A 144179-nucleotide genomic window follows, 5' to 3' on the forward strand; every position below is an offset into this window, starting at 1 on the left:
CATTCATCCTAGTGTTTATTTGTGGGGAGCACTAATGATATTTTTATAGAATAAGGATGGATCCCTATGCCTATGCATAGATTACCGATAGCTAAACAAGGTGATGATGAAGAACCTGTTGGAGCTCAAAATTGCAGGTAACCCAACCCTAAGAAAATTCCAATCTCTATGCTTGAATTAGGTAGTCAATTTTGGCCAACTTAACAGAATGAACATTTAAGGTTGCTAAATCCCTACTTCTTTTGATTCTACTCAACCAAGGTGGGTATACATTTTCACTAAGTACTAATTCTTTATTGTACTTAAGAAGATTAATGTTAAAAGTTCTCCTAGGGTAAATCTCAAATTGGCATGAAAAATGTGATATGACTTGCTATCTCTACTCCTACTACCTAATTCAAAAAGGTTTTGAAAAATAAAAGCTTCTTAACTAAAAATATGAAAATTATGAGATTACAAGAATGTATTCTAGACTAGTATCTTCTATGCTAATTGGGTGCAGAGTCTTATGGATTTCTTTTCTTATATTTTCCTTGTTAGACAACAAAACTATCATCCACTATTAGTTTTTCCACACTTAGTGATTTAATTTTACCATGAAATTTATGATATGGGCAATTTTAGTCTTTCCTAGAAAGAGGCTCATACAATAATCAATCCAAGAACATAACTTTTCTTGTTCACACCATACAACAATGCAGTAGTCTGAAAATGACAAAATAACCAAAATTTGCCAAAGAACTTAAACAACCTTCAATCTCAATACCGAAATAACAAGCTCAAATTAAAAGCATCTACATTACTTCATAACATAGTTTAGGATTCGAAAGTAACCAGTTTGTATATTAGCATAAGATTTGTATTAAAGTCTATTCCCTTTTTTTCAATGAAAGAAAATGATCTTCCTTTTATATGGAGAGATCAAGTACATATGAAACCACATGTATCTTTGTAACAAAAAAATAATTAGTTACATAATGTAACTAATTCAAACAAGAACTTAATGATTCAAAAAGAAATAAATTGACAAACTCTAGGTGGTCTATATTCCTGCTCCTTGTAGGTGGTAATATTTGAGATGAAGTGTCTCATCATGTATTCCTTCCTATAGAGCCTATCCAAGATGATCTTTACATTTTCCTAAATGTGATCCTCATCAGTGATTACCCCCAATGCCTGTAGGTGCTCCTATGACAATAATTTCTTCCATTGTTCTCGAGGCATTGGCATTCCATCATTTTCGTTCGACAGAGAAGGGAGACTCTCAGTATCCTCTATGTCTAGCTGCCTCATATCATCTTCTAATTCATCCTTGTATTCCATTTGTTTAGACCATAACTTTTTGACATTTTTCGACAGCTTGGGAGATTCAGGATACTACACCTTATCAACCATCTCCTTCACCTGATCTATCAGTCTAGTATGTTCATGTAATGCCCTAAAATTTCATACATGCTGCATCATTTCACCAAACCTATAGGTAACTAGTCCTGCCATCATATAATAGATGATGAAAACATTGGCTAGGGCTTACAATGTTGCAAAAAGATGTATTCAGTTACCAAATGGTGATGCTTTCATCCATATCTCAGTAGCCACCATCCAGAAGTTTTTTGTTTTAGGTTTTGAATCTAATGTTCCTTTGTCTTTTTAGAAACTAGAGGAAGAGTATACAAAGATGGACACCATGTACAATGGATAGAATTTGGCCATTCATAAGGCCGAAAAGGAAAAATTGATAGAAGAGGACGGGCCCCCATTTGATATAAATATCTTCAAGCAGTATATGTAGTATAGCTATATGGCATGCGGTTAGGTGGGAGGAGTTGAAATCCCAGATATAGCTCGAATAGGACCTCTAGTCCTTGCTGTTGACACACAGATGCATGAGCCAAGACAATTCAACTATGCTACTTGTGTTGTTGAGAAAATACATGAGGGTTTCTTAAGCCTTAAAAATAACCCTGATAAATCTTGTAAGTTTAACTCTTTGTTGATGCATGTTGTCTTGTTTTATGGACGACTCAAGGGAATGTGGCCTGAGGAGCTAAAGCTAAATACTTGTGGTAAAGATGGAGAGGAGTAGCCTATATAGTTATGGTGGTCATTATGGGATTCATGTTTCATGAGATCCCATTATATCAAGTTTGAAGAGTTTTTTGTGCAGCCTTTATTCAAAGCTTTTGGAGTGTCTTTTGATGGGTCTTTTCGGAGGAAAGAAAAAGATTCCTTAGACCCCATGAACATGGGGATACCAGAGTAAACCACAATTGGGGTGACTGGTATGTGTGCTAGGACTTCACCTATGTTAGGGTTTTTGGAATTGAAGGAGCTCCTTATGTGCTGCCGAAGCCTGCACCTGACATGATCGCTTACCTGGAGATTGTAAGGCAGATGAGTGTCTCAAATGCAATGCATTTTGGGGGTGCTCACAAGAAAGTTTTCTTGCCTGGGACCTTACAATTTGGTGATTTCATTATTGTCTCCACAAAGGAATATGAGATCATTGACAAGAGGTTGATGGAATATTACAACCTTTATGAGCACACAGGTCGGAAGAACTATGACCCTGAGGGATACATCCATCAAGGTAGGAAAAAGCAAAATATGGGTGATTACTTTCATGAGTATGTAGAAGCCTGGGATATCTTCAGGAATAAAGAGTCTAAGGAGGCTATATAGATATTCCAAAGTTTAGAATGGAAACTGGATGAGAAGAAGTAACGACTGCAGGAGATGGGAGAGGAAGAAGAGGCAAAGAGTGGGTCAAGAGAAAATGAAACTATTTCAAGATTTAGGAGTCCTGAAAGGGAGGAAGTACCTGAAGCACAGGACATAACTGTTGCAAGGATAAATGCAGATGTGGATTAAGGCTAGAGGAGCATACCTCTTTTGTGTCTGATGATGAGTTCATCAAGTCAAAGGAATTCAAGTCCTTCTTGTATCACTTCAAGGGGAAAAGGCTAAGAGAAGCAATGCTTGACATAACACCAGAGAATGAGGTAGAGATTCTTAGGAAACTGAAGGAAGATATTGATGCAGAAGTGGAAAGCATGACTCCACAAAGGGGAAGGCAACTTCTTGTAGAGGCAGGGATTATCTTATTTCCAGGCTGGGATCTTAGTGTAACCTTCATTTTTGATAACCTGTTACATTCAGAGAAGAAGGATTTCAAATTAGACATTCAGGGCATGAATGGCATCTTCATCGAATCAAGATATGATACAGATGATGAGGCTATGCGGTCATGGGCTCTTTTTCCCCCAAATAAAAGGCCAAAGATCATAGATGTGGACAAGGTTTTTGGACACATGATGAAGTTGAAGGTTGGAGAGGTTGATTCCATGGTCACGACAGATATGGGAGTTGATAGCTCAAAATTAAACAAAGCACAAATGAAGATGTTGATGAAAGAAGCGGGAAAGTATAAATCATTGTATGAAGAACTTTTGAGGAGTAGGGGCCAGCCTATACCCCAAATAGTAGATGAATCTAAATTGAAAAAGAAGTGTGAAGAAATATACAAGGAAAACAAAAAATTGAAAGAAAGAATACAAAGCATAAGGATAGACACAACATGTGCCTTATTGACAAAATGATTTGAAAATCTATAGAAGGTATTGGAGGAATTTTGGACTGTTTACCAGAAAACCATGGATAACACATTATCGCACCAGAGGATCCTTAATAGGTTAAACATGCTACTGCAGGATCAGACACTAAGTGACAAAAGGATAAATAAAGTCAAAAAGATAATTGACACTCATCAAGAATTCACAATAGAATTAAATACCGAGTATGAGGAGTGTAAAGAGATCGTCAATCATGGATTTCCAAGTGTAGTTGATGATGCAGGGGTCATGAAGGACAAGCACCAGTGGATTAATGAATGCAGGTCTCTATTCAGTTCACCCTTTAACATTGCCCGTGCGGATGCGTTGGACATGAATGAAATAGGGGAGCAGGTTGAAGGTTTTGTTACATCAGAGATAGCAGTCAGAGATATTATCTTCAACGCTACTACATATAAAGAGGAAAAATATCTTCAGCACATCTAGAATTGTGGTCAACAGCTAGATGGAAAATGCATTATACTTTTATTCATATTATACTCAACTTTTATTCATATTCAATTATACTCAAACCTTCAAATTAAAACAAGTTAAAAGCATATCAATAAATCATAGTTGTAGGAAATTGTTTACCAGGCTTGTAAACAACTATATTAAATAGTTTAAATTCACTATAAAGAAATTTCTTTATGCTTTGGAGATTGGGTATACCCAGCTAAGTCTAGTGGAGCCTAAAGTGCAGAGGAATTTGGTCTTCAACCATTCTTGTTCATTGGCCAAGGCTGATTGAGGAATCAGTAAGAGATTTGGCAAAGCTCTCGGATTTCTAATCTATGGTTTTGGGAACCAACAGATTGGCGACTCTGCTGGGGAGTTGTAATAAGAAGTATTCATAATTTCTGGTGGTTTTGTTTCAGAGTCTGCAGGAGGAAGGAGCCCAAAAGATTAATAAAAGTATAATTCCTCTTAGGAGGTGGTAACTCTACATTTAATATATGAGTAATAATTGGTATGTTGAGAAAGTAAGGGAAACCCCTAGGAATTTGTCAATAAGATTCATGCAGGGGAGAATATCTTTGTACAAGGTACAAGATAATCTTGTTCAGTTGAGTCCAAAAAGAAGAAACAAGGAAAAGAAATTAGTTTCAAATATGGCATTTGGGGATTATAAAAATTTTCCTCATAGAGAGGATGGTTCTCCATCTAGTGATAAATTTGAAAATCTGGAGGAAAATCCTTTTTATAACTTAAATACAAAAGATAATAAAGGTGGTCATGATGAAACCCTGGCCGCTAAGGAATAGGAGGATAGACAGTTGGATGAAATTATTCTTAGAAAGGCTGATTTAAATGGAAATGAATTTAAAGTGGCAAAGGCTCTCAAGAGACAACCAGATTGGGTATTGCAGAAACTTGGATTAGAAAGAGATGTCATTCAAAGCCCTAAGGCAAACAAGTTTGAAGAAGAGAAGGGAAAAGATGAAGTAACTAGACTAACAACCCCTAGTTATAGTCCCCCTCACATGAGAAAATTGGAACAACCATTTAAGGTCTATGATAATCCATTGTCTGATGTTTTGGATAACAATTATGAAAAAAGAGATAAATGGAAAAATACACCCTACCATGAAAATAAAAACTAGTATAATTATAGACAATACAATAATCATAATGGTGAAAGAAGAACTAACATTGGGGAAATTAATAGTAACTGGAATAATAGAGACAAGATCAACAACGTAAGAAATAATGGAGGAAATCATGGTAATAATGGAAACTATGACAACAATGGTAATGGGGACAACCAAAATGGAAATAACAATAATGGTGGAGGTAACAATGGAAACAATGGTAATGATGGGGGACATAGAAACTATCAGGTCAATAACTATGGTTGTAGACCACCTATGACCATTGAGAGGTATATATAGTTGGATTTTAGTGGGATAGTTGGATATCCAAATCAGATTGCAAATGATTTAAGGTCAGCTATTCCTAAATTCATAGGAAATGGAACTGATTATGTAGAGCAACATGTAAAAAATGTAAAAAATACCATTGAAGAGTTTGAAATCGCTCATGAAGATGTTTTTATGAAATTATTTGTTCAATCTCTAATAGAGGATGTAGGAGAATGGTATAGGAATCTTCCTGACAGATGTATTGGTAGTTGGCAGGAATTTGTGACAATATTCTTGGAGGAATTTGGAGAACATAATGACACTTGATTTGCATCTCATGAGTTGACTAGCATAAAGAAAAATCAAAATGAATCAGTCTATGAATTTAATAAGAGGTTTAATAAAGTATTTAATAGGATACCAAGAGGTATTAGACCTGTTGATTCATTTTTGATTGATTTTTATTTAAGTGCTTTTGACAGCAAGACTCATTATGAGATATTATCTCATAAACCTACTACTTTGCAGCAAGCTTCTAAAACAACTAATACCATTGAAAATAACAGAAAAGTTGTTGGGAGAATTTGCAAAAGAGATGATCAAAAATTATATAATCCTAGAACAACAAAAAAGGATGAGTTTGGTCAACTCATAGACATGCTAAAGGACATGAAGGGTAAGCAAAATCACAATGAGAAACTGCCCCCATATAGAAGTAACAAGCCTATAAGTTACAATAGACCAAGATTGCATGGCATGCCATATAATACAAACTCGAAAGATGGTAAACCGGTGAATACAAATCTAAGCAAAGAAACTCTTGATCCATTGAAGAAGGTCAACAATTTTTTTGAAGAATATCCATGGTGCGAAGTATGCAATTTACCCCATGTTGCAGAACATTGTATGATTGCTCAAGGTTTTGTAGAAGAAAAGGACCATGAGAATGAATATGAGCCCACAATAAATGTACTTTCATTAGATCCATGTTAGGGTAGGGATGAGGATTCATCTGAGGGTGAGCAATCATCAGATGTACAATGGAGAAGAGAAAACCAACAACATAGTGTACAACAAGTTTTTACTGATGATGAAGTGGACATGCCATCCTTGAGGAGATTGTTCCATAATGATGAGCCAGTTTATTCCTTGAGGAACTTAATAGATGAAGAAAAGAAAGCCTATACCATGGCAGCAATAGCTCAAGTGAAAAGCAATTATTAGTTAAGAAACAGAATAGTGAACCTAGAACAAGGTAAGCCATCCGGGATATTTGCAAAGGTTCCTAAAGCTAGTGGAAACAAAGACACCATCGCCAATAAGGAAAATGAAGTTGTAATAGAAAAGGACAAACAAATAGAACCTCTTAAATTAACGAAGCCAATTGAAAAGAAATAGATTAGTAAGCCACTCTCAAATTATGGATCATCTATGTCTTAGGATTTATCACAGGTAAAAATATATGTGCCCTTTCTTGAGGTAATGAATTTTCTTGATTACAAACATGAAATAATCAAGATTTTGTCTAACGTTGGTGAAGTAAATAAAGAGGATCATAAGCCAAAAGCTAAAGATCCACCTATTGTCTATTTGGGAACTTCTATCACTAAGAATATTACCCAGGTTGATCCTTTTTATCTGACATTGATAATTAACAATAAAATGGTTAAGAATTGTATGATAGATTCAGGTCCAGCCGTGAACATAATGCCAGAAGATGCCATGAAAGAACTTGGAATGCATGTGGACACTCCCTATGGGAAATGCTATGCTATGGATAACAGATCAATCCTAGTTGTTGGAATTATGAAGAATGTGGATTTTTGATTTCCATCATGCCCTGATATGTCATATAAAATAGACATCACTGTTGTGCAAGTTCTGCCAAATTATGGGATGTTATTATCAAGGCAATGGTCAAATTTGGTGGGTGGACATGTCCAACTAGATCTTTCATATGCAACCATCCTAGTAGAAGGGGCCAATGTAAGGATTGACAGAGAACCGAGATCATTCTACCTGATAGAGGAGGTTGATCCAAACGAGACAACATGTTTTCTCCAAACAGATATAGATAACTTTCAGGTAAGTATTTCTAAACCCATCCAATACAAAACTGACAAGTTTGAAAATACTATTGAATTGCATGAGGATAAGATTTGGAAAATGTATTTTGACAGTGCTTGCAGTAAAGAAGGAAATGGAGCTGGTGTAGTTTTTATTTCTCCTAATGGAAGATCATTCAAATATTCTTTTTTGTTAGCTTTTGAATGTACAAACAATGTCGTTGAATATGAAGCACTCTTGTTAGGCCTTAGGATGGCAAGTAAATATGGCATTAAATTACTAATAGTTTATGGTGATTCAGAGTTAGTCGTATCTCAAGTAAATTGCTAGGACATATTGTATCTAAAGACAGAGTAAGGATTGACCCTGAGAGAATTGCAGCTATTGACAAAATTCAGATCCCTAAACTAGTAAAAGGTATTCAATCATTTTTTGGACAAATTAATTTTGTTAGAAGATTTGTATCAAATTTTTCTAAAATTATCAAACCTATTGTAAAGATGTTAAAAAAGGGCGCAAAAATAAAATGGACTAATGAAGCAACTGAGGCCTTTGTGAACATTAAAACGGCCATCAAGGAAGCACTTGTACTTAAGTCTTCTGACTTCTCTAAACCTTTTCAAGTATTTTCTTTTTCTTCATTTCATACCATTGTTGCAGCTATGCTACAAAAGAATGATGAAGGTCATGAACAACTAGTGGCATTTTTTAGCAAGACACTACAAGCCTCTAAGTTAAACTATGATATAAATGAGAAACAAGCATATGCCCTAGTAAAAGTTGTTAAATCTATTAGACCATATTTAGTGGGACCTAATGTCATTGCATATGTCCCTAATGCAGTAGTCAAAGATATTTTCAGACAGACTGCAACTACTGGGAGAAGATGCAGATGGATCAATCAAATTTAGGAATTCAACATTGATATCCAAATTACTAAATTGGTAAGAGGTCAAGAATTAGCTAAACTAATGATAGAATCAAATTTGGAAGTGACATAGATAAATCAGATAGAGTTAGAGGAGGCTCAAATAAGCATTGAGATGTGTCCTTGGTATAAAAATGTTGTCTATTATTTAAAACACATGAAATGTCTGGAGGAGTTGAATGACAGTTAGAAAAGAACACTTAAGCTTCAGGCATCTAGGTATGTATTTCTTAAAGGTGATTTGTATTGGAAAAACAGGGATGGTATCCTCTTATTTTGTTTGGATGTTTATCAATCTCAATCCGTGTTAAAAGAATTGCATGAAGGTGTATGTGGGGGGCATTTTTCAACAAAAACTACTGCCCATAAAATACTCAATGTCAGTTATTATTGGCCAAAAGTTTTTAAGGACTGTCATACTTATATTAGAAGATGTGAGGCTTGCCAGAAATTTTCAGGAAAAATTAAAATGATGGAGCTCTTCCACTCAGACTTATGCAAACTAAAGAACCTTTTCAGATGTGGGGTGTTGACTTCATAGGAGAAATTGAAAACAAATCTAGTGGAGGACACAAATGGATTTTGGTAGCCACTAATTACTTTACCAAGTGGGTAGAGGCAATTCCTACAAGGCAAGCAACAAGTAAGGTGGTAACAACGTTTCTTTTCGAAAATATATTGACAAGATTTGGGGTGCCCCATAAAATTGTTGTAGATAGTGGGTTGTGTTTCAGATCCAAAGAATTTGTTGACTTTTGTGAAAATTATGGAATTACATTGTCATATTCATCATCTTATCACCCCCAAGGGAATGGACAAGCAGAATCTAGCAACAAAAACTTATTAAAAATCATTAAAAGGATGTTAGGTGACAACAAAAGGGCATGAGATTCAAAGTTAAATTTAGTAGTATGGGCAGATAGAGTAACAAACAAGAAATCCATAGGATTTTCTCCTTATCATCTTGTTTATGGTAAAGAGGCACGATTACCCTTGAACAACTTGCTCCCAGTGTATAAATTTTTTTCAGAGGAATATTTAGAGGATGTTGATTTCATGGAAGATAGGCTGATACAATTGGTCAAATTGGATGAGTACAGAAGAGAGGCTCAAGAGAAAAACATACAAAAGTAGAAGATGGTAAAAGCATTACATGATAAGAAAGCTTCTATTAGGACCTTTGAGGAAGGAGAGTGGGTGCTAAAATGGAATGCAAAGGATCAAGATAAGGGCAAGCATGGAAAATTTGAAGCACTTTGGCTAGGACCGTATGTCATCATGGAAAAGAGAGGGGAAAATCCATACTTCTTGCAGAATGTTGATGGTGAAATTCAAGAATTTCTAGTACATGCTTAGTACGTCAAACATTTTTTCTCTTAAGGAGCAAGAAGTATTTCTTGTACTATAGTAGTTTAGTTTTCCTTTGTGGTTTATTTTTGTTTATGTTTTGGTCTACTTTCTAGAGATAGCTGAGATCTTTCTATGTCCCTAAAAATAACATACATCCCCAGAAAGAGCCACTGTTAGCACATATTTTTATAAAATATCCCGTGCTATTTCTTTGATATTTTATGTGTACATTTAAAACATAAGAGCATTTATTTCTGGATTGTATGTGTAGGATATGTGTTGCAGTATCAGAAAAAATCCCTCTGTGACCCTGTTTTATAGAATTGGACAAGCACCGCTAGGGCATGGTAAGGGTTGGCACTGAGTAGGAACTACATGAGGAAATTTCAGCATGATAGCATTGGGATCCTTATAAGGCATTCTATGGGCCTATGTGATAGTCTTTGTCATCTATAGCACATGCAGAGTTTCCATAAAAGGTTACAAGTGCAAGTGATATATAAAGAGGAGCTTAATTTGCATAATTATCAAGTTTGAACTATCGGTGTAAGTTACCTCGATAAGACTGACTGGCATAATTATTGTTTTTGTTGTTCTCGTAGCATACATTGTGGATATTACAGTGATAGTTTGTTTCTTCACACTGTCTCCAAAGATTACAAGTATTTGTCCATTAAATGACATGTAAACTATTAGATAAGGCATTGATCTATTTCTGGTTTCTTGTGAATAGATTGAGTGTGCACAAACTCCTCACTGGAGAAATATATTACTAGTTTTTACTTGCCTTGTTCTTTCATAATTACTCCTAGTTCCAACAACATTCTGTTACAACTTTTATTCATATTCAATTATACTCAAACCTTCAAATTAAAACAAGTTAAAAGCATATCAATAAAGCATAGTTGCAGGAAATTTTTTGCCAGTCTTGTAAACAGCTAGATTAACCAGTTTAAATTCACTATAAATAAATCTCTTTATGCTTTGGAGATTGGGGTATACCCACCTACAGTGGAGCCTAAAGTGTAGAGGAATTTGGTCTTTTACCATTCATGTTCGTTGGCCAAGGCTGATTGAGGAATTAGTAAGAGATTTGCCAAAGCTCTCGGATTTCCAATCTGTGGTTCTGGGAACCAACACATTGGACAACTTTCTGCACATGATATGGATACTATGAGTTTATAGTAGTTTCATTTGGGCTTACCATTGTACCCTTAGTATTTATGAGTTTACTGAATGAGGTGTTTTAGACCCATCTTGATAGATTTGTCTTAGTTTTCTTGGGTGATATTTTAATTTACTTGAGGACCATGGAGGAGCATGAGGAGCATTTGAGGTAGGTATTGCAATGTCTTTAGGAGAACCAGTTGTATGCCAATTTGGCTAAGTGCGATTTCTTCTAGTTTGAGGTGAAGTGTTTGGGGCATGTTATTTCTGGTGAGGGTATTGCTATGGATCCCTCCAACATTTAGGTGATCGTAGACTAGTCATCACCTACTAATGCGGTCGAGGTTCGCAACTTCATGGGCCTTGCATGATATTATTGGTAGTTTGTATAGGGATTCTTGAGGATATTACATCCTATTACTTATCTTTAGAGAAAAGGGAAGAATTTTTTGTGGATAGATCAGTGTAAGGCAATATTTCAGATTCTTAAGAAGTATCTTACCAATGCACCCATTCTAGCAGTGCTATATTTAGCAGGAGACTTTGTTGTGTGTACAAATTCTTATTTAGAGGGTTTGGGGGTATTCCTTATGCAAGATGGTCGTTTGATAGCCAATAAGTCTTGCAAACTCAAGGATCATGAGATGAATTATCCCACTCATGACTTAGAGTTAGCAACAGTGGTTTATGCCTTGGTGAGGTGGATGCACTTTCTTCTTGGCCACCAGTTTGAGTTACATAGTGACCATTGGAGTTTGCAATATATCTTCACACAACCAAACCTGAATGCTTGGGAGAAACAATGGATGGAATTTCTTTGTGAGTATGACTTTGAGGTTCGATATATTTAAGGAAAGGAGAATTCCATAGTAGATTCCTTAAGTAATAAGCGACATGAGTTGTTAGTATTATCCATGAGCCTATATTTGAGGAGCCATATTGTCAAAGCTCTTCCTTCAATGGTATTGTACTAGGAGGTGAGAGTAGAGATTGACTCTGGGAGAGTTCTGGAAGGGAGATTTGTAGGATATTGCTTGAAGGTGGATGAAATTCTTTTCTATATGGGCTGCATATATGTTTCACCATCATAGGGATTTTGCACATTAATCTTGATAGAGGCACATTGTGCACCTTACTCGACACATCTAGGTGTCAAGAAGATGAACGTGAACCTAGGACAAGTGTACCACTAGTGTAGAATGAGGTGTGATATTGCAGACTTTGTATCTAGATATTTGGAGTGCCAGACAATTATGGTCGAGCATCAACATACAACAAGGTTACTACAACCACACCTTGTTTCAGAGTGGAAATGAGATGTTGTTCTGATGGATTTCATTATTGGATTACCAATTTCTTCTCGTAGACATGATGCTATCATGGTCACTATTGATAGATTCACCAAGGTGGCACACTTTTGTTTGATGTGGTCTTCCTACACACTGACTTCAATGGCTCGAGTCTTCATGGAGGATATTGTGAGGTTGTACGAGTTTCCTCATCGGATCATATTAGATAGAGATAACATTTTTATATTATCTTTGTGGACTTCAATTTAGCATGCCTTGGGGGCTTAGTTGAACTTCAGTTCAGCCTACCATCTAGAGACAGATGGGCAAACAAAGAGGGTTAACCAAGTCCTTGATGATATGCCTTGGATGTACATTATAGACTAGTAGACACTATGTGAGGATTATCTATATTTGGTGGAGTTTTCCTACAACAATGGATATCATAGTTCTATTAGGATGTCCCCATTCCAAGCATTGTATGGATGACCTTTTCATACCCCATTGAGTTGGGATTGATTGGAGAATCGAGTTCTTTTTGAGCCAGAGATTCATTAGGAGATGGAGAAATAGGTGAGATGGTTTCGTGATCATTTGTTGGAAATATAAGATAGACAAAAGAAATATGTAGATGCTCATTGTGTATATTGACAATTAGTTGTAGGAGATGGACGTTTATGAGAGAGAACCTACAAAAGAGTCCAATCCATTGTGGAAAGGGATCTAAGCTGGCATCCCATTTTGTTGGACCTTTTGAGATCTTGGAGAGGATTGATCTTGTGGATTATTGACTTTCTATACTGCCTAGCTTGTCTCGCATCCATGATGTGTTCCATGTTTTAGTTCTTAGACCCTATTTTTTTGATGCGATCCATGTATTGAATTGGAATGCTTTGTAGGTAGAGGACATGTAGCTTTCTTTGGAGCCTGTGCACATTGTACAACATCAGAGACTAACCCTTAGGGGTTGTAACATAGAACAAGGGTCTAGGAGATCCTGATGATGAGACTTCAACGACATGGGAGGACATAACACATATGAGAGATCTTTTTCCCTATTTGTTCTCAAGCTTCTAGGAGTAAACCTAGCTCTAGGGGGGAGGATATAGTGCCCCTCAATAATTCATACTCTATGATGGTTATGATAGATAATGTTGGAATCTTTTCATGTCTTGATACTTGTTTTCATGCTTTATTTTTTCATGTTTGAGATACTTCTTCATATCAGTGGATACATTATGATATTTATGATGATGATTCTATATTTAGGGATAATTGATAATGTTAGTGTTTACTATTTGATGGAATTTGTGATTATACATTTCCTAGGTGATATGGTTTATGTCTATTACTTATTGTGTTATATCTGGTGATAACCCTAATTCTGATAATCTCAATGGATATGGATGATGGTTGTGTCATTTTATTGTGTTGTATCTATGATTATGATATTTTACTAGCTACAAGTATGTAAGGGATGATATTACATCACTCATCATGAGAAGGATGTGATGTTATAGTTGTGCTTTATCCTTTTTATTCTATTTTAATTTATTTAAGATTTATTATGGTATAAGGTTAATTATTATTAATATTTTATTATATAAATTAAATGTTTATTATATAAGATAAGGTCTAAGTATAATAATAATCTGCTTTGTATTAATTATGTGTGTGTTTTGGTTAAGTGGTAGTGAATAATAATATATATATTTGTGTTTCCTATTTTTAAGGAGGAAGTTATATAATGTATTGTTATGTTTTCTTGGTTGCATTAAATATTTATAAGCATAAATTTATTTTGGGTGTGTTATTATTTTATATGTTTATTAAAATATGAGTTTAGATTATATGATTTAATTTTAGCGTTTTTTGGTTGAGGGTGTTGGATATTGTTGATAAGTTTGGTGGAATGTGTTGTTTTCATTGATGTCAATATATTCTTCTTTGTGTTCTAGTGTTGCAATCGGATTAAGTTGGTTTTGCTAGTAAGTTTTAGATGAGTTGTTGTAGATTAAAGGGTTTTGAGATGAGTATCTCTTGTTGTTTCAGTTGAAGGTTTAGTGGTCCTCATGGAGATTTGATTGAATTATGAGATCTCGTATTACAATTGGTTTTTTAGTTGTTCAGTGTTGATCAATATTTTAGATTTTTCTCCTCATTGCTCTGCATTGCAATATCTTGGCTTATAGATTTGGAAGAGTGTTTGGGACATTCTAGCGTGTCCTCAATTCAAATGGTTCATGATTTGGAGGTCTCCAAGTGTATTTTTCAGTTTGACAGTCAATTCAATTAGTGTTCTTGAAGTTCATTATAATGATGATGAAGATTCTAGTAAGTGGTGTTGTTGTGCTTGTTTCTATGGTAATTCATGATGCTTGTGGATTTTTCTAGATTGTTTCCTATCTGTGTTGGTGGTCTGCATTGATCATTGTGCATGTTATTGATGATTTTCCTTGATCCGGTGGTGTTCTTCATGTTCTTGGCTGACATGATGATTGAACTGTGTTGTGAAGGTTCGAGGAATAATTCTTGAGGTGTTTCATGTTTGAGGTGGTGATTTAGGTCCATGTTATGTCTTAGCTGACATTGTTTTGGTCTGCATGTAATATTGTAGCATGTATGGTTATATTTTGTAATTTGTGTTATGGGTTGAGCCAACCTTGAAAGATAGGTTGATGATATGTATAAATTAATGTAATATCATGTTGCGGATGTATCTGCAAATGTGTGTGATGTGTGAATAATGCTTTGATCTTTTAGAAGCAGAGAAGAAGTGCAAAGAAGTGTGAACAAGTGTGAAAGAGCAGTATATGTGCCTAACCAAAACTATAACCAAGCATGAGGAGATTTTATTTTCTCAGCTCATGATCTTCCAAATGTAATCCAAATGTTATTGTAAGATAGTGAGTCTTCCCAAGGGTTGTAGCCCTATTTGTTATATGTTTTAAGTAGTGAGCTTTAGGCAATGTGTCTGAATGCATGTGCAGTTCCCATTGTAATATTTCATATACCTCTAACAGGGTATCATCATATTGTGGGTAGGTTCCCACCATGGTTTTTCCCTTAACCAAGTTTTCCACATAAAAATTATTGGTGTTATGTATGTTATTCATGTGGTGTTGATTTATGCTTTCACTGTTAATTATCAGATCTAAAATTGTGTTTGTGTTAAGTAAAGATTTTGAGAAAACTGATTCACCACCCCTCTCAATTTTTTGCCTTGTTGCCAACAATTGGTATTAGAGCTAGATCCTCCAAAAAAATCTTGACCGCTTGAGGTGATCCGAGATGGAAACCTATGCTTACAAGAAGGATAGTCCAAGATTTGATGGAATGAATTACTCTATTTGGAAAAACTAAATGGAGTGTCACTTGAGATGCATCGGTGAATATTACTGGAAGATTACTAAGAATGTGTCTAATGTTCCTCCAAATGGTCCTACAACTCCAGATGAGATAAAGGAAGTTGAATACAATATTAGGGTGAAGGAAGGATTGTTGAGTGCCTTGATTGATTCTGAGATGACTAATGTTATGGATTTGCAAACTTCTCGTGAGATCTAGAAGAAGCTAGAAACTTTGTATGAAGGTGACAGCCATGTGAAAGTTTCCAAGTTGCAAAGCCTAAAGGGAAAGTATGAGATGCTGAGAATGGGCAAAGATGAGAGTATGACCTCCTTTATACAGAAAATGAATGAGTTTGTAGTGAATATCACATGTGTTGGTGGAGTGTTGGAAGAATTAGAGATTGTAGCTAAAGTGTTGAGATCCTTGCCTCTTGCTTACAAACATAAAGTTGTTGCTATTGAGGAGATCTGGATGGTGACTAATATGAATAGACATGCTGATTGGAAAACTTGTTGCCTTTGAGTTGAGAGAACTTGGTGAATCCCTTCCTAAGTCAGAATCTGCATTCAAAGTTACTGCTTCCGAGAAGTAGAAATATGATCTGGGAGAAAGTTCTACAATAGGTGTCCAAATATGAGAAGCGGAAATATGATCTGGGAGAAAGTTCTACAATGGGTGTCCAAATATGAGAAAGAGATGAGATAATTTGAAGAAGAAGAAAAAGAACTTGAGGATCTTGAAACGCTTATTGCCAGGAGATTGCCTAAAGGATCTAGTAAGTATGAAGGTAAATTGCCTCTTAAATTATTTTCATGTGACAAGATAGGACATATTGCTTTAATGTATCCGAAAAGAGTTCCTAAGAAGCCATTCAAGCCATACAAGCCTAAATATCAAAAGAAATGTTATTATGATGTTGATGAAGGTGTGACAGATGATGAATCTGATAAGGGAAATTCAGGAGATGAATATGTGTTTATTGCTATCAAAGAAGATGATCTAGTACGTATTGTTTCTACTAGTTACATTAATGAGGAGAAAGCTTTGGCTACTAAAGTTAAAGAGGAAGATGAATGGGTTATTGATAGTGGCTACTCTCATCATATGACAAGTGGTAAGAGTAAGTTTGTATGGAAAAGTATGATGGTGGTGTAGCAAGATTTGGTGATGATAAAGCTAGTATAATCCATGGTATAGGTTCCATTTCTCTTGATGGTAAGCATAATACTGATGATGTCTTGTATGTAGAGGGTCTAAAACATAATCTTATGAGTGTTAGATATATGGTTGACAAGGGATATAATTTACAATTCAATAATGACAAGTGTAAAAATCTTAAGTGGTTTTAGAATTGAGACTGCATATGATACAAAGACTAAAAGTATAATCTTTCTCTTGAATGCTGGTGTTAAAATTTGTTTGATTACTCGGATTGATGAAAGTTGGTTATGAAATAGAAGGATGTGTCATGTTAATTTTGATTGCATGGTAAAGATAATTTCTACTCAAGAAGTAAGAGATCTTCCTAAGTTGGTAAAGCCTACTAATCCGGTATGTAAGGAATGCCAATTAGGGAAGCAGACAAGAGTTACTTTCAAAAGAAAATAATATTGTTCTAATAGATTTTTGGATCTTGTGCATACTGATTTGTGTGGTCCTTCTAGAGTGAGAATCTTGCAAGGAGATAGGTGTTTCATGTTGTTGATTGATGAATTTTCAAGGATGATGTGGGTTACTTTCTTAAGGGAGAAGTCTAAAGCCTTGGAGAAGTTTATAGTTGAGACTGAGTCTGGACTAAAGTTGAAGTGTCTGAGATTTGATAGAGGTGGTGAATTCAATTATGGTGACTTCAATGCATCTTGTGAAGAGCATGGAGTGAAGAGACAATTATCTACTCCTAGAACTCCTCAGCACAATGGTGTTGTGGAGAGGGAAAACAAAATAATTCAGGAAGTTGCCAAAAACATGATGATTGAAGGAAATATTTTAGATATCTATTGGAGAGAAGCTGTGAGTATTGTTGTATATACTTTTAACCAAGTGCATATTAAAGGTGATACCCATAAGAATCCTTATAAGTTATGGTTTGGCCATGTTCCTACAATTTGATATTTTAGAATTTTTGGAAGTAAATGCTATGGTGTGTAAGATTGAATCATTTAGAGAATCATATCATAAGTGATAAGAATAAAGGTGTGATGACTAGAAGAAGAATTATTGAAGAGTACTACTTGATTTCTAAAATTTAACCTAAATATGTTGATGAAGCATGCAAAGATGAAAATTGGGTTAAAGCAATGGAAGAAGAATTGCACCAGATTGAAAAGAATAATACATGGATTCTTTCTCCTAGACCTAAGGATAATAATGTGGTTGGAACTAAATGGGTCTTCCAAGATAAATTGAATGAACAAGGTGAAGTGGTTAGGAACAAAGCTAGACTTGTTTGTAAGGGATATTCTTAGATGGAAGGAATTGACTTTAAGGAGAATTTTGCTCCAATGGCAAGAATTGAATATGCTAGATTATTTTTTGCTTATGCTGCTTACAAAGATTTCAAAGTTTATTAGATGGATGTTGATGCAGCCATAACCGGTAAAAACCCTCAAAAGAGTCAACCAGCTTATGCAACAAGAGAGACACAACAAAAGGAACAAGAAAACATAACAAATTCACATAAACATATCATATTAAGGCCTTAGAACTTTCGGTAATCATCTTGCAATCATCATATTATCATCAAGAAACATCTGGTAATTAACCGGTTACATGTAGTCTTCAAGCCAGATACAATCCAACCGGGACTCTAAGAATCAACTAGATCACTATATGTGAATATCAATCCTTACTCCCTATTCTACTTCTTCTACCCCTACAAATGAATACATGGTAACATATTTATACCCACCAGAACACTTTTGGGTCAGCCTCATAAGATTATATTCACCAATGCAGGAAAATGAAACATGCAATTAGGTCAGCTCTAAGAATTAAGAAATCTTTCCAGAAAATAATAACCAAGTGATGTGGTTCAGAAGTAAGGTCAGCCACACACCAAAGAACATCGGACAAGACCCAAGATGGATCCACATGCCAAGAATCATGTCAGTAATGAAGGAAAACCAATTGGTAAGCATAAGAATTGTCCCGAAACACAAAAACAGTCAACTGAAAATGATAACTAATCAGAAAATAACCCAAATGAACTAAAATTCTAGAATCAAGCACATGAAACCATCTAGAAACCAAAAATAAGATCTATCACAAAGAACAAGCAACTACCAGTACATACTGGTAAGAATACAAAAAACTGCACAAAGAACTAAATAAGAACAAAACTGAAAGGAAATAGTTTTTTGGTTGATGCAAGATTGCTCATCGACCGGGGATGCTCCTGCATCAAATGTCAAGTCAACCTTTCTTAATGGTGAGCTGGAAGAAGAAGTTTATATTGAGTAATTGTATGGATTTCAGTTGATAGATTAGAAAGACATGGTTTGTAGATTGAAGAAAGCACTGTATGGGCTGAAGCAAGCCCCTAGAGCCTGGTATTCTAGATTGGATAAGTATTTGATGAAGCTTGAATTCAATAAAGGTATTGCTAATAGTAATTTGTATTTCAAGATTGATCATGATAACATTTTGATTGTTGAAGTATTTGTTGATGGTATTATTTTTGGTGGAGATGATAGTTTGTGCAAGAAGTTTGCTAATGACATGTAGAATATGTTTGAAATGTCTATGATTGGTCAAATGAAATTCTTTTTGGGATTATAAATTACACAGTCAAATAAAGGTATTTTCATATCTCAGTCTAAGTATGTGAAGGAATTGTTGAACAAGTTTGGTTTAGATGATTCAAATCCAATTGGTACTCCTATGGTAACTATAAATAAGTTGACCAAAGATGATGATTCTCCTAAAAAAAATCAAACTAGATATAGATCTATGATTGGTGGAATGTTATATTTGACTTAGACTAGACTGAATATCATGAATGTTGTTTGTCTTGTTGCTACATTTTCAAGTTGATCCTAAGGAATCTCATGTTGTTGTTGTGAAGATAATTTTGAGATATTTAAAAGGAACTGTTGATTTTGGTTTGTGGTATCCTAAGGATGATGATTTTACTTTGAGTGCTTTTACTAATGCTGATTGGGCATGTAATGTTGATGACCAGAAGAGTACTAGTGGTGGTGAATTTTTCTTGGAAAACAGATTGGTTTCTTGGATGAGTAAGCAACATAATGTTATTTCTTCATCTACTGCAAAGGTTGAATACATTGCTTCTGCTAGCAATTATACTTGGGTAATGTGAATGAAATAGATGTTAAAGGATATCAGAGTTGTTTATGATGTGCCTAATGGTATATACTATGATAATTCAAGTGCTATCAACATTTCTAAGAATCTGGTGTTGCATTCAAAGACTAAGCATATAAAAATCAAGTTTCATTTCTTGAGAGAGAAGGTGAATGCAAAGGAAGTGAGATTTGAGTATGTCTCTTCAAAGGAACAAATTGCAGATATCTTTATGAAGCCTTTACCCAAGGATACTTTTGAGTATCTTAGGGAGAAGCTAGGGGTAATTTCCCCTCCTGATAAGAACTAATATGCATGGATTTGCATCAGTCCAGTTGATTTCATAGTCATATCTTGTGATCCAGATTGATGTGTGGTGGCTACTACACAGGGGCAATAGTTAGTGATTCAGATGTTTGGATTTGTTAGTTTTGATATCTAGTTGTGGGGAGAGAGAGTTTGGCCTTTAGCATTAATCTCAAAGAGGGAGAGAGAGCTATATTGAAAAATTGTGTTGAGCTGTGTGCATGATCTAAGGGGGAGTTGATTATTTCTTTTCTTTGTCATTGATTGTTTTTCACATCATATGTTGTCATCAATACCAAAGGGGGAGATTGTTGGATATTGTTGAGAAGTTTGTTGGAATGTGTTGTTGTCAACATATTCCTCTTTGTGTTCCAGTGTTGTAGTCAGATTAAGTAAGTTGGTTTGGCTAGTGTATTCTAGATTAAAGGGTTTTGAGATAAGTATATCTTATTGTTTTAGTTGAAGGTTCAGTGGTCCACATGGAGATTTTATCGAGTTATGAGATCTGATATTGTGGTTGGTTTTTCAATTGTTCAATGTTGATCAGTATTTTGGATTTTGCTCCGCATTTATTTGCGTTGCAATATCTTGGTTTGTGGATTCAAAAGTGTTTGGGACATTTTGGTGTGTCTTCAATTCAAGTGGTTCATGATTTGGAGGTCTGCAAGTGTATTTTTCAGTTTGACATTCAGTTCAATTAGTGTTTTTGAAGTTCGATATAATGATGATGAAGATTATAGTAAGTGGTGTTGTTGTAGTTGTTTTTGTGTTAATTCTTTATTCTTGTAGATGTTTATAGATCGTGTCCTATCCATGTTGGTGGTTTGTATTGATTGTTGTGTGCATTATTGATGATTTTTCTTGACTCGGTGGTGTTCTTCATGTTCTTGGCCAACATGATGATATAGTAGTGTGTTGCAAATGTTCGAGGCATAATTATTGGAGGTTTTTCATGTTCAAAATGGTGATTTAGGTCCATGCTATGTCTTAGCCAACATTGTTTTGGTCCACATGTAATAATATTATAGTGTTTATGGCTATATTTTGTCATTTGTGTTATGGGTTGAGCTAACCTTGAAAGATAGGTTGATGATATGAATAAATTGATGTAATATCATGTTGCAGATGTACTTGGGAATGTGTGTGATGTATAAATAATGCTTTGATCTTTTGAAAGAAAAGAAGAAGTGCGAAGAAGTGTGAAAAGGTATGAAAGAGTAGTATATGTGCCTAACCAGAAGTGTAACCAGGCATGAGGAGATGCTATTTTCTCATTTCATGATCTTCCAGATGTAATCCAAATGTTTTCGTAAGGTAGTGAGTCCTCCAAGGGTTGTAGCCCACATTGTTATTTGTTTTGAGTAGTGAGCTCTAGGCAATGTGCCTGAATGCATGTGCATTCCCCATTGTAATATTTCATATACTTCTAACAGGGTATCATCATATTGTGGGTAGATTTCCATCATGGTTTTTCCCTTAACCAGGTTTTCCACGTTAAAATTCTTGGTGTTATGTGTGTTATTGATGTGGTGTTGATTTATGTTTTCACTGTTAATAATCAGATCTAAAATTGTGTTTGTGTTAAGTAAAGATTTTGAGAAAACTGATTCATCCCCCCCCCCTCAGTTTTCTTCCTTGTTGCCAATAGAGGGAAACTGGTAGTTTCCTGTACAAACACCAACTCCCATTTTGTGAATGGTATTGTCTAGAAAATGAGAGGTTTTTAGGGTTGATTGTTACTAGAAATTTTTTTGGGATTTCAGGGTGACCTTGTGAGAAGCATTTGTAGCTCTATTTGTGTTGAATTTGGAGATTTTGGAGAGGGTTTTTGTGAAGATATTTTGAGTGGATTTTGTTGGATATTGGTTGATATGAATTTTTGTGATTGGAAATCTTGCTTTATTGGATGGATTTTTTGTTCGTGTGGAGTTTTTATGTGCAAGAGTTGTTCTTCCTTCTTTCTTTGTCCATTTACTTCAACTTCTAGGTTGGATCCTTATGCCTATTTGATTTTATGAATAGAAATGAGTATTGTATTTGAAAATATTTAATTCTCTATATTTTTAATGTCATAGTTACATTTTGGAAAGGTATTGCTTTTTTTGTTATTTGTTTGATTGGTTATTGAAGAAGGTGTCCTCTATATTGTATTTTTATAGACTATTTTTTAGAGTTGTGCCTCTTGGAGTTTTGTTTTTTTATCGGGGGATTGATCAACTAGTATTATTAGAAGGTGATTCACCCATATCAAATGGGTTTGAGTCAGATTATGCATTTTTAATTGTCTGGTTATCGAGAAATGAGCCCAAACTTGACCCAGGGTCTATGTCCCAATTTTATCTCAAAAGTGTTGAAACAAAGTGCAAAAGCACTAAAATATTTTTAAAAAGTGCAAAAAGATTTTACAAAATCTCGGGAAGATGTTGAAAAAGTGCAGTTTTAGGGTTAAATATGCAAAAACCCTGGTTTGATCCCCAAATCAGTTTTTAGGAGCTCATGTCAATCTAGGTCAGTCCAAAGGCTAGTTCTTGGGTCTGCAAAATTTAATTATTCATTTCTATGAGTTGTATGATTTTTTTGAGATGGATTAATGTAAGTCCTTTCAGTTTTATGTGTTCATTCATTATGGTTCTTTGATTTTGCATTCATGATGATGCCTTGAGAGTAATTTGGATAAAAGAATGATATGTTGATTAAAAAGTAAATTATCATTCAGATTCTAATATAGATCCAATATGATGTGAGTTATATTATGCTTCATGAGGTCTTGTATATTTATGTTTCATATTAAGAACCTTAGGTTAGGGGTGTTTAGGTACACGTTGGGAGTGGCTTCCAAGTGAGTGTCGGGGCCCTCAGTGGCTGCCATGAAATCTCATTAGAAGTTTCCTTAACAAGTGATAACTTAATTAAATGCATTAGGGTTTAAGGTATATTCTATATTAAAAATATAATTATGATGCCCCACTCATGGCCTAGAGTGCTTGAATAAGTTCAAGATGATATTGGGAAGGCCCGTTGGTAAGATCGTACCTTCTTGTCCTCATGAGAGGTAGTTTTGGTTTGGCATGGTTGTCACATGGGAACCAAGGCTAAGAGATCTCCCAGGATAACTCATGGTGACATCATGTGATGAAACTCTTCCTAAGTGTATCCTAGGACTTTAACCTATGTGTCATGCAAAAGCCTCTAGTTGTCAGTCCTATGTATTATTCTAGTCCTTATGTTTCTTGCATTTGTGTGTTCATTGCATTTCCATGGATGTGTTAGTGTCAACCTTAGTGGTATGTTTGGTGTGTGGGGATTTATGTCATTCTTTAGAGCATAGGGGTGAAACTTTGGGTTCCACATGGTCAATTGTTTGATGCTTTTTTCATTGGGATTTTGGTGATATGTTCGTGAGCTTCATTGATACACTCACTAGTACATTTGGGGCCATTTTCTGATGAGTGTTTGTTGGAGTTTAGACAACAAAACGTCAAAATTCTGAAGAAACCAAGAGAAAATCCCCCTCAATATTTTTTGGCAGAAATTCCAACGACAGGCTACACGTCGGAATGCCGACTCCTCCACGTTGGAAATTTCTATGGAGCAGTGGCATGTTTTTTCGACGAGGAGATATCAGAATTCGGACGTGTGTGCGATGATGAGACATAGGCCACACTCCTCTTTTTTGATGAGGAGATGTTGGAATTTTGACATGTGTGCGATGATGAGATGTAGGACACGCTCCTCTTTTTTTGATGAGGAGATGTTCGAATCTTGACATGTGTGTGACGATGAGATGTAGGACATGCTCCTCTTTTTTTGATGTGGAGACGTTGGAATTTCAATGACTACGACCACTGACGAGGCTGCATCCTGTGTCATTTTTTGTCATTGCAGTTATGGTATCCTTGTCACATAAATGATTGTGTGCATCAAAATTTTGATGAAAACTACAACGACAACCTCATCGGTTGTCTTGTGGTGTTCATCGAAATTCCGATATTCCCCAATATTTTAAAAAATATATATAGAAAATTTTTGATGCAGGTTGACTCCCCTATATATATGGGATGCAGGTCAACTATATGATTTTGATGCATTGAATGTAATGCCATGTGAAATACAAGAGCTATGTAATGTCCCATTCTTGAACTATTCCTGCTAAAGAAGTAAGGTACATTTGTGGACAAGGAGTGATAGTCCTTGGACACCATTAGCATTTAGGAGTTAGTAAATTTTGTTCGAATTAAATATAACTAAATATTTAATAAGAGAATAATAACTAAGGAAACTATCGAGTCTTATAAATAAGATGGTTTCATAAGGTAAATAAGGGTTGAACCCAAGAGATGATCACCACCAAGACATAATATCATGTGTCTCCATCATATTAAGGGAATGCCTAAAGGAAGGAAGATCTTAAAGATAAGACCTTGAAGATATCCATCACACTAAGGAGTAAAGAGATTAATAAATGATTCATCAAGAAGAAGTAACTTCTTCCATACCATTAGCCAATACATTCGAATACAAGTCATATCATTACAAAGATAAAATTTGAGATGAATAATACACCATCAAGGCAATGATGATCATCGTAACAAGTAAGAAGTGCATCTCCATTGGATTATGATGATATGGAGATGATTGCAAGAAACATAAAGATATTCATAGACAATCAATATTATATGGAATCTACAATGATCCTAAGATTGCATGCGAACATCACAATATATACCAAATTTGACTCCCTTTGAATGAACTAATTTGCCAAGCCTTGATGTAACACTGAATATATAACTTGCAAACAATAGTAAAAAAAAACTTTTTTATCAGTACTAAATCCATCTCAAAGGGTCTAGAGGACACAAAATCTATAATACTAAAGCATCTTAAAAAGGGACTAGTCTTAGAATGGAAATAACAATGAAAACCTTAAATGTAGCAAAACAGAAAAATTATTCTTTGGTTGTTGTTTTATATTGGCCTCCTATAACATAAAAGCAAGTCTACATTAAATACACCACCCTGACATAGGTCTTATAACATTGTAAATGCAAAGGTGCATAAAACTTGTACTTGACTGGATCTACCATAAAATATCTCAAGAACACCACTAGTTGATTCCTCAGGGTAATATAACCAAAACCAGAATTGTCCATGGACACTCACAACCAGTAGCCTAGGAGCCCAATAAGGTAATTTTACAAGATGTAGGAATATGCACAAATCAACCTGTAGGGTGATGGCATTCTCTTGGTGTGAAAATTGGTTGAGCCTTTCCCGATGAAATGAATAAATTTTCCTTGTGTAGAGATGAAATGGTGGCTCAAAAATAGCACTTGAAAAGGGTAAGGAAAATATATTTGGTCATTTTGATGCACAACCAACCTCACTCACTCTCTTTTATTCTTTAAGTTTAAATGTAATGCAATTTTTTTGAAGGGCATGAACATCAATTACGAGGCAAGTCATTACATACAGATGGCAATAACTATCTTTGCAAATTATAAAGAATCAACAAAGATAAATTAAATTTATTGTACTGGAAAGTTGCAAATTACTAACAAATATTGCTTTATTCATTCAATATATTGCTTATACAAAGACCATAGAAAATGAAGCATTTATAAGATCAAACAACTTTTCTTGACTATGAGAATTCTAGAACCCCAACAATTACCAAGTAAAACACAACCATTGCAACTATACTTTAACACATATATCGATTCAGCATATTGATTAAGTCTTTGAATGCATCAATTAAAGATAAAGATCAGAAGAAGACACCGATCGGATGGTTAATCAAGACTTTTAAGTACCAATTAAATAACAAGACAAGACTTATGGTGATAGTCATTAACTAATCGATTCATCATTCCAATCGATAAGTAAAAAATGTTTATAAGTGATTGATGATAATCAAGAATTGATGGGTGAAGATAAGCAACATTACTAATATCAATTAAGACAAAATCCTAACTATCGGTTACAATTCTAATTGATATTCTTATTCAATTCAAGGAGAAGATAACAAAAATGTCTGCATAGTGACGAGAAAATATAATGCTAATAATAAATCATAAAATTTGAATGTCTCTATTGAGTAACCTATCATGTATGTCATAAATTCAATGATTCTATTATAACAAAAAATTCCAATCCCGTGAATTTCCATCACCAAAATTTAGTATTTTCTCCAAAGAATGGAGCTACAAAACTTTTCTAAAAAAATAAATCACCTTTCCTTTCAAATTTGTAAGAAACCAACCCAACCCTCCATCGAAAAATAAGCAAGGTCTTGTATATCGATCAAACTGACCCATCGACCAAATAGAAAAAGCCTTTATCGAAGTGTCACCTTTCATCAAAAAGAAGCCGATTCCCTAAGTTAACTTTATTATTTCCCGTTTCGATGAAATACATGTCATACTCATCAAAATAAATAAGCTATCAGTGAAAAGAAAGCATCGACAAAGCTCAAAACTATCTTGACAAAACCCCTAGTTTCATCAAAGCCTATGCATCAAAGAAAGAAGGAATGAGTCTACCGAAACCATGTCTTTCAATGAATGGAGATCGGTGCAACCCAGAAGATTATTAGCGAAACCAACTATTTTATCGAAGAGAAGTAGTATGTTCCATCAAAATCTTGCCTTTCGATAAAAAGGGGATATCGAAGAAGTTGCTAAACCTTGTGGCGAGTAAGTTTCATCGAAAACAAGCATCATTGGAAACGAAGGGGTTTCATTGAAATAAGATATTTTTGATGAAAAGGTGTCGACGAGAATGATAAGTAGATGGTTGAAGTGGTATGTTTTATCAAAACCAAAATAGAGGTAGGGTAATATTGATGAGAACTCATGATGATTCACCGACAAAAACAAACTTTGAAAAGAGGAAAGTTTAATCATTATGCCGCGAAAAACCACACAAACCTAAACAAGGCATGTCATAATAAATTCAAATCAAGTTTCTTTATGACCATTGCACGTAACAGATGAAATCAACTGATAGAACAATCATCATTGTCTGATAAATTCATCAAGAGAGAGGAGCTCGAAGCGATCAAAGGCTGAGTGATTCTGTGAAAGCTTCTGCAATTGGATTTACTATACAAAACTAGTAAGTGCTCTTCCAATCCTCATTCTTTCAGCATTACATCTGAGATGGAGGCATCATCATCTAAAAAAACTAGGGCTAGAAACAATGAAGACCCCCAACCTCAAGAAATTAGGGAGGAAAACAAACCTAAACGATAGAAGAAAGAAGGGAGACCTCTAGACCAAGACTTATTGGACCAATTCCCTACCTCAAGTCATAGTTCAAATAAAATCAAGTCAGATGATGAGGGATTGGAAGATAAATTCAAGTCATGAAATTTTTATCTTCAGTTATGTGAGGAGATCCACAGTAGGGCCAGTATGTAACTTATGGACATTTAATTTATGGTAGCTTGCAGTCCCTAATGTATTTTTAAGCATAGAGTTGATAAAAGAATTGGTGGATAGGTATGACCCTAAGACAAAATTTATCTATGACTATATGGGTAATCCCTTTATATGTATCAGCAAGAATTACATTGAGAAAGTGTTCGAATTGGAGTGGGGATGTGAAGAGCATATTGATATGAGAAAACTCACACAAGAGTACTTTAATATGGAGCATATCCACAAGTGATGGAGGCTTCCTCCACATAGACCAAGGTAAGGAGGATCTGTCATTTCGTTTACAAACGATGAGAAAGCCCCATTTGATGTCAATTTGTTCTGCCCATATTTCAAATCTACATACTATTGTGTTGCACAAGTTTTGGGTGTAGAATCTTCTCCCCTTATGGACATTATCGCCATGGTTATCAGTGCATATATTCAGTCTAAAGACCCTTGCATGTTTGATTATGACACTTTCTTAGCGGACACTATGAACCATGGGCTTGAAAAACTGAAGAGTGACATGATTAAAATCCATTTCAAATAATACTCCCACTTGGTATACCTATTGCTCTATGCTAGACAAGAGACAGGGTTATGGGTTGAAGATCTAGGTATCAGAGAATATGATAAGGCTAAAGATCTAGGTATCAGAGAATATGATAAGGCTGGAGTCTGTAAACCTGTTCAATTGTGGTTGTTAGCTTGGGATCAAAGATACGACAATAGTCGATACATGCATTTTGAATAATTCTTTGTGAAGCCTCTGCACAGAGTGCTAGGATGCCCTTGTGATTTTTGTTGTCTCCACAAATTAAGAATTTTTTAAGACCAAAAGAATTCGATGAACAAAGCCAAATAACCCATAATTGGGGAGATTGGTATTGATTCCTAGATTATACACATATTAGGGTATATGGATCTGAGGGAAAACCCTTTTTTCTCCCAATAACAGTACTAGATAGGGTTGCTTACCTAGAGATTATCAGATAACTGTCTCAAGCCAGCGCAAAAAATCTCACAGATCATGGAAAGCAATCAATAGTGCCTGGACTGTTAGTGTTTTTAGATTTTATTGTTAAAAGTTACAAAAGTTATAATTTGTTGCAAAACAAGTTAGACTACTACCACCTTGCGGAAGGGGAACAAAGACCCAACTTTGACCCAGAAGGCTACATACGAGGAGCCAGAGCATCAAAAAAGTTGAAAGTCGGGGAGCATACCCCTATGATGATTGATGATTTTATCAAGAATATGGAAAGAGAAGAGGAAATGAAGAAAAGGGAAACTTATGATAAAATTGCCAAAGCCTATGAGTGGAAGGTCAACCGCGGGAAGATCAATGAGAAAATTTTGGAGGGGATTGATGACCCTATGGCCATAGTTGAGAAATTGTTGCTACATGAGTTGGAGATTGTAAATAATATTCCACAATATGTTTTCAAAAATAGGTCTAAAAGTGTGAGGAAAACTGAACCCATAACACATTTATCTCCCCAGTCAACTACTAAATATATTCCTACTGATTCACAGGACAATATGTCTCCACCTGGGTTTGGATATGAGCAACATATGGATTTGGCTATAGGCCAATATCATGTGCAAGAAGTGGATGACACCGAGATCTTGGAACATGAAGAGTTCACATCAGGTCAAGATTTCATCTATACACCATACTTCAATACTTTCTTATGTCAATATAGGGGAAAGATAATGAGACAACATGCAGGAGAGAGAGATGAGGAGGAAAATTTGCAAATGTTGCAGGAGGAAATTGACAAAGAAATGACCCCTGAAAGGGGAAGGCAATTACTCAAAGAAGCAGGTGTGATCATTTATCCTGGGTGGGAGATGAAGTCTACCCTTTTGTTTGACAGTTTCTTGAACAAGCAACACCATGGAAAATAGATTGTGCCAGCTGAGATCGATAGAATATTCTTTGGTTCAGGATATGATCCAGATCAAAAGGCTTTATTACTATGGGCCTTATACTCGAGAAATAAGAGGCCACTCCTTGTCGACACCGATGAAGCTTTCAGGCACCTTATGATCTAGCAAGTGGGCAAAATAGATCCAAGGATAATTGCACAATTAAACTTGGATGTGGCCAAGCTAAACAAGGATCAGATTGAGCACCTGGTCAGAGAAAACCATACACTCAAAGCCCTATATGAAAAGGTGCAAGTGGAAAAATATCATTGGCAAGATAAAGCATTACAGCTAGAATCAACACCTAGGATCACTGAAATTGAGGAATCCTCATTTGAGGCCTTGCAAGATGCAACCTAGTGGTGGTTAAAGAATGAGAATTTGGTGATGCAACTCGAGGGAGCCAAAAGGAGAACCAAAAAACTTGTGAGTGATGTGGTGAACAATGGGTTCAAAGCCATGATGTCATACTCAACCAATTTCTGAAGGACATACACCAGAACCATAAAGGCCCTAAATAAGCATATGAGATTACAAGAGCATTTGCAGGAAGTAATGAACAAGAATGACTCAATGACTGTAGAGGAAAAGGGTGAAGGGAATGCATTCATGGAAGCACACCATAGGTTTGGTAAAGAATTGAATAATGATATTCAGACATTGGAAAATGCCAACACACCCCGAATGCCTTCAATTATTCACAATGGAGACCTTGTGTCACTAGAACAATGGCAAGCTGAGTTGACAAGCATACTTGACAGGGAAAATGAGAAGCTAGACACAGAAGAGGACTTGGCACCCCATGTCAATTTGTTGGTATATGAGTTCTCCCAGTTAGAGTATGATATGAAGAGATGGAGCAAAGATGTTCATTTCTACAAGGATGCGGAATACATCAATCATTTGGGGATGTTAAATTTGTTTATGCTCAATTATAGTAAAAAAGACATTTAGTTAGTTAATGACTTTCAAAGGGGCATGCCCTTTCATTTTGAAACTGTTGGGCTCTCATATAAGTATGTGGGGAGTTTTGTAATATTAAGATATCATCAACAAGAAGACTATTTTCATGTTCAAGATTTTAATCAATACGAGAATCTACATTTCCTCTACCTGTGTTGTGGACAAATGTTATTTCAGTAACCTGTTCTCTTATGTTATTATCTGGAATAGATAAGGTTGCTTTAAAAATTTCTCAGTATGGAAAATTGGTTGCTTTCATTTTCAATTTGAAAAAACACGATTGTATGTGAAACATAATTGTTCCTTATATTTCTTGCTTAATTGGTCTTTCAGAAGGAAAGTTAAACTCATTTAAGAAAATTGTAGTGGAAGAAGCCAATTTATAAACACTTGGGAGAAGGACAATTGATAGATCCATCTGAAGGGTGGATTTAAAAAATTGTCACATATGAGTTAGATGTGGGATCCTGGAAGACATAGACTCTGCGACCCAATAGAAGGATAGGCACTGATCATTACTCAATTATTTACTCAAAATAATACTTTACGTTGTCATATTGAATACACTTCAATTTAATTCAAGTAGTAGGATTGATAAAGCAGATAAAGAGTATGGAATAAGTTGAGATCAATAGGGAAGATTAAGGTTAGTAGATAACACAAATAAGAAACATAAATTATGTAAGAATATATAGACTTCAAGCATAAAGATTGAATAGCTTCTACACAAACAATTTTGAACTCATTAGCAGCACTCTATTTTGGGACCTTATGCCATTCTGAGATAGGGAGAAAACCAAAGTGAAACATTCCTACAGAGCCTAAAGTGAGGGATTTAGCAACTTAATTGGTTCACTCCACAAGTTGGCCAAATCAATTGGAGATTTTGAAGATAGGAGTTGGCATTTCCTTAGAACATATCCAATTTGTTGATTTGAGATCCAATAGATTCCATAGTTAAGGAGTGTTGTTATGTGGGAAATACCTCTAATGAATGATTGATATGTTGAAATGAAGAATTGGACCAGTTGGTTCCTAAGACACTTGGATGGATTCCCATGATGCTCTGCATCATGAAGAAACCCTAAGAGTACTTGAAGAACCATTGGTCACTCTACATAACCTTCTCTACTTAAACTCGACCAACTTTCAGCATTTATAGGCCCATATGATAGTTAAAAAATTTAACCACTCCCTTTTCAACCGATGGCTAAGAACTCATATGCAACATTTGTAAAAATCAAAGTTGCATTTTTGCACTTTTTACAGCTTTTTCCCACATTTTATGCTTTTGACACCTCAGACCTTAGAGACCTTATCAAACACATTAAATTTGATTTGAGTTAGATTTGTTTGGTTTTTGATGAGGCTTAGAATGAGTGATAATTGTTTGAAGAGATCAAAGAGATGTCAAATGAATCCTAGATTGAGTTGGTAGTGAGAAGAAAGAGTTTGTTGTCATAGGGAACAAGAATGATTAGTCAAAGAAGGGTTTGGGTACGAAGTCATGTGGGATGCGAGTAATTAGGTAATTTGAGGATGGGAAAAGGTGGGGAAGGGGTAAAATTATTGTGAAATGATTGTGGGAAGCTTGAACATTTATGGAAAGACGTGAGGTCTCTATTGCGAGGATCCTTGAAAAGTGGAATACATAGAAGAAAGCAAGAAACCTATAGATGAAAGATGAGACAAAATTACATAGGCTGAAGCAAAAGTTGCCAGTACAAAAGACATACTTGAGAAAATAAACTATCTGAGGTAATAAAGGAGAAGAGAGGGGCTGACCGAACACACATATCATGATCTCCATCCCGCCAAATCTTCATTTATTAGGTTACCTGGGAAGCATTTATACTTTCATTATATGCAATATAGATTGTAAATAGTGATTTAGTATCTACCCCAACACTTGTTATCCATGTTCATATATAATTTTAAAATTAACTTACCTTACAAGTAGACTCCATTTTATGAGAATGAATGTCCAATGGAGAGTCAGAGCTTGGCATGGATCCCAATGAGGCAATGTGTCTATTCTAAAACAAAATGAACAAATGTTAAGGAATGAACAAAGGAAGTATGTCTATTCTAGAACAAAATAAACTCACAAAACCAATGAGACATGCATTCACTTGTAATGAGACATGCATTCACTTGTAATGGGGAACTATCTCGTAGAAGCATGTTCACAGCCTGTAACATTGAATATGTAACCTACAAACAAGATGCTTAGCATCAATAATAATAACAGTGGAGCATAATGAAATATTGAAAAGTGTGCTACCTTATTGAGCTTCTCTTTATTTCAAGAATATTTTAATATTCTCTACTTAATGGGGCCAACCACATGAAGGTGGCAGCTCATTTCCCCCCCCCCCCCCCCAAAAAAAAAAAAAAAAAAAATCACTCTAAATTCCTCGTTAACATCTATCATTCTTTCATCCATTAATGAAACATAACATTCATTCATTATCATGTAACATTCAATATTAACACATAACATTCATTAACATGTAACATTCATCGACATTCATTAACACATATCATTCATTAACATTCATTAACAAGTAACATTCATTAACACATAATTAAATTCATTAACACATAAAATCTAGTTGTTAAAATATAATAAGATTACAATCATTTATTTATTTTCTTTCTTTTTGAAGCTTGGGCATAAAGACTAAGCGAACCATCGTTGTCTTCATCATTTTTCCCCTCTTTAGTTCTTCTACCCTCTGCTCATGATCTAGTTAATGTATGCCTAGTCCTATACTCATGATGAGGACGCGCATGCAAAGGGGGGTCTACTGTAATAACAAAGAAATGGGTTAAATTCATGAGTTTTATTATTATTGTTATAAGTATTTCATAAATTAAAATAAAATTACAAGGGTGCTCTTTACTTGATGGGGCCACATCATCTTCCTGACCATTTTGTCTAGCCTCATCCTTAACATCCTGAACACCCTCTAAATCCTCTGGAGTTGAAACATGAAAGGTTACATTAATCAATACACGAATTGCAATTAAATTTGTTTAAAGGAATAACAGTGGTCCTTTTTACCTGGTGGGGCCCATCACGTTCCTAATGTTGTCTACTTGGATCATGCTCAACTTGGTCACCACGGTCTACATGCTCTAAAATAAAAACAAAAAAGGTTACATTAATTACTACACCAATTTCAATTAAAGATGTTTAATTGTATTAATCATTGCATAAAAACAAATTATTTCGCACATGAATACCTCCACTACCAGGATGCACACCACGACCTTCATCATGTGCCGATTGTGTTCCACCTTGTCCAGGCTGCATTCCAATGTCATGTGCATTGTTATGATTGCTTGATTATTTAAAACAAATATAGTTAGATTATGTTGGAAATTAACATCGAATAGATTATTGCTCAAGTATTCAATTTTAAATAATTTTCATTTAGCTTATTTACATGATTGACGGATGCAACGGAATCTTCTTTTTACCCACTCAATCCTTTTATATGTTCAGCCACGACTCCATAGCCCTCCCGGAAGGCAATTTTCATGTCATCTTCTGTGGGCACTCTATTGAATTCAGAGCCCTACATTTTTGCTTAATATCGTGAATTTTTCTTGTATTATTTAATGATTAAAAAATTTGTTTGCAATTTATTATTTCAATGCGATATTTCATTTATTGATACTTACAATTTGTGCGACAACTTTCATATAACCACTAGAGTCGAGTTTGTGTTGCTCATGCTTTTATAGTCTTGCCTTAGTTGCCTTTCATGTGTCGAGCATTCTATGAAAAGTTTGAAATATGTTAAATTATATAAATATAAAGAGTAATTAGTACATAATTACAATCTTAATAGTATCACATACCTTATTTTGCCTGGTGGTGTATTTTTTGGCATTATAATAGACAAGGACAGACTATTGGCATTTCAATAAGGATATTGAGAAGGTTGTTGATGATTATGGATATAACTGATTAAGGATGTTTACTGTCTTAATATTATTATTTTGTCATTGATGTCAAGAAATTGATTTTCTAATTCAGTATGATGTTGCCATATCTTAAGAAGTATGATTTGATGAGTATAAAGATGTCGATAAAAGACACAGAAAGAATGTGATAAATAAGGGGAGGAATAAGTTATTCAATGGGAAACTATTACCAAGTTAGACAATGATGAGATCATGATGTTTAGATTGTTTTGATATCCTACATATGTTGTTGGTTAATGCTATACTACGTTACCGAGCAAAGAACCTAGTCAGTAAACCCTAAGGAACCTAGTCAGTAAACCCTAAGGTTATTACTATCGGTAATGAAGGCAGAATGTCTACCGAGTAAAGTTTAGTATTTACCGAGTTACAACCGAGTAGTAACAGAATGCATTGAATGAATAAAAACATTATTTAATGAAGAAAGATGATGAGCTGGAACTGATTAAATGATTGGTATGTCGTGCATGAAGTTTGTTAAAGAATCTATGGTAAAGGAAAATCAAGAGGAAGATCTACAACTCAGATTAAACCACAATACCCTAGCACAAGTTCCAAGAAATGTATGCAAGTTCCAAGAAATGTATGCAAGTTCCAAGGTGGGGTAAAATGTTTTCAGATTGAAGGATACATTGAACCTAGTCAAGATTGAAGATCTGATGGCTATGATTGATCATGGGATATGTGATCAAGGAGATTAAGTGGTTGGTGAATTGTTTATAAATAAGGAATTGTTGATAAACAATGGATGTGGGCAAGTGTATGCACAGGGATGCTACATAGTGATTACTGAGCACTGAAGCTTGAAGACCTATTTGAATAACAGAGTATAGAGCCCAGTAGATGGACAAGATAAGTCCTAGATTGTATTGAGCAAATAAGAATCTGCTTCAGCATTTTAGATGTGAAGTTGTAGATAGATTTTTGTTACTATTATTGTGTAAAGTGATAGAAAATCTCTTAACCGAGTGGACTTAACAGTCTTATTTGTAAAACCATCTAGCAAGGTGACATTCTGATTGAGTGTTTGAAATCCTTTAACAAGGTCACTTCTAACAAGGTGAAGATCCTAATAGATCTGAGGGAAATCCCTTAATCGGGTCACATCTAGCAATGTGTTTGTAATCTTTAACAGGATTTGCTTTTAACTGAGCATACTCTAGAAGAGTATATTTCTTAGTAGGTCCGAAATCCCACAGTGGTTTTTCCCTATTTGGGTTTCCACGTTAATTCTGGTGTTATGAGTTTTATGATGTTTATATGCTTTTGAGTTTGCATGTTTAGCAGTTTTGGTTATATTTTTTATGGAAGATTAAGGTTGTATGATTCACCCCCCCTCTCATCTTATTAGCTTGGCATCTGTACTTAACATTAAGTATAAGAGCTATCAATTGGTATCAGAGCATTGGACTTCAGAAGAAAAAGTTTAAAGGTACTTGAGGCAAAGATCCAAAGATGTATAAGAGGGATGCACCGAAGCTGAACAAGTCAAGTTTCTCTACATGGTAGAAAAGGATGAAGCTGCACCTATCAGGAGTTGGAGAATATGTTGTATATTATTTGGAGAATGATTTCATCACACCGAGCACCTATCCATTGACGATGGAAGAGATAAAGGCAAAGCAAGAACATATTCAATTAATGATTGAAATAACATCTGCATTGACTGATTCAAAGTTTAATGATCTAGAAGGCTGCAATGATGCAAAGGCAATGTGGGACAAGCTCATATCTATGTATGGTGGAGATGAACATGTTCAAAGAGAAAAAGTGGATAGTCTAAGAGGACAACTTGAATCTATGAGGATGAATGAAGGTGAGAACATAACTCAATACAGTACAAGACTAAAGGAGATTGTCAATCAAATCAAAGGAGTAGGTGGAACTATTGAAGAAAAGGATATAACAAGTAAGTTGTTAAGAACCCTTCTACCAGCTTATGCAATCTGAGTCTTTGCAATCAATGAATTGAGGTCTGTACCCAATATGCCAGTTTCTTTAGATGCTACTATTGGTAAGCTACATGCATTTGAGTTAAGTAATTTTGATAACAGTGGGCCATCGGTAAATAAAGTTGAATCTACATTTAGTTCTTTTCATATTGGTGAATCTGGTGATTACAATGATAGAATGAGTAAGTACACTAAAGGGGATCATAGTGGAGCAAGTGAAAGATTTCACAAGAACATGGAGGAAGTACATAAACTGTATGAGGAAATCAGAAAGCAAGAAGAGTTTGAAGCACTATTAGCCAAAAGGTTACCGAGAGGCAAAGGTAAGTATAAAGGAAAACTACCTTTGAAATGTTTCAATTGTGATAAGATAGGACATATGGCTTCTAACTATCCTAACAAAGATTCTACTAAAAAAAGAGATTAATGAGATGACAGACAGAAAGCTAATCATTACAGAGGATACCGAGACTTCAGAAGAAGAGATAGAAAGTCATGTTTAATAGCTGATGAGGAATCCAACGAGGATAAATCTGATGAAACTGATACTGAGGAAGTTGTTTATGTAGCTATTAAAGATGGATCATATGAGGAAAGGTATGAAGAAAAGGCCCTAATATCTCACATAAATAATAATGATTCTTGGATCATAGACAGTGGATGCTCACATCACATGACATGTGATAAACACAAGTTTGTTAAATTAGAAGACTATGATGGAGGCTATGTAAGATTTGGAAATGAAGCACCATGTGTGGTAAAAGGTAAAGGATCTATAACACTTCTTGACAATGCTAAATGTGATGATGTATACTGGGTTGAAGGATTGAAATACAATTTGTTGAGTGTAGCATAGCTAAACAATACAGGATATTGAATAGAATTTCAGAAAGGAATTGTCAAAGTTCATGACAAGCATGGAAAGTTAGCTGCTACCGGGACACAAACAAAAGGTAACACATTTCACCTTGACTCAACTCAAAATAAGTGTCTGTATGCAAAGATAGATGATACCTGGTTATGGCATAAAAGGTTTTGTCATGTAAATTTTGATAATCTGATCAAAATAAGCAAGAAGCGCCGAGTAAGAGGTCTACCAAGTTTGGAAAAGCCTGAGAATGCTATGTGCCGAGGATGCTAGATGGGTAAAATGACAAGATCAAGCTTCACAAGTAAGTCCTACACTTCTAAGGGAATTTTAGATCTTGTGCACACTGATCTTTGTGGTCCTATGAAAGTTCAAAGTTATTATGGTGATAAATATTTCATATTATTTGTGGATGATTACTCAAGGGTGATGTCAGTAATGTTTTTAAAAGAAAAATCAGAAGCTTTTCAAATGTTTAAATGGTACAAGGCAAGAGTTGAAAATGAAACAGGAAGACAACTGAAATGTCTTAGATCAGATAAAGGAGGAGAGTTCACATCTGATGAGTTCAACTTATTCTGCAATGATCATGGTATAAAAAGACAAGTCTCTACACCGAGAACTCCACACAAAATGGAATTGCTGAGAGGAGAAACAAATCTATTGTGGATTGTGCCAGAACCCTGATGATTGAAAAGAAAGTGCCACAAACATTTTGGAGAGAAGCAATAAGCACAACAGTTTACACCTTGAACCAAGTACAACTGAAGAAAGGAACTTTGAAGACACCATATGAAATCTGGTATGAAAAGAAACCTAATGTAAGTTACTTCAAAATCTTTGGAAGTAGATGCTATGTACACAAAGATGATAGAAATGGAAAGTTTGATAAGAAATGTGAAGAAGGAACATTTCTAGGTTATTCTTCTAGAAGTAAAACATTTAAATGTCTAATCAAATCATCTAACAAAATAGTAGAAAGTGCAAATGTAAAAATTGATGAATTTACAGAAAGAAATGATGAAGGAAACTCCAAAGAACCAGAAGATTATGATGAATTTGTTTATGTTCAACCGACAAGCCTTACTGAGATAACTGTTGAAGAAAATGAAGATAATGTCCAGTTACTGAGTGATGAAGAAGATCATATAGAGCCTACCGAGCCTATATTAGCCAAGTATGTCAAAAGACATCATGCATCAAGTCAGATTATAGGAGATAAGGATGATCCAATGATGACAAGGAACAAACTGAGACAGAATACATGTCTGATATCTGAATTTGAACTGAGGATAGTGAAAGAGGCATTTAACATTGAAGATTGGATAAATGCTATGACAAAAGAGATTGATCAAATCAAGAAGAATGACACATGGACACTGGTCCCAAAGACTGAAGTACAAAAATGTAATCAGTACAAAGTGGATTTTCAGAAACAAGCTGAATGAAAAAGGTGAGGTCATTCGAAATAAAGCAAGACTAGTTTGTAAAGGCTATGCCCAAGAAGAAGGAATTGATTATGGTGAGACTTTTGCAACTGTGGCTAGACTTGAAGGAGTAAGAACATTGTTGGCATATGCTGCTTACAAGAATTTCAAGGTATATCAAATGGATGTCAAATCTGTATTTCTGAATGGTGTATCAGAAGAAGAAGTTTTTATTGAACAACCTGAAGGATTTGTTGAAGACAAGAATAAAGATCAGGTATGTAAATTGAACAAAGCTTTATATGGTCTAAAACAAGCACCTAGAGCATGGTATGAAAGATTGCACTCATATTTAATCAAGATTGGTTTCATAAGAACAAGTGAAAACAACAATATGTACATGAAGAATGATGAAAATGGAATACTGATCTCAGCCATATTTGTTGATGATATTATATTTTGTGGAAATGACTCTCTATGCAAGAAATTTGGAAATGAAATGAGAAAAGAATTTGAGATGTCATTAATCGGTGAGATAAAGTATTTTATAGGTTTATAGATACTACAAATGAAAAATGACATTTTTATTACTCAATCCAAGTACATAAAGGAAATCTTGAAGAAATTTGGAATGGAGGATTCAAAACCAGTAAGTACTCCTATGACTACCAACTATAAACTATCAAAGAATGATGAATCTCCATCTATTGATGAGATACTTTACCGATCCATGATTGGAAAGCTACAATATGTTGTTCATAGCAGGCCAGACATAACACATGCAGTAGGTATAGTTGCAAGATTCTTTGCAGATTCTAAGGAAATACACATGATAGCAATCAAGAGAATTTTCAGATACTTGAAAGGCACTGAGGATTATGGCTTAGTATATCAGAAAGGAAATGACTTTGATTTAAAAGTTTATACTAATGCTGATTGGGCAAGCAACATTGATGATAGAAAAAGCACAAGTGGAGGAGCTTTCTTTTTAGGAGAAAGACTAGTGAGTTGGCTTAGCAAGAAACAAGGATGTGTTTCACAGTCAACATCAAAAGCTGAATACGTTGCTGCTACATTGAATTGTACCAACATAGCATGGATCAAACAACTATTGGAAGGTATAAATGAGAAAGTTACCAAGCTAGTAACTATATTCTATGACAATACTAGTGCCATTAACATTTCAAAGAATCTTGTTATGCACTCTAAGATAAAGCACATCTCTATCAAATATCATTATCTTAGAGAAGAAGCTCAAGAGAAGAAAGTGGTGTTGGAGTATGTTAGCACAAAGGAACAAATAGCAGATATCTTCACCAAGCCACTGCCAAGGGACACTTTTGAGTATCTCAGAAGTAAGTTAGGGGTCCTACCCCTATCTTCCATTCACTGACTGAGTTCGGTGAAAGCATCAATTCGATGACTCTACAGAATATCTTTTAGGAGTTGATGCTGATTTACACACTTTAGGATGTTTTCTAAAGGTGTGCAGGAAACAATAACAAGGAACAGGAATTGAAGACAAAATGCTTTGACCGAGTCTAAGTTGACACATAAAAGCAGGAACTCACTTCATACAGGAAGAAATTATGTTTTAGTTCTTTACTTTTTGGCATCGTTGTCAAAGGGGGAGAAGACTGAAGAAAAGGGGAGAAGACTAATGTATGGGGGAGAAGACTGATGACAGGGAGAGCATTTCAGCATTTCAGAATTTCACAACAATCTGAATCAATTAGGTCAAATCAATTGGTTTACCCATCAATGCCAAAGGGGGAGATTGTTGGCATTATAACAGACAAGGAGAGATTGTTGGCATTTCAATAAGGATATTGAGAAGGTTGTTGATGATTATGGATATAACTGATTAAGGATGTTTACTATCTTAATATTATTATTTTGTCATTGATGTCAAGAAATTGATTTTCTAATTCAGTATGATGTTGCCATATATTAAGAAGTATGATTTGATGAGTATAAAGATGTCGGTAAAAGACACAGAAAGAATGTGATGAATAAGGGGAGGTGTAGCGTCCTAAAATTGCGACACTTGCAATTTCGACTGCATTTGGGTCTTCACGATGGCGATGCAACACGGAACCAGAATGGAGACCCCGAAACTTGTTCATGACATCAAAAACTGCATTTTTCCAGCACCCTGCTTGATCCCTCCTTGCACCCTGCTGTCCCGGGAGGTGGGACCAGAGCGCTCCCCAGGACCATGGCGCCCAGCGCCCTGGTCCCTGGCCCTATTTTGGGCCCGGTCTCCTATGGGACTTCGGGCCTTTTTGTTTGCAAATTGGAAAATAACATTTCCTGGTCGGCCTAAGGTCGGGAAAATCAGTCTATCAACCCTAATTGGCAAGTATATAAACTACATTTCCTCTCCCATTTTAGGGAGGAAGGACATATGTGTACAAGACGTGGCAACGATATTCAAACATTCAAGCATTCAAGCATTCAAACATTCCTTCAAGCAATTGATCATTCTAAGTCTCCATTCAAGGCTAGGTGTTGCATTCAAGACAAGGATTCAACCATTGAAGAGGAGATCACATACTACAACATACAACAACATCTATACCTTCGCATATAAGGATACAAACATCCTTACAACAAGGTACTAGTACTTGTTTTACATTACAGTCATTTACATTTACAACATTTCTCACTTCTTGGTTAATTCCAAAACCGGGGTTTGACCTAAGGGCAAACCCCTAATCCCTAACCCCCCAATCGTCTTCGCTTTTCTATGTGTAGGTTGCAGGTACGCTGTTGAAATTGAAGATCTGGAATCCTTGTGCAGAGACGAACAGATCCCCCTTCGTTTCGCGGATTTTTCGGAGGACCGTGTGCACGCCGGGCGCCATCGTCCTGTCAACTTTTGCTCAAATTTGCAGGACAGTGCCGTCTCGACATTTTACTGCTAATTCCAGGTCTGCAGCTTCATATCATATCCCTATCTCTATTTATAAGTAAATCTTTCTTGCTTCTACATGCATTCCTAGTTCAATCTTTCTATCTACATTCTTTACAAAAGAGGGTATCCTTGCTATCACAACCCTTGAAACTCATATAGAATCCAATCTTGCATTGCGTGGAATTGGATCTTGTGGGTTTCAACCCCTCTTTTGAATGTAAAGTCCCTCCTAAGTGAAAACCATCAACCCTAGTGACTCTCCCTTCTCTCTCCTTGGAGTTGGGGAGGGGAGAACGACCAGGGTTTGATTTTTTCGCTTTACATTTTGGTGAACCTGACGTGAACATCCTTTCTGATTATTCATAGTTAGATCTGAAAATTGGATTCCTTGATTACATTTCCATGTTTGATCTTTTGCAAAATTTTAGAGGTTAATTGCATAAAAACCCTAAATTTTCTTTTTAAGTAATTAAACTTGTGAAATGTTTAATTGTTAATGCTTGTTTCAGATCTGCCCTTCTATTACAAATTATCAATTCATATTTGTGCGTTAATTTTGAAAATTAAGTGGTTAAGTGTCAAAACCCTAATTTTTGAAACCCTCTTGATTCAACCTTTGTCCGACAATTTCACTGATCAAAACATCTCCAAATCGGCTGTAACTTTGGATTCCGCAATAAAATCACAATATTTTTCATCCCTGAAAATTTGGAAAAAAGTTGCGAGGACCGTGTGCACCCCGAGCGCCATCGTCCCTGACATTTTTTCTGAAATTTTGGGAGCTAGATCTTACTGTATTTTTCTGCTAAAATCCAGAATTTTGGCTGATTTTATCAATTTTAACACCTTCAAAATTATAGTCAAAGTTGGTCTAGCGATTGCTTGGATTGAGGCTTCTAATCATTCAAAAATTGTTGAAATTGAAATTTGTGTCAAAATTGTGTTTCTTACAGTCCTAAATCTGAAAAGTGTGTTATCATTCATTCGAAATTTCAGTGATTTATCCAAATTTTTGCAATTTGTGACTTTTGAAATTAAGTGCTTAATTACAACAACTTTGATTTCCGCTTTCAAAATTGAATTTTGCATGAAATTGAGTCAACTTTCAAATTTCAAAACTTGCATTGCTTTTGGTATTCCCTCTAAAATCATAAAATTCAAAATTTCAGGTTCCCTCTCTTTTTCAAAATTCAAATTTTGCATTTTTCGACAATCTTGGTAGGGTTCAATTTTGAGATTGCAACTTTAATTTGGCCTATCTATAGATCGCAAAATCACTCAATTTTTTCAGGTTAGCTGTAAAATCATCATAACTTTCATCCCTACAAATTTTGAAAAAAGTTGCGAGGACCGTGTGCACCCCGAGCGCCACGGTCCCGGACATTTTTTCCGAAATTTCGGGAGATTGTCCTGATTGTATTTAACAGCTTAAATCTAGAAGATTGGCTAGTTTTACTGAAATTTGCTACCTCTAAAATTCAAAATCTTCTCTCTCTCTTTAGTGCATGAGTTTACAACAATAAGCCCTACTTACACTATTCCCGTTAGACGAAGCCTTAGAATTAAGTCCTTCCAAGGTTTAATTACTGAGGAGATGGAACCTAATTTGAATGGTCTTTTTAACGAGGACATGCGTAATTCCTCTAATCCTCTTAATGATGAAGAAGCTCTCCATGAGGTTTCTGTAGAACAACTTTCAAAATTGGATAACCAATTTGATGATTTTCGACAATGGATGTCTCAAGAATACCCTGATAGTCAAGCTCTTCCTTTAATTGAGGGTCTAAAACGTATGCTTCAAAGTGATAAGAATGGAATTGATATTTTGCGTGGTATTGCACACATTGTGGATTCAAATGTGATGCCTATGAAGAGTTGTGCTGAAACCTTAGGTTATACACAACCTCCTACTCAAGACAATCATTCTATTCCTTTGACAACTCCTATTGCTAGTATACCTACTTTTACATCAAACATAATGACTACTTCAACACAAGACATTCCTCCTATGATCACTAGTCATGGGGGCAATCCTTCTTCTTCAATTAACCCTCTTCCTTCATTCAATCCAACTTCTTCATTCATTCCTTCAATGAGTGTTCCTATTATATCTCCACAAATGAACATGACGCAAGGGGGCAATTCATTTAACCATTCCATTCCTCCTTGTAGTGTTCCTCCTTTCCAATCATCTCCTATGACTAACTATCATAGTGTCCCACCACCTTACTCTCTACCTTCTTTCAATAACATAACACATCCATCACAATCTAACACATCTAATATGAACTCTTCGACTGAAGCGACCATTAACAATCTTGCACAAACTGTCTCTTCTTTACAGCAACAAATTGCCTCTATGAATCAATCTAAGTTTAGTGTGCCCACATTTGATGTTGCGAGCCCACTTTCTCTTGACATTGTCCGAGCTATTCCCCCTAAACATGTTGAAATTCCGCATTTGGAGCTTTATAATGGTAAGGGTGATCCTCTAACACATGTTAAGACCTTTCAAACAATATGTACTGATTTTGCTTATGACCAAAGGTTGCTTGCAAAACTGTTTACTAGAACATTAAGAGACAAAGCCCTACAATGGTATTGCTCGTTGCCTTCCTATTCTATTACTTCTTTCGAACAACTTGCAAATGCTTTCATTCAACAATTTCAAAACAATATAAGTCCTAAAGTTACTTTGATTAATTTAATGCATTGTAAACAAGGTGTTAAAGAAAAAGTGACTGATTTCATTGGTAGATATAAGCATTTGTATGCTCAAATTTCCTTTCCAGTGCCTGACAATGATATTCAAAGAATTTTTATTTCTAATTTACAAAAAGACATTAGAGAAAAACTCCTGTTTTCTGAGTTTACTTCTTTCCAACAGTTGTGCGCAACTCTTCACAATTATCAACTGACTGTGAGTCAAATGGAACAATCACATCCTATGGCTCCGAGTGATAAGGGTGATAGTAGTCAACAACCATTTGGGAAGTTTAAACCAAATAGAGAGTCCATTAAATTCAATGAAAACATCATCAACAACAATGTGAATGCAGCATCAGGTGTGTCTCCTATTTCTAAGTTTTTCAGGAAAGAAAGAAAGTTTACTCCTTTGAATGAATCATTGCATAGTATTATGAATAAGTTATTGGAACAAAATGTGCTTACTCTTCCTCCTATAAGGCAAATAGATCTTGCAAAGATTAATTCACCCTATTTTGATAACAAATCTTTTTGTCAATTTCATCGTCAACCTGGGCATGATACTGAAAAATGTTTTGCTTTAAAGGGTAAAATTCAAGATTTGATTGATAATAATACTATCTCTGTTTCTGGAGTGAATGATAAAGGCAATACATCTGTAGCTCCTCCCAACCAAAATCTTCAGATTTTCACTGATCCATTGCCTTCTCATACCTCTAATGCGATTGATACTACTGATTCCTCTGTCTCACCTGATGATCTTGTGTCTATGACTCCGAATGTGATTAACTTTGTGGAGCAACAGAAAATCCCTAAAGATCCTTCCATCACATTTGATTCCAGTGAAACTATCAGGGCACCTGATGGTCCTTTATATATAGTTGCAAAAGTCAAGAATACACCTTGTCGTGGAGTGCTTATTGATCCTTCTTGTATGGTTAATGTCATTACTGAAGAACTTCTTTTTACTTTGCAATTGAATCAAGTGATCTATGACGAAACAAATGTGGTTGTGAAACTATTTGATGCATTTTCTTCTCCTGCAATTGGTTCTATTACATTACCTATTGAGGTCCATAACAAATCCCTTGATGTGGACTTTGCTATTATTCCATCATCCGAACAATTTCGTGTGAAGCTAGGCTATCCTTGGCTATCTTCCATGAAAGCTATTGCTTCTCCTATTCACAAGTGTTTGAAATTTCCCCATAATGGTGAAGTTGTTACTGTCAATCATAGTCTCTTTAAACCAGCTGAAAGAACTTCTATTGTTCCTATTGATTACTTTTGGCCTAAACAATTCCAATCTCTTCCTCCGCAAAGTGATCATCTTTTCAAATCTTATCAAAAGTGGAAAAAAGATATGATCCTTTCTCTAAGTGAACCTAGAACACCCAAACTTGACATTCCTATCATTCTTGAGAAGGAAGTTCTTCCTTTGAAAGATAAAACTAATGTCTTTCCTCAAGAAGATTCCCAACCTATTCCTATGGATGTGACTATGCCTATATCTAATAAACCTCCTAAGAGTAGACCTATACCTCCTCGTCATGATGGACTTGGTCTCCTTCCTAAACCAAATATTCCTCCCTTATATGGAGCAGTTCCTCCTCCTTCCTCTTATGGAGAGAAGAGACCTTCCTCTTCTCCTATTATTCAACCTAAGAGACCACAACCTAAACACCCAAGTGATAAGGATGAGAACATTCCTCCTCCTCAATCTTCTCAACTTCCTACTAAGACTAGATGAAATCGTTCTGCACGTGAACGCCGACGAAAGCGTCGTCTTAGAGCTCAGGCAGCTGCCTCTCAAACTTTGCAATCCCCAAAAACACCTTCAACAAGTATTATTCCATTTTCTCCTTAGCCGAAAATTGAGCCAAAATCTCCTAAACATAAGATGCATGATGGTCTTGATCCTGTGCGAGTTAAAGATCCTATTTTTATAAATCTTGATGATGATATAGATGAAAATGTTATTCATGATGAAAATGTTACTCCTGTTCATTTTGATAGTGAATATGAATATGTTGATGTTGATAACCATTTATCTAACGAATTTTCTAAAGCACTTATCCTAGCTCCTAGACAAGAACACCGCGGCTTGGGATATGACCATAGCCCTTGTTTGGATCTTGTGATAGCTCCATCTGCTGTGTTGGATGTTCCTCCTCTAGCGTGTTTCCTACCTTCCTGAAACATTGATCAGCAAGATCGGGGGGTAGATGACGTGCTAGACTAGTTTCATTAGCATAGCAGATTCTCTCCCCCTCTCTTTTGTTACTTCTTCTATGTGTTATTCTCATTCTTCTATTTGTTGTCCTTAGTGTTGTCTACTTGAGGACGATGCAAAACATTGAGATCTCTTTTGGTCTCTCTCATGTTGACTCAAAAGACACATGTGTTCCCTTCTTCTAGGTGACCTTCCTTGATTGGGGAATGAAGAACAATTATGCATACATACATATGATATACATGAATAATCATACAGCATACTGACCCCGAGGAAAGCGAAGTCACCTTGTGCTTTGTGTTTTGTGCCTATTATCCTTGGGCTTATCTCACACTTGGGGGCTAAATCCTTGTGATAACGTGCTCCTTTCTCATTTCTTATATGTATCACTACCTTAAAGCAATCACCCCCGGTGAGGCGTGTGCGATCGCTTTAACGTAGGGGGCATACATCCCGTTCATATCTTTTCAAGATACTTGAAAATTTCTTGACAAATTTAGCTTTGCCTTGAAAATTTTTGATATCTTTCTTGCATGACTCATAGTGAGGGAACCTTACTACTGACAGTCATGGTTCTCCCTCGTGATCTTCCCTTTTACTTTGTCAATCGAAGTCGTAAGATCCTTAGTCCACTGGGGGCTTGGTGTATCTTGCCTCCTTGACATGGTGAAAGTTTTTCAATGTTGTTTCCATGTACTTTACCAGAAGTATTGGCGTACGCTTATACTCCCGCTAAAGTGGGGGCTAAATGTAGCGTCCTAAAATTGTGACACTTGCAATTTCGACTGCATTTGGGTCTTCACGATGGCGATGCAACACGGAACCTGAATGGAGACCCCGAAACTTGTTCATGACATCAAAAACTGCATTTTTCCAGCACCCTGCTTGATCCCTCCTTGCACCCTGCTGTCCCGAGAGGTGGGACCAGAGCACCCAGTGCCCTGGTCCTTCAGGACTAGGGCACCCAGCGCCCTGGTCCCCCAGGGCCATGGCGCCCAGCGCCCTGGTCCCTGGCCCTATTTTGGGCCCGATCTCCTATGGGACTTCGGGCCTTTTTGTTTGCAAATTGGAAAATAACATTTCCTGTTCAGCATAAGGTCAGGAAAATCAGTCTATCAACCCTAATTGGCAAGTATATAAACTACATTTCCTCTCCCATTTTAGGGAGGAAGGACATATGTGTATAAGACGCGGAAACAATATTCAAACATTCAAGCATTCAAGCATTCAAACATTCCTTCAAGCAATTGATCATTCTAAGTCTCCATTCAAGGCTAGGTGTTGCATTCAAGACAAGGATTCAACCATTGAAGAGGAGATCACATACTACAACATACAACATAAAACATACAACAACATCTATACCTTCGCATATAAGGATACAAACATCCTTACAACAAGGTACTAGTACTTGTTTTACATTACAGTCATTTACATTTACAACATTTCTCACTTCTTGGTTAATTCCAAAACTGGGGTTTAACCTAAGGGCAAACCCCTAATCCCTGACCCCCCAATCGTCTTCGCTTTTCTATGTGTAGGTTGCAGGTACACAGCTGAAATTGAAGATCTGGAATCCTTGTGCAGAGACGAACAGATCCCCCTTCGTTTCGCGGATTTTTCGGAGGACCGTGTGCACGCCGGGCGCCATCGTCCCGTCAACTTTTGCTCAAATTTGCAAGACAGCATTGTCTCGACATTTTACTGCTAATTCCAGGTCCGCAGCTTCATATCATATCCCTATCTCTATTTATAAGTAAATCTTTCTTGCTTCTACATGCATTCCTAGTTCAATCTTTCTATCTACATTCTTTACAAAAGAGGGTATCCTTGCTATCACAACCCTTGAAACTCATATAGAATCCAATCTTGCATTGCGTGGGATTGGATCTTGTGGGTTTCAACCCCTCTTTTGAATGTAAAGTCCCTCCTAAGTGAAAACCATCAACCCTAGTGACTCTCCCTTCTCTCTCCTTGGAGTTGGGGAGGGGAGAACGACCAGGGTTCAATTTTTCCGCTTTACAGGAGGAATAAGTTATTCAATGGGCAACTATTACCGAGTTAGACAATGATGAGATCTTGATGTTTAGATTGTTTTGATATCCTACATATGTTGTTAGTTAATACTATACTATGTTACCGAGCAAAGAACCTAGTCAGTAAACCCTAAGGAACCTAGTTGGTAAACCCTAAGGTTATCGCTATCGGTTAATGAAGGCAGAATGTCTACCGAGTAAAGTTTAGTATTTACCGAGTTGCAACCGAGTAGTAACAGAATGCTTTGAATGAATAAAAGCATTATTTAATGAAGAAAGTTGATGAGCTGGAACTGATTAAATGATTGGTATGTCGTGCATGAAGTTTGTTAAAGAATCTATGGTAAAGGAAAATCGGCAGGAAGATCTACAGCTCAGATTAAACCACAATTCCCTATCACAAGTTCCAAGAAATGTATGCAAGTTCCAAGGCGGGGTAAAACATTTTTAGATTGAAGGATACATTGAACCTAGTCAAGATTGAAGATCTGATGGCTATGATTGATCATGGGATATGTGATCAAGGAGATTAAGCAGTTGGCAAATTGTTTATAAATAAGGAACTGTTGATAAACAATGGATGCAGGCAAGTGTATGCACAGGGATGCTACACAATGATTACCGAGCACTGAAGCTTGAAGACCTGTTTGAATAACAGAGTATAGATCCCAGCAGATGAACAAGATAAGTCCTAGATTGTATTGAGCAAATAAGAATCTGCTTCAGCATTTTAGATGTGAAGTTGCAGATAGATTTTTATTACTGTTATTTTGTAAAGTGACAAAAAATCTCTTAATCGAGTGGACTTAACAGTCTTATTTGTAAAACCCTCTAGCAAGGTGACATTTTGATTGAATGTTTGAAATCCTTTAACAAGGTCACTTCTAACAAGGTGAAGATCCTAATAGATCTGAGGGAAATCCCTTAACCGGGTCACATCTAGCAATGTGTTTGTAATCTTTAACAGGATTTGCTTTTAACCAAGCATACTCTAGATGAGTATATTTCTTAGTGGGTTTGAAATCCCATAGTGGTTTTTCCCTATTTGGGTTTCCATGTTAAATCTGGTGTTATGAGTTTTATGATGTTTAGCAGTTTTGGTTGTATTACTGAAGTATATGTTACTGAGGTTGAATCTATTGTTTTTATGGAAGATTAAGGTTGTATGATTCACCCCCCCTCTCATCTTATTAGCTTGGCATCTGTACTTACCATTAAGTATCAGAACTATCAGTATTTCCCTTTTTTCCTTTCAAATCTCTCTTTTACATCTAAAATCAGGTCCTTCCACTCCCTCTCTGGAATCATGGGAGGACGCTCATACTTTTTTTTCTTCTCTAAATGTGTCCTATACTAGTCCCTCACATACTTTAGGTGTTTTCCAGCTTGGTCAAGGACCTTGCTTTTCTCGAATGTGTCATTTCCGAACAACCCAACCAAATGGTTTATGAGTTCATCTTTTAACTTTTATTCTTTCTCATTCCACAATTTACGTATGGTGGGCCCAAAGATCTCCAATGTGATTTCATTAAGATTTTTATAAAAAATATCATTTCCTACAAACAAATCATGGGATGATTAGTCCAAAATGAGTGATCAATAAGTAAATTATAATTAGACTATATATAATAATAGTTTTAATGTACTTCAAACCTTCTATATCTTTATGGGAAGCAAATATTCGATCACCACAAATGTGACCGACACGTTCCCGTACTAGCAATACGGAAAGATCCAGAAAATGTTGCTATGGTATCACCACTAGCAGCTTCTGTATCCTCATGTACATGTCCTGCTGCAAAAAATGAATCCACTATGAAATTCCACCGAGAAAGAACACTTCAAGGGAAATAAACACATAACAAAAGAGAGAGAAAAAGAGGGATCTACCAACTCCGGGGTCAATATGATGTGCACTAGAGGATGTTTGCATGTTGCATGTTGCCGATATTGCAGTTGGCAATATAGGTAGGGATGATGGCATCCGATGAGGCGATGTTTACACAAGAACATGGACATCACTTGAAGAAGAATACATTAAATATACAAAACATTAATATTGTTAGATGTCTCAAACCCATCCACTTGGTGTATCTAGAAGAGTTTGTACTTGATTTATGCCTCTTATATATATTGAAATTGTTGATGAACATGTTGAAAGGGTAGATTGGATCAGCTTGAATCCTTGGAATGTTGGTAGTTCCATGATATTGGTTTAGGAATGCATCTGAAATGCAACCTATATTAGAAGGTTGAGTTGATCATATTAGGATCCAAGTGAGAAATCTTTGGTGTCTCTGCATCAATGAGAGGAATCATGCAATCAAAATAGTAGAGATCAATATTGAAGACAAAGACCTTAGTTAAAAAAGAAGTATCTTCTTCTTCCATCACATTATACTTTACTGACCTTCCTCTTGGATCATATCTAACAACAAATGACCAACCCGGTTTATGAGGAACCTTTGAGTAAAATACCTAGTCGTATTGGCCTGGAAGAACATAGGACTTATTTCCAACTCGCTCAAACGACCTTGTATTAACCATTGTAAATCCATTATCATGTTCAATAACAGTTCTGTCAAGATCATTTTCATTCAAATGTAGCCTATACCATTGGACGATGAAAAGAATTAATTTGAAGGACCTAAAGTCACACTCAAGTATATCATCCAAAATTTCATAGTATCAATTTTATGAGACTCGAGGATGTATGTCACTTCTAGATGAAACATTAGTCACCTGAAATACTACACTTATTCTAGAATCACAAGTTTTCTTCGTATAATCCAACTTTTTGATACAAAATTTATGACCATTGCACCGCATAGCCTTGTGGTGTTTTACTTGCAAAATATCAAACATATATAATATGTACATCATTACAATTGGAAAAAAATTAAATAATATGGGTGATTAATATATTTATAGTACCTATTTATCTCTTAAACCATATGCTAAATCAATTTCCCTTTGTGTAACACTAGAATCTCCATTACGGTGAGATTCTTTAACCAAGGAAGCCACACCTTCCCATGTTAATGTGCGACCAGATTGTTGACATTGTTGAATCCATACCGTCATCTAATCAAGATTGTTTGCAACATACAAATGTAGTGCATCCCACTCTTGAGAAACTGTACAAAAAATAACTAGAAATTTAAAACTGAAGTATATTGAATATTACAAATAAATTAACTGCAATATCGAATAATTACCTCTCACTTTATTCATTCTACCTTTCCCCATCAGGTACTCCCCTTCAAATTTGTTAATGGAGTTGGGATCCCAAATACGATCTACATGGAAATTTGTCGTGAACTTAGGAAGGTATTTAGTAATGTACTCCATAGTCTGGTATACCATATATCCCTCCACAATAGAACCCTCAGCATGTGCTCTTTGTCGAGCCAAAGACTTCAAAAATTTCAATTTCCTCTCAACAATCCACATTGACCTTGTGTGTATAGGTCCACACAATTCAATCTCCTCAACTTGGTGTATGAGGTAGTGTTCTTGTGCATTGAAAAAAGTTGAAGGTAGACACTTTTGCATTTCACACATTAGACGAGGAATTTTTCTCTTCCAATATTTTATATCTCCTTTATGGATTTATTTAGATGACAACCACCTACAAGAGATTCAAGATGTAAATATATTAATGAGACTTTACAAAATAATATATAATATATTACATAACAAGTAAAACAAATCACAAATATAATATCTATACAACAAATTGAACAAATATCACTACTTACCTCATGTATTTTCCAAGATCATATATAACTTGCTTGACATTATTGTCGAATTGGTCTGGGAGTGATAGAGGTAGAATGTATTGCAATAATTATAAAATGATCATTTTCATTGTTTTCTAACATAATACAATGAGTATTTTTAGGGACACTTCTCTTACTCAGGATATTGTGTTCCAGAAAATACAATGGGCGATTGTGGAGAACATTGGGATCATTGGGGGTCCCTTCTTTTTGACCAACCCATTGGAATCTCACATTTTAAGTTCCTGGAGTTTGAAGAATGCTGGCAGTTTTGACCACAAGCAAAACAAAAGATTAGAAGCAAGATAGAAAACTCCCCCTCATGGTTGGTCCAAAGTCAATTTCAATGGTACTGCAAAAGGTAATCCGGGCCCTACAAGATGTGGAGCTATTCTTAGAGATGATAAAGGTATTTGTAAGGAAATGATTGTTGTTCCAATAGGAAGCCAAACAAATCACAAGGTAGAAGCAATGGCAACACTCCAAGGTATTCTCCTCGCAAAAAGATGGAATTGCCCCTTCATATGGATTGAAGGGGACTCTAACAACATCATCAAATGTCTTAAGGGGACCTCTAAGCCCTCATGGTCTATCAATAACATTATAAAGGCTGCTAGAGACCTCATTAACACTTTTGAGAAAAGTTACATATCTCATATCTACCATGAAGCAAATGGTTCTGCTGACTGGGCAGCCAATGTGGTGATCAATCAAGATGAAATGATTACTTGGAAGGGAGAACAAGACCTCCTAGAGGATGTCAGATTAATCATTTTTAAGGACCAATATAATAGTACCCCAAAAATCATAAATGGACAAAATAATAATGAAATAGATTAAAAGGAGTGCTTCGAGAAATTATAATATTGTCAGCACAATTAATTATAACACTCAATCAATCACTTCCCACCCTTTCTGGGTAAATTTGGTAGCTCCAAGAAACTCTCTGTCTAAAGCTCTCTGCAAGTTTTGACATTCAGCTCTGAATAGAGAAAATATGGGAGGAAATAGACACTGCTACAAACCTAGCAGTTGTAAGGAGTGGAAGCAAAAGGAGACGGTCTAGAACATTCTATAGAAGGGCAGGTTTCCAAAATTTATAGAGAGGCTCCATGGACGGGATGCCACAATCACTAATTTCTTTTGTAAAAACTGGAGAAAGGGCACTTTGAAGATGGGAGACCAATCAGTCGTCATAGATGAAGACCTCATTTCTCAAGCCATGGGTCTCTAGAGGGAAGGAAGCAACTACTAAAGAGACAAAAAAGTGAGCAAGGAGGCCATTGATAGATATCTTGAAACTGAAAAGGAGAAAAAATGCTTGGTGAAGCTAAGTAAAACTTACTATCCCCCTAGGGATTTTGTTAAACCATGGAGGGAGGTCCTTTTTGTTATAATGCAATATATAACTTTGGATGGTAGATTCACTAAAGTGTATGGCTGCCATTTTGTTTTGCTGAATCATTTTAGGCATGACGAGAAAGTTAACATTCCACATTTTCTGTTATGTTCTATGAATGCCACCATTAAGGCCCATAAAGAGAACCCTACTGGTGACATTGCCATGCATCAAGGCTTAATGGTTCTTATTTATGACCACCTCAAGGCTAACCAAATAGCCCACCTTGAGCCCTCTATTTTTGAGTCTGAGGAGGACGGGTCAGACTCTATTTTTTTTGTGGATGAGGGTTCTGACAGTGATTCAACAAGCGAGTCTGAGGAGAGTATGGATGACTCGGAAGCTAAAGTAGGTAAGAAGAGGAAACATTTGAAAACAAGCCTTCCTCCTCAAAGGGAAAGAAATCTAAAGGCAAAATTCTCCAGATTAGCTCCGCGGAGGAGGAGGAGATCTCTGAAGATCCCGAGAAGGAGAAACCCCAGGGTTCTCTGAAAAAGAAAATTACTCTAAAAAAGAAAATTAAAGCCCATATTCAGACTAGAAATAAACAAAAGAGAAAGGATGAGAATGTGAAGGAGATGGAGGAAAAAATGCAAAAAAAGATTTCGGAAGCTGACCACAACTTGGAGGAGGTGACCACTGGGGAAGTACAAAGGGCTGGAGATAAAGCCACTATTGGTGACACCCCAAATAAGGAACATGACAACTCTGATAAGATAGATCCTTCCTCAAACCCTCCTCCTAAGGGTATGAAAGGTTTTATAGACACCATGGAATGGTTAATCACCAGTTACAAGAAAGTTGTCGAGGACAACAAGAAGCTCAACCACAAAATCCAGATTCTGGAAACTATCAACACTGGCAAAGGGAAGACTATGGTAGATTATATGGAGGATTTGACCAAAACTGTTGCTAAAGCTGAAAATATAAGAGACTCCTTCAACCCTAGATTTGAGCAAATCGAGAAAGTCCTGATTGAGAGGAAAGCAAGTGCTAATGCTATGGATCAAACAATGTTGGAAACTATCAGTAAAGTCAACAAAATTGAGGAATGTCTCAAAAGTATCGTATAGAAAATCTTAAACATTCTAAAGGTCTCTGTTGGCAATACCAAAACCCTCATCAGCAAATTGGATGAGGAGATGGACACCCTGGAAATTGACCCTAACACTGAAGGCACAGGAGATGTTCAAGGACCCAGAACAAGAACCAGAGGTAAAAAGAAGGAGAAGAAGCCTAATAAGGACCTGGATGAACTCAAAGTTGTTGCGGCCAACTACGACCAGCTGGTGATTAAGGCGGAGGAACTCCTGAAGACTCTATAACTATGCAGTATTTTCCTGGTTTCTGTTGTTTTGTTGTTTCTATCTTTTGTTTTCCTTTCTGTTTACTAGCTTTATTTCCAGTCATTTTGAAAGCCATTTTTATATGGTCTGGATACTCTATGATGATCTTTTTAATCTCCTATGTTAAAGCTTTCGGGTCTTGAAAACCTGTTTTTCTTATTAATCAGAACATAATACAATGAAAAGTGCATGCAATATACACATATATAGTAAATACACAATAACATGAATTACCTTAATGAAGGTATGCCAATCATGTGTTTTCATCCCTAGCCCAAATTCACTTTTCTGTGTTATGAGATTGTTTTATTTTTGCAGCAAATCCTATGGGAAATCGAATTTTTCATATGACTTCTTTTATAACATTTCTTTGTTGCTTTGTTAATAACCAAGGAAGGGCACTTATATTAATATAGTCTACATCTCTATTTGATTGAATGAGATTTTTCATTGCATGATTGGATTCCTGAATATCACTACAAATTTTGACAATTTTTTCTTTGTCACACCTTCCATCCAATATTTTTCATAATGTTTGTTATATTCTATCTAATATGTATAGTATCAAACAAATGCACAATTTGTATCTTCTCATAGTAGGGAAACCTACTCAATTGTCTGGGATAACTTTTTAGTCCCTTTGGAAGATGGTCATTAATGCCTTGATGACCTTCACGAGGCATATAAGTTTAAAAAGTTAATAACAACAATCATCATCAATCACATCATCAGTAAACAAAACACAATATAAAAATATAAATTCCAAACATAAACCATTACATGGAATGACATTACCTTGACAATTAATTATATTATATTCCAACTTCCATAGGGAAGGTGTCATTCTTTGTGGCTTTGATGTAGTCTCTTCTTTTCCATTGAAAAGATGTTTTTCAATATTTCGATACTTATGATTTTTTGTGGAGGAAGTGCCTATACTCATCAAACACCTGCTTTCGTAAACTTTTTGAATGATGAGATTTCATCTTTGGACCACAAACTAGACATGCAAATTTTCCCTTTGTTTGAAGACCTACAAGATCATGTATAATTAGATTAAATATGATAACTTTTATATTTATAATTATGCACAAGTTGAACACTATAACATACCACAAAAATGTGTTAGCCCTGGGGCATCATGTATTGTCCATAAAAGCATTGCATGGAATTGAAATTGTCTTTGTCCTATTGTTCTAGAGATGTCATACATAGTGACACCATTCGATAACTCCAGCAACTCGTCGATAAGAGGCTCAATATATGCATTCATATCTTTAACTTGGTACTTACCTAGTTGAATGAACAAAAGCATTACATAATTATTATGACCATTTTGTTGTAATATTTATAATTTAATGTAGATGACTATTAAATGAAAAAATACCTGGAACAATTATTGCCAACATTATTGCTCCCTCTTTATTGACATCCATGGAGGAATGTTATTGTTGATAACAAAAATAGGCCACACCGAGTAAGTAGATCTCAGCTCTCCAAATGGATTGACATTGTCTGATGCCAATGAAAGCCTGAGATTACGAGGTACTTCTTTAAAGTGTGGCCACTTTTCGTCTATGTCAATAAATGCAAAACCATCCACAGGCGTTTGAATAATGTCATCTCGACTTCTATTACATGCATGGTAATCCATAAATTGCGCCAATCTTTCACACCTAAATAATCGTTGCAAACATGGAATAATGAGAATATAATGAACAACCTTGCGAGAAACCTTTTTTGTTAGTTGATCTATTCAATATCTACTTATATGAAACTTAGGGAATTCTATTGCAAATTCATGTTGTTTATGATATATAATATGATCATTGGGATATGCATCTATTGTTTGATACTCCATTCCAATATCTTTCATAATGGAAAATAATTCTCCGTATGAGCGAGGTAGAATATTTGATGGTGGTAACAAAAACTCACCTGTCAATCTACAACCAAAAATATAATTTGTTAATATAAAGAATCTTAATGGTGCATGTTTCACCCTTTATTAACTATAATGAAATAACAACAAAAATAGATGAAAAAAGATGGCATATATGACATACCTTAACATACGTGAGATTGTTATGTTGGATAAACCATTTGTAACCTTCAAGTTCACCAACAACAATACAATGAAGAGAAGAGTTATTTGGGAGCCTTCGTAAAGGGGCTCGTATGCCTTCTCAAGTAGAGGTACATCATGAACAACATCAAAGTCATCTTGATCATCATGATCAGTTGCTCTAGTACTAAATGTGTCGCATAGCAATTTATTTGTACCATCATCTTCAATTATATTTTCTAACACATGATCATCTTCTTTCATAGTATCATTATCTTCAGCTTCGATATTTACACCTCCATGTTCCTCCACTTGGAAAACCACATTCTCTGGGTTGTGACAGTCTATATCATGTGCCCTAGGGTGTTCCACCTATATAAAAATGATCGACATAAATAAACCATGATCATGATCTCATCATCAAGTGATTTATTATGTATATAAATTGTTAAAATGATATAATTAACAACTTACCAATGGATGATAATCATGCCCCCCTTCAATGTGACCATCCTGCCTACAATGTTTCTTAGTTGTTGTGATTGTAAGTCTTCTAGTCTTTAAGCCCTTACAATTTTTGCAAGGACAATAAAATTTTCCATCACCTTTTCTTTTCAAGATAGACCACAATCTAGAAATTGTCTCCTTATTTTGTTCTTTGCTGAGATTATCTGACATGATCTTTCTTCACAGGCAAAAAAATCAGGATATGGAAACTTCGGTCTATAACCTTCATAAGCTAAGCAAATCGATGTCGCAAGTACAAAAGTCTTCTTAGAACTACTTTTAAAGAACTTTAAATGTTAGTTATGAAATGATGTTTTAGTATAATATACCAAATTGAAATACTTAAACATAGAAAAATTGCAAAACGAACCAAAACCATTGAAAATTCAACATAGTAACATAGTACTCAAGTACTCCAAGTACCCGGTGCAAGGATGTCTTGGGGACGGGTTGTTGATGATTTATAGCTTTAGTCTAAGTAGTCTCATAAAATCTAATGTATAAGTAATGTTGATTATATCATCAGTATGATTAATGATTTATTGATATGAACATATACATATTAATATACGTAATAATAATAAGTGTTCTTATTATTATTATATATATGAATATTTATATATACATAATTTATATTAATCACATTTTTTATACCAAATCGAATATGAGCACTGTATCTATATGATCATAAGTATCGATTATGTTGATCAAATGAAATGATCAATATAAATCGATTCTCCACATTAATAGTTTGATATCATTTATCGTTGTGTATATCGACTATAGTCGATCTCCTTCCAAAAATGATTATGTGAATCATTACTTGCAGATAACAATGATAACCAACGATTATGAGAATCGTTAACTATTGTTAGCCGATAACAAACGATTAGGAGAACCGTTGTCTTGCAAATCCATAAATTGTTTCGGTATGTTGAGAGGCATCTCAATGAAGAGACATGTCTCCATGTACATAGAGGTATGTCTATTCATCGACATGTCTCTACGTACGTAGAGGCATGTCTGTTCATTGATATGCCTATACCGTAAGGTATAAATTATGATGGATTTTGATTCTAATAGGTAAGTACAGTAATCGAAAGTGCAAGCCATTAGATATCGATGTCCTTCATTTGGAGTCCTGCTAATACTTTATGAATTAAGTTATGTTCCCTTCACATAAGCAACTATTGGCATTTCAATAGAAGGAGATTCTTGATATTCATTAAGGATATTGAGAAGGTTGTTGGAGATTATTGATATAACTGAAAAAGGATGACTATCTTTATAACATTATTTTGTCATTGATGTCAAGAAATTGATTTTCTGATTTAGTATGATGTTGCCATATCTTGAGGAGATTGATTTGAAGAGAATTAAGTGGTCGGTAAAAGACACAGAAAGAATGTGATAAGAAAGGGGAGAAATAAGTTATTCAATGGGCAACTATTACCGAGTTAGAAAATGATGAGATCATGATGTTTAGATTGTTTTCATATCCTACATATGTTGTTGATTGTAAGGTTAATACTATGCTATGTCATCGAGCAAAGAACCTAGTCGGTAAACCCTAAGGAACCTATTTGGTAAACCCCAAGGTTATCGATATCAGTTAATGAAGGAGGAATGTCTACCAAGTAAAGTTTAGTATTTACCGAGTTACAACCGAGTTTTGACAGATCGCATTGGATGGATAAAAGAATTATTTAATGAAGGATGCTAATGAGTTGGAGATGTATAAATGATTGGTATGCCAAGCATGAAGTTTGTTAAGGATCTATGGCAATGGAAGTTCGACAGGAAGATCTATAGCTCGGATTGAACTACAATAACCTTGTGCAAGTTCCAAGAAAGGAATGCAAGTCTCAAGGTGAGGTAAAACTTTTTCAGATCGAAGGATGCATTCAACCTAGTCAAGATTGAAGATCTGATGGCTAAGATTGATCATGGGAAATGTGATCAAGGAGATTCAGTAGTTAGCAAATTGTTTATAAATAAGAAATTGTTGATGAACAATGTATGCAGGCAAGTGTAAGCACAGGGATGCTACATAGTGATTACCGAGCACAAAAGCTTGAAGACCTTTTTGAATAACAGAGTAAGGAGAGCAGTAGAGGGACAAGATAAGTCCTTTGACAAGATTGTTTTGAGCAAAATAGAATTTGCTTTAGCATTTTAGATGTGAAGTTGTAGATATATTTTATTACTGTTATTTTGTATGTGACAAAAAATCTCTTAACCGAGTGGACTTAATAGTCTTATTTGTAAACCCTCTAGCAAGGTAACGTTCTAAATGAGTGTTTGAAATCCTTTGACAAGGTCACTTCTAACAAAGTGAAGATCCTAACAGATCTGAGGGAAATCCCTTAGTCGGGTCACATCTAGCAATATGTTTGTAATCTTTAACAAGATTTGCTTTTAACAGAGCATACTCTAGAAGAGTATATTTCTTAGTGGGTCTGAAATCCCACAGTGGTTTTACCCTATTTGGGTTTCCACATTAAATATGGTGTTATATGTGTTATGATGATTATGTGTTTATGAGTTTGCATGTTTAGTAGTTTTTGGTTATATTGCTGAAGTATAAGTTACCGAGGTTGAATCTGCAGATTTTATGGGAGTTTAAGGTTGTATGATTCACCCCCCCCCCCTCTCATCTTGTTAGCTATTGGCATCAGAACTTTACAATTGGTATTAGAGATTTGGACTCCGAAAGAAAAAGTTTAAAGGTACTTGAGGTAAAGATCCAAAGATGTATAAAAGGGATGCACCAAAGCTGAACAAGTCAAGTTTCTCCACATGGCAGAAAAGGATGAAGCCGCATTTATCAGGAATTGGAGAATATGCAACATATTATTTGGAGAATGATTACATACCACCAAGCACACACCCGATGACCTTGGAAGAGATAAAGGCAAAATAAGAACACATTCAAGCTATGATTGAAATAACATCAGCATTGACCGACCTAGAGTTTAATGATCTAGAAGGCTGTAATGATGCAAAAGTAATGTGGACCAAGCTCACATCTGTGTATGGCGGTGATGAACATGTTCAAAGAGAAAAAGTAGATAGTCTAAGAGGATAACTTGAATCCATGAGAATGAATGAAGGTGAGAACATAACCCAATACAGTAAAAGGTTAAAGGAGATTTTCAATCAAATTAAAGGAGCATGAGGAACTATTGAAGAAAAGGATGTAACAAGTAAGTTTTTGAGAAACCTTCTACCTGCTTATGCCATTCGAGTCTCTGCAATCAATGAATTGAGGTCTATACCTAACATGCCATTTTCTTTGGATGCTACTATTGGTAAGCTACATGCGTTTGAGTTAAGTAATTTTGATAATAGTGGGTCTTCGGTAAATAAAGTAGAATATGCATTCAGATCTTTTCATATTGGTGAATCTAATGATTACAATGATAGAGAGAGTAAGCACTCTGAAGGGAATCATAGTGGAGCAAGTGAAAGATTTTTCAAGAACATGGAATAAGTGCACAAACTGTATGAGGAAATCAAGAAGCAAGAAGAGTTTGAAGCATTATTAGCCAGAAGGTTACTGAGAGGAAAATGTAAGTATAAAGGAAAGATACCCTTAAAATGTTTCAATTGTGATAAAATAGGACATATGGCTTCTAACTTCCCTGACAAAGAATCTAGTGAAAAGAGAGAATACTGAGATAACAGGCAGAAAGATAACCAATACAGAGGACATCGAGACTTCAGAAGGAGAGACAGAAAGACATGCCTAGTAGCTGATGAGGAATCCAACGAGGATAAATCTGATGAAACTGATACTGAGGAAGTTGTTTATGTGGCTATTAAAGATGGATCAGATGAGGAAAGGTATGAAGAAAAGGCCCTAATATCTCACATAAATAATAATGATTCTTGGATCATAGACAGTGGATGCTCACATCACATGACATGTGATAAACACAAGTTTGTTAAATTAGAAGACTATGATGGAGGCTATGTAAGATTTGGAAATGAAGCACCATGTGCGGTAAAAGGTAAAGGATCTATAACACTTCTTGACAATTCTAAATGTGATGATGTATACTGGGTTGAAGGATTGAAATACAATTTGTTGAGTGTAGCACAGCTAAACAATACAGGATACCGAATAGAATTTCAGAAAGGAATTGTCAAAGTTCATGACAAGCATGGAAAGTTAGCTGCTACCAAGACACAAACAAAAGGTAATACATTTCATCTTGACTCAACTTGGAACAAGTTTCTTTATGCAAAAATAGATGATACCTAGTTATGGCATAAAAAGGTTTTGTCATGTAAATTTTGATAATCTGATCAAAATAAGCAAGAAGCACTGAGTAAGAGGTCTACCGAGTCTGGAAAAACCTGAGAATGCTATGTGCCAAGGATGCTAGATGGGTAAGATGAAAAGACCAAGCTTTACAAGTAAGTCCTACACTTCTAAAGGAATTTTAGATCTAGTACACACTAATCTTTGTGGTCCCATGAAAGTTCAAAGTTATTATGGTGATAAATATTTCATATTATTTGTGGATGATTACTCAAGGATGATGTCAGTTATGTTTTTAAAAGAAAAATCAGAAGCTTTTCAAATGTTTAAATGGTACAAGTCAAGAGTTGAAAATGAAATAGGAAGACAGCTGAAATGTCTTAGATCTCATAGAGGAGGAGAGTTCACTTCTGATGAAATTAACTTATTCTGCAATGATCATGGTATAAAAAGACAAGTATCTACACCGAGAACACCTCAACAAAATGGGATAGCCGAGAGAAGAAACAGATCAATTGTAGATTGTGCCAGAACCCTGATGATAGAAAAGAGGGTACCTCAAACATTTTGGAGAGAAGCAATCAACACTGCAGTTTACACCCTGAATCGAGTTCAACTGAAGAAAGGAACTATGAAGACACCATATGAGATCTAGTATAACAAGAAACCTAATGTAAGTTATTTTAAAATCTTTGGAAGTAGATGCTATGTTCACAAAGATGACAGAAATGGAAAGTTTGATCAGAAAAGTGAAGAAGGAATATTTCTTGGTTATTCTTCTAGAAGTAAAGCATTTAAATGTCTGATCAAATCATCTAACAAAATAGTAGAAAGTGCAAATGTGAAAATTGATGAATTTGCAAAAAGAAATGATGAAAGAAAATCCAAAGAACCAGAAGATTATGAAGAATTTGTTTATGTTCAACCAAGAAGTCCTACCGAGAAAGCTACTAAAGAAAATGAAGATAATGTCCAGTTACCGAGTGATGAAGAAGATCATACAGAATCTACCGAGCATATAATAGCCAAATATGTCAGAAGACATCATGCATCAAGTCAGATTATAGGAGATAAGGATGATCTAGTGATGACAAGGATCAAACTGAGACAGAACACATGTCTGATATCTGAATTTGAACCGAGAATAGTAAAAGAGGCATTTAATAGTGAAGATTGGGTAAATGCTATGACAGAAGAGATTGATCAAATCAAGAAGAATGACACATGGACACTGATCCCAAGACCGAAGGACAAAAATGTAATTGGTACAAAGTGGATTTTCAGAAACAAGCTAAATGATAAAGGTGAGGTCATTCAGAACAAAGCAAGACTAGTTTGTGAAGGTTATGCTCAAGAAGAACGAATAGATTACGGTGAGACTTTTGCACCTATGGCTAGACTTGAGGGAGTAAGAAGATTGTTGGCATATGCCACTTTCAAAAATTTCAAGGTATATCAAATGGATGTTAAATCTGCATTTTTGAATGGTATACTAGAAGAATAAGTTTATATTGAACAGCTTGAAGGATTTGTTGAAGACAAGAGTAAAGATTAGGTATGTAAATTAAACAAAGCTTTATATGGTCTGAAACAAGCACCTAGAGCATGGTATGAGAGACTGCACTCTTATTTGATCAAAATTGGTTTTATAAGGACAAGTGAAAACAACAATATGTACATGAAGAGTGATGATGACAATGAAATACTGATCTCAGCCATATTTGTTGATGATATTATTTTTTGTGGTAATGACTCCTTATGCAAGAATTTTAGAAATGAAATGTGCAAAGAATTTGAGATGTCAATAACCGGTGAGATAAAGTATTTTATAGGTTTACAAATACTGCAAATGAAAGATGAGATTTTCATTACTCAATCCAAGTACATAAAGGAAATCTTGAAGAAATTTGGAATGGAGGATTCTAAACTAGTAAGTACTCCTATGACTACTAACTATAAACTATCAAAGAATGATGAATCTGCATCTGTTGATGAGACACTTTACCGATCTATGATTGGGAAGTTGCAATATGTTGTGCATAGTAGACTAGATATAGCACATGCAGTAGGTATTGTTGCAAGATTTTCTGCAGATCCCAAGGAAACCCATATGACAGCAATCAAGAGAATTTTTAGATACCTAAGAGGCACTGAAGATTATGGCTTAGTATATGAAAAGAGAAATCATTTTGATTTAAAAGTTTATACTGATGCTGATTAGGCAGGCAACATAGATGACAGGAAAAGCACAAGTGGTGGAGCTTTCTTTTTAGGAGAAAGACTAGTAAGTTGGCTTAGCAAGAAACAAGGATATATTTCACAGTCAACAGCCAAAGTTGAATATGTTGCTGCAACATTGAATTGTACCAATATAGCATGGATCAAACAACTGTTGGAAGGTATAAATGAGAAAGTTACTGAGCCAGTAACTATATTCTGTGATAATACGAGTGCCATTAATATTTCAAAGAATCTGGTAATGCACTCTAAGACAAAACATATCTCTATAAAGTATCATTATCCGAGAGAAGAAGTTCAAGAGAAGAAAGTTGTGCTAGAATATATCAGTTCAAAGGAGCAAATAGCATACATCTTCACAAAGCCACTGCCAAGGGACACTTTTGAGTATCTCAGAAGCAAGTTAGGTGTCCTACCCCTATCTTCTACTCACTGACAGATTTTGGTGAAAGCATCAATTCGATGAATCTATAGAATATTATGTGTGGATTGATGCTGATTTATGCACTTTAGAAGGTTTTCTAAAGGTGTGCAGGAAATAGTGACTAGAGACAAGTTGCTCTGACTGAGACTAAGATGATACATAGCAAGGCAAATCACTTCACAGGGGAAGAAATCATGATTTAGTTCTTTTACTTTTTGGCATTGTTGTCAAAGGGGGAGAAGACTAAATGGTTGATTGAATGGTAAAGCCCTAAATGAAGAAGATAATAGAAGACGAATGACAGGGGGAGAATATTACAAAGGGGAGAAGACTTAATACAAGTCAACAACTCAGAAGCCTAATGAAAAAGGGAGAAGACTTCAGGAGATTTTAACAGCTCAAGGATAATAGGAGAATTCTAACAGCAATCTGAATCCGAATCAATTTGAATATCTTGTTGGTATTACCATTTAAAAGTTGGTTTTGCCATCAATGCCAAAAGGGGAAATTGTTTGCATTTCAATAGAAGGAGATTGTTGATATTCATTAAGGATATTGATAAGGTTGTTGGAGATTATTGATATAACTAAAAAAAGATGATAACTATCTTTATAACATTATTTTGTCATTGATGTCAAGAAATTGATTTTCTGATTTAGTATGATGTTGCCATATCTTGAGGAGATTGATTTGAAGAGAATTAAGTGGTCAGTAAAAGACACAGAAAGAATGTGATAAGAAAGGGGACAAATAAGTTATTCAATGGGCAACTATTACCGAGTTAGACAATGATGAGATCATGATGTTTAGATTGTTTTGATATCCTACATATGTTGTTGATTGTAAGGTTAATACTATACTATGTCACCGAGCAAAGAACCTAGTCGGTAAACCCTAAGGAACCTATCGGTAAACCCCAAGGTTATCGATATCGGTTAATGAAGGAGGAATGTCTACCGAGTAAAGTTTAGTATTTACCGAGTTGCAACTGAGTTTTGACAGATCGCATTGGATGGATAAAAGCATTATTTAATGAAGGATGTTGATGAGCTAGAGATGTATAAATGATTGGTATGCCGAGCATGAAGTTTGTTAAGGATCTATGGCAATGGAAGATCGGTAGGAAGATCTACAGCTTAGATTGAACCGCAATAACCTTGTGGAAGTTCCAAGAAAGGAATGCAAGTCCCAAGGTGAGGTAAAACATTTTTAGATCGAAGGATGCATTGAACCTAGTCAAGATTGAAGATCTGATGGCTAAGATTGATCATGGGAAATGTGATCAAGGAGATTCAGCGGTTAGCAAATTGTTTATAGATAAGAAATTGTTGATGAACAATGTATGCGGGAAAGTGTAAGCACATGGATGCTACACAGTGATTACCGAGCACAGAAGCTTGAAGACCTGTTTGAATAACAGAGTAAGGAGCCTAGCAGAGGGACAAGATAAGTCCTTTGACAAGATTGTTTTGAGCAAAATAGAATCTGCTTTAGCATTTTAAATGTGAAGTTGCAGATATATTTTATTTTGTTATTTTGTATGTGATAGAAAATCTCTTAACCAAGTGGACTTAACAGTCTTATTTGTAAACCCTCTAGCAAGGTAACATTCTAAATGAGTGTTTGAAATCCTTTGACAAGGTCACTTCTAACAAAGTGAAGATCTGAACAGATCTGAGGGAAATCCCTTAACTGGGTCACATCTAGAAATGTGTTTGTAATCTTTAACATGATTTTCTTTTAACCGAGCATACTCTAGAAGAGTATATTTCTTAGTGGGTCTGAAATCCCACAGTGGTTTTTCCCTATTTGGGTTTCCACATTAAATCTGGTGTTATATGTGTTAAGATGATTATGTGTTTATGAGTTTGCATGTTTAGCAGTTTTTGGTTATATTGCTGAAGTATAAGTTACCGAGGTTGAATCTGTTGATTTTATGGGAGTTTAAGGTTGTATGATTCACCCCCCCCCCTCTCATCTTGTTAGCTATTGGCATCAGAACTTTACAACAACAACCCACACTTAAGAGTTCATTGTCATATAGTTTAGTTGTGAACCAAGTATTAGAAATAAATTAAAACTACTCACATATCTAGTCTGATCCAAAATTTAACATGGTATCAGAGCTAGTTTGAAGAAAACATTCGATCAAATTTGTAAAAGGGAAACAACCAATCTCCATTTAAGGTTTTAGAATTATATATTTGACAAGATGGTGAATGGAGTTAGACCCGAGGACTGACTTGAAGGAGCTGTAAATTTTGTATCATGGAAGTTTAGAATGATTCTCGCATTAAAAGAACATGAATTAAACACTCTTGTGGAAAAGGCCTTACCCATGCCCGATGAAGAAGATGAAAAAATCCTATGGGCAAGAAATAATATAGATGGAGCTATGAAACTATTGGTGGATGGAGTAAAAGATCATGTTGTTCCTATTATCTCAAAATTAGATACTGCTTATCTAATGTTTTTAACACTAGAGAACATGTTTGAGATAAATAACACTAGCATGGTTCTTGCTCTAAAACAACAACTTCACCACATCAAAATGAACCAAAGTGAAACTATCACTTCATATTTCATGAGGATAACGGAGCTAAGAAACCAATTATCTACAATTGGTCACACATTCGATAGCAAGGAGTTGACTATGCTAGCACTCAATGGACTTCCTACTTCTTAGGAATCGTTTATTTAAGGAATTAGTGCTTGATCCAAACTCCCCAAATTTGATTGGTTGAAGACTGATTGTATACAAGAAGAATCCATATTGATCACTAGAGGGATTGGAATTAACTCCCAAAATGAAGAGATGCAAGCTCTAAAGTCTCAATCTCACAAAAGAGGAAAGAGGAATAACTCCAAGAAGAGGAGAGGTAAGGACTCACCTAGGAGGCAATCATTCAAAAGGAAGGGGACCTATCTAAAGTACAATGCTTTAGATGTGATAAATATGGTCACATTGTTGTAAAGTGTCTTGACAGACCTAAGCCTCAAGCCTCGATTGTTGAAGTCAATGAGGCCAACACAAACTCTGAAAGAGTTGTATTCTACTCAGCTCTATCCAGTCAAGTATCAACCAGCCTTAACCCCTGGGTAATAGATAGTGGGGCATCTCAGCATATAACAGGATTCAAAGAGCACTTAGACACTATGATAGAAAAATCTGATGAGGAAGTCACAATTGGGGATGATTCAAACTACCTAGTGAATGGGATTGGAACCTGTACCATTCAACTAAAATCAGGTATTACCCTTCAATTAACATGTGTACTATTTATGCCAGGCATCAAACACAACCTAATTTCCATATCAACTCTTTAAGACAAGGGATATAGAATCACCTTATGGATGGAAAAGTTTTAGCCTGGCTTAAGAACTCTAACATCAAGAAGGCACACACCATTGGAATTTGACATGGGTGTTTGTACAAAATTTTCACCTCTCCTTCACAAGAACTTATTCATGAATCTTCTAACACTTGTGAATTATGGCATAGAAGATTGGCATCTTCATTTTTCGTGCTTTACCCTCTATAGAGAAAATGGTAACAAAGATACCTAAGCTGAATAAAAAACATGAAGGAATCTACAAAGGGTGTGCCTTAGGGAAGAATACCAAGGGCACATTTCATAATAGTGAAAGTAAATCTAAAAATGTATTAGAAATTATTCATTTTGATTTATGTGGACCAATATCAGTACCCTTCTTAGGAGGATTTTTGTATTATGTTATTTTTGTAGATGATTATTCTAGGAAAACATGGATTTATTTTCTAAAGTGTAAAGAGTCTAAAGAAGTCCTTAAAAGGTTTAAGGAATTCAAGAATCTAGTAGAAAATATATCAAGTAAAACTATAAAGACCTTTAGATCAGATAATGGGGGGGAATACATCTCTGAAACTTTAATTTTTTGGTAATAATGTTGGGATTAAGAGGGAATTGACTATTCCTTACAACCCTCAACAAAATGGGGTACCAGAAAGGAAAAACATAACTATAGTAGAAGCAGCCAAAGTTGTGATGCATGACCAAAACCTTCATACCTCATTCTGGGTTGAAGCCTCTAGTGCTTCTATGTATATCCAAAATAGATGTTCACATTCCTTTCTTGATAATAAAACTCCTGAAGAAGCATTCATGGGAATCAAACCCGACATAGGTCACTTAAGAATTTTTGGTTGTCCTGTTTACATTCACATCCCTAAGGAGAAAAGATCTAAATTAGAACCCTCTAGGAAAAAGGGAATCTTTGTTGGGTATAGTAAGACTTCTAAAGCCTATGGGGTCTATATTCCAGGTCAAAAACAAATTGAACTAAGCAGGGATGTAATTTTTGAAGAGGATGTTGCATTCAAAAGATCTAAGGATGTTAATGAAACAGATGATGAATCCCCCTCAATAAAGTGAAAAGGATCACTCCTCCGGGATTCAGAGTGAGACTCACAAATCAATTGAAGGCAACAATCACATTGAATATATAGACTATATGGTTGAACCTAGGGACACTAATGTGACTAAGAAAAGACCACTATGGGCCATTAAGATGATAGAGGAGGCTGAAAATTATGCAGCTCCAAAAAGAACTTTCAAGGAAAGTAAAGGACCTAATAGTTTCTCTAGCTATATTGCACTAATGAGTGAAATCATAAATTCAAAGCCTTCTACTATTGAGGAATCCTTCCAACATCAAGCCTGGAAAGAAGCCATGATAGAGGAGTATAAGTCTATTCTCAAGAATGATGTCTGGGACATTATGCCTAGGCCTAAGGACAAATCAGTAGTGTCTTCTAAATGGCTTTTCAAAATCAAACATGTTGCAGATGGAAGTATTGACAAATACAAAGCAAGGTTTGCTGCCAAAGGTTTCTCTCAAAAAGAGGGAATTGATTATGAAGAGACATTTGCTCTTGTTTCTCGATACACTTCTATCAGAGCTGTGATTGTTATTGATGCATCAAAAGGATGGAAAATTCATCAAATGGATGTAAAAACTGCATTTCTAAATAGTGTAACAGAAGAGGAAGTCTATCTAGAACAACCTAAAGGATTTATAGTGAATGAACAACATTATCATGTTTGCAAATTGAAGAAAGCCTTATATGGGCTCAAACAGGCTCGTCGGGCCTGGTATGAAAGGATATATCACTATCTATCAGGACTTGGCTTCTCAAAGAATGATGCAGATCTGAACCTTTACTTCAAGGAAATAATTGGAGGTGTGTTACTTCTTATCCTTTATGTTGATGACTTGTTAATAATAGGCGAAGAGAATCTCATCATCAAGTGTAAACAAGACCTTGCAGCCGATTTTGACATGAAGGACATAGGGCTTCTACACTATTTTCTCGGTTTAGAAGTATGGCAACAGACTGATGGGATTATCCTAAATCAAGGGAAATACACTATTGACATTCTAATAAGGTTTGGAATGATGGATTGTAAGCCTATGTGCACTCCCATGGAAAAAAACTTACACAAGTTAAGAGAGGCAACTGCGAGTTCTGAATCAACAGATTCCACCCTCTACCAGCAGATGATTCGATCATTGATGTATTTGGTCAATACTAGACCAGATATTTGTTATGTTGTGAATGCACTCAGTCAGTTCATATGTGAACTAAAGTAGTTACATACAGTTGCAGCAAAACACAGCTTGAGATATCTTCGTGGAACAATTGGATATGGGTTAAAGTATAAAAATGTAGATCTAAACTTATATAGATATACAGACTCAGATTGGGATGGAAGTGTGGTGGATCATCAAAGCACATCAGGGTGCTGCTTCAGTTTAGGATCAACTATGATATCCTAGTTTAGCATAAAGCAATCTTTAGTTGCTTAGAGCTTCATAGAAGCATAGTACATTGTGGCATCTATGGGAGCACGAGAAGAGTATGGCTGAGAAAACTCCTTGTAGGATTGTTTGGACAATCCTTAGATCCTACTATCATCCACTGTGATAACTAGAGTTGCATAAAGCTTTCAGTAGAACCCAATATTTCATGATAGATCCAAACATATTGAAATACCTTATCACTATGTTAGAGACATGGTGGAGAGAAAGGTAATTTAGTTGAGGTATATTAGTACTGAAGATCAAACAACATACATTCTCACCAAGCCTCTCACCAAAACAAAGATAGAACACTTCAGAGGTAAGCTTGGTATGATTGAAATGTAAATTCTGAGTTTGAGTCTCAACATTATTATTGTACTAATTGTTAGGATTCCCAAAGATACTGAGAGGGGGGGTGAATCAGTATCTAACCGGCTAACGGATTTTCTAAACTTATTAAATGAATTACATTCCAAAACAATGTACCGGTAAACCAGAAATAATGCAGTAAATAAGATCAATACCCACAAAATAGAAAGCACACCATAACACAATATTTTTAATGAGGAAACCTGGTGTGGGAAAAACCTCAGTGGGATTTGTGACCCACAATATTCACTCACTGGCCAATAAATGAATATTACTTACAATAGGGGCCTACACATGCAGGAAGGCCAACTGCCTAAACCTCACTACTTAAATACAAAAGGGAAGTCTCAATGACTTACAAAAATGGATTATGCAAATCCAATATCATGTACTGCTTCGGTTCATCATCTAATATGCCAGGTTCAGTACCAGTTTAAGCTCATACAACTTCCATAAACCTTAATCCACAATTTGCCTTAATATTCGCATTTGCCTATTACATTTCATACATACTTACACAAATGATCTACAAGATCTCATACTTATATGAGTCCTATTACAATTCGCCTTGTCGTCTTACAAAAAGAATTTACAATTAAATACAAAATAAAATCCTGTCAGCTGGGGTGCCGGTAATCATCTTTGTCACTGCCAGTGCCAATGTCGATGCCTCTTAGTGCCATAGGATTGTAAGGTTGGCATCAATGAAAATACCTTCAATCACCTACAATTTCTCATTGGAGTGTGCGTTTGCCAACAATCTCCCCCTTTGTCATTGATGGCAAGTCTCATGAGAAAAAGCCAAAATTGTATCCAAAAAGTGTTGTCCAAAAATCTTACCAAAACTGTCTACTCCAAAATTGTCTTACCAAAACTATGTGCTTCCCCTGAGCAGATGATCTCTTCTATCATACATTAATTGTGTGGTCCTTACTCCTTTTTCTCATCCTCTACTACTCCCCCTTTGGCATCAATGACAAAGGCTGCCATTCAATGTCAATTTTGTGTAGTTCTTGTCTGGATCCTTGTAATAAGTGGGTTACAATCTGATACAGATCCGCTAACGCAAAATCTAGGCTATTATAGAACCTCTCACTATCCTTTAGTGTTTCTTTTGTCCTTTGGATTGTACCGGTGAGTTTGTGCATTTTCTCTTCTGGTGTCTTAAGTCCTAGAATAAGAGCCTCAGAAATCTCTTTTCTCAAGGAGACGAGGATATCTAGTTTAGGACCTAGTCTGCATTTCAGTTCCTTTGCCTTAAACTTTAATCTCTCCTTATCTTTTTCAAGTTTTTCAATTTTATCTTCATAGCCAATAATTTCTTGTTCTACTACTAATATGGAGTCTAATGAACCCATTAAATTATCAGCAAGATTATTGATTTCCTTTTGTGCTTTGTTGATCTCTGTATTTATATTCTTTGTCAAAATGTTGGTCTTACATGTATCTCTGTACAATTTCTTGAAGTCCAAAATTGTCTTTCCTAGTGCCGGTAATAATGTATCAATATGTTCCTTACTCTTCTTTCCTGTCTCCTCAAAGAATTTTTCCTTCTCTTTATTTATTTTCTCTCTGAAAGTCTCCTCATTGATCTGATCAATTGTTAGTAGGTTGTTGGTTATGTGCTTAGACAATGTGTCTAATTGGCTTAAAGAATCTTTGTTTTCTATGTTAAACTTGTGTGCAATCATCTTCAAAATTGGTATGGTGTCATCAATTGCCTTATATGCAAGAGCATTGCAATCAATTATTTTCTTAATTGAATCAAGAAATACCTTTGTTACATTGGTTGGCCAGAATTTTGTCAGTGAAGAACCAAATAATTGACCAACTGCCTTAACGATCTGTAATCTACTGGTGTGAGGAACCTCTTTGCTTATGTTGACCTCTGGTAGGTCAGTTTGAGTCTGCATTTCTACTAGCAAGGATTTAGGTTTCTCAGCTGATGTTGGTGACACAGTCTCTGTCTGAACCTTTTCCTCTTCATGTTTCTCAGAATGTACCTCTGTCAGTTTCTCTATGCTCTCCACTGTTGGTTTCTCTGATTGTGACTTTGTGTTTTCTACCGATTTTTCTTTGTTTACCTCTGAACTATCTATAGCCGGTATCTCAATGCTATCAGTTGTCGGTTGCTCATTATGTACATCAGTCTTTCCAGTAACTAGGGGGTCAGTAGACTGTTCAGTGTGTGTTTCAATCCCAATCTCAATGTTTCCAACTGTGTCCTCAACATTTGTCTCAACTGTAATGTCTTCTACCGGTGGCTCAGTTTCCACATCTCTCTTCTCGCTTGTTTCCTTATCAACCACAATATTGACTTCCTGTGTGTCAATATTCATTGTATACAACACCTCTGAATCAGGATTTGTGTCCACATGTGTTGTCTCCATACTCTCAACATTATCTGTTATTGGTGGTGTATCAATAGTTTGTGCCGGTGGAGTATTAGAAGGAGGTGGGGGTAAGTTATCTATTATCTTTATGCTCAGAGGTCCACCTACCTTACCTTTACCTTTATCCTTTTCCTTTTGATAGACTTTAAAAGTCTTTGGTCATTTAAGCTCTTCTTGTTTTTCCTTCTCAACAAAGAATATATCCCACTTATCCATTGTCTCTTCAGTGATCTCATTTACTTTGCCAGCCATTAATGCTACATGCTGGTGACCGGTTGAAAATACTGTCAAGTTTGCCTCACTTATTAGTTAATCAATCTCTTGTGTTGAATTTACTGGGTGAACTGCAAGTAGTTTTTCTATCTTCATCTTTTTATCTAGCTCAACAATTTCTACTCTTCTTGCTTTTAACCTTCTACAAATACAAGTCATTGGGTAAATCATCTACAACCTCAATCAAAATTTTCTTGTAGATATCCAAGTGTAGTATAACACTATTTTCTATGCTTTCTTTTTCTTCATTTTGAAAATGTGTTATACAACTTGCTAATGTTTGATAAGTTACCATCTTCAGTTATTTCATGTAGAAGATTGTCAAGTGGAGGGACAACTTGTTTTTCTTTCTTCTTTCTTGGAGTCATCTTCTTTGCCAATGGCCTAACTACCTGTTGTTTCTATCTTGTTCTCTTAGGTGCAAGAGAGGGTACCGGTGAGGGTTTTCTTTTTCTTTCTACCCTTTTAAACTCTACTGGTATTTCACTATCAAAGGAGGTAGAAACTGGTGAAAGATGTGTTTCCGGTTGTAATCCTTTTAAGTCACTCTCCTTAATACCAATTTTATTCAATATCTCTTCCTTGATTGCTTTTGCCTGCCTTGTTCCTTTTCTAACTGTTTATTCAGTTTTCTTTATTCTTTTCTATAATTGAATTTTTCTTTCAATTGTTTCCATATTTCCAAATACTTTTTCTGTTGGTTCTTTAGGGGCTTCTAGAAGTGCTTTTGCATAAGTCTCTATTATGTTCTCATCAACCTCATATCCCATTTCTGTAACCCAAGCTGTCCTTAGAACCACTGCCTCCATCCAGATTTCATCTTTCTTTATGACAAAGCATATTTCCTTTTGATACTTATCAACTATAGATTGAGATAGCCTTATCTTGGTTTTCATCCTAGCCTTTAGTGCCTGAAAATGTTCATTTATGTTCTTCTCCCTATCATCTCCCATGTTGTTTAGAATATCCAGAAGTTGTTTTCCTACCGGTATGTCAAATCCAAAATCATTTCTACAAATACCGAGAACTTCCTTGGTGATACATAGCAATAAGCATATAAGTAAGTTACAAAATCTGAATGTCCCTTTCTTGTCCCCTTTGATTTTCTTCAGATTGTTTATTAGCTCATCTTTTAACCATTCACATATGTCAATCTTTGCATTGTTGTTTACCATGTCATAAGCACTTTTGATACATAAGCTAGAGACAGACTTTAATCTGTTGGCATGTGTAGCCTTGTATCCAAGAATCATGCTAATGAATTTTACATTGATATCCTTTACATTGTTGACTCTCAAGGATCTCTTGTCATAGGTTGCACTGGTTAGGGTCATTACAGTGTCATTTGGAACCTTTTTAGTTTTGTTAGGCCTACTACTGGTGGAAGATAAGCCTGTCACTGCCCTAACTACTTCTTTTGTTATCTTGTGAATGGAATCCAACCAAAATAACTCCCCATGTACTCTGCTTAACACAATCCTTATAACATCCTTTGGGAAATCAGGGATACTAAGAATCTCCACAAAACCTAGGGTTTCAACTATCTTATATTCCAGTTTCACTAACATCACAAATTACTATTCTATACATGTTCATTATCTCTTCAACTCCTAGTTCTTCAATATGACAATGTATGTGAATTCTATGATCCTCAGCATATAGAACTCCTTTGGGTATTTTTGAAAATGGTCCTAGGGTATCTAATAGGGAGGATAGTGCTAAGTGGTTGTTAAGTGGCTAGTATGTTTGCTAAGTGATAGATCCTTACTATTTTTGAGGTGTAGTCCCCAAGGACAGAGTGCAAATAGCTCAAAGGTAGTCTAACAACTCACCTCGCTCCACCTCCCTATGTCAAACTCTTCTTGGCTACTCAAAGGCTCCAACTCCCTAGTTGTTGACATCTTTTCAAGTGCTCCAAAACCAACTTATGAAGCCAAACTCACCAAATAGGTTGAATTCATGTTGGGTTGACCTGTTTCAACTTGATTTGTTGGATTTCATGCTTTGCAACCTTCACTGGCATACCCGATTTGACAAAAACTTGGTTTTAGGCCTAAAATGGGCTACTATGCATTAGCCCTCCATTTGGGGTTTTGTGCTCACCCTGGTCAAGTGTTGGACTTCCAGACTAAAAGATTCACATATATGGATACCCTTTTGGGAATACTTGAAGATTTTAAAAGTCTCAGAGTCTCTCAGGCCTTCTCCATGACTGTCCCAAAAATGGGTGAAAAAGGAGGGTTTGGTAGGGTTTTGATGGTGAAAACCAAGATAAAAACTAAAGACCTCCAATATGGAACAAGAAACCTTAGTGCCATCATAATACTAACTAATTAGGCCACAATAAAGAATATTTACACTTCAAAGTTTGGAGAACAAGATTTTACAAAAAGTTGCTTATGAGGAGAATGCAACAATTTACAACTTTTCCATTATTGCCTCTTTCAAACACATCATTTGCAAACAAAAACCAATTACATTCAACATGTAAACATGTCTACCATTTAGAGACAAAGGAGATTCATGTTAGCCATGCATACAAGCATTAGGCAATTACAAATAATGGATCTTTTCACTGTCAACGCTAACTATCACTGCACTTTTGCCTTTCACTGTGACCTGCACTTTCACTGTTAAATCTCTTTACAAAAAGTCTATTTTGTGCTCCTTAATAGGGCTCTATCTTTAATGGTTTATTGTCCTTCATAGCTGTCATTTTGAAGGAGAAGATTACATATATAACTTCAAAAGAAAGTGTAAAACTCAGTCCTAGTTGACTGTGACAGCCAACTGGCATTACAACCTTGCCTCAAAGATCATTGATTGATCTTGGAAACTTCAAACCCATAGATAACACCAAAATCACTCCTTGTTCTTGTTTTCAAGCAATTAAAAGGAGGTACAAAACCTTACAAGCTCCAATGTATGGTGGAGAGTAGGCTAATGAAAGGAAATTGACTCTAAAACAGTGACTCACTGTCTTTTACATTATTTTCACAAACTAAACATGAAATCATTCTCCTTATGGCTTAGAAAGACTTTTTGCCTTGACATACAAACTTAAACATCAAGGCAAGTCTGTTCAACTATTAAATGCACTTGCTATAGAAGAGCAAAGCATTAAATTTCTTCAAGACCCTAGCCAAATGGCACACTTGCCTAGGGCTCCATGGCCACAAAACTCCTTACACCTGCATTCTTGAAAGAAAAACATGTATTTACATAATTTACAAGTTGACCAACTAGTTCTTGGGAAGCCATGAACATTTTAGGATTTCAAGAAGCCAAGTTGGTCAAGAATCCTTACCAATTTCCTAGACAAGGCAGTGAAACTGTCAAATCAAACTAATTTTGCTACAAACTCAAAACTTGGTAAAATTAGATGCCACCAAAGGGAAAAGCTTAAGAAAACATAATATAAACTAAAAATGCAAGAACAGTACAACCAAGTACAGCAGGTGTACGGACTGTTGTTCACATGGAGCTAAAAACTAGAGAAAAACCAAGTAAAACTAGTGCAAGTTTGAAAAATGCTTCATAACTTCGAATTATCAACCCTTACAATAGTTAAAACAGGAGATTAAATACCTCTCCAAGTTGGTTAGCCTCCTGTACGGATAGGTACATGTCCAAGGGCACTTAAATTTGACCTTTTGGTGCCTAGAAAATGCAAGATTGACCTCCAAGACTAACAATCACCTAAAAACACTTCTCGCACCTAAAACCCAAGCATAAAACATGTCTAAAATCTTTTCAAAACAAAAAACATATTAAAAACTCATTTTTCCATCATTTTGCCAGGCAACACCAAACAACTCTGAGCAAAAAGATGAAAACAAGAAACCAAAACCACACAATGAGTTCAAAACTCATCCAAACAACCTAGAACAACTTCAAAAACATCTAAGACAACTTTCCAACTTAAAACTAACAAAAATAAAACTTGTGATGAAAATCAAGCTGAGAATGAAGCTAGGTGCTCCTACACCAATATCATCTTTCTTCGCAATTTCGGGAATAATTTTAAATATGGGCCTAGGGCATTTAATCACTTCAATTATAGTAGGATTTACAATGAAATTAGGTGTAGAGGAGGAAGCCATTGTATAGATACCTTAATCTACCTTTAGGTTTGAATGCTTGAATGATTTGCTTTACTTCTCGCTGTCGATGCCTTCGCTCGAGATTTTCAGGCTCAAAGGAAATTTGAATGCTCGGTGAATCAAAAAGAGCCAAAACGCTTGCTTTATAATGTCATTTCCTTCAACTACCACATTAAATGCATGTTGGTTAAGTGAAACTTAACACATTTGCCGGTAAAGAAGTAATTCAACTTCTCACCATCAACCGAGGGTAAATTAGCATGTTTTTCAATTTGTTGTCATACCCCCAAAAAGGTTTCTTTTCAGTTAGATGAAGAATCTCCTGCCAGTGGAGTGATACTTTGTTCTACCAGTGAAGGAATAGCTTCATTAACATTATGATCTGACTTTCTAATCCATTGTTTTGAGAATTCTTGTTTTACCTCTTCAACCTTCTCTTTACCTTTCAAACTAAGTCCTTTGTTATTTGCCAGTGATGCCTTACTTCTACAAAATTTTGCAATATGTCCAATCTTGTTACAAGCATAACAAGTCACATTGTTTTTCTGAATAGCTTTTCCATATCCTATGCCAATACGTGTTCTACATTGATTAGATAAGTGTCCAAATCTTCCACAAACATAACATCTTACATTCATTCTGCAATTTTATGAATTATGACTAACTTTGTTGCATTTAGAACATTGACCGGTGGGTGCATTGGTGTTCTGATAATTTCTAGATCTACACTGATTTTCTCTATGACCATACTTGTTACAGCTAAAGCATTTTCCATTGAATATTTAGGCATTAGGTTGTCTTACCGGTTTACTGTGATCATGATTGTTTGCAGTATCGGAGCTTTCACCAATTCAAACCCAAGGCCATTTGTATCTCCATTAGGTTTCTAATTTTTCAACATATCATCAAGTTCTTTTGAACTTTTTTTGAATTTCTCCTTGTGTTGATTTGTAGTAGCCAACTCATTTTCTAAGAAATCTTTATGTCTGATGAGTTCAGTTTTATCATGCTCCAAGTGAATTATATCTATCTTCAACATATCATTTTCATGACTAGGTCTTAGATTTTCATTTCCAGCATCATTGATTCTCCTAGTCAAGTCATATTCATTCTTCTTTCGGTCTTCAGTGTCTTTACAAAACCTCATAGTCGTATCTTGCATATCATTCCTCAAGGCCATGTTTTCTTGCTTCATCTTGCTTACAAGATCATTAAGCGTTTCTTTTTCATCATCATCACTCTGTATCTTCTCATGAAGTTCTCTTCTTTTGTTCCTAGCAATAGTGAGATTTTCTTGAATTCCTTGAATGATTTCCTGAGCAGCCTTCAGATCATCTTCAAGTTTCATATTCTTCAACTTTTCTGCATCATAATTTGAAAGTGTTGTTTCCAATTGCTTTCTCAAGTTTTTCATATGTACTGGTGTCAGAATCTTCCTCAAGCTATTAGGCTTTTGAAAATGGAGGACCAGGCTTTGATACCAATTGTTAGGATTCCCAAAGATACTGAGAGGGGGGGGGGGTGAATTAGTATCTAACTGGTTAATGGATTTTCTAAACTTATTAAAAGAATTGCATTCCAAAACAATGTACCGATAAACCAGAAATAATGTAGCAAATAAGATCAATAACCACAACATAGAAAGCACACCATAACACAATATTTTTAATGAGGAAACCCAGTGTGGGAAAAACCTTGGTGGGATTTGTGACCCACAATATTCACTCACTGGCCAATAAATGAATATTACTTACAATAGGGGCCTGCACATGTAGGAAGGCCAACTGCCTAAAGCTCACTACTTAAATACAAAAGGGAAGTCTCATTGACTTACAAAAATGGATTATGCAAATCCAATATCATGTACTGCTTCGGTTCAGCATCTTCTATGCCAGGTTCAGTACCGGTTTAAGCTCATACAACTTCCATAAACCTTATTCCATAATCTACCTTAATATTCGCATCTGCCTATTACATTTCATATATACTTACACAAATGATCTACAAGATCTCATACTTATATGAGTCCTATTACAATTCGCCTTGTCGGCTTACAAAAAGAATTTACAATTAAATGCAAAATAAAATCTTGTCAACTGGGGTGCCGATAATCATCTTTGTCGCTGCCGATACCGATGCTTGTCGGTGCCATAGGATTGTAAGGTTGCCATCAATGACAATACCTTCAATCACCTACAATTTCTCATTGGAGTGTGCATTTGCCAACACTAATATATTCTAAAGATGTGTAATATAAACTCTTTTTGTCATTACATGACTTTATGGGTACCTGTGTGCATCATTAAGAAGTGACAACTTCTGAATGATAATCACTTGTACTTCTAGTAGTTATTGGAAGGTGATGACTTTACAATAAATCCACAGTCTATCTGCTGGCATTATGATGTATTTTGTATGACTGGTGAAATGGTTGTCATTGTTGGCAACATCAGCTTCTAAGTCTCTACAGTCCATTGGTAAAGGAGTAAAGGGTAACCGATGAAGAACAATAGTCCTTATTCCTATCGGCAGTGAGTAGACTAGTATACAGGGGTTAACCAACTAAGTAGAAAGTAGTCCTTACTCCTATCGGCAGTGAGTAAACCGGTATACAAGGGGTTAACCGGCTAAGTAGAAAGTAGACCGATATACAGGAGGTAACCGGTTAGGTGGAATTGAACCGGTACATAGGCGACAACTGGCATCACAGGAGTCTCAACCGACAGACTTATAAATATCTAGTTGAACCAATAGTCTTCCCTTTTCAATCGACGATATTTTCGGCATGAACGATTGTCTCAACCGATATTCCCAGAATGATTTTTGGAGAGAAATTTGAGGCGCGATAACAAATTTTTGAATCTGATTTTTTGAGGGAAAGCTGGCGCTAGAACCAAAGGCTAATATATTCACATCTTTCATTTTGATTGTATGTGTTGGCAATGTGAAAAAGATCCGTGTGAATAGGGCGAACAATGTAGAGTGCAATAGATAGAGGTATGAATCGGTGAAGCCGACACCAATCAGAAGAATAGAGCACAGAAAGTGGATCTATGAGACAAAGGTAGTGTCATCAGATAGATCAATCATCTTTGTTGCCTTCTAACAATTGCAACATTGTAAATCCCTTAACAGGGTGAACCTTAACTGGTTCTTCATGTAAAATCTCTTAACATAATCACTTCTAATATGATGACTTGTTAATAACAGGCGAAGAGCATCTCATCATCAAGTGTAAACAAGACCTTGTAGCCAAATTTGACATGAAGGACATAGGGCTTCTACACTATTTTCTCGGTTTAGAAGTATGGCAGCAGACTGATGGGATTATCCTAAATCAAGGGAAATACACTATTGACATTCTAATAAGGTTTGGAATGATGGATTGTAAGCCTATGTGCACTCCCATGGAAACAAACTTACACAAGTTAAGAGAGGCAACTGCGAGTTCTGAATCAACAGATTCCACCCTCTACCAGCAGATGATTCGGTCATTGATGTATTTGGTCAATACTAGACCAAATATTTGTTATGTTGTGAATGCACTCAGTCAGTTCATATGTGAACTGAAGCAGTTACATACAGTTGCAGCAAAACACATCTTGAGATATCTTTGTGGAACAATTGGATATGGCTTAAAGTATAAAGATGTAGATCTAAACTTATATGGATATACAAACTCAGATTGGGATGGAAGTGTGGTGGATCATAAAAGCACATCAGGGTGTTGCTTCAGTTTAGGATCAACTATGATATCTTGGTTTAGCATAAAGAAACCTTCAGTTGCTTAGAGCTCCATAGAAGCAGAGTACATTGCGGCATCTATGGGAGCATGATAAGCAGTATGGTTGAGAAAACTCCTTGTAGGATTGTTTGGACAATCCTTAGATCCTACTATCATCCACTGTGACAACCAGAGTTGCATAAAGCTTTCAGTAAAACCTAATATTTCATGACAAATCCAAACATATTGATGTAGCGTCGTAAATTGTATGCACTTGCTAGGGTGGTACAATTTCACACCTAGTTTAGCACCCGCCTTGGCGCATTTTGCATTTTGCATTGCATTTCCCCTTTAGCACTTAATTAATTAAATTAATTAGGTCTAGGGTCTTATTTTATCATCTCCCATATCAGAAAGTTGGGCCCTTTTCATTAAAGTGTGCCCCTTTCATTTTATTCCTCCAATACATCATTTAATCAAAAACCCTAATTAGGTCCTATTTTGAACTTGGGGGCTTGATTTCGGGGTCAAAACATCTCGAAATCAGCTGTAACTTCGGGATTCTCTCTAAAATCATCATATCCGACGGCCCTGAAAATTTGGTGAAAAGTTGTCGGGACCATGGCGCCCGGAGTGTACATGGTCCCGGACATTTTTCCCGAAATTTTAGGAGCGCAATCCAATCATAAAATAAAGCTTAACCCCAAGAAATTGGCGGGAGATTCAATCTCTAGGTTGGCCTAAAGTTGAAATTAAGACCTAGGGTTTCATATATAAGAGCTCTCTTTCTTCATTTGAAAGGACCAGAATTTTTGGTTTAAAGGACCTTCTATGCAGCGAAAGAGCAGATCTTTGAAGACTTCAACAACATTCAATATCCATCCATCAAGCATTCATCAATTTCATTCATCCATTTAGAGTTTTGAAGACATTGAAGAGCAATAGGTGATTACCGACTGAAGATTGGCTTGTACCCCTCCCTTGGGGTTGGGTATGATTTCATGTTGTTTTCATGTCTTTGCATAAGCTTCATCATATCATTTGTATTCATGCTTTAGATCACTTTGCATCTTGATTTGGAGCATTTACATTATCATTTACAAGCAATTAGGGTTTACTTTCTAGGTTGCTCTAGTTTGCTTACTTGCATTTTAGATCTTGCACACACACAAGGTCTGCACACACATTACTTTTACAATACAACTTGGCTATTCGTGGAGGTGGAAATCACCGAAGCGGGGGTTTGACTAAGGCAAAACCCTATATAGCCGCCCAAACACCTTTTTCAGATATAAGTGCAGATTTCGGGATTCAAACGACGCCGCAAGTTGCAGATCCGAAAGAAGCAGACGAAGACGGAACCACACACCAAGTTTCGAAGCAGAAGACCAGGACAGGGGCGTGGGGCGCCCTGGTCCCTGGGACAGGGGCACTAGGCGCCCTGGTCCTTTTGTTAGACAGCAGTTTTCAACATTTTTGACAGCTTTCCAGGTTGCAAAACAACAGTTTTCGGAGCAGTTTCAGGGGCAGAATCAGGACAGTGGCACCTGCGCCCTCGTCCTGAACATTTTCACTCAGATTTTAACTCCGGGTACGCATTTGCATTCTTGTCTTATTCTTGTGTTTATAGCTTTCCATAGTTTAAGTTCAATTCTGCAATCTTGTTATTAGTTCATACTTGCACTTTGGGATTAGGGATTGAACTTGCATCATTTTATCTTTCAATTACAACAAAGGAATAGAAATCCTAATAGGTAGCCCGTGGCTCTCTCTTCCACAAAAAGAAGTAGCCAATTGTGTGATACCTCTAGGCTCTTTCGTATTCCACAAGTGTGTGGTTGAAAGTGAGATTAGGGCCTGTTTGCTTAGTGTCACTTTTTCTCCAACACATTTTGGTGAACCCGACGTGAACTCCAATCTTCTCTAATTCTGATTTATGTTTTCAAATTTGAGTGTTTATGCTATTTCAAATTCAAATTTGTATTTACAAGATTCAAAAAATTTAGGGGAAATTTTTTGCTAAAACCCTAATTTTTCAATTCAAATTTGAACTTGTGGATAGCTTAATTGGGATCAATAATTTCAAATCTGATTTAGGAACTCATTTGAATCATAAATTTCATTTTCTAAAATCTACATTCTAAGTGCTTGCATTGGTTAGAATTAAACATTTCCTTCTATTTTGCATGTGTTATCATTTGAAAGAGGAAAATTGTTGTCATGATGCATTCACTTCATAGATGTGATAATGGGTTAGCTTCCCTTGTTTCAATTTTTCCTTCTCCTAAAGAACCTCCCCCCATCTATAACAAAATTTTAGTGCCTAAAAGAGTTGCTACCAATCCCTTTGAGACCCTCCCATGCTCTAAGGATGAAGACTTTAAGAGTGATCTTGACAATTCTCCTAAAATGTGCCCTTCCTATTTAGCTATCCTAGAGGAAGAGAATGATATCATAAACACCTTTCTTAATGTTACTTCACCTTCCCTACATGATACCTCTCTAAGTGAAAAGGTATTGATGGAAATTGACTTATTTTATCCTAAAGTTGGTCCTTCCAATGGGGGCATGTTAGTGCAACAAGAGGTTATGAACACTTCTTTCAAAGATCTCCTTCCTAAGCAAGAATCTTTGGAGAAATATGTTCATGTTCCTCCTAAAAAACACTCCCTTCATGAGGATCCTTTTGTGCAAGAAGATGACATTATCCCTACATTTCCTAGTGATGGCATTTCCTTTTCCAACAAAATTCCCACTAGAGATGATGAATTAATGATAAATGCTTACCCTTCTCCTAAAGTTTGTCTTACCCATAAGCATCCCTTAGAGAAATAAGATGAAATAATAAGCAATTTCCTTAATTCTCTCTCCCCTAAAGATCATATTGAACATATTTTGAGGAAAGAGGATGAGTTTAACACATCTATTGATGCTCTCCCTCCTAAGAATAAGGAATTAATAAACAATGTTATCTCCTCTCCTGAAATTGACAATACTTCAAACATTCCTTTCAACAACTCCACTATTTGGGATGAGCCATTAGAAGAAGATGTAGATTATTCTCTACCCCATGAGAGAACCCTAGCCAAAGGGGATGAAATCAAGATTGAAAACTCCCTTGATAGTTTTTTACCTTCCTTGAATCTCAATCATTCTCCCTCTAAAAATAAAGCATCTCCCTCTCCTCAACTTGGTTCTACTCACAAGGAAACCCTAGTTCAAAACAAGATGGTTAACATCTCTTTCAAAGATCTCCATCTCAAAAGTGAGACTTTAGAGAGTAATGTTGATCCTTCTCCTAGAGAGTTTATTCCCCATGTAGATCCTTTGATGATAGAGGATGATATGACCTTTCCTAGTATTACTCTTCCTACTGGAACATCAATGCCTACCCCTTGTCTCTCTCCTAAAATTGATTTAATCTGTGATAAGATTTTAGTGCAAGAGAAGACTACCAACAATTCTTCCAACACTTTTGTTCATTTCTCTAAACCATCCTCAATCAATTTGATACATGTGAATGAAACACCTAACAAACCTCTTTTCACTGTCCAAGGTGCTTGTCCTTCTCAAAATTCTCAACCTTTAAATAAGCCTATCTTAGTGGTTCAAGGTGGTTATGCTAATGATTCTTTTTGCACTCCTAAGAAACCTATTATTACTGTGCAAGGAGGTTATTCTACTAAGAGCCCTTATGAGTATGCTAAGCAACTGACTAGAGAGAGTTATCATGCGGTTGCCCATACCTATAACACAAGAAACAATAGGCAACCTAATCCTCCTCCAGTTATCCCAACTTCACTTCCTCCTTCCCAACCTATTCTTCCTCAATCTCCTCGTATTTCACAAGTTCTTAGTAAGGAATATGATCTTATAGAACAACTTAAAGCTACCCCTGCTAAGACATCCCTTTGGGATTTGATCCAAACTTCTTCCACTCATCATGGAATGTTACAAGATGCCTTGAAAGATTTGAATGTTCCTCCACCTAATACATCTAGTAATATAGTGTCTTTGGTTAACTCTGTGATGAATCCTAAAGCTCAAATTGTGTTTACTCAAGATGAGTTGCCTACTAGTGAAATTCAACATCAATATGATCCCTTGATGATTGTGGTTATCATAAATGACACTGCTATAAGACGAACACTGATAGATAATGGTTCTGGCCTTAATGTGTGTAGCATTAATCTATTGCATAAGATGAATGTGGATACATCCCTTATTGAGCCTGACTCTTGTCCCATTCGAGGCTTTGATAATGTGGCTAAGTCTTCATTAGGTATTATCACCTTACCCATCACAGTGGGACCTGTTACTTTGCCTACTCCTATCCATGTTATGTCGGGAAATATAACATACAACTTGTTATTAGGGAGACCTTGGATTCACAGTATGCAAGCTGTCCCCTCTACATTGCATAGATAGGTTAAATTTATTTATAATAATAAGACATATACCTTGATAGGTGATACTAATTTTCAATCTTGTTTGCAAACATCTACTTCCAAAGGGAGTTCTTCTAAGCCTTCCTCTTCTAGTGATGACTCGTTAAACAAGATACCTATGGATGAATCATTACCCTCTGATAATCAAAATTCTTTGGACGAGTCTGAAGTTCCTGAAGAAGATTCTTCTCAACTTGAATCTACACATGAAAAGGCTTTTGATCCTGAGAAGGTTCTCACAGAAGACGATTAGGGATCTCTTGATTTTAATCCCACCTTTGTAGGTGAGTATAGGGTTCCTCCTAGAGAGCTTAAAGTTAAAAAGAAGGAAGAAACTAGAGATCAATCAATCTTACCTGAACCTATGAGCAATAATTTTGTGGCCGCTTCTCAAAATTCTTCTCCTCACACCTCTAATTCTAAAGAATTTGATTCTTTGTCTTATGAAAAACCACCTTTTCTTTCTGAAATGGCTAATCGTTATGGTCATGGTTTTCACATTTTGGCTAAGAGTGGCTATAGTGGAAATGGTTGTGGCACAAATGAACAAGGAATTAAAGTTCCTTTAGAACATAACATGCATGAATATTCATTTGGACTTGGATATAATCTTTCTAAGCCCACCAAAGCATCTAAAAGACCATCTCTCAGTGTGAATGCTATATTTAGTAGTGATGATGATCTCACTTCAACTAAATCATCTTCTACTTCTATCAACTCTCATTCCCCTCATAAGGAAATCTTGGCAATGAACAAATCTCTTTATGAATCCCCTCAAATTTCTAAATCCACTTATGAATCTTTATCTCCTATTCATCATAAAGTCCTTTCCTCTAGGGATAAGGCTCTAATAAATTACACTCATCCCTCTTCTAAGATTTCTTGTGACTTTCCTTCTTCAATTTTTATCATTTTATACATGTTTTTGATCTCACTTATAGTTGAGCATTTAGCATGTCATATTCAAATACCTCATTCAATCTATCATGTCTTTAAATAACATTAATGGCTATGATGTTGCTCATCATTATGTGACATTGGTAGCTCATTTACTGGGGGCTCATTGTCATTCATGATGGTACAATTTCAAGTGCAATCATATTTTTGAAGCAACATAATAGCCTAATTTTTCTATGTTATCTCTTGTTCCTATGAGGTATTAATGTGGAAATATCGATCATCTTTTCTTTAGAATCCTCTTTTCCTAGATATGGAAGAAGATGTGTATTCTCTTTCTTATCCTACCCACTTCTTGTGAGGAGCATTTTACATACACTAATGTCTTGCTTGCATGAACTCATGTGAGTATGTAGTACATTTTGCTTATGTTTAAATCCCTCCCTAGAAGATTGTGTAAGTCCTTCCCATTGTCCTTATCCTTGGGAGGCAATGATCTTTCCTTATTTTTATCTAAGGATCCACTTTTTCCTATTTTGTGGATGGTGTGAACTTTATTACTTGATGTTATTCCTTGTATGAATTTGTTGTTGTTTGTTCAAGGATTCTCTCTTACAAGAGGTGTAAGTCCTTGACTACAACCTCTTTTGCACTTGGTAAAATACATCCATAATGAATTCACTCTCCCAATTGGGTTAAAAAAAGCGTCATCCTTCATTAAGAATCACTTTCACCTCGCAAAAGAAGGAAGTATTGCATTCTTATTCTCTTCTTAGACAATTCCTCTCGGGGATAGGTGTCTTTTGTACAAAGATCTCTTCTCCTCTAAGGATCTCCTTTACACATACTACAAGATATCCCTTTTCAACTATCTTATCCTTGCTTAAAGAGTGCAAAACTCTCTTTCTTGGATCTATGACATTGTTGCATTTTTGGGGTATCTTCTTTTGTGATGAAGGTAGGTATCCTTGTTCTACTTTGCTTATGACATAAACATTACACTTTTTGAGCAATGGGTCATTCTCAGAACTAGAGCACAGACTCTTAGAGCAAGATGTCTCCATTTTTCTTTTATGCAAGGTGCTTATTCTCGGAACCAGAGCACAGACTCTTAGAGCGAGATGTCATGCTTTTGTACTATACATATACAGGTTGTAGCATACTCGGGCATAGACTCCTATGAGGTGCTTCTAACCTCCCTTACACACACATGCATGAGGTTGAGTGGAACTAGCGGCATAAGGCTAGACTTTCTCACTCTCCTCCCTTACATGGATCACCTAGACAAACTCTAGGGGCTAGTTTTCCATGTCCTTTTTCCCATGGATCACTTAGACAAGATCTAGGGGCGAGAAGTCCATGTTTTCTCTCTCACTATTCTTCTCATGGATCACCAATGTGTGTATTCATGCTTTTTTTTTCCCTTCTTTTCTTCTCTTTGCATTTTGTTTCCATTTACATCCTTCATCCTGTGTTAGAGAACTCTCAAATCCTCACACTCTTTGTTGTGTTGGAATTGAGATTTAGTCCTCTTTCTTACCAAATGATTCTCCATTAGTTTTTGATCTCATATCAAATCTTCTTGTGAGCATTTGTCATCAATATTCTTTAACAATTCGAAGTGGTAAACATGATACCCTGTTTCAACTCACTAAAATTAGCAAGCCGAAACAGGGGGGGGCATATAGCTACCCTCGAATTTTCATCACCTTCCTTAGTAAGCATTAGGTGATTTTGTGATCTAACGTGTGTTTTGTAGGGTGCGGTTCCTAACTGTGTACTGCAGATACCACTGGGGGCTTCGTTCGACAGACTTATGGATATATCCTTTTTCAAATAATGTTTACCTTTCTGTACTTTAGCTTGCATATGCAAGTAGTACTCATATGACCGCTAAAGTGGGGGATAAATGTAGCGTCGTAAATTGTACACACTTGCTAGGGTGGTACAATTTCACACCTAGTTTAGCACCCGCCTTAGCGCATTTTGCATTTTGCATTGCATTTCCCCTTTAGCACTTAATTAATTAAATTAATTAGGTCTAGGGTCTTATTTTATCATCTCCCATATCAGAAAGTTGGGCCCTTTTCATTAAAGTGTGCCCCTTTCATTTTATTCCTCCAATACATCATTTAATCAAAAACCCTAATTAGGTCCTATTTTGAACTTGGGGGCTGATTTCGGGGGTCAAAACATCTCGAAATCAGCTGTAACTTCGGGATTCTCTCTAAAATCATCATAACCGACGGCCCTGAAAATTTGGTGAAAAGTTGTCGAGACCATGGCACCCGGAGTGCACATGGTCCTGGACATTTTTCCCAAAATTTTAGGAGCGCAATCCAATCATAAAATAAAGCTTAACCCCAAGAAATTGGCAGGAGATTCAATCTCTAGGTCGGCCTAAAGTTGAAATTAAGACCTAGGGTTTCATATATAAGAGCTCTCTTTCTTCATTTGAAAGGACCAGAATTTTTGGTTTAAAGGACCTTCTATGTAGCGAAAGAGCAGATCTTTGAAGACTTCAACAACATTCAATATACATCCATCAAGCATTCATCAATTTCATTCATCCATTTAGGGCTTTGAAGACATTGAAGAGCAATAGGGGATTACCGACTGAAGATTGGCTTGTACCCCTCCCTTGGGGTTGGGTATGATTTCATGTTGTTTTCATGTCTTTGCATAAGCTTCATCATATCATTTGTATTCATGCTTTAGATCACTTTGCATCTTGATTTGGAGCATTTACATTATCATTTACAAGCAATTAGGGTTTACTTTCTAGGTTGCTCTAGTTTGCTTACTTGCATTTTAGATCTTGCACACACACAAGGTTTGCACACACATTACTTTTACAATACAACTTGGCTATTCGTGGAGGTGGAAATCACCGAAGCGGGGGTTTGACTAAGGCAAAACCCTATATAGCCGCCCAAACACCTTTTTCAGATATAAGTGCAGATTTCGGGATTCAGACGACGTCGCAAGTTGCAGATCCGAAAGAAGCAGATGGAGACGGAACCACACACCAAGTTTTGGAGCAGAAGACCAGGACAGGGGCGTGGGGCACCCTGGTCCTGCCAAGATAGGGGCGCTAGGCGCCCTGGTCCCTGGGACAGGGGCGCTGGGTGCCCTGGTCCTTCTGTCAGACAGCAGTTTTCAGCATTTTTGACAGCTTTCCAAGTTGCAAAACAGTAGTTTCCGGAGCAGTTTCATGGGCAGAATCAGGACAGTGGCGCCCGCGCCCCCATCCCGAACACTTTCACTCAGATTTTAACTCCGGGTACACATTTGCCTTCTTGTCTTATTCTTGTGTTTATAGCTTTCCATAGTTTAAGTTCAATTCTGCAATCTTGTTATTAGTTCATACTTGCACTTTGGGATTAGGGATTGAACTTGCATCATTTTATCTTTCAATTACAACAAAGGAATAGAAATCCTAATAGGTAGCCCGTGGCTCTCTCTTCCACAAAAATAAGTAGCCAATTGTGTGATACCTCTAGGCTCTTTCGTATTCCACAAGTGTGTGGTTGAAAGTGAGATTAGGGCCTGTTTGCTTAGTGTCACTTTTTCTCCAACACAATTGAAATACCTTATCACTATGTTAGAGACATGGTGGAGAGAAAGGTAATTCAATTGAGGTATATTAGTACTGAAGGTCAAACAATAGACATTCTCACCAAGCCTCTCACCAAAACAAAGGTAGAACACTTCAGAGGTAAGCTTGGTATGATTGAAATGTAAATTCTGAGTTTGAGTCTCAGCATTATTATTGTACTAATATATTCTAAAGATGTGTATTATAAACTCTTTTTGTCATTACATGACTTTATGGGTGCCTGTGTGCATCCTTAAGAAGTGACAACTTCTGAATTATAATCACTTGTACTTCTAGTAGTTATTGGAAGGTGATGACTTTACAATAAATCCACAGTCTATCTGTTGGCATTATGATGTATTTTGTATGACTGGTGAAATGGTTGTCATTGTTGGCAACATCAACTTCTAAGTCTCTACAGTCCATTGGTAAAGGAGTAAAGGGTAACCGATGAAGAACAATAGTCCTTATTCCTATCGGCAGTGAGTAGACTAGTATATAGGGGTTAACCAACTAAGTAGAAAGTAGTCCTTACTACTATCGGCAGTGAGTAAACCGGTATACAAGGGGTTAATCGGCTAAGTAGAAAGTAGACCGGTATACAGGAGGTAACCGGTTAGGTGGAATTGAACTGGTACATAGGCGACAACTGGCATCACAGGAGTCTCAATCGACAGACTTATAAATATCTAGTTGAACCGACAGTCTTCCCTTTTCAATCGATGAACTTTTCGGCATGAACGATTGTCTTTACCGATATTCCCAGAATGATTTTTGGAGAGTAATTTGAAGCACGATAACAAATTTTTGAATCTGATTGTGTGTGTTGTCAATGTGAAAAAGATCCATGTGAATAGGGCAAACAAAGTAGAGTGCAATAGATAGAGGTATGAATTGGTGAAGCCAAAACCAATCAGAAGAACAGAGCACACAAAGTGGATCTATGAGACAGAGGTAGTGTCATTAGACAGATCAATCATCTTTGTTTCCTTATAACAATTGCAACATTGTAAATCCCTTAACAGGGTGAACCTTAACTAGTTCTTCATATAAAATCTCTTAACAGAGTCACTTCTAATATGAAGTTGTAAAATCCTCTAGCAAGGTGAACTTTAACAGGTTCTAAGGTATTCTTAACCGGATACCAGTCACTTCTAACAGGGTGATGTTCTCAGAAAGAATTGGTTGTAAGCTCTTAATAGGGCACTCTTTTTCACTGTAGTAAAAGAGATTGTGGGTTATCCTCACCATGGTTTTCTCCCTCTAACTGAGGGTTTCCACGTATAATTGCTAGTGTTATGTGATGCTTATTTGTGCATGCAAATCTCTTTTCTTCGATGTTATTTGCTTTCATGATAAATGAAATGTTTTAAATTAATTAGGATAGCTGCAAACCAGTTAGTTTAAAAGTTTGAATTGTGTATAAATTATTTTGACAGATTCACCCCCCCCTCTCAGTCACTGGTTAATACTAACACTATCATGATAGATATCATATGGTTGATATCTGTGAACATGTCATGATAGTTCATATCTCTTAAAACAATTTCAACTATATATCATAAGGTTGATATCTTGAATTGTTGAGATATGTCATGGTGGATATTAAGTGCTTAATATTTGTGGGTATTCCATGATCTTCTGTATCCATAGGGTAGGCATCATATGGTTGATTCTAGTGCACATATCATAATGGATATGATGAGTTTTGGTGAGTATCATAAGTGTTGATACTTGTAGACCATTGCTCCTGATATCATACAATGATATCTACTACACTATGTGTAGTTCTTCTATGAGTACCTTGTGATCCTCCTCCCTAGCTAAGAGGGAGTGTTGATGATTTATATCTTTGGTCAGAGTAGTCTCATAAAATCATATGTATAAGTAATGCTAATTATATCATCAGTATGATTAATGATTTGTTGATATGAACATATACATATTAATATATGTAATAATAATAAGTGTTCTTATTATTATTATATATATGAATATTTATATATACATAATTTATATTAATCACATTGTTTATACCAAATCGAATATGAGCGCCATATCTATATGATCATAAGTATCGATTATATTGATCAAATGAAATGATCAATATAAATCGATTCTCCACATTAATAGTTTGATATCATTTATCATTGTGTATATCGACAATAGGTGATCTCCTTCCAAAAATGATTATGTGAATCGTTACTTACAGATAATAGTGATAACCAATGATTATGAGAATCGTTAACTATTTTTAACTGATAACAAGTGATTAGGAGAATCGTTGTCTTGCAAATCTGTAAATTGTTTCGGTATGTTGAGAGGCATCTCAATGGAGAGACATGTCTCCACATACGTACAAGCATGTCTATTCATCAACATGTCTCCATGTACGTAGAGGCATGTATGTCCATTGACATGCCTATACCCTAAGGTATATATTATGATGGAGTTCGATTCTAATAGGTAAGTATAGTAATCGAAAGTGCAAGCCATTAGATATCGATATCCTTCATTTGCAGTCCTACAAATACTTTATGAATTAAGTTGTGTTCCCTTCACATAAGCAACAACCTGCACTTAAGAGTTTATTGTCATATAGTTTAGTTGTGAACCAAGTATTAGAAATAAATTAAAACTACTCACATATCTAATCTGATCCAAACTTTAACATGGTATCAGAGCCTCGTTGAAAATGGTATCAAAGCTAGGTCCATACTAGGAGCCCAAGAACACGAGAGGTGTGGCTTAAGGGGGGGTGTTGGTGGAAATAAGCCACACCCAGACCGACGATGGATTGGTCCAAGAGGGGCCAATAGCTTAGTGGTAGAGCACTCCAACAGCATATGGAAGGTCCTAGGTTCGAGTCCTAGCTGGTCCATGTCTCAACATGGGTAATTCGAGGTTTTGTGGAGATCAATATAACACCAATTTCAGGTTAATAAGAAAACTTAAAGCATAGGTATATATTTTCTCCTAGGCATGACCAGAATAGGAGGCATCACTATCATCATGAACAAAAATCATTGACAGATCACAAGAGCAACAACTATATTACAACAATATCAAAGCACTCTGATAAGATCAAAGTAGTGACCACTATAGTATGAGGTCAATGACACCATTAATACTTAGCACCATGACTCCCAAAGTTAGAAATAAACCAAGATAATGTTGATGCATATATATTGATAGTTTACTACACTATGAAACAATGATATCAATGCCTACAAAGTAGTGGCAATGCATGAGTTTGAAGACAACCTGAGTTGGCCTAGTGGTGGAGAACTTGTACTCTTGAAAGAGAGGTCACAAGTGGTGCAAGAGAACCTGAACCCCAGAGGAACACAAGGAGGGTCATGTGATGATAAGGAGCCATCATGGCCCTCTTAACAATTGCAGTAAAACACTTCATGGTTCCAACTTTGTTTGGTAACAACACCTTCAAACTCACAATCAGGACCTATCTCCAAGATCCACCATCATTCGTGACTCCCTCACAATCTCTTTGCTTCTTCAAATGACCGTTATGGTCAATAATTCATGCATTAGGCCTCAAAACCCTTAGCCAACCTTTTACTCCAAACTTGATCTCACAAACAATGCTCTTATTGGTCATAACATACTATGGTCTGCAACTTTTGTTTGAACACATACTCATTCATATGACAACATCCTTCATATTGACAACTGAACAACCCTTGTATTGACAAATAGGATCCACTTCTTGTGGTAACAACCTAGACTCACCTACACACAACCAAACCATCCCCATACTCCAAAGCACTCACAATGGCTTATTAACAACTTCAAACCTCTGTCAACACATTAAACAACTTTTATGGATGTGATTGTACCATAAACTTTCCCCTTAAGCATTCAACAACCCTTAAAAACTCTTGGTTTGAAACAAAACCTTACACCTTAGGACTCTTGACTCCTCACACATATCAAGAGACCTTCATAATTCTTTCTTCTGATTGATTTCTTTTATCATCCTTCATTCTTTTGGATTTAGATGATTCTCCAGCTTCCATAGGACCTTAACCGGGGTAACCAAGACTGGTTGTATCCTTTGTTCTTCTCTGAGCCTTCAACTGTCTATCTGCCTTCTCAGAGCTTTCATTGAATTTTATCAGCTTCTCATTTCTCTCATTTTCAGTTTTCAACTCACTCTTGATTAGTTCAATCTCTTTAATCATCCTCTCATTTTCTTTTGCATTGTCATTCAATTGTTTATGTATGTATTCATTTTCCCGAGTGAGAAGTTGAATCTCTTCATCTTTCTCAATCATGATTGCATCATTTTCTCTCAGGGTATCTTCAACATGTCTCCTAGCTCTTTCATTTTTTGGTAGATCTTCTTCTGCCTCTCTCTTTCTTTCATCAGCACTTCTGCTAGCTTCCAGTATCTCAGTCATTCTCAAGACCTGACCTTCATGTTCTCTTTTGAGATGTGTGATTTCTTCAGTCAGCTTCTTTTTCTTTTCCATGAGTTCTGAGACTGCTTCTTCAGCTTCTTCAGACCCACTCTATTCAGAGAGTTGATCTATGATATATTGACTCTCATTTAGTTGTTGAGAGAATTCCTTCCTTTAGAAAGAGATTTTCTCAGTCTCTCTTTCAACTGAGCAATGATCTCATTGGCTTCATCAATCTGCTTCTGATACCTGTACTCTTCCATGATCTTTATCCTCAAGCTGTCAAGCTTCACTTTAGAGGAACTGGGCTCTGATACCAATTGTTAGTCCCAACCGATATTGAGAGGGGAGGGGTGAATCAATACATTATCGGTTTTTACTAATTGATACTTTTTCTTTAAGTATGAACTAATTAACCATTCACCAATGTACACATTTACTACAGAATATTAAGCATACATGAAAAGATATACAAAGACACACAGATTTATCTCGTGGGAACCCAATAGGGAGAAAACCATGGTGTGAGTAGAAGCTCACAAAATTTGTACTCTTGTGGAGTATGCCTGGTGAAGAGCCATCCCTGTTAGGAGATTACAAAGACACCAGTTAGGTGCCACCCGGTTAAGGGATTTTGATCAAGGCCAGGTAGTACCTTTACCCTATTAAAGGTAGCCTGGTTAAAGGACTTAGAACATCAGTTAAGATGTTACTTGGTTAAGGGATTTATACAATGGGACCTATTAAAGTCCACCTAGTTAAGGGATTTAAGTTGCAGTTATTTCAAAACAATAGATGAATGATCAGATACAAAAAACTACACATTAGCCTAATTAGATCACAATTAGATATTAGTCTTGGTTTGCATCTATTGTGCCTGTCCTTCACAACTCTGTCTTCTGGTGGTTTGCTAGAACTTGAATCCTGCACTGTAGATCCTCTATCACCTGAGTCACTACTCTGTGAAACCCCCACTCTACCGGTCTTTTGTCACTTGGCTCTGCATGCTCCAAAAATCCCCATATGCCCTTTTTCACATTAACTTCATTCCCCTTGACAACAACCATCTCAATAATGAGATATTATATTTATAGACCCTTAAGTCTTTCGCCAACTTTTCCCTCCAAAACATACCTTTCAAAATTATGTTGTCAAGCCTTAAATTGTGCTTCTAAAATCATGCAGGAGTCTTTGTCAATACTGTAGGACATGTCGATATGTCCATTGGTTGACTAAGAGAATACTTCCAATTTAGCTGGTTGTAACTGAATGTTACCAGTCTGTCGGTTACCGACTTTTCCGGTGAACCGATCAAAACCTTGTCTAGCCAATTTCTTCTTGTGTACTGGTTTATTCTTTGCTTAGCCAGTGGACGTCTTCCTTACCAATCTACTCACAGCTACTCGATCACCTTACTGCTTGCCAGTCTACTACTTGCCGGTCTACTGCTTATCAGTATACTTATTGTCTGCTGGTTTACTCACTTCTCAGTTTACTTACTCCCTAAGGATTAGGAAGACCAAGGAGATGATGTTGCCAACAATGACAACCATATCATTTACTAGTCATACAAAATTGCATCAGAATGCAAACAAACTCCCCCTTTGGCATTGGTGGAAAATTCTACAAACTACTACGTCGGTCCCATGGCCCTTGTTCTAGACAAGACTCCATAAAAGCCAAAATTCCCCCTTTTTCCATCAATGGCAAAGACTATCCAAGATGATTTTTTAAAATAAAACAAAAATCTCTTTAAAGGTTTCTTGAGCCACTTTTAAAGAAGATTCCCATGAAGATTGAATTTGTTCAATGGTAGTAAAGTGGCCATGTAATACTGCTATGAAGACCTCCATATCATCAATTGTCTTGCAATCAGGTGCATGAATTAAGTGGTCTGCCTCATTAATGTTCAGTTGCATGAAGTCTATAATTGGTGCTAAATAGCACTGGAGCTCTAACATGCTAAGACATATTTTGTCTTCTTCATCTTTCCACTTTCTAAGTTCATGATTAAGCATTTTGATTTTTCCAGTGAAAGTTGATGTTGAACTACTAAGAGGATCAAATGAGCTTACCGGATCTTGAATCTCCTTTTGAATTTGATTTATTTTATCATCCAAATCTTTGATTAAGACATGAAAGTTTGAAGATTTCATCAGGAGTTGACCAACTTGTTGTAGTGTGGTCTTAACTTCTTCTGCTCTGGTTGATAGAGAAACTTTTCCAACTGATATCTATTCCATTAGGTTATCTCCTCACTTTGTTTCATATTGTCTTATTGCAACCTTCTCCAGATCGGTTGCCTCTGAACTGATTGCTTTGACTAGAGTATTCAACTGATCAATAATGGGTGCATTATCATCAACTACAATATCCAGGATAAGATTTGAGAGAATTGTTTTGGCAGAGGTGAGGATTATTGCCTTCTTTTTCTTTTCTCTCAGTTTTACCTTTTCAGCTTGAATTCTCAGTTTTTCTGAGACTTTCATCAACTGTTTAGGGGTCATTTTCTTTATATCTATAATTGAATCACCTTCTTCTTCTTCCTCTGTTTCTTCATTTTTTAAGGGCTCAGCTTCTGAGCTAGTTGTTGTGATGATTCTTACCTTTTGGTTTACATTTTCCCTGTCTAAGTCTATTTTCTTTTTACCGGAGGGGTATCCATCACTACTGTGTTATCTTTTATCTTCTCTTCCTCTTTTCCTTCCTCTACTTTCTTCTCTTCCTCTTTTCCTTCCTCAGATTTATTTCCTTCCTCTTTGCCTTCCTCTATTTTCTCTTCTTCCTCATTTCCTTCCTCTATTCTCTTCTCTTCCTTTATCTTCTTTTCTTCCTCTTTTCCTTCTTCTATTTTCTTTTCTTCCTCTTTTCCTTCTTGAGAGAGATTAGGATTTGGTGTTGATAAATTTTTGTGAGGTGTATCCTCATAAGGAATGCCTTCAACTAACACTTCATCTGGACCTGATAATTTAGTTTTATCGGCTTCCTCTACCGATGAAGTATGAACCAGTTGTTCAATACCTATTGTCAGATTGGGGATGTCTGACACAACATCTCCTATGATCTCCTCAATAAAGAACATATCAAATCCTTTAGTGGAGTCTTTATCTTTTCCTTTATCAAGGACAACTGCCCCTTTGTCCTGTTTAGTTTCTTGTTCAATTTCTTCTTCAACCTTCTTTTGCTGGTCCTTAATTTCCTTCCACAGGGCAACACCTTCAGCATGCACTTCTCTAATTTCACCTACTGCTACTCTTCCAGTTTTGTTCCTTATCTTGAAATGTTGAATGCATGCTTTAGCCACCCATGAAGCTTGATCAAAATCTAATTCATGTTGCACTTCCATGAGTGCTTTTATTCTGAGCTCTTTTTCAATAGCTAGAGCAATCTTCCATCTTCTTTTAATATTATCCAGCAAATCTGATTGAATAATGTCATACAATTCACTGGGAGTTCTACAAAAGGTGTGCAAGTTCCAGATCAAAGATTCCTCAAGTTTCCTCTGGTCTTCATCATTACTAAGAGAATATCTCCTTCCAACACTGGACAAACCTCCAAATTCTTTGATGCCATGCACCATCTCATCAATTGTTGGAGCTTTATTCCTTTCACTTATTCTGACCTCTTTTATTTCCACATCTGACCTAGTGTCACCTTCTTTCTTATCCTCTTTAAGTTTTGGGTCACTCTTTCTCTTTCTAGTGTAGGTCACTCCTACCGGTCTATCTTTGCTTGGTGAAGATACCGGAGTACCTAGATTCTTTTCCTTTGTGTATGTTGTCGGTTTAGTTACTGCAATGCCCTTTGGTTTTGTTTTTGTTACTTCTTTTCACCGGTTAGTTCTTCATCTTTGGCAAGTGTGACCCCTACTTTCTCACTTGCATCGGTGGAGGTAGTGGCACCAGATGCTTCACCTCCATATTTCTTGTCAAGGGTATCAATCATTTTCTTTAATTTTCTTTTAATGATAGGCACCTGAAGTTATTGCTTTATTTTAGAACTTGCCTCTTCATATGTTCCAAACATCTTTGCCTTCAAATCTACTGGTTTAGATAGAAGCATATTGATATGAATTTTAACCAGATCTGCTGCAACCTCATACCCCATAGGTGGAACCCAAAAAGTTATGGGTTCAACTGCTTGGACAATACATCAATTTGTATGTACAAGAAAACAAATGTTGTTCTTGTATTTCTACACTATTTTGGTTGAAATTCTTTCCCTCTTGTTCATTCTACTTTTGGAATTCTTTGAAATATCCCCACATTACTTCCCCAAATTTATCTCCTACATCCCTAATCATTTCACCTATCTGAACCATGATAGGTTTCTCCTGTGACCTTACTACATTACCCTTACCGGGAAAATATTTTAGCACATAGAAGAATATACATACCAGTAGAGAGCCATATTTGAAGGATTGCTTCTTATCCTTCTTTATTCTTTCCATGTTCACCATGAACTAACTTTGAATCATCTCGCATATATTATATGTTGCATCTTCTTTGATAATTTGATATCCAGGATGGATGGCACCGCTCAATACACTATTCATCTGGCTTGATTGATATACCCTGTTACCCAACACTGCAAAGGCAGATCTCACTTCAACATCCTCAATATGAGTGATAGTCATTTCTCTACTATCACACTGGGATTTGGTTAATCAAGTGACTTCAGTTGATGAAATCATTCTTAGGGTTAATGCTTCACCAGTTGCACTTGACAAGATACTTGATTGAGAGCTACACTTATAAGCAACATCACCATACTTATGACAATTGTGGCAGTAACCATCAAAAGTAAAAGTCTTCTTTTGATAACCGGTTTATTCCTATAGTCATTGGTCTTATGACCCGATTTTCCACAATGATTACAAGAGAATTTGAAAGACTTTACCTCTTACTTCTGATTGATTTCTTTTATCATCCTTCATTCTTTTGGATTTAGATGATTCTCCAATTTCCATAGGACCTGAACCGGGGTAACCAAGACCAGTTGTATCCTTTGTTCTTCTCTGAGCCTTCAATTGTCTATCTACCTTCTCAGAGCTTTCATTGAATTTTCTCAGCTTCTCATTTCTCTCATTTTCAGTTTTCAACTCACTCTTGAGTTGTTCAATCTCTTTCATCATCCTCTCCTTTTCTTCTACATTGTCATTCAGTTGTTTATGTATGTATTCATTTTCCTGAGTGAGAACTCTAATCTCTTCATCTTTCTCAATCATGATTGCGTCATTTTCTCTCAGGGTATCTTTAGCATGTCTCCTTGCTCTTTCATCTTTTGATAGATCCTCTTCTGCCTCTTTCTTTCTTTCATCAACACTTTTGCTAGCTTCCAATATCTCATTCATTCTCAAGGCCTGACCTTCATGTTCTCTTTTGAGATGTGTGATTTCTTTGGTCAACTTCTTGTTCTTTTCCATGAGTTCTAAGACTTCTTCTTCAGCTTCTTCAGACCCACTCTATTCAGAGAGTTGATCTATGATATCTTTACTCTCATTTAGTTGTTGAGCCAATTTCTTCCTTTTAGCAAGAGATTTTCTCAGTCTCTCTTTCAACTGATCAATAATCGCATTGGCTTCATCAATCTACTTTTGATATCGATACTCTTCCATAATCTTTATCCTCAACTTGTCAAGCTTCACTTTGGAGGAACTGGGCTCTGATACCAATTGTTAGTCCCAACTGGTACTGAGAGGGGAGGGGTGAATCAGTACATTATTGGTTTTTACTAATAGATACTTTTTCTTTAAGTATGAACTAATTAACCATTCACCAATGTACACATTTACTATAGAAGATTAAGCATATATGAAAAGATACACAAAGACACACAAATTTATCTCATGGAAACCCAATAGGAAGAAAACCACGGGGTGAGTAGAAACTCACAAAATTTGTACTCTTCTAGAGTATGCCCGGTGAAGAGCCATCCCTATTAGGAGTTTACAAAGACATTGGTTAGGTGCCACCTGGTTAAGGGATTTTGATCAAGGTCGGTTAGTGCCTTTACCTTGTTAAAGGTAGCCTGGTTAAAGGACTTAGAACATCAATTAAGATGTTACCTGGTTAAGGGATTTATACAATGGGACATGTTAAAGTCCACCCAGTTAATGGATTTAAGTTGCAGTTATTTCAAAACAACAGATGAATGATTAGATACAAAAAGCTACACATTAGCCTGATCAGATCACAATTAGATATCAGTCTTGGTCTGCATTGATTGTGCTTGTCCTTCACAACTCTGCCTTCTAGCGGTTTGCTGGTACTTGAATCCTGCACTGTCGGTCCTCTATCACCTGAGTCACTACTCTGTGAAACCCCCACTTTACCAGTCTTTTGTCACTCGGCTCTACACGCTCCAAAACTCCCCCTATGCCCTTTTTCATATTAACTTCATTCCCCTTGACAACAACCATCTCAATAATGAGATATGTGTATTTATATACCCTTAAGTCTTTCGCCAACTTTTCCCTCCAAAACATACCTTTCAAAATTATGTTGTCAAGCCTTAAATTGTGCTTCTGAAATCATGCAGGAGTCTCTATCAATACTATCGATATGTCTATTGGTTGACTGAGAGAAGACTTTCTATTTAGCTGGTTGTAATTGAACATTACCAGTTTGTCGGTTACCGACTTTTTCGGTGAACCGATCAAAACCTTGTCTAGTCGATTTCTTCTTGTGTACCGGTTTAGTCTTTGCTTAGTTGGTGGATATCTTCCTTACCGATCTACTCACCTCTACCTGATCACCTTACTGCTTGTCGGTCTACTGCTTGTCGGTCTACTACTTGTCGGTCTACTGCTTGTCAGTATACTTACTATTTGTCGGTTTACTCACTACCCAGTTTGCTTACTCCCTAAGGATTGGGAAGACCAAGAAGATGATGTTGCCAACAATGACAACCATATTATTTACCGGTCATACAAAATTGCATCAGAATGCCAACAGTATTAACACAGAAAACTCAAGTGATCAGACTGTTATACTATCAAAAATATGAAAAATGAGCAGAAAACCATGTTATATTGATATCAAAACTAATTACATCGACTCGCCATTCCATTTTTTATCTTTGTAGACATATTTATATCATTATTTGACATTATTGGGGTTTAATAGTTAATTAAGCATTTGAGAATGAAATATGTTTGTAAGGTCCTAATAAGGCCACTTAGAAGATGTAATAGGTAACCTAATAAGACCATGTAGAAATGAAATCAGTAACCTTCCCTTTTTTTATTACAAGCTAGAGAAATGAGTCATTGACAAGATGATAGATGCAACTCATACGATGAGCATTTACCTATAAATAAATGTAATTGAAATCTGATTTGTGTGGGGAATAAAAAGATTTTGGTCTCTGCTGTAGCAGAGCTTTGTGTGTTTTTCCCTTGTTAACCAAATTCATCTTCTATGCTTAATTGGTTACTCAAGACCATCCAAAGTCCCATAATACAAAGTCACAATTTTCCAAGAAATTAAAATAGCTCATATGTCTGAGAGAATATAAAGATAAGAAAACAATGTTGTTGAGGATTTAAACAGAGCCAATCTGCGACATTTAATGGAGATGAGGCATATTATAAAACATCTATTTATACACGACACCCTCAAATCTTTTGGTATACAATAAAATAAGAGGCCTCTACCTAAGGAACACCTACAGGCAGATTTAATCAAGTACATACTTCAAACTTATACAATAAAACACACTATTTAATCTTTATATTTCACTCCTTTGGGATTATATAATAATATTGTGAATCAACGATTACAAACCATATCCATAAAAAACTCATAGTTTGTCAATTTGTATATGTTACCCAATAACCTCATTCCAAACCATGCTAAGTTGTTTAAAGATACAAATCTGTTTCCCTCCATTCACATATGAATTACATTGTTCTTTAAAAATTATCATTGTAATGAAGATTGCAAAAAGTAAATGACATAGGTTACCATTCAATGATCCAGTGCTAAAAACTTAACCAACTTTTAAGAATAAGGTAAATTGAAGACAACCAATTGATGTCTTTCCAGTTGTATGTGCATTTAGTTACAACTTACAAAACTATAGCTTTACATAAATTGAATTCGAGGCTCACCAATGTAATTATTAAACATCAACCCTTTGTTCGAATATATGTAAAATGTTATCAACTAAGATACTTTTTATGTCCATGATAACTGGTCAACCCATATAGGGGGAAGTGATAAGGGTTGAGAACTAAATATTATATGCAAAATACTATCAACTAAGAGAATTTATGTCCATGATAAGTGATCAACTCATATAGGAAAAATTTGTAAGAACTAAGAGAATTTCTATGTCCATGATAACTAATCAACCCATATAGGAAAAATTTGTAAGCCTTGAGGACTAAGTTAGAATTTTGGCTTGACAAAAAATTAATGTTCTATAGTAGTAACCTATTAACTCAAAGTTATGCTCTAAGAGTAGAGCAACATCAAGCTCATAAAACAAAAAGAACATTAGTTCCATATAGTGAACAAATTTCAACCACCTTTTAGGAGGATGAGAAATATTTATGTGTGTAGTCATAGTCTTGAAACCAAAATATAACCAAGTACATGTAAGTTCTTTTTCAAGTTCACAAAAGATAGCATAACTAGAAAAGAAAATGTGTGGTGAGTTTGAAGCAACCCTGTAACCTAGTGTGTATCCAAACTTTATCTCAAGTCATATCTTACCAAGAGGACAAAAACATCATGTGGGTACTTTTCCTTAACCTCATAGCCACAAACTCCCTTGCTAACCATATCAATTAACAAGTACCCTTTCCCTTTATGAAGGGTTCCAATTGGGAGAAATATTGAGGAGAGATGAAGAGACGGTGGTGATAGTGTAATGCACATGCAAGTATTCAACCACTCATGCATCAGAAACAAACAATCACAAGAACACCACAAGTAAAATGGGAGCTTTTGTCAAATACTTTAGTAGGATGCAACCATGATCTCATGCAATTCTACCATCATTCAACACCTCTAAATCAATAGACATTGGATGATCTTTATAGATATTGATAAGTCTTAATCATTCATTTGGTCCACCACACTCTAGAACACCTTCTCTTGAATCTAAGAAGACATCCTATATCTATCTAATCTTGACTCTTCGTTGAAAAAGGCTAAAGAATCAATATGAAACCAATATAAAATTCTAAGTATTTATGATTAAGAAAAAAATGGAATTTACAAAGCTGAGAGAACATGGGAACAATATTACTACCCTTGTAACAGGTTGTGGACTCCACATATAATCTAGAACATTTTGAAAGGTAAATAAACTTTTAAGATACGTTTTGTTTCAATATCCATACAAAAAACACAATGGTTATTTACTATTTAAAAGGACAACTCGATAGACTAGTCTTATAATTATATCGGCTGGACAAGATAATTTGAGGCAATGACATCCTTTTATTTACACATTGTTTTTGTCAAAAAGCATGACATATAAGCTCTATATTTGGTAAGACATGTTTCAAGATTCAAGAACCGGTTTACAAATATACCAAACAAAAAGAAGCTATTATAGTGTAAGTTGTTCCGGGTTAATTATTGACAATCATGAATTGAATCCCAATATAAATTAAACATAATATAGCTTGCAACTTAAATACAAAACAACATAATTTGCAAGATAAACTAGGAAACCCTATTAAAATCATGACATCAAAACATAACTAAAAAGACCATGAGCTCGATCATGTACATGAAAAAGCCCTCTCATTGTTTATACCATTTTGTGCAAGAAGTATTTGGGGTTTTTAATATGCAGAAAAGAATTTGAGAATGTATACGTACAATGCAATCCAGGAGAAAAACAATAGTGAATTTTAAAACTTGAATCAAACCCGGGTCCACACTTGGAATTGCCTCAACCTACAAAATGTAAATGTAAAAAAATGCAAAATGTAAATCAGATTTGCAGTGAAAAAATAGATAACACAATGGCAATGGCAAGAGATCATAACTTAGCCAATCTCAAAAACTTTGAAAAATGCTCATCATGTGCCCACTTCCTCCCAATTTTTGCATCGTGCCCGCGAATAATGAAGGCACGTATATTACTTTTTTTTTAAAAAACATATCCCGTTTGTGTCAAAATTCTAACGAGGACTTCTAATGAACACCATTGTCCTCGGAATTCCGATGAACGCGGGAAAGGTTTAAAAAAGAAGAAGGAAATTTGACACAGATTGCATTGTAAAATCCAACAAAGCAAAAGAAATCCCATAGTTCGTCAGAAATCTTCATCGGAAAATGCACCCAAATGAGTTAGTGACTATGTCTTCTTCAATTGTAAGTGCTTAGAATTGGGATGAAATTTGTGTTCTCTTATGTAATGATTCTTCATGTATTTGGAATAGGTTTCCATTTATGTTCATTATGCAATAAGAACATTCTCTTGAGAGGAGGATTAATGTAAATTTAATGTAGTGAAGTTAATTATGTGATTGTTTTATGAGTCTAGATAGTACAATGTTTGTACCATCTATCATTTATGAATGATTATATTCTTAGTGAGTCAGATGTTAGTTGTAATACATAAAATGATATTTCATGAACATAGTATCATTTATTAAGTTTATTTGGATTTTGGGATATAAAATGAATCTAGTTCCTAGGAGTAATCATGTTGCTTAGTTCTTATATGATGTCATTTATATGTTAAGATTATTTTACTTATGTTAAGGCATTATATTATGTAGGTTAGATTATATTTGATTCGTATTCCTTAGTACATGATAGTGTTACCTTGTAGTGATGTTAGGGAACCTTAGAGGACATAGGAGTTATTATTTTAAGTTTTTTTTGCTTGTGATTAGATAAGTTGTTCTCATGTTTAATATTATGTTATTCATTATTATAGTTTAATGATTTAATGTATGTCTTTAGGAAAAAAAATCATGTTGGCATCTTGAGGTTAGTTAGTTAGATTATTTGTCCTCTAGGGTTCCTTAGCAGGGCATTACAAAATACCTCACATGAAATGACCAAAATAAACATTTCTACACCACCATCCTTTAGACTACAATGCACAAACCCACTTTACGACATGCCACTACTCACCTAAAAAATAACATAATTAACACATTCCACACAACACAAAACCCAAACCAAAATAAAAACAACAAGAACTAAAACCTTAATCAAAATCAAAACCAATCCAAGCAAAATCAACAACCAAACATATCACAGACAAACACCACCAACTCTTTACAATAAAAAAACACAAAATTCATCCCACAACCCAAGATTTCTCTTCCAACTAAAATCAAAACAAGCAACTGAAACACAAACACATGCATACCCATAATCTAGACCCTCACATTCATTTCACCTAAATTGAGCCAACATCACATAACTCAACAACAAAAACAACAACAACACACTTTCTCCATGAATACATACAATCCAAATCCCACAGTCACAAATCATACCTATGTTCTCAAACATAACATCTTACCCAACCAACAATCCATATATGCACTTGAAACTCAAATAAACTAGACATTTTCATCCAACTTTAACCAGATTACACAGCTCATGACACTTTATCATGAAAAACTTGGCTAGAACATACCAACCTTCAACCAAACACCCAATTATCAAAACATAAACCCCTTCATATACCCTAACTAAAACCAAACATTTTATCCCCAAACAAACAAAATTCATAGTCTACAATCACCAATAGAGATATTATATCAACAAGTACAAAACTTGCAGAAACAAATGAAAAAAATGCAATTTAGTGGACCCAAATAGATTTACACCATGGAGGATATATATTCTTATTCTTTTGACAAAAGCACTAAGCATGTCACCTTTCCCCACAACTTTGAAATGCCCAAATTTGACAAATATAAGGGGAATGGAGATCCTAGAGATCACATCAGAGAATTTTACATAGCTTGTCCCAAAGTGTCATATAATGACACATGTCACGCACCTCTTCCCACATAGTAATGGCTATGGAATGGTTAGATCTTATCTACCTCATGTCATGAGGACATGGAATGAACTACCTAGAAAGTTCATCACACATTTCTCCTATAATAATTAATATGAGGTATCCATGACACACCTCTGTAACACCAAACAATAAAAATATAATATTTTGCTTCCTTCCTATAGAGATGGAGGAACATTGCGAGTAAATGTCCATGCAATGTACCAAAAAGAAAATGGTTCGAATTTTCATACAAAACCTTAATCAAGAGATGGCATTTTATCTTTAAGTCTAGTGGTCCAACACATTTGATGAGGTCATTGAGAAATCTATCTCCATTGACAAGGCCCTTAGTACAAAAGCACTTGTGAAATTTTTTTAGGAGATCAACAACAATCTTAGCACATCAAATGACAAATCCAAACATTGGTCAAGAAACAAAAATGTAACAAATCATGACATTGTAGATGTGAAAATGGTTAATAAGTTACAACTTGGTCCTCCGGGGATTAACAACAACAATATCCCAAGATGCATATAAATACCCTTAGGAAACCTTTTGATTTAGCTTTGAAGAAGCTTATACAATCCAACATTATCACACTTCTAGAAGTAAAACATTATGAACCAAGACATTTTAGACTGTCACAATGGAACAACAATTACTTTTATGAATATCATAGGGTGAAAGGACATAAGACCTCTAGGTGTTTCAAACTCACAAATATTATTCAAGATCTCATAAATTAGGGAGACTAGTGATCAACAAAATGTACGTAGTGCCCCTCCCTGAGTCATCTTGCTCCTTTGTACAATAATAGATCATATTGATATAGCTTGGTCTAGTTTAAGATGATATGATGGTATCATACTATGTACTAACCCTATTTCATGATGATGATTATGATAGTGTTTGATTGTTGTGACTATCTTCTAAGTGTATTTGTGATAAGATGATGTCATATCACTCATTGTGAGCATGATGTTGTGATTCTCATCACTTGCTTGTTTATTTATGATATTGTTATTATATATGTTGTTGTACTTGAGTTGGTGATGATAGGTTTGCAGGTACCAGACATCGACTCCACCTGACTACAGAGGTCTAAGAATGTCTTATCCAAATGACAAGTTGACCAGAGATGACATGAAAACCTTGATAACTCAATGATGAACCATTAGTACCAAACCGGTACTGAGAGGGGGGGGGGTGAATCAGTACCAGCACAAATACAGTCCAAAACCGGTTTGATAGCAAATACTCCAAATGACTGACAAACAGGGATACCGGTAAAACAGAGTGCAACCGGTAACATTTAGTATAGCTCAAACAGTCATGAACCGGTCACTCAATAAGCTTTCCTCTTAGCTCAATACTACAGTATCATTATATTCTCATGCATAAACAAGTAAACTTAACCATCAAATCTTCACAATAGTGAGTTCAATATGTTTTATAGACAAGCATAAAACATAGAACCTTCATGTGCTTAACAAGTAAAACAAAGCATCACAAGACAAAAGCATTTCACATGACACGCATATTTTTTCACGTGGAAACCCAATAGGGAAAAACCACGGTGGGGATGAATACTCACAAGCTACTTTTTGAACTCTTTAGAAGTCCGCTCTGTTAGGAGCCTTGTCCGGTTAAGGACATTACAATAGGTTCTGGTAGGAACCGATCCTATTAGGGATCACCTGGTTAAGGGATACCCGGTTAAGGGATACCCGATTAAGGGTTAAACCCGGTAGGGTCACCTTGTTAGAGGATTTCAAGAACTCAATAGCTGAAAGGATCTCCTAATCTCTCTAGCTTCTTAGAACTCATTAGCTGCGAGTTACCCGGTTAAGGGATTTGAATCAAGCTGGTTAAGACCACCCGATTTAAGGGATTTTGAATCAAGTTAGTTAAGGCTACCCTGTTAGGAGATTTAACAACTGTTGAAGTGGTTAGAGATCAACAGGTATTACAATGATCTATTAACAACACTCAATGCTAATGCAGATCCATTTAGGCTCCTCTTTTCCTTCTACACATTCACTTTGTAGGTATCTCTTCTCTCCTTTGGTGTGGCAAGAATTACGTATCACTTCCCTTGGATACACACTCACAACTTTTGCCAACAACTTCAGAAAGAAACACAACATCGACCTTATAGGAAACATACAGGTCGGTAGCAAAAACCCTAAACCCTAAACTTGTTAGGTTAAGCAATTCAAACGGTTCGATCCTGACCGTTGAATCATACTGCATTAAATGCAACACTCTTGAATCGATCTCAAGACATTCTCCATCATCCATTATCCACCGATTTATTGGTGGCTGATAACTCATCGCGCATTATCACTGTTTGACAGACTTCGCACATTCCCGAGGTAGATAGGAATAGTCTTCTTCATGCAAGATCCTTCACACGCACAGAGCTTACGTGACAACACGATCTGTCTTCCATCATACTGCTAACTCATCACATAAAGATCACCGATTGAGTCACACAGACTTGAGGTACTCCAACTGGAAACCCTGAAGTGGAAGCTACCTACCAACTGGAAGTCATACAATGCTTCCATGTGCCGGTTCCCATAGCTACATGCCGGTATACCTTGAATAAATATGCTACTTCACTTTGGCATATAAACCAGTTCGTACATATGCCGGTTCCTCTCTCTTCACCTATCACATGTGCCGGTTCACACCATGTCTCATATTGACATCAATGACAACATACAATATCATTATTTCATGCCGGTTTTCGTAATGCCATGCCGGTTCACATAATGCCAACAAACCCACTCTTTACTCTAGGCGTAAGTTGTTCACCTTGTCAGTTTGTGTCGTGGTGCAAGTTGGTGGTTAGAGCCTTGTGTTGTTCGACCCTATGTCAAATTGCTTGAGGTGTTGTAAGCATGTGGTTAATATTTAATTAATAATTGGATCAATGTGATTTATTAATGTTATATTAATTTATTATATAATATGGGTATTTAATTATTTGGTTTATTTATTGAGGCTTGATTAATGTTATCAAGTTTGATTTATTAATTTATTGTTGAGATTAATTTATTAATTTATTTAATTTATTGTTTAATTAATTTGTATTAATTATTTTATTATTATTTATTGATTTATTAATTATTTAATGTTGATGTTTCATTGTTGATATGATTTTTAATATGTATATATTAATTTCTATTTATACAAGCCTTTTGTTTATTTATTTATTATTTGGGATTTGATTTATAATTAATATCTCATTTATATTTGTATTGCTACACTAATATTATTTGCATAATCAGATATAATATAAAGTTTACCTATCTCTTGTTTCTATTGGTTGATTTTTAATGGAAAAGTAAATATATTATTAAATAATACTTACCTCGGAACTATACATACTTACCTCATAACTATACATACTTACCTCAAAACTATATAGAGTAGCTATAATATATAGTTTTTCCAGTTTTTCTGATTAGTCGAGATTTTCTATAGTTTTTTTTTTTTTTTTTATAAATTTGGTTCCCTGTGCGTTCACGAGGGTTGGCTTCTCTGCAATTCTGAATTGAAAAATTGGGTTCCCTTGGTTGATTTTTGGATTGGATTGTTAGAATATTTTTTGTTGAAGATTGTTGGATTGGTTTTGCTCTTCATCGAATCTACCTTTGTTTGGATTGCATTTCTAGGTTGGAGATCTTGGCTTCTCTCTGCAAATTCATTTTTGAAAAGATTATTTTTATTGTGTTTGTGGAAATACTATTTCTGAGATAGATTTGAGTGTTTCAAGATTGCAATTTGGTTTGGGGAAAATCTTTGTATATACTTTTGTGTGTGTGTGTGTGATATTGGTGTAATCTGGAAATGAGTGTTATCGAGAATGAATGTTTCTGCATTTCCTTTATGATTATATGTTTTCCCCTTATTGATAGTTTTGTTATGCTTTCAAATTCCCTTGTAATTATGTTTGGTGCTCCATTGTGCTTTGTTGCATCTCCTTGTGTTGTTGAGTTTGATGTATTTCTGAGTATGACTGTGTAAAGGAGGTGCAGGGATTTGGTGTTGAATTTCCTCTGTGAGACTTTGTGAGTCCAAATTTATGTTGGAATGGATTTATTTTTTCCTCCCATACCTTTTGGGAGCTTTCTCTATTTATTTTGTGAGCCCATGTGCAAAATTGGGCATTGTTGTCACCAGAAACTTCTATTTTATGCAATTTTGCTCTTTGACCCAAAACGCTAAAGAAATGACTCAAAACACTGGGGAAATGACCCAAAAATATGGGGAAATTAACCAAAATTCTATTTTGTCAATAAAAAAATCCACTTTGTGTATCAAGGGTGCTAATCTTCTCTAGGGGTGCCAAAATTGGTAGTTTGACTTGTATGATTGGTTTTTTAGGTTTTGTGCATCTCCTAGAGGAATTTTTGGATTGCATTGAGTTTCTCTATGTTGTTTATGATTTCATTTGATCTTTCATAATGGTTTTTGTGCTCCGGTAAGAGGTTTTGTGCCTTATCATTGAGGAGGTTGCATATATGTGTATTATTGTAGCAAGAGGGAAAATTTCCTTATTGTTGAGGTATGATTTTTAAAGCTCCAATGGGATGCATATTACCTCACTATTGAGGATTATAAATAGTTGTGGAATGATCTTTGAATCATGTTCATGCTTTAGCTCATTGATTATTATGCTTTGGTGAAGGTTCTTTGTAATGCCCCACCAAGAAACCCAAAAGGATTCAACCAAAACTCTTGAAAAGAGTGCAAATAATTTTTTTTTTGACATTAATGAACTTTAAGATGCATTAAGTTAAACATTACAATAACATTTGCACAAGCGGAAGACTTAACTTAAACTCTTAAAGGGTTTCCAATGAAGATTAATTTTTTAAACTAATGAACATTAAGGTTAATTAACCCAATTATCAAAGAGATTGATTTAACCAATACAGAATGGAACGTCTATGACATGAACCTAGCAATTATAATCCATTAAGAGATTAAGGAAATATTGAATACATACAACATCTATAAATTACATTACATCACTTAAAGTTGTTGGTATTTTGGTATGGTTTTTTCATTGATGTCAACACCTACTAAACCTTATCAACTTTGGCACTTTAGAGAATCAGCAACATTCACCGGCAAGCAAGTGACTTATTCACAATCACCGGTATCTGGTACACCAGCAGGATATAATGTTCACCAGCACTTGGAATAGCATGGAAAACACCTAGTTATGTCGAAGACATCGTTTGGAGACTTTGTCTTGGAGTTTTGTTCATTGGCATATTCGTATTTGCATATTTGATGTTACTAGCAAATAGGTCCAGGATATACACCGACGGGTTTATCTTTTCCAGATCAGCACAACATGCTACGGAGATGTCTCTTTATCGTTGTAAATGCATCAAGCCGACATGTTGAATCGGTTATTGCAGTGGACATTATTTTGTTTTTAAATTGATTTTATTGTAATATCCTTTAGAGCCGACCTACTAAAATTGGTCTTAGGTTATGATATAAATGTAGATCTTATTTGTAAGATCGTGTGTGGAATACGAAAAAGGATTGTGTGAAGGTATATGCAAGAATAAGCAGAGCTATACACGCAGACATCATTTGAAGGTTGAAGGAGGGTTTTTGTGAAGACAATTAGAACTACACCGGTACTAAATCCAACATAGAAAGATGCAAATTTGAGTAGTACATCCTTATTGGATTTAACCATCCAATTGTAGTCAGTGTGACTCCTTTTTGTGTTTGAGCAGTGAGCTCTAGGTGCTTGGCCTTTTTGCATGTGCAGACCCCACTTGTATACACATACTATCTACAGTAGTATCATCTGATTGTGGGTAAGGTTTCCCACCATGGTTTTTCCCCTTATAGGGTTTCCACGTACAAATATTGGTGTTATGTGTTGTGAATGACTTTGTCTTTTTGTTTCATGCATTAATCTTTACCGATATTATAATTAACTGATAAAACTATCTACCGACATAAAAGACTGGTTTACCAGTGTTAAGCATTAAGTTGGTAAAGTTGTTTTTGGTTTGAATTTATTAGACAACTGATCCAGCCCCCCCTCTCAGTTGTCTCTGGGACCTAACAAAAGCTACATTTGTCATAATCCATATTACTGTATTTAATTCATAACTTCATACATACAATTAAGATGAATATCACTTGAATTACATTAAACAATTTAACCATAATGCCATTCATACATCCTAAATAAAAAGGAACCAAATGAACACATACATCATACAAAACCAAGATTGATATCGGAGTTCACCCCTAATGGGCTACATCTTCGGATTTGCTTCAAGTGCAAGACCATTCTATTAAATAAAAGATTAAATAGACATAAGGTTTACATCAATTACAACCTGCCATCAAGGCGTACATAATCAAATGATACATATGACCACAAAGGGTCCAAGAGATACATGAATGATCCAAGAAGAAGAAAGAGGATCCATCTGAAACATGATATGGAGTAAATGCAAGAGAACAATTGGAGCACCAACAAAACTAAATCCTCGCAATCCACCATAAGCGTCACATGATCTAACATGAATATCAGGTACTCACAAAAAGCATAAACAACCAAATATGACTCCCACAATAGTGCTCCAAGCAAAAGCAGCACAAACTACACACTAGTGAACATAAGGGAAGAGTGTCATCACATAGTTTGGTATGGTTACCCTGGCAAGCCTCCATAGGTCTCGTCCCCCATCCATTGGGCTACCCTGGTAACCCATCTCAAACCTCCAGCCCCATCCAAGTCTCATGTGGACCCAACACATCCTTTCGTGAAGACAAGGTAGATGGTTTGCCATTCCAGGCCTTCTCACTGCATCTTAAGTCTATACAAGCACTCAAACATGAGCGAGGCACATTTATCATGTTTAGTGTTTGTAGAACCCAACCCCCCATTTTTAATTAAGTTATCACTTATTACTCAACTTTTGATGGGTTACCCTGCTAACCACTTTGGGCGCGACCCCCACTCGAAAGCCACTCTCCCTTATGACACCAAAACCTACTGAACTCTAAGGTATGACTCATGATACCAAAATTCTCAAGGAGTTCAGGATCAATAATAGTTCACTTGGTCACACGAACCTAGTACCTAGGTTGAGTAAACAATAGGACTCAATTGAATCACAAGAGAACTATAACAGATAAACAACACCCAAGAATTGCATATAACAATTAAATAAATAATTGCACAGAAACACAACTATAAGCCAAGCACATAGGTAAAGTAGAAAAATACATCATGATATGAAGAATTCAGGTGATGTTGATTATCATTAAACTCATTTGACCAAGCTACTAAATCTCTAGTTTTTATAAAATCACTTAACAGGAATTTGATTTCCTGAAATGCCCATAACACTAATTTTGACAAAATCAAGGCACTAATTATCTATTTAAAATAGTTCATAACACATAGACAATTAGCCTATAATCGAATTTACATAATTTACATGTTTTATTTTCCCTATTAAAACATTCTTAAATATTTCTCAATTCGAAATTAATTCATTAATGATCTAATTAAAATTCTCGCAATACCATTAGATCATTAAATTTATAAAAACAATGCATATATAAATATATGAATTTTCCTCAACAACTCATTCCCACTAATTTTTCAATTTGTGAATTAATATTAATAAATATAAATATATAATATTTTATATATATATATATATATACCCAATTACATTATATATCTTTTTTATTAATATTATTATTATATATTAATAATTAATATTTAATAATATTAAAAAAGAACTTTAATTAAAAATAATTAAAATTTTTTTTTATTAAAATATAAATATTAGTATATTTATAGAAAAGTAAAGTTTAAAACTTACATAAACTTTATAAGAAAAGTAAAAGGGGAAGTAAAGAAAGGTAAGGGGATGGTGGGGAGACCACGCCATGGCTCCCCCTCTCCTCTCTCAAAACATTAGCACCGTAAAAACACGGAGCCTCCCTCTCTTTGTTTTTTTAATATAATTTTGTTTTTTAAGATAGTTTTTTTTAAAACAAAAAAAATATCAAACCCCAATTTCTTAAAACAAACATACAGTTCTGGAAATAATCCAAACTTTTTTTTTTTTTTTGAATAATTTTTGCCAGCATAACTCCTCTTGAGGTAAAATTAACAAATTTTATGCACCAAATCAACAAAAGAAGCATCTAATTTGTAGATTTAAAATCTAATTTGAAATATTTAAACGTAAATTTTCTAGTTTTTATACACACAGAAAAAGAAACTCATAAACCAGATTTGAAATCAATTTCTCTCATAATCAATAAAATTAATTTAGGCATCAACTAAAATTGATTTAAATTCAACTAATTTCTTATTTAAAAAATAAATTGAGAGATTCAAATGAATTTTTATTTTTTTTATTTCTTTTCAACACAGAAATCTAATTTTTTTTAGTTTTTTTAGAAATCAGCTCTTTTTTTATAAATGAGAAAATGATTTGCAACCAAGATACAAAGGTTTCAAAGCCAGATTTGAACTCTCAATCCCTTCTAACAAATTTGCAAATCTTTTTAAACAGGGAATGCAACACACATACAGGAAATTTTCTTTCAAATCAAACAAAAATTAAAGAAAACAAAGGTATCAAAAAAATCCCAACCTTGAATAGCTATCCTTGAAGTGTTGAAATGAAGAGTACCACCTTCAACTGGATAAATTTCTTCACAAAGATCCCCCAAATTTTCCTCAAAAAAAATTACTTCCTCATTCCATGAAAAATATGGTTCTCCAGAAATTTCCTTAACCTAAATTTATTTTAGGTTGAAATTCTTTTAACCAATAAAACATTTCCATAAAATTTAAAATTCAAAAAGCATTTTCCTCTCCAAAATTTGATTTTTCAATTATATATAAAACTTCAAATTTACATATTCAAAGTCAATGGTAAGATTTTTTGGAGATATTATAATTTTCTTAAAAAGTTTATTTAATAAATTCAAAATGCATAATACAATTACATTTCACAATTTGAATTGATCAACTCACTAGTTAATTGAATTTAACGATTTGATTTATCAACTAATCATTTAAAAGGGGTCGTAATAATTAATTTGATTTAATTACGAATGAGCAATAAACATATTTAACCAAATAAAATTATTAAGATTAATTAAATCATTTCACCCATTGCATAATATGAACTTAAGTAACCTAATTAGGCACATGACCCGCAAACCAAATAAAAAGAGAACTTACAAACGACCGACACCACTCACATTGAGCATGACTAGGGGTAACACGAAGGGTTTAAGAACTTATCTTCTCTCACATCCATCAAATCAATAAGGTACTCTCAAACCTATGAAACTAGGTGGAGTTGATACCTCATACCCACACGATACTCAAACATGTAATTTCCTACATCACTGATATGCACATGCATATATACATAAAAACACGGTGAACACATTGTTGAAGGAGAATCATGACTTCTCATGTCTCACCATAGTGAGTGACGATAGCCCATCTCACCGTACCCCATACACGCACATACATGATACATTCACATGGCGCACAACATGCATAAAGGAAATGAGTTAGTCCATAATCATTAATGCATAATTGAAATCAACATTTAATCATCATCAATAAATTAATGCATAATCATCATTAACTATAACACACACACATTAAAGCATATGCCATCATGATAGCATACTAGCTGCACATAAACATCATGACCAAGGGGGGGAGGGGGGGTCTCCAAAGGTACAAAAAGTCAAACTTAGTCAAAGTACGCACGTAAATAGTACGATTGGGGAAGGGGTACTACATTCTTGCCTTGTATGTGGCCATGTGTATCCTATTGTGTTCAACATGTTCTCAGTGATGTTGTGAGTACTTTTATGTCACTTGTGTGCCCTCATTATGTGGCTATGATGTTATTTTGATGTATGTTGTTACCCTAAAGGTCTAGGTGCATGCTAGAGGGGAGTGGGCTTCTAAGTGAGTGAGTGGGATTGCATGGAGTAGGCGGCCTGGTTAACCGGAGTCTAGATTGTTGGAATATCTCATTGGGAGTTTATGCTTTGTAATCAAATGATAATCTAATTACTAATTATTGGGGTTTGGGTAGGATAGTTCATCTTAATAAGATAAGAAATGGTTGGTGGCCCCTTTTGCCTTGCCCAGTGGTAGATATTTGAGATAGGATAGGGAAGAACTTGGTAAGCCAGGTAAGCTAATCTCCCTTACTCCATAAAGGTTGAGATGGGTGCCTAGGTTCCCATTTGTTGCATGTGATGACACTCTTTTCCCTACATGTAGTAGGTCCTAGTGCCTTGACTCTTGATTTGATGTGTTGCCTCTGGAGGTATCATATTGGAGATTTTATGATTTGCATTCTTGCATTTGTTTGGTGTTGGTCTTACTTTGGTTATTAGGTGTTAGCCTAGATCTAGAGTGTGAGTGGGATCTTGTGTCATCTCCTAGCATGGGGGGTGGTTCCTTATGGTTCCACATGGTTAGGTGGTTTGATGTCTTCTTCCATTGGGATGTTCTTCATCGGATTCTCTTGCGTGGATGTGGATCTTTTGTCTTCTCATCTTTGGATGGATACTTGTAGTAGATTGATGTATACGATTCATATGGTACATATATGCAATGGATTCATGATGTAATTTTAATGTGAATGAGATTTATGTTCCTTGTTGTAAAAGCATATTCAATTCTTGTATATGATAGATGATGTATAAGTAAACATAATGATGTATCATGAGTATACTGGATATTGATTCATTAATGACAATAAAGGCATTGGGTATATTGTTATGCATTTGGTTTAATGTAATACTAGAAATGTGGTAGACCATCTTGGAATTCAATTATGATGTTAGAAAAGAATAAGTAAATGGGGGTTAGGAACAGTTGGTTTGGTGCCATAAAATGAACCAAAAGGATAATGGGTTATGTTAGATTATGTATTGAAAGTTAATTATTCTCATGATAAGGAAGACGGTAACTGATTGGGAGAAATGTAATTGTTGTAATATATGTTAATGGCTTCTTGATATGGATGTGTTACATGTTGTTGATAGTAAGTAATGACGTTGGAGTTTTCTAGGGAAAGTGTAAATGGATATATGTATGTTTTGAGATGGTTACGGTTATGATGTTAGTTCTACTTGTGTTATTTGATGTTTGGATATGGATATGGTCATGATGTTTTATGCATATATGTGAAGTTAAACTATGATCTTATGTAGTGATGGTTTATTATATTGCATTAGCAGATGTTTGAAAAAATTTATCTCAATTTGTTAGTTACTTTAGTTGTTTTCTCTAGGGTATTTTGGCAGGCATTACAATGTCTAAGTCCTCTAATACTAATCACACAATATTCAAAGATTACTTTCAAAACTATGGAAAGCCTCTAGTTCAAGTTCCAATAACAACAACAATGTTAGCTACAAAATGCCGCCTATGAGTATATAATTAATCACATTCAACAAGATGATAATAATGTCTCTATGATAACCATCAAGAATAAAAATCTTGAATGTGTTGTTATCACATATAGATCTAAGATGACCCTTTAAGAGGCCACTTACAAACCTCAATCATCAAGCCAATACAATATTTTGTGGATCACTTAGGAAAGACACATCCTTAGATATTTATCCTCGAGCGGTTACACATATCTCCTACCCATAAGGTTTTCTTAGATAGAGAACTTCAAGATTCCTCAATTCCTATTGACATAAATGTTGATTAGTTTAGGCAATGGTAGGATATCTTTGTACAACATGCCACATTATATTTATAGAGGTTGATGTAACTTTACATAGGCTAAACTATAATTATCCCCTCCACCTCTAATTTTTTTCTATAAACATTAAATCAAATGAGTCTTGATAAATGGAGGAGTAGGTCTAAATATTTGTACCTTAAATTTGTTTAGAACATTGAATTTCTCTGAGGTGGTCATTGATACATACAAAAGGATTGTGATTAGAGCCTATGATTATTTAGAACTCCCTTCAAAGGGTGCCATTACACTTCCAATCCAAGTTGGACCCATGGTTAAAGATACTCTCTATCAAGTCTTCAAGTTTGATCTTTGGTATAACCTTCTCCTTGTTTGTACATGGATTCATGTCATGAAGGTCGTCCATTCCACATACCATCAATATCTAGAATTCCTCTACATTAGATTTGAAATCACTATATCAAGTGATCTCAATCCTTTCTAATTCTATAGTAACCTTGTAGCATCCTAAAATTGCACCCTTGTACAATTTTGACTGCATTAGGTCCCTACCTTAGCGTTTGCACCCCTAGGCCTAATTGGGGTCTGATTCTACTCATATAACTCAAGAATGATTGCATTTTTGACCTTTTGCATCAAATAGGAACCTTATCCTAGCCACACCCTAGTCCTCTAGGGTGCCACACTCTGGTCCTCCCTATTTTGGGCCCCTTTAAAACCATGTCAGATCGTGTTGAAAAATTAATCAGTTTTTTCATTGGGAAAGTATAAAAGGAGGCTTTCCCCTCTCATTTTGACATCCACAGTAGCAAGCATACATTATACAGACATGAGATCAAGCATTCAATAAATTGAGCAAGCAATCATTCTTTCTTCAATCCTTATAGCAACAACAAAGTCAAGATTCAAGCATTGAAGTGGAGATTTACATCCTATTTTATCAAAGACTTTATGAAACCCTAATCCCGCATGGACACAAACAAAACTTCACATAGAGGTATATTATTTGGTTTTCAGTCATTATTCAGTATCTGCCTCAAAAAGAGAATCATCATTTACAATCATTCAATTATCTGTTATCTCTATTTCATGGTTGATTCCAAAACTAGGATTTGACTTAGGCAAGTCCCTATTCCCAACCTATTTACTATTCTTTATGTGTGCAGGAATTAGGTATGGAGCTGTGATCTTTAGAATAGGCATTATTTGCAGAGATGAATCAACCCTTTTTGGTGTACAAAAATTTAGGAGGACAGGAGCAATGGGCACTCTAGTTTTGGCATTTTTGGATCTTTTTCAAGGATGTATTCTAATTCTACATATACTACTCAGATCTAGGTGTGTGCCTCAATTTGATAACTGTAGCTCACTGTTTTTGCATTTCTACCTTCATTTTTAGCACTTTAACCTAATTTCAGCAAGTCAACTCACAAAAGAGGGCATATAAACATTATTCCCTTGAATCCAAATACTATTTTACCCCTTATCATTACTAATTTGTAACTAAATCTATTGGGTTCACCCCTCTTTTAAATGTAAAGGTAAATTAGTGGTTTTCATTCCTCTCATGGTGGAAACCCTAATTTTTTACCCTTTACAAACCTAAATGAGATTCTTAAATGTCAAGTCTTGATTAACCAAGAATCGTCATCATCCACAACCTCTTCCTACATTGATCCTTCATCATTATTAAAATCTTCCATTCCATATATCTCGCTTCCTGAGATCAAGGTCAAAATTTAAGACAAAGGGTGTGGTGAATAAAACATTGATGATTCATTTTGCATTGGTAAGTTTCCTATGTCACTTACTATTGCATACAACATCCAATTCAAAAATACCCTAAAATCATTATACAATATCAAACTCTCACTACCTTCACTAAGTGAGGCAAACTAAACAAGGAATCCATAGAGGAGATCATCTATACTTATCTATATGATGATAAAAAGTACACAAATCTTGTTAAGTTATTGGTTGATGAATATAGAAAAGGCTTCACTATCATGAAACAAAAAGGATATGGTGGCCACAATGGTATAACACTTTAGAAACAAGAGATCAAAGAGCCCATTCAAACAAAAAACTTTCCTAAGAATAAAGGGCTTGGTGTGAACCATTGAGATTAAGTACTCCTAGTACTAAGTTTCTTTCAGGTGAAAACATGAACGCTTCCAAAAGTGTTGAAACTTCTAATAATGATAAAATAAACTCTTGTAAAATTAAATATATTGATAATTATTCTTAGATTAAAACCTTTTGGGACCTTGATGATACCTTAGTCTTTACTTTGACTACAATATCCTTAGCCTTTACAAATACTGATGATAATTTACCTATAGTCCACCCAAACTCATCAATTGGGATTAACAAGGATCACTGAGCTTGGCTATATTTGAAAAAAATGAAGGTATTGTTATGGAAATTATAGAGGACATAGCTATAGGTCATCATAAATCTAAATTTACCATAGATCTCAATGCTACAACTTAATTTAGAGAGTCTACTCCACCTTCCAATCACAAAAGTGATTAAATAAAAAATAGGTCTCTAGATAAAAACTAAAACACACCTTTTAACCAAAAAAAAGTAAAAATAATGGTCATATCCAAGGGTGAAAACCTCTCTATGGCACCCAAGGATGGAAGGTTGGATCCACTCCCTACAAGTCAAGAGAAATCCCCACTCCTAGACAAAAAATCTAAAGGAGTCAATATCAGTAAAGCTGAAAATCTAAGAATTACACACTTTACAACTTCCTTATTAGAGAACGAGAAAATAGATATCATCAAGTTCTTTATACAAGGTTGATCAATTTTTACTGGTCTAGAGTTATTCCTACATCATCTACCAATATATTTGGGTGACAAACCTATCAAGAAAAAACTTAGAAATATGCACCCTCAAAATACTTTATGGTCAAAGATGAGTTGAGAAAGTTGCTAAATATTAGCTTCATTTGACCAAATGATTATGCTAAGTGGATATCTAATCTAGTTCTAGTCACTGAGCTAACTGGGGATATCCACATTTGTACAAGCTTTACAGTTTTGAACAAATTATGCCTAAAAGATGATTTCCCATTGTCAAACATAGACATAATTGTGGATCTAACGCCTAGATATGAAATTTTGTCACTAATGGATGAATTTTTTTGGCTATAACCAAAGTAGAATTTCTTTTGAGGATATATATAAGACAAATTTTTCATGTTCTTGGAGTACTTATTGTTGGAATGCTATGCATTTTGGTCTCAAGAATGCTAGGGTGAGTTATTAGAGGGTCGTGACAACTATTTTCATGATATGATGCACACATTGATGGAGGATTATGCAGATAATCTCCTTGCTAAATCAATGCCATGAGACGATCATCTAGATGTTCTAGCATTTATTTTCACCAAACTAAAGTAGTATAAATTTAGACTAAATCTAAAGATATGCGTCCTGAGAGTCACTTCTAGAAATCTTCTTAGGTATATTATCTCCCATAGAGGTATTGAAGTGGATCTTGCAAAATTAAAAGCTATAATAAATATGCCTTCACTATATAATTTGACCTATATTCATAGCATTCAAGGTAAATTATAGTTCACTCACAAATTTATAGCATAGTTAGCAAACAAGTGTTGACCATTCAAATAAATTGGGTAGTGTCAACAAGCCTTCTAGCAGCTTAAGGTGTACCTATTAGCACAACTAGTACTAATACCCTCGATACAAGTAAAACCTTTTCTTTTATAGATATCATCCATGCCAATGACATTAGGAGCTCTCCTTGCATATAGTATTATGAAAAATAAAAAGAGAGCTATACTATATCAGTCATACTTTTGTGGGTTACGAACTTAAATATACACTTATTGAGCATGCATGTTTGGGTATCATATTTGCATCAAAAAATCTCTAACACTACATGCTAAATAATTGAACCAATCCCATAGAAAAAATACATCCCTTAAAGTATTAGGTCAACAAAGAAACCCTCATTGGTAGATTAGCAAAGTGGGTAATGATTTTTAGTGAATTCAACATTGTGAATGTTGATAAAAAAGCAATAAAAGGACATGCAATAGTCAATCAACTTACAAGAACTACAACAAATAATCCTCTTGTATGAGATGTTACTAATGAAGTAGTGTTTATAGTGACAACATCTACAAAGTGGAAATTTTATTTTGATGGGTCCTAGACACAATATGGTTCAAGAATTAGGATCCTTTTTATAACACCCCAAGGGGATGAAATCCCTAATTCTTAAAGATGAGTGTTCTCATGCACAAAAAACATGTCTAAATATGACACTCTTATTGTAGGGATTAGGATGACCATCAAATAGAAGATCAATAACCTTCATGTTTATAGTTACTCTTAGTTGATCATCAAGAAAGTTAACGATTATTGCATGATAAAACATGAGAAACTTATTTCCTATAAGTGGATGGTTAACAAATTCATGCTATGAAAACCTTTGATAACATTATGTTTGACCAAATACCTATAGTGCTAAACAAACAATCTAATGCTATGGCAACCTTTGGATCTCTACTTGACATGCCTAATAATGTGCCACGCAATGTCCTTGGTAGAATAGCTTATGATCCATACTTTCAACATTCTCAAGTTTGATCTCATATATAAAATTGTTGGACTTGATTCCCTATGATATAAATACATATAACACTACCTTCATGATCAAACCTTTCCACTTGAATTGTTAAAAAGCCAATAAAATATTTATACACCAAGTCTCCTATTATTTTATCATCAATGACACCTCATACCAATGAAGTCTACATCGCACTCTTATAAGATGTATTGACTCACAAGAAGCACAAATTACTTTACATGAAGTACATGATAGTATATGTGGATCCCATTCAAGTGGTCCAATCATAGCCAAATTTTTCAACAGAATTTGATATTACTAGCCCACTATGGAATAATATGCCTACACATCTACCAAGAAATATTGTTAGTGTAAGATTCATGGAGATCTTATTTGTGCACCATTATAGGAGCTTCAACCCATTACATATCCATGTCCCTTATCTTAATAGGGACTCAAACTCATAGGAAAGATTCATCCTACTTATGCTAATGGCCATAAATTCCTTATCACACAATTGAGTATTTCACAAAGTGGATTTAAGCCATTCTACTCATCTACATCCTGAACAAAAAAATTACTAATTTTATACTTAACTATATCACATGCCACTTTCCATTATCACCAATAATAGTCACCCCTTCAAGAACCAAGATGTCTATGAGATTTTCGACAAGTTCCACATCTAACATCACTTTGACACTCCTTTTTATCTATAAAGTAATGATCAAGTTAAGGTGTTGAACAATACCATATTTGAAATCCTTATAAAGACTATCAATGACATTGCCTATGAATAGCATATCCAACTCAATCATGCTTTATGGGCTTATGATACTAGCATCCACACTCTCACAAGAGCCACACCAAATTCCTTAGTCTCAATCCAGTGATTTGATCCTTCCTATTGAGGCCAAGTTACCATATTTGAGGGTCACAATGTAGTAATTTATTTACAATAAAGAATATCAAATATCCAAATTACATGAGCTATAGTTGTTAGATGATAGACAAAAAACTACTCTAAACTATTTGCAAGCTTATCAAAATTATTTAAATTGTAGCTATAATAGGAGAATTCAAGTTTGACACTTTGAGATTGGTGACTTGGTATTAATAGAGAAGGAATTTGTGAGATAGAGAAAAGCTATAAAAATTTGAGCCTAATTGGTTGGGTCCTTACATTATCACTACAACATGTGCAATTGTTGCATAAAAACTTACTACTCCCAAAAGTAAACTACTTCCTGAGCCTATCAATACCACGTGCCTTTGAAATTTCTACAAATCACTCTCAAGGAATGCCTTTCAAGTATTAAAAAACACACACATAAAAAAAAATTACATTGATGAAAACCCAACAAACAAGCGCCTTGTGTGACACCAAAAATATTAGAAATCAAGAGAAATAATCTATCCTAGAGTGAAAATCACTTTGGTTGAACCTCAAGAAAGTACCATGGTGAAAACCTCTCATAGGTTCCATGTGTAGTAGGTTTTTGTCTTCCATCTATCATCATTCTATTTGGTTTTCCACCCCATTCATAATAAACTAAGCATACATACTTGCATAATAAAATACCATCTTCCACCATCCATAATAAAATTTTGTCATAAACCCTCATGGCCTAAGATCTATTGACATTTAGCATCTCACATCTATCCATTTGGATTATAATAAAGTCAACCATCTCACCCATTCCAAAATAAATGGTCCTTTACCTGATTGGGGGCAATCCTCTACCTAAGTTTTTTGGTATGGATCTTTGACATTACATAAGAGGATACTTAACATTTGCACCATCACAATCCATCATCCAAAATAAAATTTTGAAATGCGATAATAAACTTTCATACCCATCCACATCTATAATCCATTATAAACTATCTCTTGTTGAGGCATTGACACTTTAATGAGACAAAAATATGACATCATGTAAAATATTAAGCTTAAGAAATCACAAATCAAGAGGCAAAACTATCAAGATTGCCTACAAACTAAATTATTAGTTTCATATCATTTTTTATAACATTCGTAGAAAGAAAATCCTAGAATAGGCACCCTGTTAGATGTCATGCCTTAATTGATATATTATTCCTACAATAGGCATCCTATCAAAAAACACTCATCTTTGGAAAGAAGATCTAAATGGATGTTGACATGTCTGGTCTAGTAAGTGTTATCTTTTTATTTGATTTATCTTATATCATGTTTTTATGCTACTCGAGGACATCCACAAATGATTAGAGGAGCAAGTATGGTTCATGATCGCGTTTCTTTATTTTTTATTGTGGTTTGTTTGATAATATTGTCACGACCTATTTTTAGACAAACAAGTTTTAAATATTTAGTTAGGCATTATTTGACGATATGATGTTTGATGACACTATTTTTGATATTATAATGTTGGATGACATTAATTATATTTGATGCTTGACGACATGATATTAATGATATTATTGATGATAATTTTTAATTTAATGTTAATTATGTGATGATGCTAACAAATTTTTAATGTGGCGATCTGACTTTTTCGCCGAGTATGAGTTGGATGTAGGGATGACCGTCAAAGGCAGACATCTGACCGAGGAGGGGTCTCTTAGCTCGTTGACAGTAACCCAGAGAATATGGCCTATTCATTCACACACACACATGCAATAATTAAACAAATTAATTAAGTAATAAAATCAATTTAGAAAGTCGATAATAAATAACATTATGATATAATTGAAGCATAAAATATTAAATTTAAATTAAAATGTTAAATAAAAGATTATAAATAAATGAATTTAAAATATTAATTTAATAACTTAATTTAACATGTTAAAAATTAACACGAGTTTTAAATGGGAAGTAGATTCAAACTCTGTGTAACTTCCTGTCAACTCTCAAATTGCTCTTCATGTCTAGCCCAACTCTGTGTAATCTAGTCCAACTCTTGATCAACTTTCTTAACTGGCAAATCTACTTGAGTTTTCTGCATGTCCACTTCCAATCAATCAATCTTGAATTCTCCAGTCTAGATCCACAATTTGTGGATCGATTCTCTCAGTAAAAAAGGTTTAAAGAACCAGATAAATTGAATAGGGGGTCACTTTTCTCCCTACATCCTTATCGAGATGGTATTGCCCTTTTTCCTATTTCATTCCTCTTCTAACTTGGCTCTACAGGCAAGTTTGGTTGGCCTAAGGCGCTGAAGGAGGGTCAACGGTTAGCAAGACCCATGCCTTCTAACATACCCCCCCCCTACCACATTGTGTAGGTCGATTCACCTCCAGCCTTCTAACATACCTCCCCCCTCACCACATTGTGTAGGTCGATTCACCTCCAGCCTTCTAACATACCTCCCCCCTCACCACATTGTGTAGATCGATTCACCTCCAGCCTTCTAACATACCTCCCCCCTCACCACATTGTGTAGGTCGATTCACCTCCCTGGCATTAAATCGCTCCCCCCATCATCTCAATTGTCAGGCTAAATCAAAATTCAATTCCAATTTGGCTTAGATGCCAGATCGATACCCATCCAATAGTGTCGCCACCTGCAAGGTAATGTTCTTTAATTGTCCCATCTCATTTCTTTTGTTTGTTGGATTAATCTGTCTTTGAAGATACGCCGCATGCTTATTATTGATCTGGCTTCATCGATTTTATTTTACATCTCTGGAAATTGTGGGCTATTAATGTTTTGTTTTCATAAGTCGATTTGGTAGAATCAACTCCTAGGGAGCAAGAGGTTATTGCCCCCTCCCTTCTCTCTCTACAATATCTTTTTTTTTTACAGAGTAAGTTCCATGTTTTTTTGATATCTTTCATTCTTTTCTCTTTTGTCTGTCAAATTGGTTTGCATGTATCTATTTATTGAGATTCAACCTATCATTTGGCATCAATAGACATTGAAGATTAGCTTGTTAGCATAATACACATGCCTTGACATGTTTCTATCGAATTGGTATTTAGTTGCAATAATGTTGAATTAAGGATCTGAATTCTTTAGTTGCAAGTCATAAGTATCTCAATTTAAACTATGTCTAAGGATAGGCTAGATGAGATCCATTCTCTTCAAATCAAATTTTCTCATCTCGTACTCCTCTCTTTTCATCTATACATTCCATAATATCTATATTTTTGCTAATCAACATATCATATATGTATTTAGATATATATTGCTTTTCATTTTATTATTTCCCTCAATAAGAATGACTTCCCACAATGGGGTAATATTGGTTTATATTTTGTTTTATTTCAATTGAATCTTAACAATTGCTTATTTCTATAAATAAGGAATAGGCAAAAAAAAATTATAATAAATCAATCTATTCAAGAGGGGTCATTTAATTTTAACTATTTAGGAAGGATGTGTTAGTACGGTTAAATGGAAATTATAAATGGATTACATAATTAAATCCATAAATCTAATACTAAATGTGAAATTTAAACCTAACATGGGAGGGTAAATATTTCCTGATGGTCTATGTTGAATGTGATTTGGAAAGATGTGCTTGATTATAGGATAAAACAGGGAAGGGTGTTTACACCTACCCCAAAAGGGTTAATTTGGCCAAAACTTAATTAATTTTTCTCCCTTCCATAACATGTGTAGCTAAGTTCAACAGTTTAGTTGTTAGATACTACATGCACGCACAGGTTCCGTTCTCGAAGGTTGATACCAGTTTGCTAAGATACTCCATCGTGAGGGACGAGAGATTATCATGAGCACCGGGAAGCAAAAGCTTCATTTGGTTAGGCGGATAAAACACCTGGGTCATATGTCCATCTTCCAAATTGCAGATGGAGGTGAGTTCGATGGAAAAGAAGACAATACATCCAGAAACAGAGAATTCACATCATGATATTGTAAAATCTTATGCATTGATCTAAATTGTATTATTGTATTTTTTCAAAATTGGCCAAATGGGGTCTCATGATTAAGTTATATAAGCTATGTAAGCTATGTACAAGACCTTTGAGGTCTACTATCTAAACTACAACATGAGGTCATTATGTATATGTAACTAACTAAAAAGTAAGGAAAACTACTAACCACTAACCTACTAACATGTGTCCATTTTGTGCATGTCTCATTGCTTGCATCTTGATTAGTTTTCTATCATTTCATTTATGAGTGCTTGATTCTTAGAATGCATGGTTGAGTAATATTATTTAAGATGATAAGTTATCTTTACTCCTTTGCATGATAATCTTAGTTTGTATTAAGCGTTAATTAAACATAGGCATTCAAAGTTCTCCAATTTTAGTTATCTTACCATCTTATTCATGATAGCTATAAGATGCAATAATGTTTGATATTATATTTCTTTTTCCTATATAACATATCTTCCTATCTTTACTTAACTACATTTCTCACATATGAATGGTAATTTATATTTATTTGAAAAATGCATATTAGACTATTATTTTGGTATGAATCATGAATATTGAACTCATATTAGTGGATGAAGACTTTAATAAATGTAGGTTGGATTTAGTTATGTTAGTTTTTCTAAAGTTAGGACTAGCGGGTCCTTACAAATATTATTGGGGCAACCAAGTTCCTTTTGTGTGATTGGGGTTCCACTTGGCATCTAAAAAATCATATATAATTTAAAGGTCATCTATTGCTTTCTTGCATTAGGTTTAACATGCTTTGTGGTCACTTTCTCACATATTCTAACAAGCTTCTATTGTCACTAGTATGAGTTAGGTCCCTCCTTTTATGCAACATGTCTATCTATGCAAAGGGATAGCATTGTCACATTGGTCTTTACATACCTTGGTGCAAATATATCCATTTACAAAATAAAAATTCTCTATGATGATTTTGGTGCACTAGTGAAAGTATAATGAGAGCTCAAAGTCTAGTCTATCTTTCATTCTATCAATATAATGGGGGTGTTGGGGGCCTTGGGCGGGAAAAACTATTTTAAAAATTTCCTGCACGTACCTCACTGGAATTATCAAAGATCATGGTAGGGATATGGAAGAAAGCAAGGTCAGCACCATGGACAAGGCTATGACACCAATGTCAGCATAGTCAGAAGAGATTAGCGGGGTCAAGATTAACATTACCACTTCAATATGGGACTGAGAGGCAGATGGCAGACTACTTTCCAAGGGCACAATATTGAATCTTCATATGGGCTTCTACCTACCCCTCGTACCACACATGAATATCTTCCCAAACATAGATTCAACAAACCTAAGAGGTTACCCTTTCATTCCTATCACCTCTTGAATAGAAGTAAGCAATAAATTTTTGATATTTGTTAGGATGACAGACCTTTCTGAGAAAATGATAATGAAAAATCTGAAGATTCATCTATTCCCACATTCCTTACTTGCCCAAATACCATTCTGATAAGAGAAAAAGAATGCAAGCCTAATGAACATGAAGGAGTAAAGCAGAGTTTGCATAACACTCTTTCATTCCCCAATAACATACCATTGGGATATCTCTTCAAACCAAATAGATAGTACCTGAAGGGCTTTGGTCTTCCTACATCATCTAATGCAAATCAGGGAAGAAACAAGTTGCAGAAATTAAGAGAAATACTTAAAACCTAGGTCAGAAAGATGAATAAGAATGTTACTCAAGCATAGCCTCCTCTAAAACCTATCAATATCATCAGAGGTAACGATGAAGGCGTGTATAAGATTGAAGTCCAAGAGGAGCATTTTATCTTCCTAGATCAAAATCATGAGGAGGATGACATTAATAGGCAAACTTACCGTTAACCTGCTTCCTATTGAAACTTTACACAAATGGGCACTCTAGGAATGGTCAGGGGTACAAGATATTTTCTACGTAGATCATGGTAAGGGAATCTTTATTGCTTATATTTCTGCCCAAAAGAATCGAGATAGAGTGCATAAACATAAACATTGGTTCTGCAAAGGAATCAGTCTTTCCAGTTTTCTCTGGATGCCTAGCTTCAATCCCACAAAGGAGGTTATAAAGTTCTTCCCAGTTTGGATCTCATTCCCTTCAATCTGTCTCGAATAGAGAGACCTAGAGCTAATAGAATCATTCACCAACCAGTTGGGTATCTTTATGTAGCATGACCTAGTCCCCTTTGAGCATATAGATAAATCAGTTCGAGTATGCATTCTTCTGGATACCTCAAATCCCACTCCTCAAAAGATTATCATTGATTCAAGATTCAACTCCTATGCTCAGAAATTTGTAATAGATGGTCCCGAGATTGTAAGTTAGCATATGCCTCATCTAGGTCACTTCTCCTCCCAATGTTCGAAGGAAAAGTAGGCATCTATCAGTATCTATGAGGATCTCTATTCAAATCCTACAAACTGCAACTGGTATTCAAAGCCATCAAATTATTTGCATTTCAAGGTACTTGAAGTTCTTTTCTTCTTTTAGTCTGTATACTTGCTCCATTGTTTTAGCAAGTGTGAACAACATTCTTTTTTTCTCAAGCATGCAACATCAAATTTATCATTCTCCATTTCTCCCAATGTTATCTATACTATTCTTACTATGCCTAAATGCTCTTATCCTCATTTGATTCAATTAGTACAACTCACCCCAAGGGGATCAATGCCATCTGGGTTGTTAAAGACATCAAGGATCTCCCCTATTTCTTCAAAAGAATCTAACTCGATAAATGGTTCAGGATGGCATCCTTACTATCCCTTGGAAACAAGCTCATGGCATGATCATTCTGTTAACTACTTATCGGTCCTTCCTAGACCTAACCAGCTTCATTCCTCTTTTGATGATTTCATGAGGAAGATAATGTTTGATAAACACACCATGAATTTCAAGGTGAATCCCCAAAGGAAACTAAACAACAAGATGGGAGCTCAAAATAAAAGCACACCTAATCTAAATAAGATGGCAAAAGAACTACTAGATTCAACTGTATCCCAACTATTTGATGAAATTGTAGAACAGATTCTAAATGAGGATAATCAAGATATAAAGGCACAACACTCACCACATATGGATAAAGATTTGATGATTGCAGAGTCTGAAACAAAGGATCCAATTGACAGGGAATCAAAGGACATCCTCACTAACATGTTAACTTCAGTAGCCCAAATTAACAAAGTTTTCTCTAGACTATCTAAAGATGGAGAACTTATGTCCTTAAACCACCCCCCCCCCCCCCCGCTCTCTTGACAAAAGGTCACACCTCACAATAGTTACCCATCATTAACTCAATGGAGTTAGAGCTATACAATGGACAACAAAATACCAATGAACAATCATCTGATTTGATTTTATATTACTCCCAAACTCTCTCCATCATGCAGACCCCTTACCAAACTCAGAATCCAAAGAAAACAAGAATGGGAAAAAAATTCTAATAAAACCAAAACAAAGGAGGAAATAGAGGCTGGCATATAGACTACACTAGATGGGAAATTTTCTTCATCCAAAAGACCAAGGAGGGAATGTTTCCCTCATAGACAATAATGAAGATTATTTCCTAGAATTTCAAAGGCATTGATGTCTCTAACAAGAGAAAGAGAGTCAGGAAACAAATTGACTCATCAGGGGCAGATATAGTTATGTTACAAGAAACAAAACTTTCTCAAGAAACCTTTCTTGAGATAGTTCCCAAATGGAACAAATGGAAATCAACACATGTTCCATCAGCAGGAGCATCTGGTGGATTACTAACATTATGGAATCCACAAACAGTACTTGCAGAACCTCTACATGAAGGACATAATTGACAAATTATTAGCATTCAAAAGTTTGATCTATCTATTAGGTTGATTATGTTGGAAATTGACACTCATTGGATTCATATGCTGTCATTGATGGCAACAAGATTCTATTGAAGGCATATACCAACATTTGGAGGCATACACTTGTGAATACCGACATTGGAGTATTCAGGATCATCACCAGCACTCGCACCAGCATTGGCATCCAACCAGTGAAGCCGACATCAGTCTGGGATCTGAAAGGTTTTATTTGTAATTTTTTTTGTAATTATTGTATAGGGTCGACATTGAATATCCTTTTGTATTGTAAGTCGACATAAGGCATATTGTTTGTAAAGGGTATACAAGTCAGTCTGTTAGATCATTTTGCAATATGAAAAGGTAGTAGAACGAGGTGATGCAAAGGATATGTATGTAGGTAATTTTTATGCGAATGTAATATCATGCTATGATCAATAGATGGTTTGTAAAGAATTCTTGGAGGAAAGGAGATACCGATAAAAGGGTTCTAGGATTATGAACTGGTACAGAACAGAGCTTTAACCGAAACTCTTTTTGGCATAGCAGATGCATTTTGTGAGTTCACTAGTACTGTTTTATCTCAACAAAAGCTTGTAGTCAATGAGACTCTTTTCTGTTGAGAAGTGTTCTCTAGGCAGTGTGCCTTCCTGCATGTGCAGGCCCCCATGATATGTAATATCTTTCATATGGCCAGTGAATTGATATTGTGGGTCACAAATCCCACAGTGGTTTTTCCTCTTTGAGGTTTTCCACATATAAATAATGTGTGTTATGGTGTTCATTCATGTGGCTAGTTTATTTACTTCATGTTATATATTTCTTCATTTACTGATTTATATGTGTATGTTATAAAAGGTTAAAATCTAGTATTATCGACAGAACACTGAATCACCTACCCCTCTCAGTGTTCTTGGATCCATTATATTCCAACAATTGGTATTAGAGCCTTGTACCTTAGAGAAAGTTTAAAAACTTGAAGAAGATCCTGAAACTAGAATCATTGAATATGGCTATGGAGAAGCAAGTTGAGATGGTGCTTGAGGATTATGATGCTGAAAGGATGAAGAACCTAAAACTGCAAGATGAATTGAATTCTGATATTTAATTCATTCTTGTTCTGCAAGAAAGGTTATCATCTTCTCAAGCTAAGAGAAAGGAACTTTTGCAAAGCCAGGATGATGAAGAGAAAAATGCACTTAAGGAACAATGTCAGAAACTTAGTCAAGCTAACATGCTCATGAAGAATGAAATGCAAGACCTGAATATGAGGTTATCAAAAGATATTGAGGATAGAAAGAAGAAGGAAGAAAATCTTGCTATATCTCTAAAGAACAAATTTCAAGAATATGGCAGATTGACTCATGAGAATAATCCGTTGAGAACTGATTTGGTACAATCCCGAAATAATGAACAAGAGCTAGAGACACAAATAATGACTCCGAGAGATGATCTAACTACTGCAAGTGAGTATAAAGAAAAATTTAGGATTAGTGATGCACATTTGGATGATTTATTGAAAAGACAAAGGTAGAGTGAAGATTCTAGAGGACTTGGATTTGTACAAGGCGAAAGCTCTGGTACTACAAATGAAGATCAGACAACCGGTATGCAAAACTCATCAGACCAGAGGAAACTAGTAAGGCAATCTAATGCTTACAAATTCAATGGTAGATGCTTTGTCCATAATAAATTTGGGCATATGGCTAGACAATGTAGAAATAGAGCAAATCAAAACTACAATTTAGTTCCTAGTCAATGCACAAATTGCAATAAATATGGTCATAAGTTAGAAGATTGCAGAATGAATGTTAAATGGCATGCATGTGGAAAGTTTGGACATTTGGATAATCAATGTAGGTCAAGAAATGACACGGGATATGTCAAGGCAATTCAAAAGAACAATGTTACATGTTATGCATGCAACAAAATAGGTCATATTGCTAAGTACTGCAGAAGCAAGACTACACCGGTTAGCAATGATAAAACAAATGAGAAAGGAAAACAGAAGGTAGATGAAATACAACAAGATCACACCAGGAGATGGGTTAGAAAATCTAAAGAACCAAGTGGAGATGCAACTACACCGGTAACTGCACCTGTAACTCCACCGGTAGAACAGAGCATTCCTGCACCAAAAGGAAATTCAACTGGTAATTGAGGCATACGCCTTAGGGGTTGGAAAATTCATTGCAAATCTTGCATATTCCTCGAAGAGATCTGGAAAGAGATTTGGAGAGTGGTATTGATCATTGATGGAGGTTTATCCGACATAAAACTGTGAAACTGACATCTGATAGCATCGCTAAGCATTTATGACAGTGATGAATTAGGGTTTACTCGCTGATAAAAATGGAAAATGGACTCATTTTCACTCACCCAGCACTCGAGAAAAATAGAGTGAAGAAAAGGTGAATCTTAGGCGATCAAGAGTGAGCAAAGGCATTCCAAAGAATTTTTAGCAGACATCTGAGAAGTAATCAAAACCCCTCAACCGACAACTGTTATCCAGGTATTTCTTTGAAATGGCATCTAGATCATCATCTGCTCCTACTTTCATTGTGAATCCCACTGTTGTTGAGGTTAAGGATAGTCTTAGGCTTGTTTTCAAGGAAGTTCCCCAAATTGCTACGAAGGAAGACTCTACTGTCACATTTTCGAGGGTTCCCGATGGCGTGGTTTATGTAGAAGATGTCAGGGCCTATTTTCACTGCACATTGGGGGATTTAAGAACTAAGGAAATCAAGGGAATGTATCAATCTGTGATACTAGGCAGCTCTGGTACAATCAAGCTAGAATATCAAATCATTGAGGATCTAGGGTTAACCAAAATCCTATATATACCAGAATTCAAGGATGAAGTGATCAGATATGTTCTGAGCAGGGTCCATAATGAATTCATCTGGCTGGACCGGCCCCACATGATCACCAAAGAATCTATTCAAGCGGTCACCGACTTACCCAAAGTTGGACGGGAATCAGGAAAGAAGATCTCCAACACTGCAGTTGAGAAGCTCACCAGTGCAACCCATGATGGAAGATCAATGAGGGTCAACACGATCAAAGGCACAGATGTGAAATTTGCTAGCATTATCATTGACTAGAAGGTAATTCAATCAAGTTGATTGAACTCTATTGCCAGTTCCTATATCCATGTTGTACACCAAATGATAAAGAATAATGAAAAGTATGACTTGTATGAATGGTTAAGGAGTGAATTAATGATAAATATTAGCAAGATCAAAGGTGTTAAGAAAGGATCTTTCTAGTTTGGCAATATTATTGTCTATTTGATGTTGTACTTCATGAATGAGCTACTAGGTTTGGGAAAGAAACGTTGGGCTCATGACATATCGGTAGGTATGCAGATCAAAGATGCAATCACTGGTCTTGGTAGTAATAGGGATGAGATCTTTGGGGCTACTTCAAAACTCTTCAGGAAAACATGAGACAGAGGGAGAGAATCTCCAAACACATTATGGATAAATACTCCACTGATATTTGCTTCATGGTAAAAATAGATGAAACACTCATGGAAGCAATGGAACCTAGAACTATATGGGTCACTGAATTAGGTTATGAAGTAGATGACAACATTTTGGAGCTATATGCTAAAATGTTGATTGATGCTCCTTTGGATGAAAAGGCTAGACACTTTGGCACTATAGATGAGAAGGCTCTTGAGGTTAAAATTAGACAAAATGCCTGCATTTGTTCAGAATGTAATTCACAGGATAGATATAGAGCTAGGTTCTGGATATAAACTGGTAGATCAACCGGCAACAGCAAGTACTCTTGAGGTGAAGAGGCCTGAGACTTTCATTTCTTCTATCACTTCTGACTTTGATCTAGAGGATAATCAACCTCTTGCATTCAGAAGGGTACAAAGGAAGAAAGTTGACAAGCCTTTAATAGAGGAGAAGAAGGTGGAACCAAGGAGGAAGCTAATTAGAAAGGTAACAACTGCAACCACACCTCCAACAAGGAAACCTACTCAGAACAGGTAGCCTACTCCATTCACTCCTACGACCCCCAACAAGAAGAAAAAGAGTGTGATTGATGAAGAAATTGAATCTGGTAATGCTGCCATCATCCCCCCAATGACTTATGCAGAGTTAATTGATGAGGTAACTAAAGATGGAATCTTGAAGAATGTGTAAAATTTCTATGAAGATTTAGATGATAATGAGAAAAATGAAATGGAAGAAGCAATTTTGTTTTATTTAGACATATATAGGAAGGATTTGGTAGAGATTTTGAAGGAAATTCCTTTATAATTATATAATAAGTTAAATGCAAGGAGATTAGATGCAATCAGGAGGGACAGAGAGATCAAAGAAGTTGAACTTTTGAGTATTTGTGGCTCTATAAATAATGAGGAAATGAAAAGGTGTATAGATGTTGCAAATAGAATAATATTTAGCAACAAAACTCGACAAATAGGCCTAATGATGGGTAGAGTCAATGAGATAATAAATGAGACCAAAGATGGTTGGGCCAAATTATTCCAAAAGAATTCTGATTTTCTCACTTCTCAAGAAGAATTTGCTAAGGCAACTACTCCGACCATTCCGGACAAATCTAAAGGGAAAGGAATTTTGGGAAGTTCAAATCAAATTTTGAATGAACCGACAGATAAACCTAAAACTGATGAGAGTGTATAGACTAAACTGGTAGAGACTACATTTGTACAGTCTGGGCAAGGTAATATAGATAACATACAGGTTACAAATACTATTGTGGATAATACGCCACCAATAGTAACAAATACTGCACCGAGTGGCGAAGCCACCGGTGTAAAAGAGGATGAGAAAAGGGATACACCGGGAGAGGATAAGGAAAAGGAGACTGATAAGACACCTAGTACCATACTGACAGTTGATTCCCCAACAAAACTTTTGGCAATTGACACTTCTCAAGTTAAGAAGAAATCAATCACAGAGATGAGTCCCACAGAGCTAATGAAAGAAGGATCTCTAGACAAAGGAATAATAGATCAATCAATAACAATTTTGCATAGATTGATTCCTTATTGTATGACTGAAAATGAAGCAAGACCTTCCAGCAAGCTTAAGGCATTGATAGAGCATATATCTAAAAACTTTCAATCATTGCAGCAGATTTCCGACAAGAAAATACTTGAAAGATTTACTCTAGCCAAGAAAGCCACTTTTGACCAAATTATTGAGACATAGAAGAGGAGGGTTGAAAAGAAAATTGAACTAACTTAAATTTATTTGAAATAGTGTACTAACATTTATAGGGCCTGTTGTAATATAGAGATTCTTACAGAAAATGTAGAGAAGAGGTTAAAAGAATTACATGAAAAGATTGCTAGTATTGCTAATTCTTTTGATGGACTAACTTCACTTACAAATTCCATTGATGGACAAATTTTGACTCTGGAGAACCAAGTTTTTTCTTTTGAAAAGGAAAGAGACAAGATCATTCAGAGAGCAAGGAGTCTCAGAGGTTTGGTGAGTCCAAGATTGGATTCACTTGGTGTACATAAGAGGGAATGTATGGATATGCTTGTGAAGCCCACACCGAAAGAAGTCACTGAGAAAGAAACACTAGCACATTTACTAAGTGGACTTGCATCCATATTTGAAACATTCAAAACTAGTTGGGATACATATGTACAGTTGCTAGAGAAAGCTTATTCGGAAATCTTGAGATTGGTCAAGCTCCTGTAAAGTAGTTTGTAATTATTCTTTCACCGGTCTTTGGCATTGATGCCAAAGGGGGAGTATATATATGTGAAAAATATGTATAAATATATAATCCTAGGGGGAGGATATCAAAAAATTATATTATAGATATAGTCAATCAGCTCAGGGGGAGCATGTTTCATGTTTCAGTTGAACCGACAGGGAATCCATTTTTCACATGAGTGTTGCCATCAATGCCAAAGGGGGAGATTGTTGGAAATTGACACTCATTGGATTCATATGTTTTCATTGATGGCAACAAGATTCTATTGAAGGCATATACCGGCATTTGGAGGCATACATCAATGGATACCGACATTGGAGTATTTAGGGTCATCACAAGCACCAACATCCAACACTTCAGTGAAGCCGACATCATTCTGGGATCTGAAAGGTTTTATGTATAATATTTTTTTTATAATTATTGTATAGGGCCAACATTGAATATCCTTTTGTATTGTAAGCTGACATAAGGCATATTGTTTGTAAAGGGTATACAAGTTAGTCTGTTAGGTCATTTTGCAATATGAAAAGGTAGTAGAACAAGGTGATGTGAAGGATATGTATGTAGGTAATTTTTATGCAAATGTAATATCATGCTATGATCAATAGATGGTTTGTAAAGAATTCTTGGAGGAAAGGAGATACCGATAAAAGGGTTCTGGGCTTATGAACTGGTACAGAATAGAGCTTTAACCGAAACTCTTTTTGGCATAGCAAATGCATTTTGTGAGTTCACCAGTACTGTTTTATCTTAGTAAAAGCTTGTAGTCAGTGAGACTCTTTTGTGTTGAGAAGTGTTCTCTAGGCAGTGTGCCTTCCTACATGTGTAGGCCCCCATGCTATGTAATATCTTTCATATGGCCAGTGAATTGATATTGTGGGTCACAAATCCTACCGTGGTTTTTCCTCTTTGAGGTTTTCCACATATAAATTCTGTGTGTTATGGTGTTCATTCATGTGGCTAGTTTGTTTACTTCATGTTATATGTTTCTTCATTTACCAATTTATATATGTATGTTATAAAAGGTTAAAATCTAATATTACTGGCAGAACACTGATTCACCCCCCCCCCCCTCTCAGTGTTCTTGGATTCATTGTATTCCAAGAGATTAATGTTTATGGACCAAATCCCACTCATGAAAAAAGGAGATTATGGGATACCCTAACAAGCTTCATCCAGCAATATGCAGATCATAATATCATCATGGAAGGAGACTTCAATGCAATAACTTCTAGCCAGGAAAAAAGGGTGGTATCTATCCTCCAGAAAAAAACAATTCAATATTTTGTTGCCTTCATTACTGATAATGACCTGAAAGATGTAATTCCTACCAAAGGCCAATTTACTTGGACAAACAAAATAAATAACTTCCTTCAAATTGCAAAGCGACTTGAAAGATTCCTCATTTCTCATTAATGGCCTCTTCAAAATGTCAATATGGTTTCTGATATATTGCCCCTTGTATGCTCCGACCATTTTGTTATCTCATTAAAAATTATGAAGGGTCAACAACCATGTTCACATCGTCCATCTTTCAAATTTGAAAAAATGTGGTTCAGGAATCCATATTTTATCCCACTCTTGATACAATAGTGGGTAAGTGCTTCTCAACAAATGGGTACCAAAATGTTCCAATTAGATAAGAAAATGCAATATGTTAAAATCAAAATTAAAGTATGGAATGTTGAAGTCTTTAAGAACATCTTTGATGAAAAAAGTTCAGTAGAAAAACAATTATCAGATATTGAAGAGCAAATAATCTCACATGGACTTGACTCAACCACATATGTGAAACAAAAATAGCTTCAAGAAACTTGGGAATAATTGTGCAAAAGAGAGGAAATATATTGGAGGAATAAATCCAGGGAGTTATGGCTAAAAGAAGGAGACAAGAATACAAAGTTTTTTCATGCATCTACTAAGTCTAGGCGAGCAACCTCAACAATTTTCACTATTAATGATATTAATACAAGATGTACATTAACAAATGCAATAGCCATCCATAATGAAGGGGTTACTTTCTTCAAAAATCTCTTAGCTCCAGCCAATACAACTTGCTCAGTCCCTAATAAAGATGTAACAAAATTTTTGAATGACATTCCATAATTAATCACACATCAAGATAATGCAGATCTAATGAATTCTTTTACAATCGAAGAAATTGAAAAAGTAGTTTTCTCATTAGATGAAGATAAAGCACCAGGAATAGATGGCTTCACTACCCTATTCTTCTAGGAATGTTGGGATGTTTTAGGCTTGGACCTACTAGCAGCAATTGAAGAGTCAAGGAAAAGAAAAGCAGTACTCAAAAACTTCAATACCACCAACATTGCCATTCTACCAAAAGTGAAGGAACCCAAAACATTTGCTGAATTCAGGCCTCTCTCCTTTTGCAATACTATTTACAAGATCATCACCAAGGCCATCTACATGAGATTATAACATTTAATACAAAAAATTATTTTTTCAGAACAAGGTGGTTTTGTACTCGGAAAGGAAACAATTGAAGGGGCATTAATCACACATGAGGTCCTACATTCAGTGAACTCCTAAAATCTACTAGCTTTTATTGTTAAAATTTATATGATTAAATCTTATGATAAAGTAAATTGGAGTTTCCTACTAAAGGTTTTAGATAAGTTTGGGTTCTTGGATATCTGGTACAAATGGATAAAAGCATGTATCTCAAGAGCTCACTTTTCAGTAATCATAAATGGAACTCCAACGAGCTTCTTTGCAGCTACTCAAGGAGTGAGACAAGGAGATCCCCTATCTCCATTCCTATTTATCATTATGGTGGAATCCTTCATCAAGTTTATCAAATCCAATCATAACAAGGGTCTTTGGCAGGGGATACATATACCGAATACACCCATTTGTGTAGCACACTCTCTCTTTGTTGATGATACATTGTTATATGCCAAATCTTTAGTCCAAGAAGATATCAAATGAAGAAAGTTATGGAGTTATACACATAGGTATCGAGGTAGCATATAAACACACAAAAATCTACCTTATATATTCTCAATACCAAGGCTCCCTTGAAGATAAAAATCATTAAAATCCTTGGCTTCAAGACAAATGAGTTACCAAGTACATATCTGGGTATACCTCTCTTCATAGGAAATAATAGGATTTCTTACTAGACCAATGTGATTGAAAGAATCAAGAACAACATATCCTCTTGGAAGGATAGATGGCTATCTTTTGCAGGCCAAATCCTACTTGTTAAATCTGTCTTAACCACCATTCCCAACTATTACATTTCAGTCCTTAAAGCCCCTAAATTTGTTATTATAAAAATTGAAAAGATCATTAGGTCCTTCTTTTGGAAAGGAAACCTATCTGAAGAAAAGAAAATCCAATTGATTTCATTAAAAAATATGGCATCAGAGAAAAAATCAGGGGGGATGGGGCTGCATGATATAGTTAAACAAAATAAAGCTTTTGGGGGAAAACTAGTGTGAAGTATGTATAAAAAGCCAGAGTCAAAATGGTGCCAAATCATGCAAGCAAAATACCTAGAGTCAAGCAATCCACTTAGAATTTTCTCCATATCAAACCCACCCAGAGGTTCTGTAATGGGGAATTTTATGATATGCTCCAGGGATCTAGTGACAAAGTATATTTCTTAGCAAATTCATGATGGGGAATCAACTGATTTTTGGTATGATTCATGGAATGGCTATCCACCTCTAGCTTAGAACTTCCATTTACAATAGGTAATACCAATTTTCACTAAGAAATGGGGACACAAGTTAATTAACTATGTAAGTAGAGCTACTCTTTACTCGGGGAAAATCATTTGGAAGGACATAAATGAAGTTGCAATTGAAGAGGAGCCAAAAAAGATTCTCTACTTGATACTTGCACAAAGAATAGTCTACTTGACAAATAAGAAAGATGAAATCATATGGGACCCATCTATGAATGGAAAATACACAGTTCAAAATGGATATTCAACACTCCAATATTTGACAAATCGACAACATTACCACAGAGCCTTCTTCTTTTGTTGGAATAATGCAGTCATGCCAAAGGCAGGTGGTTGGCACTAAAGAAAAGAATCCTCACTAGTGATAAGCTTGGAAAACCTCAATTAGCACAAGAATTTAAATATGTTATGTGCGACCAAGATATTGAAACTATGGACCACTTATTTATCCGATGCCCCTTTGCAAATCAGTGTTGGTCTTTTGTTATGCAAAAATTAGAACTTTCTATGCCACTGCCATATACAATTTGGGAACTTTTTCAGACCTGGCCCATTATCCACAAATCATCCTCCTTCTCATGCATATGGATAGTTATACTGGCTACAGTCTTATGGTCAATATGGTGGGAACACAACAAGAGTATTTTTTGACAACATACCTCAACAATAGAGAAAGTTTTTCATGAAATGGAAAAATCGGTCACTGAACTAGTAAACATGTGTGTTCAAAAACACAAAAAAAATGATGCATTATTCACTTCATGGGATGGAGAATTAATGAAAAAATGGAAGGGTTTATTCCTACCAGTCAAGGGTAATCGACTCTCAGTTGGTGACTAGAGGATTGCTAGATTACATACAGTTTGGCAACCCCCTCAAACTGATTTTGTAAAGCTTAACTTTGATAGAGCCTCGAGGGGTAATCTAGGAGATTCGGTAGAAGGAATTAGAATTAGGAATAATTCAGGGGAGCTACTAGCCTTCAAATCCTCTTCATTCCTGCATGGAACAAACAATCTAGCAGAAACCTAAGCTCTCCTACTCGGGGTTTCACTAGCAAAGAAAATAAGGATACAAAGAATACAATTTGAAGGTGATTCCTCCTTAATCATTAATGTATGAAAATCAAGGAGATCCTAGAATTGACATATTAGTTATGTTCTCCAGTAAATTTGGGACATTTTGAACTCCTTCGAATCATATATCATTTCACACACATTCAGAGAGGGCAAAAAATTGGCAAATGGGCTAGAAAACATGGGCTATGATCATAATGAGGTCGAGTCAATTAAAGGGAATATTGATATCAAACTATTTCCTTATCTCAACCAAATCCTTAAGAAAGCAATTGACAAATAAACAATGAAAAAATCTGTCAGATGAACTAGAATTGACTCAAAGCAAAAGAACTCTCGACACACAATTCTCTCATCAAATAAAACATGCCAGAGCTAGGAAAACAAGACTCTCACATAAATGTTGACATGTTATAAGATAAAGATAGTAGATATATTAGATAATTGATGAGACAGGTAAAGTAAATTCAATTTCGATTGTGCATAATGGAAAATATTACCTTTTTAGAGACAATCTAGATTAGACAAATCATCCAATACTTAATAACTATGGATTGAGTCCATACTTGGCAATGATGGTAATCTAATTACAACTGGCTTATACACTCTACCATTATACCTTGCCATTCATGGTGGCTCATGTGAAAAATAAAACAGAGCATTTAAATCATTTATAGATAGACAAAAGCATACGAGTTTGCACGGACCTCGATATACATTCATGGCTTATTATCCTTTGTTAGATTATGCCCTATAGAGACTTGTGTTTGCATCATAAATTTACAATCGGTGGTAGTCCTAATCATTGTTACTAAATAGGTGGTGTATGTCCTTAGTGTGTACATTCCTCTTTTTATATCCAAACTTACTTGCTTCAATTCACAGTTCTAGTTTTGCCTGGTATTTTACAAAGAGTTTTGTGAAGGATATTGTAGAGATCACCGCTTCTGAGAAATGGAGTATCTTCCACAAAACTAGAGGATCAACCTCGAGGTTGCTAGCTAGGAAAAGCCATTTTCAAGCCAAATCTCGGATGATGACCCCGACTAGATCTTCATGGTGGAAAATGTGTAGGTACAAAGAAGCATTAAGAGGATAATTGGGGAAGAAGTCTTATTTCCTCAATCAAATAGAATCATCTTCCCCTCACAGCTAGTTTCTATCTTCCTATCAAATTCCCTAGATTTATTGCAATTACTAGATTTGCTAGAGGAAATTTCTCATAGAGTGCTTCGAGAAATCTACATACCAAGAAACAAGTTGCTTAGGGTTGTGCAAAGCTATGATCTTTGGAATGGACATGCAGAAGTGGGGGATCTGTTTGCAAGACAATTGTTGTTGAACGACCATGTGTATGTATCATTGTATGACAACATCAAAGAAATATTGGAGAAAAGAAGTTGGCACTATCTTCAATTTGCAATTGAGAAGTATCACAAGGTTTTGGGTCCGGATTTGATTGACAGATCATGGAGAAAATTCGATGCATTGTTATTGCTCCTCAAGAATATTGAGACCAACCACCTCAATAGCCACCAAATCTCAGGTGCTTCTTCATAAAGTGCAGTCCTTGACCTCAACTTCCTCCCCAATTTGGTTGAATCCCCAGTTAGTGCCATGACTACTGAAGGAGAGCATACTTCAGATATCAACCAAGAACTCTAACGCAATATAATTGGAGGTGTATTGTCCATCATACCAGAGGAAGGTAAAATCTTAGTTATCCCATGGTCAATGGAAGAAAGAAGGCCAAACAATTTTGTGGGGGAGTTTTTTGCAGTTTTCACATGATCAAAGG

At 35.5% G+C, this 144179-nt stretch overlaps 1 long non-coding RNA gene across 1 annotated transcript; it reads right to left on the minus strand.

Annotated features, from left to right (window-relative positions):
• Positions 1-33212: 33212 nt before the first annotated feature.
• Positions 33213-115611, minus strand: LOC131070866 (uncharacterized). Its single transcript, XR_009112417.2, has 6 exons — positions 115447-115611; positions 104616-104693; positions 33796-33859; positions 33614-33687; positions 33453-33527; positions 33213-33356 (listed from the first exon to the last, which is right to left on the minus strand). It is a non-coding gene; the product is annotated as an uncharacterized LOC131070866 (long non-coding RNA).
• Between the last annotated feature and the right edge of the window lie 28568 nt (positions 115612-144179).

The sequence above is a fragment of the Cryptomeria japonica genome, chromosome 1 (assembly GCF_030272615.1).
Source record: "Cryptomeria japonica chromosome 1, Sugi_1.0, whole genome shotgun sequence".
Taxonomy (NCBI): Eukaryota; Viridiplantae; Streptophyta; class Pinopsida; order Cupressales; family Cupressaceae; genus Cryptomeria; species Cryptomeria japonica.